This window comes from Planococcus citri, chromosome 1, assembly GCF_950023065.1.
Source record: "Planococcus citri chromosome 1, ihPlaCitr1.1, whole genome shotgun sequence".
Lineage (NCBI taxonomy): Eukaryota > Metazoa > Arthropoda > Insecta > Hemiptera > Pseudococcidae > Planococcus > Planococcus citri.
The window spans coordinates 17,146,282-17,290,460 of record NC_088677.1 but is presented as its reverse complement, the minus strand read 5'-3'; the positions used below and the strand labels follow the sequence as shown (position 1 = coordinate 17,290,460).

General features: G+C 34.2%; 2 protein-coding genes across 4 annotated transcripts; one reads left to right on the top strand and one right to left on the bottom strand.

The window, feature by feature from the left end:
• Positions 1 to 3,578: 3,578 nt before the first annotated feature.
• On the bottom strand, positions 3,579 to 18,216 carry LOC135849403 (mucin-2-like). Of its 2 annotated transcripts, none has more exons than XM_065369839.1 (2): positions 17,970 to 18,216; positions 3,579 to 7,069 (listed from the first exon to the last, which is right to left on the bottom strand). In XM_065369839.1, exon 2 carries the CDS (start codon positions 7,052 to 7,054, stop codon positions 3,956 to 3,958), a length of 3,099 nt encoding a protein of 1,032 aa, XP_065225911.1. In that variant the 5' UTR covers positions 7,055 to 7,069; positions 17,970 to 18,216; the 3' UTR covers positions 3,579 to 3,955. The 2 variants fall into 2 exon arrangements, with proteins under 2 accessions (XP_065225911.1, XP_065225906.1); XM_065369834.1 differs by having other exon boundaries at positions 17,974 to 18,216.
• Positions 18,217 to 45,469: 27,253 nt separating this feature from the next.
• On the top strand, positions 45,470 to 122,944 carry LOC135849399 (dendritic arbor reduction protein 1-like). 2 transcript variants are annotated; one of them, XM_065369810.1, is made up of 4 exons: positions 45,470 to 46,071; positions 105,472 to 106,738; positions 107,088 to 107,147; positions 121,796 to 122,944. In XM_065369810.1, the coding sequence occupies exons 1-4, from the start codon at positions 45,886 to 45,888 to the stop codon at positions 121,984 to 121,986; spliced, it is 1,704 nt and encodes a 567-aa protein (XP_065225882.1). In that variant the 5' UTR covers positions 45,470 to 45,885; the 3' UTR covers positions 121,987 to 122,944. The 2 variants fall into 2 exon arrangements, with proteins under 2 accessions (XP_065225882.1, XP_065225893.1); XM_065369821.1 differs by lacking the exon at positions 45,470 to 46,071 and adding an exon at positions 96,499 to 96,845.
• The last annotated feature ends 21,235 nt before the right edge of the window (positions 122,945 to 144,179 follow it).

Sequence of the window (144,179 nt, the reverse complement as noted above, 5' to 3'; positions counted from 1 at the left end):
AAATTGCATCTTCTCGAGAACTATGAAGCCATGCTCACTTTTGACATCATTTTCGTGCTCAGCAATCTCAAATTAGCCAGAAATCATCATGAAAGGAGCAACATTTGATTTTTTTTTGAAACAATTTTGAGCCAAAAAATGGGTCATTTTCAGTAGAAAGAAACATTTTAATGGTAATCTGACACCAGAAATGAATTCGGATCCTCTGACTAAGGCTTTCTTGCTGGTTGCTGGTAATTTTTGCTGCGAAGCGATGCGACACGATGCCTGCATAGAAGTACTTCATCACATGGCATGATGTGTACGTATGAATGGTTGCTTTGCTTGGCGCCGTATATTTCCATGGTCATTCAGCGCCTGTTATTCGCACATTATGCAAATTTATTAACACTTGGATGCATTGCAATGTTAGTGTGGGTGGGGCGATGAGGTACGGTACCTTCAGGTTTCTAATTACGTTAGTAAGGTTGATCGATTTGTTAATACATTCTGCTACGTATCAAAGTTTTACGAATATGTATTGGGTATATGGGTACCTACCTGATGCTCGATATCTGACACAATGTAAGTTTATTTTGATATATCGTCAGACTTTTCGATAAAAAGAGTTGTAGCGTTCGTCAGGACAAAACCTAGCTGAGGGAAATTTTGCCTTAACCATGCAAATTTGTGTTGTTGCCGCATCCCCTCCCCCCACTTAAAAGGGAACAAAATTATGAAAAACCATTTGAAAAAAAAATAAGTATAAACGTATTTCGAGCATTGAAATATCCAGTAAACTGCATACGTTATTTCTGCTAAGAAAATAGAATCATTCTATTTCTTCCAGAATACCTTAGTCAACTCATCTTAAAAGTATAATAAACTCAGGAATTTTTCGAATTTTTCAAATTTTCCAAGCTCATTGAATTGATTGGCATGAAATTTCAATTGGATTCCGAGCCTTTGAAAACGAAAATAGGCCCTCAGCCCACGTGATTTTCCCCTTGGCATTTAATTATTTCTGGTCCACCAGAAAATCAAGACCCGACTTTTGTCTCACCCCTTCTCCATCCCACATGGAAAGAAATTTAAAAAAATTTGAAATAATTATGCTTTATTTGATATTTTTGAAAGCTCAAAATAAGACCAAGAAAGGGTAGAGGGGGTCGGCTATTTTTTTGAAATTTCTTCCGTGGAAAGACTTTCCGAAGAGATGACCAATGGCGCAAATCGCAGCCCTCTAGCTCTTTTCTAAAGGCTGCCAGGGGGTGTCAAAGTTTTCAGTGAATTTGAAATATGATCCATTTCAGCAGTGGATTACACTCGATAATCGCGATACTTACCAAAATGGATTTTTTTCAGTAGGTAGGGGTTTTGAAAGGCCTTTTGGTGATATCATAAAAATCAGTGTTGCCACTTTTTTTCGTACCTATGAAAAATTTGCTCGAAAAGTTTCAAAACGTAGTTTTCTTATCGTTATCCGACTCTCAAAAATTCTGAAAAAAAATATATTATGGAAAACTTTTCATATTTCAAAAACCCTTTCACTCGCTGAAATAAACTCATCACAAAAAAAATCAAAATTCGAAAAAATTCAAAAAATAAACGAATTTCAATGTTTTTGCTATGAGTGTTATTTTTATCAACTTTTTCATGAAATTCGTCAGAAAGAGGTCAAAATAAGACAACAGAATGAATTTAAACTTTTTTTGATGTTTGGAATTGAAAACTGAATTTTTTCGAATTTTGTTTTTTTTTTTTGTGATGAGTTTATTTCAATTTTCTCAACGGATACGTAAAAATATGGGTCGAATGGGCCAACTTCACTAATCAAAACTTTTTTTCATGTTTCAAATCAAAAAAACGTATGTTTTCCTAACTTTTAATTTTTTTTAAATCGACTTTTCGACGTAATATCATCCCAATTTCTTAATAATTATGTTGTTCAGCATGAAAATGGTGTCTATAATATATTTTTTTTAGAATATTTGAGAGTCGGAACGATATGAAAACTACGTTTGGAAACTTTTCTAGCAAATTCATAGGTACGAAAAAAAGTGGCAACACTGATTTTTGTGATATCATGAAAAAGCCTTTCAAAACCCCTACCTATTGGAAAAGAATTCATTTTGGTAGGTATCGTGGTTATCGAGTAATCCACTGCTGAAATGGATGATATTATTTCAAGTGCACTGAAAACTTTGACACCCCCTGGCAGCCTTTAAAAAAGGGCTAGAGAGCTGCGATTTGCACCATTGGTCATCTCTTCGGAAGGTCTTTCCACAAAAAAAATTTCAAAAAATCGACGACCCCCCCTTTACCACTTCTTGTTTGAATTACGTGGAATGGCCCAATAATAAAAAATGTTCTATTCTGCGAAATCCTTTTCTTCCTAATACTTAGGCATGCTATTTAAAATTTAAAAAAAACTTCAAAACATCAATAAAATTATTTCATGCGGTATTTTATGAAAAACAAAAAGGAAATCCGAACAAAAAATTTTCCAACATTATTTTTGGAATCAAAAATTATGAAAGTTTTATTGAAATCTCAAAAATTGGAAAAACTTTCTTCAGTATGAGAAAACAATTTTGAAAGAGAACGATATAAAAAAAGGTGAAAAAATATTTTAAAAAAAATACATGTTGGAAAACTGAATTTCAAAGTTTTGTTAAAATAATTTTTCATCAGCTATTACGAAAACTTTTTCATTCTTCTGTCGTTGGAATTAATTATGTATGTTTTTAATAAAATTCAGACATGTATTCCTTTGACTCATGAGATATGCAACACTGTTTTAAGGCAGTCTAGAAGTGTAGCATAAAGTGCCTTCTCAAGGAATAATTCAACACGATTATATCTCTCGAAACTTTACCTATGTGTGTGTTCTATTGCAATATGTACCTACTGACAATACAAAACGTTAATATGTTTTCGAATTTATGATTATTGATTGAAAATCTGAATCATTACACATATCTAATTGTCTACATAGCAAGCGGATTTTATCAACGCTCGTTAGCTCCAGTTTTTGCGAGCTCCAAGCTCCAAGTGCAACTAAGTACCAGATGTAAAATATTATGGTCCATGTTGAATAATGATTAACCGAATGACTTCATTTCTCAAAGTAGGCAAATATATTCACACCTGTATTCTTTTTTGTTGCTTTTGAGCTGCATCCAGGCGGGTAGATTGAATTGAAATTTGAAAAGCAGAAATTCAAGCATTCGTACCAGGTACCCACATATTGACATAAAAAGGAGTAAAAACTAGACTAATTTTTTTTCTTACAAAAATGGTTTTCAAAAAAAAAAAAAAGTTGACATGAAAATAAATAATTGATAGAATTTGTGATGCAACGCGAAAAACCCTACCATAAGTCAAATTTATGTGAATTTTTTTTTAGACCATCAAGAGTCTTTGAGAACAAACCATCAGTGATACCTATTACCTATACATCAGTTTGAAGTTTTAGTTCCAATTGTTTTAATACCTGCTCCTCTAACCAATATTCTGATATGAAAAAGTGAAATGAGATGATTTTCTTTGTTGTATCTATTCAGGAAATTAAAGAACAGTTCAAATCGAATAAAAAGTGATGCTCCAGAGATCTTTATTCATTTCAGATATATTTTTTATTCTGATATCTTATGAACTAAAACTCGACTCAATAATACTTGACACACATCACAAATATGGCCGATACCCATCATAAATAAGTATTTATAAATTTATAAATTAATACACGAGTACAAAAAAAAGAAAATATTCAAAATAAATAAATAAATAATAATATACGAAAGATACTTTTTATAATGACTGATCGTTGTAAAATAATACATAATACAAAATACAAAAAGGAACTAACACTTTTTAAACAAAAAAAAAAAAGAAGAAGAAGAAAAACGTATCAATCAATTTCGAATATAAATACACATATAAATTTTTAAAAAGAACATTAATTATTACCTATTTATGGCACAGTAATTGGTAGAAAGTTCCTAGCGTTTCCAGCCCTAGGAGCGAATCGTATCCTAATAGGTCTTTTATCTTCTTCACCTACATTTAAAAACGTATTCCAGTCTAAATAAAAGTACAACCCGTTAGGTTTAGGGGTAGGTAAATCATCTGCTGAAGGTTCTTCACTGGCAACTCCACCACCACCGAACGAATCAGCTAAATCTGGAATAGGTGCATTGTTATTAGCTGAACCTTTTGAATCATCTGCAGCTGTAGTTGTTGTTGTTGTAGAACTAGTCGAAGTAGAAGTTGTAGAAGATGCTGAAGAAGTTTCTAGAACATTAGGTTGATCAGTATTGGTGCCAAAGACCTCGGTATTGGCTCCTGGTATTGATGTGTCATCAATTGATGAAGTTATTGTACTTGATGGCACATCGGATGTTTCTGAAGATGAAGTTGTATTTGGTTGCTGTCTTTTGATTTCATTTTTACCCATTTCATATAGTTGAAGGAGTTCTTCAGTTGATAACGGGTTAGGCGGTATCATCTCAGGTTGCAGTCTGTTGCTATCCAAAGGTCTAATTGTCTGGATTACTTTTTCTGTGGTTGTGGTCGAAGAATATGTCTTGAATTTTGGAATAACTCTGACATCAGTTGTTGTTGCAGCTTCTGCTACAGGCCATGTTTTATTTGCAGGGCGGAATTTACTAGTCATGTTATCAATGGATTCAATCAGTTTCAGATTTGTGTCATTGCTCAATATATCCAACAGCAATGTATCGTTAACTTCATTGAAACTGTCGCTTTCCAAAGTATTTGTAATAGTTTGCAGTTGTTTTTCCAGTTCCTCAGCTGTAATGTTATTAGTTTCAGTTTTAACTGATAGTGACTTGATGGTTCTCAACACATCGGTGATCTTCTTCGCAGCATCATCTTGGTTCAGCTTCTCCAACTGTGAGGTAGGCTGAAAAACATGGGCACTTTTGGGTGATCTTTGTTTCAAGAAGCCGAGAGTTTCCAGTGTGTCTTTCATATCATCTGGGAACATTTCAGAATTCAGGTTCAAGGGTTTAACAACATCTGCAATTGGTTTTGCTTTCTCGGTGATCGGTTTATCATTATCGAAGAAATCAGCCACATCAGCTTCAAGGTCTGCACTACTCTGAGGTCCACTGGATGCAGGAGATGAGATCTCAGAGTCTGTGAAGTTGAATGGTGAAGTGGTGTGTATTTCCAAATCATCAAAATTCAATTCGGTTAAATTCTGCTGTCTGGAGATACGGTTTGCTGAAGTATCGTTATCGGTTTTCTTCTTAGGCAGGAGACCGAATGAAGCTAAGAGGTCTTTCATGTCATCACTAATACCGGTTTTATCTGGTTGCTTGGAATCTGGTATTTTTTTGAAACTGGTGTAAGAATCTGCATCGACACTCGGTGTAACAGGTTCTTTTCTGATGAACGGTTTTTCTGTGGTGCTTGTTGTGGATATCTGGTCAGATTTCAAGATACCTAGAGCGACCAACATGTTTTTCATGTCATTGGTCAACATATCTTGGGGTATATTTGGATTTAGTTCTTTGAAAGGTTCTGTTTCAGTGGGAGGAGTGTCGGGTTTGAAGAAATCTACATCTTTGGGAGGTTCAAAGTGGTTTATTTGGAACTGGAAGTCGCTCAGGTTTTGGGATGGAATAGAATCCAGTGATTCAGATACCAAAGGATCATCATCAACATCTTCTGTAACATTATACACAGCAATATCATTCAATGAACTTGGGGCAAAAGTTGTGGTGGTGGTGGTGGTTGTAGTTGTTGAAGGTGTTGTGGTAGTTGTGGTTGTGGTTGTTGGAGTTGTTGTGGTACTTGGAGGTGCATAAGTAGTTGTAGTGGATCTTCTAGGCGAAGTTGTGAACAATGGTGTGGTCCTTCTTGTAGTGGTAGTAGGTGGAGTTGTTGTGGTAGGTATACTTTTGGGTGTTGTAACAGCTTCAGTGGTGGTGGTAGTAGTAGTTGTAGTTGTTGGGGTAGTGGTGGTTGGGCTGCTGGTTGTGGTGGTTGGAACATTCTGGTAATGGAAGCTAGGTACAGAAATGGGTTTATTTTTATGAGAAAACGATGGCAAAAATTCCTTATTGGTTTGTTTGAGCAAAGTTGTATATCGAACTGCTGTATAAACTTGTTCAGGATCTACTTGAGCTGGTTGAGAACCGAATGAGCCATCAGGTTGAGTAAATTCTGTAGTAGTGGCTTCGGTAGTAAGCTTAGTTTTTTGAGGTTTCTTAGTAGGTTGTTTGGATGGCCTCTTTGGTACGGTGTGTATATGAGATTCAGTGACAGGTTTCACTTCGGTGGTGACTTCTTCAGATTCAGGCATTGAGGCAATCATCGAAGGTGATAAAAATTTATTGATTTCAAGAGGTTTAACAGACTCGAACATCTCGAATGGATTATTCCTCGTAGGACCAGCTGCAGCAGTGGTCAGCTGAGTAGTACTTAACACACTCGACGAACTGGTCAAATCAGTTACATCTGTACTGGCCCATTCAGGTTTATGATTACTCGGTAGACCATTAAGATCTTCAACAAACTTGAAGCTCTCAGGGTATCCGTAATCTAAAGGCGATTTTTGCGGTTTAGATGACATCTTCTTGACCAAAAAATTTGTATAAGGGTGTCTCTCTTCCTCCACTTTGAAATCCTCAAAAACGTCGTAGTCAGCTCTATGCTCAGGTTTGGAGACACCTCGATCATCGACTATAGCTGTGATCGGTTTTTGCGTATACCACATTTGTAGATCGTCGGTATCGTTGGTGTTTGGTTTTACGGGTAATACGAGCATAATATCTTTCTCGTATCCGATTCTCGATTTACCATCGATCTCATCTGGTACTACAATAGGGAGCGATTTGTGTAATTTGTTGTGGAAATGTCTGGTTTCACCGTTCGACGATAAACCAGTTACCACCGATGGCTCGTAGGTCTCACTTTCGCGGTACGCTTTGGAAAGTTTATGGGTGGTGAGCGGAAGTGGCGGATTCAATGTTGAAGGTAGAGCTGTGGAATGCGCGTAGTCGGCGTAAACCAGAGCATACCACAGGAGTAAACACAGCCACATTTTTTTTCGGCGGCCCTGTGAAAAAAAATCGTACAGATTACTCGATGCGATATTATTATTAGTTTTTTGCATGAATAAACTGATAACGTTATAGGCCTACATAGAATAAGATTTCGTGTATTTTAGGAGGTAGGTATCAAATAACACATCAAACTAGCGAACTATTCATTCGTATATTGGAATAAAATCATTCGCCTTCTAATGACTAATGATAAAGAAAAAGAGCTCTCGTCACGTTTTGAAAAAAAATTCGGATCAAAAATTTCAAATTTTTATAGAAGCTCAGGCAAGCCCTCAACTTATCGTCAGCAAATAGAAAATCACAAAATGCTTCCTCAAAATACAAATTCGGAACTTGATTTTTCAGTCTTCAGGAGCAATTGGAGGGGGGGGGGGAGGTTGACAGAAGTAGGGTTGGAAAGGTTAGATCGATGAACTAATGATATTTGAAATGTCACGTGACATCATCATTTGTTCAATTTTCAGGGTCAAACAGAGGATTGGGATTGTCTGCCCCGGGGGGGGGGGTTGTTGGAAGGGTCAGATAAAGAAAACGAAGCAATATTCACACTCAGCGTCCTTTTCTGGAATAAAAGCCAATCATTTCATTTGCTTTACATTACACAATATTTTGAACTTGTACATAAAATGTTGATAAAACAGGCAAATCAAGTTGATTTTTACTTTATTTAAGGAAGTAGGCTACACAGATTATGAGAAATTTTCTGATGGTACATATAATATTATGTACTTTTGGATGCGTGATTATTCCCCCCCCCCTCCGACATAAACCATTTGAAGAAAAAATTTCAATGCTAAAATTGTTTCTTTATTGGTTCTCTTCAAAATTTGTTCGAAGTTTGAAACATTTTTTTCAAATTTTTTATAGCAAAAAGTATAGGACTGGTTCTATGAATTTTTAAAAATTAGGTATGGTAAGCAGTGGGGAGATGTCGAAAATTACCCTTTTTCAATCGCTGTCCTCTTTATGAACTCTTACGAAATAAATTCATAATGACGAAAAATTTTCTTTTTTTGATGCTCTACAATAATTTTTGTTTGAAAATTCTCAACATATTTGATATCTGAAAAAGGAACCTAGACTCGAGGTTTTATTCGATTCTGATTTGAACCTGGACGCGATTTTGTACAGGCCAAGGTCTGAAACCTCATAACCAAAATTGCAGATACTCAAATTAAATTTTGGATTTTTGGGGAATTTTTTGAAAATTCAAAATTGACCATTTTTTGCCATTATGTAATGTTTTTTTTTTTTTGGTAGGTCTGTAAAAATGATGGAAATTAGTCCTGGAACTAATGTCGATTCCCTCGAACCGGAATTCGCCAATTCTAGCAATTCTGGAACCTCCTAAACGATTTTCGATTCCTCCCGAATTTTAAAAATTTTCCAGAAGGTGGATTTCAGATTTAAGCAGCTAAGAAACTAGTTGCGGTTCACCCTCGACTTGTTCAAAGAATTCATCCACATTTGATCTCATTTCTGGGCAGGCACCTCGAATGTTTTTTTTTCATCAGAATATTTTATAAAGTACCTATAAACATTCACAAAATTCTCAATTCGTTGGGAATAAATTTCGAAAATGTGCAAGAATCGCACATCTTGTGTGACATCAACCCCCTCCCCCTCCGATCCAAATGTTTCAACTTTCAGATATCATTGTGCCGAATTCCAGGCGAACATCTCAAGTCTGTTTTTTTTTACCAGAATTGCAGATAAATTCATTGAAACAAATTCTTTTTTGTTTGAAGGGAAATTTGCTCGAAAATGGCATCATATTTTGTTTAGAACCCCCCCCTTCCTCTTCATCCTAATTTCGCAATCTTCAGGCATCCTGGATTCTCCAGCGTGATTTTTATTGATTTCTATAAAATTTTAAATTTTCTCCTGGAGGTTTGAAAACTATTTTGGGCAGATAAAAAATTGATTTTTGGCTTCTCCTTGGCCAGTTCAAGGATTTATTCACATTTGATCTGATTTTCAGAGGGATACCTCAAGAGTGATTTTTTTTTGAGCAGAATATTTCATGAAGAAAATATTCAAAAAAAGTCAATACTCTTCTGTTCGTTGAGAAATTTTAGAGATTAGTACAAATGACCTGGATCTTGCCTAAAACCAACCCCTAGAATCGGAATTTCGCAATTTTTGACCATTCTGGAGTCTCCAGCGCTATTTTCGTTTTCTCGTGAATTTTCTTATTTCTCCAGGAGGCGTGGAAATTAATTTAGGTACCCAAAAATCGAGTTGATGATTATCCTTGACCTCTTCAAAAAGGATTTAATCACGTTTGAGCTAATTTCCAGGATGGACACCTCGAGTGCGATTTTTTGAGCAAAATATTTTTGAAGAAAAAATTTATAAAATCAATACTCTTTTGTTCGTTGAGAAATTTTGGAGATTGACACTAATGGCCAGCATCGACTTGCCTGAAACTAAACCCATTGAATCGGAATTTCGCAATTTTTGGCCATTCTGAAGTCTCCAGCGCTATTTTCGTTTTCTCCAGATTTTTTTTAATTTTCTCCAGGTAGTGTAAAAATTACTTTGGGCACCCAAAAATCGAGTGGTTGCTTATCCTTGACCTATTCAAAGGACTTAAACACATTTGAGCTGATTTCCAGCTGGCCAGCTGGCCACCTCAAGAGCGACTTTTTTCGCAGCATATTTTAATGAGGAAAAAATTCAAAACTGGAGTCTCCAACGCTATTTTCGTTTTCTCCAGAATTTTCAAATTTATCCAGGAAACGTGAAAATTAATTTGGGCACCTAAAAATAGAGTTGTGATTTATACTCGATCTATTTAACAATTTTTCCCACATTTGGGTCAATTTCCTAGCATGACACCTCGAGTGTGTTTTTTGACCAGCGTTCTCCACTTACCTATATCATTATAAAAATGAACTGGTCAAAAAATACACTAGAGGCATCCGACTGGAAATCGTCTAAGATGTGGATAAATTTTTTAAACAGACCGAGGATACCTATGCCATAACTGGATATTTAGCTGCCCAGATGATTTTCACCCCTCTAGAAAAAATTTTGAATATTTTGGAGAAATTGAAAATCGCCCTGAAGGTTCTAGAATGATCAGAAATTATGAAATTCGGTTCGAAAGAGTTGTTAAATCAAGTGTGAGGATTAATTTCATATCATGTTTTGTACCTACTTGATAAGTTGAAGTATTCATAGAAAACAAATTTTATTGTCAAAGATGGTCAATTTTGAACTACTCAAAAATTCACTAAAAATCGAAAAATCACTTCAGGTGTGGGGGGGGGGTTAGGACCCGGCTCTGTCCAAAAATTCCTATCCCGTTCAAATTGGAGACAGGTTCCTTGAAAGTTTCCCTCGTGAATAATTTAGGAAGTTGGGCCGAAATCTGAAATGTGGACCCTTGTGACCCTCCCAAAGGGAGACAACATATGCATGGATTTCAGGGAAGTTTGGAAATATTGAAATAGGTACCTATCTATTTCACTGTGCTTTTATCCAAAACTTCATCCCTCTTCAATAATTTTTTTTTGTTTGTTTTTGCTTTTTTAAACCTAAAAAACCTGAACTAAAAAATAACACCAACAAGTAGGTACCTACCCCATTTAATCCTAAATCAGTCTTCCCGCATATTCACCAAGCGTATAAAAACGATTACATACAATTTTTTTCAAACGAAAGTAGTTCACATACAAAAATATGATGGTATCCGGGCTACGTTAGTAAAAATTCTCCGAAGCTCCAGTGATTCCCTATCCTATGTACCTACTACCTACTGGTCACTTAAGAAGAAAAAAAATTCGTCATCTCGTAGAATATGTACGCTTAGGTACTCTTGGTGTTACATATCTATGTAAATATAAATAAGTGAAATATCTTTGTATTACGTATGTATAGGTAAGTACATGGAAGACCTTGCGAAGGTAACTTTCACCCGATCATTTGCTTAAGGTACGTCGACATTATCATTTCACTTTCTATCATTATCACCATATATCATGACTCAGTTCCACGTGTGTTGTGTATAGATTACGCGTAATATCATAATACTCCGTATGTATGTATGTGTATGCATATCTTTTGCAACGGCATTTACACCAAATAACTACACAATATCGATAAATCATTAAATCGCTTCCCATTCATATACCCGGCTACCTCCTCCTGCTGTTACACAATGCACTAAATATTACACGGTGTACTTCGTCGATCATCGTGTAAAAAAATACGAGCATAATTAATTCCTATACGAATAATTTTAACCACCGAACGTAAAATTTGTCATGTTTTTTTATAGGTATTTATTTTACAACAAAATCACCTCACACACACAACTCTTCGAAATTTTAAAATTAATTACCGAGCTATAAACTCGCGCGATTCTCATCGAATTATTTTTAAATTAACGTGTAATAAAATCAATGAACGAACACCTCCAGCTCCGTTCGTTTATCCGCCGAAAATACCTTCCGTGTTAATCTTATTAACCTGAGTGTAAAATTTCGTTGTACTTTTTTTTCATTCTTCACAGATCGTTAATTTTGTCGAGATGTTAGGAATTAGCTTGGCTCCTTTTAAATATGCAAATACGTATTTTTTTCCACGTAATTAAACGTGGATTTGAAATTATACGCGATTAAGAAGTCAAAATAATGAACGAACTTGTTACTTTGGCGGTCATTTTATGCATCAAAGCGAAAAAAAAGTAGACGATGACAAAAAAATGAGGAAAAAAGTACTATAACAGAACAGAACAGAAAGTAACTGTAAAAATATGGGTAAAAGTAAAATTTACTGTGTGTAGGTAAAACAAGACCAACACGTAAAAAGTTACGAATTATTTTTCATTTTTAATTGATTGTTTTCTGATTTTTGTGTAGATATGAATAATGATGTTGAGGTAACATTAAATCGGAATAATTTATGTAATTGGATCGAATTACTGAAACCTACCGTAATATTGATCGGTTTATTGTGAATTTTAAAATTGAAGTGAGTAAAAATAAACGGTAATAATCAAATCAAGTTCCATTGGGTGTAATCAAGGAAGGAAGCAGGGACGTCGAGAAGGGAGGCAAAGGGGATAAATCGGGCCTCGTTTGGGAGCAGGTGTAACAGAAATGTCTAAAGTTAGGACCAGACATTTTTTTTTTTAGAAATAATGAAAAAACCAAAATGAAACTTTAACAAAATTTAATAAATAAAAATTGACCTAGAACTGTGCCCATAAGAACTCAAAGTGTTGCATTTTTCCAGAAATTTTCAAAAAATATCAACTTTTCTGCAAGGAGTGGCAAAAAAGTCTCACTTTTGATAAACAGATAGGTAAGTACGTATTTCAAAAAAGTATGCATCATTTTTTTGCCAACAAAATTGACAAAAGCAAAAAGTCATGCTTTTTAATAATATTTCCAAAGTCTCACTTTTTGCAAAAAATTGATAAAAATTCTCATCATTTTCAAAAGCTACTATCGTAGCAGATTCTGGAGGATTTGAAATCTGCCAAAATCCGTGTAAAAAGAACAAACCTAATATAAAATAATTACTTGATTATTTTATAATGGATACAAGCCTTTGCTGGCATCTTACAACTCGCGTTAGTGAATAGACAACTCTTAATAATAATGTTAAGTATTAGCTTAAGTATTATTAATCAGCGATGAAGTAATGTAAAATTAATAAGACATGGTTAGGTTATGCCTTTCATCTAGGTCTTAAGGTATAGGTGTAGATATGAGAGATCAACACCCATAGGGAAAAAGTGCATAAATTAAACTAAATAAGCATACTTCACTACTTGTGACGCGACCAGCGATACCATACCATAAGTCGGAAAACTTTTTTTTGAGATAATCGCGTTTTCATGGAAAAAGTCAGAAAATATCAAAAAAAATTTTTTTGTCGATTCATATACTATGAAGCCTATACTTTGGAATGGGTGTACCCACCGATCTCAAACACGTCGTTTTAGTGGTAAAAACCCGGTTTAACAAAAGTGCTTTTCATAAAAAAATGTCGAAAAAAAAAAAATATTATGATGTAAAACCATTAAAAGATGAAGAAAATCAAAAAAAAAAAAAAAAAAATGTTCACTGGTTTTTAAAAATGTTACAAAAATAACCCAAACTTTCAAAAACGTTTTTCTCAGAATTTTGGTTTTTGAATTTCAAAAAATACGTAACTTTGAAATTTTGCAAATTTGTCAGATTTTAATATTTTGAAAATCTGTTTGCACCATTGAAAAGAGGAAGAAAAACACTACCAGAAACCACAATAAAACGAAAAAAATTTTTGCCGACATATGGTATGGTATCGCTGGTTGCGTCACACTTACAGACACTCCGGTACAACAATTGTCGACATCGACATTTACATCGACTATGTTTTTTTCCAACATGATGATGGAAAAGTGACCAATAAGTTATTTAATAGGAATCTTCTGTCTGTAAAGAAGCCAGGTTAATGAAAATTTTCGAAATTTTCTCATTATTTATACCTCGACATGCGATGTCGACATGTTGATGTAAAATTTGATGCTTGAAATTTACATCCACAACTATGTTGACCAATTTTTCAGAATTAAAATTTCTGTTTCAGTGTTTAAAAGCTCAGTAAACATTTGAAAAGATGATATTTGTTTGAAGGGAGAAAAATTTTTTAATGGCCTTGATAAAATTATTCACTTTTTCATAGTTTGGAGTTGTCAATGTTATGTCGATGTGAAAGTCAATTGTCCACAAATACATCGACACTAACATCAACCAAATTTTTGAAGATTTCTCAAATTTGAAAAATGAAGTTGATATTGTGGAATGTGGATGTATTTGTTGATGTCAAATTTCACATCGACATTAACATTGACATGTCGTCAACATGAAAATGTATTAGTTTAGTACTCTTAGATAACCTATTGCACCTTTCAGTATAAAGAGTTTAATGTTCAACTAAACTGAATATGGATTTTCGTTCTGTACTTCTTGGAGGTGGACTCCGCTTTGATGCTGCTTTCGCTTTCAGCATGAGCAATGGCCACCTAAGTGTGTAAGAGAAAATGATTTTTGGAAAAAAATTTCAATTTTGAAACTAAAATTTAACAATTTTGCGTAGCTGGAGGTTGACGTAAATTTTGATGCCAACGTCAATCCATCCACATCCGTCACATTTGGACTCCACATGTCGATTTAAATTTCGACCCTGTGTGGAGCCAATTGTTGACATAAATGCCGATCAATATTGGTTGACAATTACATCAACAATTGGCTCGACACATAGTCAAAATTCACATCGACATGTGGCATCCAAAAGTGACAGATGTGGATGAGTCGACATTCACATTGAAATTAGCATGGTCATTGCTTTACTGGCTGTACTTATTTGCTGTCTCTTTCGGGGACTCTACTCAGGCTAAGAGCATCAACAGAAATGGATTACATGATCATTATTAACCACATTAAATTGCACGAATTATCCACTTAGACAGTGGGCTAAGCTGGGAAAGAGGGACCAAGGGGAAAAGCTCCGTTGCCTTTATGTCTGTATGTTGACAAGGAACCAGCCATCGCAAGTAACCAAAAACAAGTAAAGTTGATGGCAGGAGATCAGACTCAGGCGGAGCCCTTGAGCTACAATACACAGATCTACAAAATAGTTCCCAAAGTTACCATACTTCCAGTCTATACCTAAGGGGGATTATTTTAGTAACTGCTAGGGCTATCAGGGCATATTTTCTCATATCAAGTTTTGTTTTTGACCAAATCAAAAAATTGAAAGAAATCTCAATTTTTTGGCTGAAAATTGCCAAAAAAATATAATTTTCTCAATAATAAGGCTACTTATCAAAAAGGTTAGCTAGCCCATGTTTTTCGCTTTGTCAACATTGCTTAAAATAATTCTTGGTAGGCACATATTTGCAGAAAATTCCAAAACAACTCATTTTTTCCAAAAATTGCCCAAAAGCCAAACTTTATTGAGAAAAATTGTGAAAAAGTAGATATTATTTTTTGCCAGTAGGAGAGACCAAGAAATCCAGCTTTTTGCTGAAATTGTCGAAAGGCTTATGTTTTGACCAAAAGTTCTTCTTTTTACATTTTTTGACCAAAAATTTTCCTTTTTAAATTTTTTGACTAAAAATTCTCCTTTTTAAATTTTTTGACCAAAAATTCCCCTTTTTTTAGCATAATTGCTAAAAAGTGTCACTTTTTCCATAAATTACCTACACAGAAGTCTCGCTTGTGACAGAAATTTACAGAAAATATCACTTTTTGGCAAAAATTGTCAAATATACTTATCTGTTGCTATTGCTATTTTTAAAAAACTTGACTAAAATTGTAGTTCTTTAGCAAATTGGCTAAAATTGAGCAAGAGTAAGCTTATTATAGCTTAGGGGTTTTCACCAAAAATTGCAAAAAAGGTATCTACATACCTTATCAATTTTTTGTGGATAAGGTATTTGTTATAAACTTATAAAAATAGCAATCTTTCTCTAAATTTGCCAAAGTCTCACTTTTGGACAAAAATCCTTGCTTTTTCGCAAAAGTACCTACTAAAAAGCTTCACTTATTTTCACAAATCTCGCTTGTGGCAGGGAATTGTCAAAACTTTTTGCCAATATATTTTTCAAAAACTTGTATTTTTCTGAAATTATCAAAGCCTTGTTTTTTGACAAAAATTCTCGCTTTCTTATGAATCAACAAAAACAGCCTCTTAAAAATTGTCGTTTTCTATCAAAAAGTCTCACATTTTCAAACAATTTTTCAGAAGTTTTGGCGCTTTTGCCAAAAAATGCAAAAAAACATCATCACCTACTTACTTGTTTTACGAATAATAGTTCCGAATTCTGCTAAAATTTGTCAAAGTCTTGCTTTTTACTAAAAGTTGACAACATTCAGCAAAAGTGCTGAAAAATTCAAATTTTTTCCAAATTGTTGCCAAAAATTTCCAAAAAGTCTCGTTTTTTTTTTTACAAAAAAAAAAAAAAAAAAAAAAAAAACAGAACATTTCAACTTCAAAATGTTTTGTTTTCTTCATATTTTTTTTTTGGTAATTTTTTCAACTTTTTTCCGTTACTTTTTTGGGCTTTTTTGGTTCCTTGGGGGGGGGGGAATCGAGCACCGGCCCTGGAATTCATTTTTAGCCAATTCACAGCAAATTAAAATTTTTGGAGAATTTGAAACTCACCAGAGGCTCCAGAAATCAGTCGAGAGGATTTCGAAAATGCATCAGCCAAAGTTGACCAATAAATGCTCTAAGTTCTCTTTTACTCTTTTAGAGCAAATTGAAATGTCTGAAAAATTGAAAATGCGCTGGAGGCTCCATAATGGCTCGAAAGTGGCTGTTTTGGAAAATGAGAGTGTATGGTAGGGATAAACTGAAGGAGCTTATTCTCGCAGGTTTGTTTGGGTTTTTTCTTTAAAATAATGAAAACATTAAAAATTCACCATGATAAGTACTCGTACTTGCTTTAAATATTCAAGTTTTTCAAATGTTCAAAAATTCGTCAAAAATCCAAAAATGAATTGTATGAGTTTGAGAATTTACTTTGAAAAATCCAAATCAATGTGGAGAGAAGTTCAAAATATTGAAAAAGGACCAAAACATTATTTTCTGATTTTTCAGTAAGTATGTTCTATTTGTATGTTAATGGTATTTTTTGGTTGCTACTACATGGCCATAAACCTATTTGAAAACGACCCCCACCCCCAAAGTCGTCAATTTTGCCAAAAATTTTCCTCATCAATGATGCCGAACTACAGCATAGACTCCAATTCGAACCAAATTCGCCAATTTTTCATTGGTTTATGGTTTTTATTTTAAAAATTGGATTGCGCCATTTTGAGAACCCTCGATACCTAACCAAGTGGTTACCCTACCATTGACCATGACCTCTAAAAGCAAACGTCTGCTTCTCGATTTAGAATCGCATCCAAGAAGTTGTTGAACTCGAACAGCAAGTTGCGATTTTAAAAAGTATAAGTAAATAAAATAATTTTAAGACAATTATTTAAAGAGAAATTAGGTACTACTTCAGTAGCTCAAACACACTTCAACAAAAAAATGCCCATACTCCCCTCCCCCTCCCCCCGGAATCACAAGGTCAAAAAGTTAATGCGTACGCTATAAAAATTCAATTACTTTTCCCATCGAAATGATCGATGGATTGCGATAAAGTAGGCATATTTTTTCTACAAACCGTTACTTTTTAGATTATAAAATTAATCTATTCATTTCTTTTTCACCTGGCAGATATTACAGAAAAAAAAAAGATTTGAATAGCCTACGAAGTACGCAATTTGTACGAGTCACGAACTTCATACTACATAGAATTGAAATTGCACGAGGAATTTTCATGCTAAAGGCGTTCCAAGATCGTATATTGCGTGCTCGGAACACGTATTATGAGGCGATTAAAAGTTGATCGGTTGAAGAAAAAAATTTCTCAAAACGTGCGCAAATTATGTTTTAAATTTTTGTAAAACGGCCAACCGGAAATAAAGCCCACTAACCCGAAAGTGCAATGCATACTACCTAATTGATAATATTAAAGAAACAATATAATTAAATACAGGAACCAGTTTCGATATGTCATAGTGAAGTATTCGTAGATTTAAATCTATTAGAAAACGTTTTTAAAAGATGACTTCGAATATTAAAGACGTGCTTAGTAATGTTTGGATACCGCATTAGTATGTTTACATACATGATCAACTTCCAGCTGGTGTGAAAGTTTTTTTACTGGCCGGATATATTAGCTTTAATGTGTTGGTAAAGTTCTATACGATAGTGTAAAATTTTGATTCAATATTAAGCTTTTTTGGAGGGGAAATTCATTTTTGAAACACTATGAAAAAAAAACGTTATCAGTTTATACAATACAATACGTGAAATAGGTAATTAAATCCATCATACCTACCATCGCCGTTGAAACGAAGATCTAACCGGAATCTCAACGAAGTCTCATTTGAAGATGATTGAAAAAAAAATCGATCACAAACACGTAATGTTATTCACAATGATTGAAAAAAAAACACACACAGACGTCACGGTGTATTATCTTTGTATTTTTACTGAATCGATTATTTGATAACAGAGAGGACGTTGCGTTGATGTGTAACACTCCAGCAACATATTAATATTACTACTGAAGTCTGAGAAGTCTCCGGTGGTAGGTACGTACAAGTTGATGACCCACTTTCACCTTCCGCCGTTAGCCGGTTTATATGGGCATGGTATTACCTACTCGATGACGGGCTGATCCCGCAGAATTTTCATAGGCAATTTTTTCCAGATTAATTTTCATCTAGGTGTAGGCTACCCTATCTTCTCGACAAAATTTTATTTTACAAAATTAGATATCCACTATAAGAAGCTGCAGGTCGCATCACAATATTCTGTAAAATAATTAAAATCTGTGCGAGTAGCTTCCGTTTAGAGGTTTTCAACCAGATCATTGTTCGTCATGCTGATGATGATGAGATAGGTGTATTACCTCGTCAGCATTGGTGCTATAGCCAGGGTTGCGGAACGGAATTGTCTCGTTTCGTGTCCAGAGGGAAAATTTTCCATTTCGTTTTGTGTCTTTCGTTTTGTTTCGTTTCATATTAACAGCCCTGAATAGAAGAGGAGACAGTGTGCAGCCTTTGCAAACTCCTTTTTCTGGGTGGAGTTTTCCTGATGTTGTCCTGTTATATTAGCTGATCCCTTCTTGTACATTTGTTTGATCAGTCACACTAGATGATTTGAAGGTCAAAGCACCCATCGGCATTTTCAGCAGGATCCACCATAACGCCTGCCACTGGACACAATCAAATCCTTTCTTGTAGTCCACAAAGCACTGCACCACAGGAACATTATACCTTGGAGCTTTTTCAATGAGCATTCTGATGTTGAGGATCCAAGAGTCTTCTGAAATGAAATATCTTTATTGAAAAATTCTGACACTACATAGAAACTGCATCAATTTTTATTATTCAACTGAATTTCTAAAGATTCCAAAATGAAATATGTACATAAGATTAAAATCGAAAGCCCACAAGAAAAGATGAAGAAATTTCACATTTATTAAAAAAAGAAATTGAAATACTTGCTTAATGCAATCGCAAATGTATGTTTAATTTATAAAATTTCAAGTGGATACAGAAAAATTCTATCAACCTGACTTTTTGTTCTTGCCTGCATCTGTAAATTTGGCTTTGGGAATCAACTTAATTTTATACAGAAACTTCAAGAAAACTCTCAATTTTCAAAATTAGTGATCATTAAAATTACTTATCATTTTTTTAAAACTTTTCGTTCTGAGTTTTAATGTGATTTTAAAATTTGAACCTCCACCCCAGTAGAAAAGTGATAATGTTTAATTCAGGGATTCAAAATTTTTCCTACACTTTTCTGAGGTTCCCCACAATCTTGTATCGAATCTCCCTGCCAATTTTTCAAAAAGAGAAGTCAAACAAGACTCATTGAAAATCCATCCACATTGGAGGAGTTGAAAAAGTACAAGATACCTAAGTAGGGGATTTGTGCCGATTCTAAGCCACCCCCCGCAGGAGCACAGGAAGGATTGCTCCTGTTGCTCCTGCGAGGGGTGGATTTACGTGTTAACTACTGGCTTAGAAATGTTTCCTCAACATTTGCTCCTGTGAGAGCTGATTTTTTACAATTTGCTCCTGTGAGAGCTGATTTTTTTCCCACTAGCCGAAAATTTCAAAGAAAATGGGTCTCCGTTTTTTATTTGCCACAAAATTGTAAATATTGAAGAGTAAAAAAACGAGAAAAATTGGTAGATTTTAACCCTTAAAGACCCAGGCTAATCCTGAGATGCTGTGTGAAAATGCTTTCAATTTCCTGAATTAGATCATCACAAGCATCACATTAACCCACAGTTTGCCCCCCAGCCCCTTAAAGCCGTCTCGTAAAAGCCGTACCAATTTATTCAATTTTCCTTGAAAACCGAGAAAGCAAAAACCCCAATGAGGTCAATCATGGAACTGAATGATATAGTATCATTAGGTGTACTGAATGAGTGAAAGCATATCCCCAAAGAACACCCCACCCCTTTTTGGGGGGCAAATTTTCAAAAAAGTTGGGATAAAAAAATTGGACCCATGCTCCATTTTTGGATAAACATATTGATGGTAGACCCTTCACAAAATGAAATCATGAAAGGTGTGAAAATGGTGGACCAGAGCGATTTTTTGAAAATGTGATTCGCTTGTCTCGATAAAAACCCGAAAAAACAGAGCATGAATACGCAAAGTACATAATACGGGAAATATTATCAAGTAGGCTTGAAATGACAGAAACAAGAATTGAAAGGAACACAGATGCTTTTAACAGCACATAAGTTCAGATAATCTACAATCCACCCATCAAATCTGTTTATCACTCCGTGGATATTCTTTCTCGATATTTGTCACCAAATAGTTACATCCTACAAAGGTTAGCAGTACGATTGTTTTTCTGCAGAAATATCGAAATAGGTTTATCTACCACTTTGAAAAGCTTTACACAGTCAAATTGCAGCACTCCCTGGCATTTCATAATGTTCAAGCATTCATGAAGAAGTCACTATCCCTTCTCGATCATAGATAATGTAGTTCTACATCATGAAAATTGCACGAGCAGAAGTCGTCGTTTACAATCATGAGATTGTGTCTAGCTTATGACTACAGGATTCAGGGGATTTGAGATTCAGTAAAAAGCTTTCACCTGTTGTTCAACCACAACTCTGAACTTTTGAATGTTTTGAGAAATTCCTGCTGAAGTTGATATTCTTTCTCGATATTTGTCAACAAATAGTTACATCCCGCAAAAGGTTAGTGGTACAATTGTTTTTCTGCAGAAGTATCGAAATAGGCTTATCTACCACTTTGAAAAGCTTTACACTGTCAAATTGCAGCTGTCTCTGGCATTTCATAATGTTGAAGCATTCATGAAGAAGTCACTATCCCTCCTCGATCATTGATAGTGAAGTTCTACATCTTGAAAATTGCTTGAGCAGAATTCGTTGTTTCCAATCATGATATTTTATGATGTTGGACTACACTATCGACCAAGAACCCTGTCTATGAGATTTTTCAAAACGTTAATTTTTTGTTTAGCCGGTTGGTTGGTCTCTCCGATGCCTGTTTTTATAAAGAAAAAATTAATGAAATTTACAACGTAGCTTCAGCCAACGATTATCCGTTAAAAATGATAGAGTCTCAAATAAAGGCTTTCTTTCAACCAAAAACTCCCTCTGTTACTCACTCTGTCAATGAACCAAAAAAATTCATAAGTATTAACTATGCAGGAAAAATGTCTAAAAAAATAGAAATGTTGTGTAGACAGGAGGATTCTGCTATCACTTTTGCTTATAAAAATTCGAACAACCTTTGTAAACGTATTTTCTCTAACACTAAAAATAAAATTCCCCCCATGAGCCAGAGTAATATTGTACATATATAAAGTGACCTGTAACAACTGTAATGTTGATTACGTTAATGAAACAAAACAGCATCTCCGTGACAGACTCTATAGGCACAATTTGGATGTTAGAAATGGAAAAACTAATACTGCTCTCTCGGAACATGCTGTTAAATACAATCATAAATTTAATTTTGACAAAGCTAAAATTTTACACAAGGGTTGTGGGAATTTGCAAAAGAGAAAAACTACCGAAGTCCTACATATTTTAAGTAATCCGAATTGTATCAACAAAAAGACCGATGTGGCAGGCTTTGACTCGTATAAAGCTCTGGTACATTTCAATTGATATTTTTATCTCGTTTACTCGATTCATCGTCTCGTATTATTCCACTAGCGTTAGTCTTTTCTCATCACCTGATGAAGGCACTGTGTGCCGAAACGTTGTGTGTGTAAATTCGTGAAAATAAAAATTTCTTATCAAGTTAAAATCTACCAATTTTTCTCGTTTTTTTACTCTTCAATATTATAATACATACTTGATTTTTTAATGATTTTTTTAATCGTGACAAAATTGTAAAGGACCAGGAACCATGATGACGACGAATGGGACCCCCTCCCCCTCCCCCTCCCCCTCCTCTCTCATCCGACCATGAAATCCACCCCACGATTCCAAAGCTTATATAAATAGAAGACTGACGATTAATTTTCTTTTTTCATATTTTGTGCTCTTGCTGAGTGGTTGTGAGGATGTTTTCCAAAAAAAGTGTTCATTTTAATCCAAGGGTTACTGTTTTCAATTTTGAGGAAGATGAATTTGTGCAAGATTATCAAAATGCTCAAAAGGGGCCCTAGAAACAAGAATTGCTTGATAGAATGTGTTTCAAACGAATAGTTAAAAAAATTCAATCAATTTTAGACCCTATACTGTGCAAAGAACACAGGGAAAAAGTGTATCAATGTATGCAATAGTTCACCTATACTTTTTGAAAATGAATTTATTTGAATATTTGTGATGTGAGGAAAAGTTGATTTCGAGATACGGCCCAAAACAGGTTATTGCGTCAGATTTTTCAGAAATGAGATTTTAGCGGAATCTTATAATACATATGTTCAAGTATTCCTGAAAAAAAAATTATGTCTTGAGAATTTGTCATTTAAGAGTAATAAGCGATGAACACAACTTTAGAAAAGGTACCCAAAGTCGGAAACGTCACAAACGATTACTGCAACACAGACCACACCTACGATGATACCTAATATTGTGAAAGTAGTAATATTACGTTTTGTACGTTGTAAAAAATATAATTTCCTTCACGTTTCTATTCGCAACTATCTGGCTGTGATCATGATCACGTTAACATTGATTTGGTGATGAGTACATTCATTTTGTATGATTGTTTTAAATTGAAAAATTGGTTGAATTGATTTCGTCAAAAATGTTGCATTTAATGCAAGATCGTCCCTTTTATGATCCCGAGAACAATAAAGATAATGTTGCTGGAGTATATAACACTTATTTCAAAAAGGCAAACGAAGGTGATTCTCAAACAGAAGGCAGTGATTCAGAATCTTCTGTGAGTAATACTTCCGTGGTTCATTTGTTGATATGCTACACTTACAACTACAAAAAAGCATTATCACTATTTCATTTACTGAATTTTAGGATGTCGAAGATCAGTTGGAATCTACGACGGTTGCTAAAGATGACGACGATTCGAATGTGGCTTCTCTCAAAGGATATTCACCTTTTGCTACAATGAGTGGTACGCTGAAGAAAGAAGAAGCTGAAATAGTGAAGGAATTCCTATCAAAAACATGTGAATGTACATTGGGTCCAAATAACAAGCCTTGCAGCTCTATATTTTCATTCGATAATGTGTGCAATTTATGAGTGGAAGCAAAATCGTTGGACAGCTACGATGATGATCACTGCAACAGACTTGATTTTGCAATCATATCTCAGTTACAAGCACTGGTTTTGGTGAATGAGAAAACTGTTGGCAGTAAAAAGAAATCGACCGATAGAAATAAAGTAGGAACCAAATTCCTTTTGCAAGGTTTCCCAGTTTGTCGAACAATGTATTTGTTTTCTTTTGGGATATCAAGAAAATGATTCAGACGTTTGCACTCAGCTTTTCTGTCCAATGGTGTAGTTGAAACAAAGCATGGTAATGCGCAATGGTTGCCAAAAAATGCGCTAACAAATGATACTATTTGCGATGTCATTGATTTTATCCGGAATTACGCACAACAAAATGCTATTTATCTTCTGGGTCGGCAAGCTGGGCAGTTCAATATGGCAGTTAAAGTTCTTCCTACCTCAGATACAAAAGCTGATATTTACAAAAAAAGTTTTAAACCAAGTTGCGTAGGAAAAAAAAATTGATCCTGCGAGTTTGGTAACTTTCCGAAGACTTTGTAGAACATTTTGCCCAGAGATTGTGATTTCTAAACCAAAAACGGATTTATGTTCGTTCTGCCAGAAGAATTTCACATCAGTGAAACGATCCAAAAACCTCGAAGATGAACAAAAACAAGCAATTGCAAAACAAATGATGGATCATTTAGATAATGTTTCAAAAGAACGCGAGTATTATAAAAAGTTGATCACGAGTACAAAAGAAGAACTGAAAAAGTATACAGAACATGGCGGTGAGATTACTCCAACTGAACCGAATTTGTATCCTGGAAAAGGTCATCATTCATTCGATATGGCACAATTGGTTGCAATTCCACACAATCTGTTTCAGCCAGGACCAATGTACTTCTTAACAGGTTTGTACCAAACCAATGTTGTCAAAACGAAATTTATTTCGTTTCGTTTTTCATAACATTTGCATTTTTTGATTAATAATAAGTATTTAATTGCAGGTTTCAAAATTTGTATATTTGGAATCATGAACGTCAGTGTCAGCAGATCAATTATTTAATTCCAGAATCCGTTGCAATTTCGAAAAGTTTAAGTTATATTATTGTGGCAAATGTGATCTTCGTTTGCACGCAGACAACTGCTGCTGGCAGAATAAAAATAATACTGTAATGGCATAAGGTCGTTAAGGGAGAGATGCCGCATGGGGAGAGATGCCGCACTTTCAATATCTCAGCTGGTAATTCACCAAAAAAATTAAAAAAAAAAATCAAAAAATATTCCTTACTACCTACTTATTATCCTATCAAGTTTTGGCAGTGTCGCCATTAATAGTTTTCAAAAATTTGCAATTTTTGTAAAAAAAAACTTGAAAAAAAAAATTTAATTTTTTTCATGTTTTTTGAAAAATTAATTTTTTGGCTCAGAAGCAACATATCGAAATGAAACCTAGATGTATGGAAGGGGTAAGGTTTGTAGATTAATTTTAGGGCATTGTTGAAAATTTTGAGTAAATTTTTCTTTGAAAAAAAGAATTTTTTTCAACAACACTGGAAAGAGGAGAGATGCCGCAGTTGACATTGAGGAGAGATGCCGCACCAATTACATTTGTATTTCATATGCTAAAATTACTCAATTTGGGTACATAGTGTTGTGTCGGGATCCTAGAAACAGCTGATATTTGTACTTGCGAATTTTGTATCAAGAAAACATCAGCTCAAAAAAAGTAGAATTTTGTAATTTGAAAGTAGAGGCTCAAAGAGAATAAATACTTCCTTATTTAGTTTAGAATGTTTCAATTTTCAATTTTTTACTTTATTCTTAGGCTCAGCATCTTTCAGTCATGTGTTTTAGTGCTTTATTTCAGGTGCGGCATCTCACCTCAGGGCATCTCTCCCCCATAATGTTCTTATGTGTTTTACCTGCGGCATCTCTCCTCAGTTTTTTTTTTGAGGAGAGATGCCGCATTTTTTTGAAAATGGAAATACTCAAAAAATATGGCCCCAAAAAAAATTTTCTCATAATCTACCAAAGTACTCATGGATACCTTTTGATTGATCTAATCACCATTTCCTGAAGTTGATTAGAAAAAAAATTAATCGAGATCAAAAAACAGTGCGGCATCTCTCCCATAACCACCTTATTTAAACTACCGCATTGTGCAGAATTTGAACTGTCGGATCAAACTCGATTTTATGCCACCAGGCCACACAAAATGTTCTTGCGATTGGCCACAGTATGTAAAATCTTTAAAGCCGTTTTTCTCAAAACTCACTTTTTCATAATTCAAATTTCAAAGTCTATCATCTCGGCCATTTTTCAACCAATTTAGCTCATTTTTTTTTGAAATGTTCGTCTTAATGTGCTTACCAATCATCATCATCGAGTCGTATTAACCGCTTGTGGTGGTATCGCCAGAAAACAAAAAAAATTTTCTGACTTTGGGTACCCTATCCCAGATCGCATCACATTTACCAACAGAAATATTAATTGAAATATGTGTATATTTAACCCCTCGTGATTTATGGATGTTATTACGAGCTCAACTCAAGGGGGGTGTAAATATAATAGCAAAAAATATGCTGACTAGCAAGTATTTCAATATGTTGATAGTTAAGTGTTCTAAAAGTATCAAAAATACAAGTCTGCATCATAATATTCACTAAGAAGAATATTTATTATCTTTGTATGAGGATACTGAATTATTTATTTCTGGAATTTTAGAGATTTGTGAAGGTGGGCATCAGCCTGCCCAAATACTAAGCCAATATTTTTACAATGAATTGGAATATTTTAGTCCTGATATTGGATGTGATTAATAAGTACAGGTTAGGAGTGAATGTAACTGATGTAAATCTAGCTAAGACGTTATATTTAAAATTACCTGCGCACTTTAGCCTATCTTACATGATGGTATCTTTACCAAAGCTACCAAAAAACTCTCACAAGCCTTACAAAGCTAGCTGTGGATGCGGAACCAATTGGTAACGTATTTCACAGGCACGCGAACATTTTGTCAAAGGAGCATCGCAGACACAGCATGAGGCCTTATGTTAACGTATTTCTATTTCAGTAACACACTTACCCTCCCACCAACTGATTTACATCCCTTTAAGTAAATTAGATCTATTTAGATGTGATTTCAATCAAAGATCTCATCAAAGGATAGGGTTACAAGGCATTGGCAGCATCACAGTCATCTTACATAATGTAATGAAAAGAGATTGTTTGTATAACAGTATAATAGCACTCCAACTTAGTGCCATCTCACCATCAAATATGTAGCAGATACAGTTCAATAAGAAAGGTCCTTTTAAAAACTGAACCAAAGAATGTCACACAATAATTTCTTCAAATTCCAAGATGACGATTTCAATCAAAAGGGGGTAGGTTCTGGTGGTGGTCTCAGAGGTAGGTATCTAGAAAATACAATTCAATTTAATAAGAAAGGTCCGATGTTTTAAAAATCACAAAATAATGTATTTAAATTCTAAGATAACGTTTTCTATCACAAGGGGAAAGTTTCTCAAGGGTGGTGGTACCATATCTAAATCAAAGATGTGCTAAATAGGTTGATACCTAAAACGAATTTCTATGAGAAGGCTCAGTTTTGTATTTGTGGTCTCTGAGTTTTCTGGGGGGAATTCTACATGCAGAAAAATTGAAGAAGGGTTGAAGGATTTCATAATCATTTGTGTGTTGTCTTGCTCAACTGGTTTACTTCTCTGCTGTTTTTGTCATCATTTTTTTTCAATACAGCGCTGTTGCTATTTGTTTTCATAACTGACTAGTAATTTAATACAGTTTGGCAATTTCTTAGCCAATTTTAAAAAATGTATCTAACAAGGAAGCATTTTATATGTGATATTCTGAAAAGTAATCACAAATATTATTATTTAGAACATGTGAATGATGAAAAAGCAAAAAAATGTCTCTTTACTGATCAAGTGCAAACCTTAGAAGATCTGTGTGGCTTTGATAAAATTTATGGAAAGGTTAGTACCTATTGATTTTATGTAATATGTCACATGCATATACTTACCTGTACCTAATGAATTATTTTCAATTTTCAGGGCAATCGGAGGTTCTTAGAGATGGCATGCTTGAGCCCCCCCAGGGATACCAAAAGGAAACTTTCAATTGAAAGCACACCCATCAATTACTTCCTGGTGGAGAAGGTAATTTTTTCATTTTATTTGTATTTTTGTAATATTGTTTAAATTGAATTTTTTTGTTTTGAATTGTTTTTAATTTGTATTTTTAGGGTTCCCCGAGCCCCGCCTCGGGAAACCCTATTAGAATCGCTACGGCTCAGGTTTTCAGTAACCTAGATACTAGCGCTGTCTGGTGTCGCGTAATAGAATTATTTTTCATGAAAATTAACAGCTTCTATTGGTGAAGTCAGAAATGAGACAATACAACTACAACTACGATTAATTAATTATTACGAGCGTCTGTTTTGATAAAAATGTCCGGTTGGGGTGGATTTTTTTTTCTGGACTTGGAGTTTTTTCAAGTGTGGTGTCATGTGTTTTAATGGTTTTACATACGCTTTTTGTTTTTAATTTTTTAAAAATAAATTTCGTCTCTGTGTAGTGTCAGTGTATGAGCATTTCAGCATACCATTAAAACACACGACACCACATCCACACACACACCACAAAGAAGTACTCGTAAGTCGTAAGTCGTAAATTCGTAAATTCGTAATTAATAAAAAGGGCCAAAAAAGGGTTTTAAAATTTTTTTTATGGTATCATCTTTATTTATTTTTTTAAATAAAATAAAAAGGCGTTTTTCAATTTTTTTTATGGTATCAACGATAAGGGGAACCCGTTGCCAGGTCACCTGTGACCTTGCTTGTTTTCTGTTTCAGCCTATGGAATATGTATTTAGGTTTTCCCCAGCAGGGAAAACTGCTGTAAGGATTGCCTGCAAAATAAGGCACCCCAGATCCCGATCACTTGTGGGTATGTTCTCTCGGTTGTTGTTGAGATATGGTACATGGAGTACCAGCCAAGGGTAGTTAATTATGTAAGTATTTTTTAATAAGTTCAATGTAGTTACCTACATTAATTTTTTCCTTTATTCAATTTTTTGTTTTTTTTAGGATCAGTGGGGGTGCGAAGTGATTTTCGCAAGCATGCCGGATTTTGGAGACTTGAATGAATTGGGCAACATACTAAGAAAGATGTTCATCAAAAGGCATGCAATAAAATGCCGTTGTAAGTTAGTTTTTTAATTTAATTTTAATTTTGGGCTTGTAAAAAATTTCCATTTTTAAGTTTTTTTAATATTAATTTTTGGGGAAATTGTAAAAATGTTTCGAATTTATTAATAAATTTAGGTATTTTATTTTTGAGAATTATTGCAAGGGAGAGGAGAGGAGAGGAGGGGAGGGGTAGGGGGTCCCATTTGTTGTCGTCATGGTCCCTTGTCCTTTACAATTTCGTGGTAAATAGAAAACGGAGACCCGTTTTCTTTAAAATTTTCAGCCAGTGGGGAAAAAATCAGCTCTCACAGGAGCAAATTGTAAAAAATTAGCTCTTGCAGAAGCAAATGTTGCGGTAACATTTCTAAGCCAGGCGCAAATCCCCTAGTTACCTAAGTACATCTACATACATACATACATACATACATACATACATACATACCTTACATACCTTACATACCTTACTAAAGTATTTTACTATCGTACATATACCTACAAGTATTCCTATTTCGGTGGGTTTGTTATTATGGAACAGGTAGGTACCTGGAATATGTAATCATGTGTATCTTGGTTCTATAAATTACTACAAAGTACAAACTTAATACCTAAAGTGTCCAGCTACATACGTATCATAATCGTTTGTGAAAATACCCGAGCAAATTATAAATATCGCAATTTTGGGGCGTGGTTGCTAGTGCAATTCGAGTACCTACCTCTGCTAATACTTGTTTCTTCAAGCACGAATAGAACAGCCAAGAAGTAGTAGGTACCTAGTAGAGAATAATTACAAAAAACTTCATTAAAAATCATTTTGAAATAGGTATTATAAAAGGCAATTACAACAACTTGCTCAAGTAAGTAATCTGGTACTTGAAGATAATTATCATGCATGACTTAGGTATTGTTTATAGGATTATTTACCTTCGCGATAGACCTATATTATGAGTAAATAGGTACAATAAATTAGGTACTGAAAGATGAATGTGAAAAATATGTAAACTCAATTTATTTTTTCAATCTATGAAGCCCTATTTTGGTAGTCTGTAGAAATATCTAAAAAGAATAAACATTTTTTCTTGTAGATTGTGAAATTGAAAATTCGTAGGTTATGACCAAATTCCTCGGAGACCATAATTCTGAGTTGAAAATAATACATCAGATAAAATTTCAGCTCTGGAGATGCCTCTGGAGAAGATATAATTATGAGTTCTCCAAGAAGCTATTTTGGGAAAAATGACCCAGTTCCAAACAATAGAACGCAGACCTTTTTTTGTTGGGTCTTTTTTGGGGGTACTCTAATTCTCGAAAGTTGTTAGTCCCCCTCCCCCGCCTCACCAAACATCCAAAAACAAATCATATTCAGGCTTTATTTTGTCCTGAAATTGCCAAATCAAAGTCCTGTTTCTTGGTAACCTTGCTTATTTATGGTACTGTCTTTTTTTTTTTTTTTTTGCCAAATTCACCCACGTGAAAAAGTGTCGACTTTTGCAAAAATTGTCAAAAAATATCAATTTAAAAAAATAAAAGACAAGTCAAAAATTGTCAAAATAAAAAAAGCAATTCTCACTAAAGTTGTCAAACAGTCCAGCTCTTGCCAATGTTGCTAAAAAAATTCTACTTTTGCCAGGAAGCAGTTTTTTGATAAAAATAGTCCATTGGTCGTTGTAATACTCGTAAAATCCAAAATTTCTAAGAAATTATGCTTTTGTGCACGTCTAAAAAGCCTTTTTTTAAAAAAAGTTTGCCAAACACAACTCCTGTTCTTTTTCTTTTTTTCCATTTTTATACATTTGCATAAATGCTTTTTTTTGACAAGTACATATAATCTCCCCCCCCCCGGTCAATTCTTTCATTTTTTCAGTTTTTATGGCATTTTTTTAAAAGTTAATTTTGAGATTTTTTTGTGGGCAAATCTGTCGTTGATTTCAATGATTTCACTCAGAAGTCAACGAACTTGTGAAAAATAGTTTCTACGTATCTCGGGACGCTCTTTCTAAAATAAGAGCAAATTTCATTACGTAAGGGAATATAATTTTGGAAGTACAAAAATCATTTGGTTTCCTTGATTTTATGTATGAAATAAGTAGATATACTTAACCCACAGTATATCGAATGGCACAACCGAAAAGCCTGATTGACGCTATAATATTGTCGCCATCTGTTGGGCACCTAAGAAACCACCGTACATTGCAGTTATCATTTCGATGCTTAGTTTCCTACAGCACCATCGAGTACACAAAACATGTGCCTGTTGTGAATGTGTGTTGCATTGCATTTTTACTGTAGGAGGAGTAATTTGTGGTACATATTATTCAGTTTGGTTCTAGGTTTTATTATTAACAAATTTCAGAAATTGAAAAATAGGTACGTGAATTAATGATCACAAAAATTATTCTTAAATTTTCGAAATGTGTCATGTCATGTGACGAATTAAAATGGTTTAAAATTTGGAAAAATATTCAAACAGGTACTCATTTTGACTACCTACAATTTTTTTCATCGGATTTGTAGGATTTTGAAACGAGCCCAAAATTCAGTCATGATTTTCGGGATTTTCTAATTTTCTTGCAACCTAGTTAGCATGTCAACCACTTCCAATGAATTCGGTGGGTCGAAAATGAGGCATGAGTATCTCGAATTTAAGCTCTGCAGATCAATTTGGTAAAGTGTTGATTTTTTTATATGATTATTGACCCAATTTTGACTTTCAAAAATTTACCAAAAATCGAAAAATACACTTCAACTCCTGGGATTTTGACTTTCGATGTATTTTTGCATGCTCTTTCTTGCATGCTCTTTCGACCTAGCTGTATCCGGTTGATTTTTTTGCGAGTTGGGATACTTCTTCCTCCTCTCACCCCCTTGTTAAAAAAATAAGTACCTCCTACTTAATTTTTAAAAATTCCCGCCATTTTGTATATAAGGCCAATTTTTTTGATGCAAAAAGAATTTAGGTAACTTTAAGGTAAGTAGGTCCCTAATAAATATATGTACTTGTTTTTGCTTTTAAACACAAAAATAAATCGCATGATGTAGTACAAAACCAGAAGAGTATGAAAGCGAATGAAAGTCGTACAAAAATCATTTGCATGTAGGTACTACTTTACACGTACCTGTATCCATATGTACAATAGGGTGTATCTGATCAGCGGCATCTATCAACCATTTAATTGAAAAACATCACGCTTTCGGTTGCATTTTCATTTCAATCTCACGGAAGAAATTAAATGCTGTTTTGTAAGACGTAATTCGAAACGGTAGTAAATATACTCGTAGATATAGCTAACCAGTTTGGTATTAATTTCGATTTTGACCAAATCGAGGTACCACCCAGGCACCCGATCATCTATTCTAAATGGTTTTCTGACACGAAATCAAAATAATCTGTTACGTCAGTTGCGTGATCAAATGTCCGATGATTAAGACATTAAAAATTATTGCGGTGAATTTTCAATTGGTACACACAAATAGGAAAATGAAAAAAATTATAATAAATAATTGAATAATGTTTTATGCCAGAAGCTTCGCCGGGTAATTTATCGACGAATGGCGTGAATAGTTGCTATAAAATGCGTAAATTGAAATTTTTCATCGGCCGTTGGTTAATATTACTTAAATGAATAATCGTGTCGATGTCGTTCCATTATAAAGATGCTGCGTATCCAGTAGAAGATATACCTACCAATTCGAACGTTAATACTTAATTAAGATCTTTCGTGAAAAAAAAAGTAGTAAGTGTTGGGCCGGCCTTAAAGCTGAAGCACGTACTATACCTTATTACCTTTACGATAGAAGTGTAAGGTAATAGAGCTTTAATTGATTATAAGGTACAAAGAGTGTGTAGGTACCTTATTTTGCAAGGTTGGAATTTTCCCTATTCCACCACAGTCTCCCCCTCGAAGTTTTTACTTCGAGACGAGCTCATAATTCTTAATTTTTTATTTTTATCCCATCTGCAGAAGAAATGAGCCGGAAATCTTTCTATGTAAATAACTACCTCTCTAAAAAAAACCTTCTCCCCCCAGTTTTCAAAATGAGCTTGGTCCCCTCATGAAATCTCTTTTAAAGTTGAAAAAGATCAAACAAAAAATGAAAAATTGATTTCTGTACAAATCTTGGTCCTCCAAAAGGTGTTTGTCTCCTTGTACGAAGCTCCCAAATTTTGAGAATATTGAAAAAGATTAAAAATTGCAAATTTGGATTAAATTTTAGCCATATATTGATGTAAAATTAACAGATCCAATATTGTGAACAAAAATTTCAAGAAAATAGTTTGAGAAGTTTGTTAAGGCACGATGAAAACCATTAAAAATGATACAAAAATTCTTAACACGCATCCAAAAACTATAGACATCATGAAAAATTGAACAAATATCTATCATATAAATAGGAAAGAAATGTTGCAAAAATTATGTACAAGAAACGTTTTAAAAAAACTGCATGATCAACACAGAATTTATAAAAATAATTCAAGAATGAATGCAGTGTGAATGAAACTGAACAAATTTAGCAAGAGATAAATCATAAAAAGAAGTTTTCCTCATCAACATTTGAAAGGATTTTCAAAATGGGAAAAAAATAAATGAAGAAAACTGTGTTACTTAGTAAAATTTTTGCACATTGATTTTTTTCTACTAAAGAAATAGTTTGTATCATAGGTGCAAAAAAAAACATAAAAAAGTACAAAATTTTGTTATTTTGGATTTGGTAGACACACTCTTTGTGCTTAGACCTTTTTCAAAATTCAATTTAAATCCTTTTTTGAACATTTAATTTTGTCGTTAAAATGTCAATTTTCAACCAACACTTTTTGACTTTTCTTACCTTATATGGCAGTGTGAAGTAAGTACCTACCTATGTCGTTGATTTTTTTAATCTGTAGGTTGAAAAATTTTTTTTGTCTGGGTTACATTTTTCTGGCAAGAATTTACAATTTAGTCGTGGTAATGATTTTCTCATTGTGTTGAGCTTTCGAGCTTTTGGTTTCGTGTGGTGCTTTTGATATCGTGTAGTGCTATTGATATCACATTGTGCTTTCAAGCTTTTGATTTTGTGTAGACCCAAATATGTCGCAGCCCACAGAGATTTTCTCGGTAACTTGGTGGGTGGGTCTGGGCCTGCTCATAAGTGATTGTAAATCACATTTTAACGCTCTAAAATTCAGGAAAAATCACATTTTTTAAAATAATCTTGACAAAAAAAAACAATGTTTTCTGACAAAAAAGCTTACTTTCACATAAAAAAGTCTCACTTTCTGAAAATTTTGGCTGCAACAAAAGTTTTTATTTGCAATTTTTGCAGTTTTGATTTTAAAAAAAACCTTTTATGGCAAAATTTTTCCAAAAAATCTGTTTTTCAACTTTCAACAGTTTCAGTTCATACAGGTACTAGAGCCCTATGCCACCGCGCCGCGTGCCACCACCAATTTTTCAAACATTTTTTAAGCCACCGCCACCGTTTCAAAAATTACTTCAGCTGCTGTCGTTGCCACCAAGTAATCTGCTCGGCTGAGCCGGCTTAACTCACTCAAATGGCAAATTTCAGGAAGATTTTTTGCATATTTTGGTTTTTTCAAGTGGCAAAAACTTTTGTTATTGCCACCGGATACTAAAAGGCCTTGTATTCGTTTACGAGCTGAGAAGAGTGGCCTTCTCTTCTCAGCTGGGAAACGAATAGGTATTTTGAGAAGTTGAATTTAATTTTTCATACAAATTTGTATTTTGGGGTAATTTTATTTACAAAAAATTACCAAAAAATTTCAACTTTACCTTCACTGAACCACCGCCGAATGAAATTTTTGCAGCCAGCCACAGTGCTATTCATACCATAGCCACTGCTGATTGTTTTGCTGTTGGCGCAGGGCTCTATAGTTCATACAAACAAGTAAAATCATTTTTGAGTTTGGCCAAAAAAAAGTAAGATTTTTTGATAACCTTATGATACTTTAATAGAAGCATGATTACAATTCTTACAAAAAAGCCAGGTCAGCACCTAAGTTATCTAAAGTTTTTACAAAAGAGTAGAGTTCAAGATTTTTCATCATAATCAAAACTGAAAAGTAAAATTTTTTATAATTTTGGTAAGCAACTGATTACTTTTTGGAAAATTTGGAACAAGAAAGCCAGGCTTTCTGAAAATTTTGACCACAGAAAACAGTTTTGTAAAACTGACATATTTAATATAATTATTATTATAGCAGACCTCAAAATCAAAATAAAATTTCTGATTTTTCCATTTCCAACTGGAACAGTTGTTCAAATTCAAAATAAAGTTTCTGAGTAGCAAGATGGCCTTAACTACCTAGAGGTTATTATTATAGCTCCCCTTATACAAAATATCATTTGATCTATTCTTAGAGAGAAGCTTTGTTACTTGCTCTCTTTAAAGTTGTTCATTGCTCTATCTCCTTCTACTGAACCCGTACAACAATGACCATGCTAATTTCGATGTGAATGTCGACCCATCCACATCCGTCACTTTTGGATGTCACATGTCCATGTGAATTTCGACCCTGCGTCGAGCTAATTGTCGATGTAATTGCCGACTGATGTTCATCTGCATTCGTGTTGCCAATTGGCTCAACACAGGGTCGAAATTCACATCAACATGGGGCATCCAAAAGTGACGGATGTGGATGGATCGACATTTACATCAAAATTTATGTCGACCTCCTGCTTCATAAATTATAAAATTTGAGTTTAAAAATAAATTTTTTTTCCAAAAAATTATTTCCTCTGATGTGGCTATTGCTCGTGCTGAAAACAGCATCAACGCAAAGTCCACTTCCGAAGAAGTACAGACGAAAAGTCTGTACAATCAAATAGTTGAACAGAAATTCCTTATATTAAAGATGGTGCAATACTTTATCTAAGAGTACTAAACTAATCCATTTTTCGTGTCGACATGTCGATGTTAATGTTGATGTGAAATTCGACATCAACAAATACATCCACAATATCAACATCATATCATCTACAACTCCAAACTGCGGAAAAGTGAATATTTTCATCAATGCCCTAAAAAATTTGTTTTCCTCATTGAACAAGATCATATTTTTGAATGTTTACTAAACTTTTAAACACTAAAACAGAAATTTTAATTCTGAAAAATTGGTCGACATAGTTGGTCGAGATGGCATGTCGAGGTATCAGAAATAATGAGAAAATTTTGAAACTTTTCATTTACCTGGCTTTTGTACGGACAGAAGATTCCCACTAAATAATTAATTGATCACTTTTCCTGAGTTTTTCCCATCATTATGTTGGAAAAAAACATAGTCGATGTAAATGTCGACGTCGACAATTGTTGTGCGGGAAAGTATGGTAACGTGGGGAATTCTCTGCTCATGGATCTAAAGGCATCGACCAAGAGACCACAAGCTAAGCTCTTCACTTAGCATCGGAATCTCCAGCTCTCTGGAGCTAAGTCAAAATGTAGATGTGTTATTAACTATTTTGGCACAAGAAAATGAATAAGCGTATTGGCCTTAAGTCAATGTCCTTCTTTTTGTATTTAATCCACTTTTAGCGTGGTGATTTGTGTTTCCTTCAACATGTTGATTAATTCTGTTCAATCATCATGGTTCGATTGGATGCAATTTGATCAACTTGCACATATGCATGAGATGGGGGAAGGGGGGTATAGCAGGGTATGATAGGGAGTAAAGCTGATAATAGAAATTCTTATCTATGTGCTACTGCTGGGTACAATGGAACATGCGAAAATTGGTCATCTATCTTTTCAAATTTTAAATTTGTTATCACACCTACTACGTGATTTGATTTAGGTGTTTTCATTATTTTTCAACCACCTATACTGATTTCAAAATTTCAAAAACATAAAAAATACCAATTTTTTGGATTTTTCATATCTTTTAAGAACTTGGAGGCAGGGAGCTTCCCGGCACGACTCATTTAACAAGTAACAACAATTTTAGAGTAGGGCGTTTATACATTTTTTTTCACCCTGAGGTAGGTAACCATTATGGGGGTGAGAGTGACATAAAAAAATCCATCATATAGATAATGTGCACCATAAGGCCTATGCCTACTGTCCCCAAAAGAGTACATTCCTCATTCCACGAATGACTCTGCAAAGAGGCTCTATAATTCACCTTCTAGCAATACACTATAGCGACATTATATGCTGATTATAACATAGCATTTGCTCGCTTATGGGTTAGGTGTGACAATCATTTCACCAAACTGATCAATACTTGGACACCAATAATCAGATAATTCTTATTTTACATATTTGCTTCTGTGTGCAGATGGGAGCTGGTACAGATCTAACTAAACGATCTATCGCAGTCATTCCTACATGGTCGATACATTTGTATTAACGATCGATTTGTACGTCGTACGTCCATGATAGGCCTAAATCGGATGATATCTCCGAGTAGAAGTTTACATCCAGCGAATTCATTCAATTCTAATACTTACAAACTTACATTATATAGTTGAAGAACCTAGAAGATATTAAATTTATTCATACTCCCTGGGTAGAGGGTCTAGATCGTGGGTGATAAGTAGGTATATTGTATTGTGTTTACTTTTTATTGATCAAATAATGCATTGCACATATGTTCTCTTCAGAATTAAATTGAGTAAGCTAGAAGATGCGAGCGTTTTTCGATTAAGTTCTTCGTTAATCATAGTGACTTACTTTTACTATAGATATCAAATCGATAACCAGACAACGAGAAGATTTTGCTCCCCACGTTAAATTGCGCCAAAAGTCCAAATATGAGAAAAGGTTCATCGTATCTCGTACCTCTCGTACCCTTTGTGCATATCTGCTTCTGCATATTCGTACATACCCACCTCGTATGTAAAGTCTACCTATCTATGTATTCGAATGGAATATTTATAAAAACGGATTACGCATACTATATGATCTCATCTCATCATATCGGTCACAGATGAATACTTCAACACGTTTAGTATTCACTGTGTTGCCTTTGGCGCTGCGAAGCTTTACGCTTAACGTATAATTTTTTCCAGTCATCGCGAGTTTTATACACGAAAATTTCGTAAGCCGTTTAAAGCAGCATAAAACCGTAACTAGTGGGTTCGTTTTATTCGTATACATACATTTACGATACCGGTATAGGCTACACACACACAGTATATGCACACACGTAGATTATGCTGAGCAGAAAAAGCGATCATCCTTTCAACTCTATTATTAGCTTAAACATGATTCGTACGAGAGAGTGCGTATAAAGTTTCACAAATTTTCAATTTGCATACTTCTTATACAGGGTAAAAGCGTGATGGTATGGTACAAATACCGTGGTATTTCACTACCTAATATCATAATCGTACCCAGGTACCTATGTACCTATCAACATTGTAAAAGCACATAGGTATGTTTACAATCAGGTCCGCTTTAGTGCTCTAGGTCTTAAAGTATGCATCATGAGCAGCGTGAGTAAGATGATTGTGAAGTGCCCAAATTTTGCCACCTTGAGGTCTTCCTTCGCCTGATAAATGCAACATGGCAACCCAATAGAAGTGTTGCTGGCTTTAAAATCATATCAAAAGTGGCCACAAAAAGAACCCAAAAGTAGGTAGGTAAGGTATGCGATGCAACTATACTGTAGGTACCTAGGTATATGCTTCCATAGTAGAACTAATTGGAACGTAAACTTCCAGTGCCTTAAATTAAAATCTTTGATAATGTCATTTATCAAACAACCAACAACCGGACAACTTATGACTATATGGCATCTGTACCGCATACGTAAGATATTTATGAATGGAGTAGTTTTTGCGCTTGATGGCTGGCTTTCTAGTTTCATATCCAAAACTAGTGCTACAGTGACCGACGACGATGACGTGATGCGACGTTCGCGGTGGTCTCCAATCTCGTAGGTACAACAGCCTTTGAACATGATGATGAAGCAGTAGAAAGATACTCGCCGCTGCGCCGCATCCACCGCCCTAAGTATATACTCAAAACGATACCTTAGCTGGTCCTAGTATATTCTGTAAATATCGTGTATATTAAAGATGATTGTATACGTCTTGGTATGTAAACATTAGATTTACGCGCGTAATTTTGTAGCAACGGGGCACTATCGTGCGGCCACAGCGTATATAGGTAGAGACCTATAGGTATCTGCAGGTTCCATAGTATACATAGGCTACGACGATCACCCGCAGTTCCAACGGAAGCGATTTATTTTTTATCATTCTGACTCCCCTTCGTCTTGCTTCAATTTTTTTGAAATATTTCAACATGGGTAGTTCGCTACCATGATTCTCAATCGACCTGGTCGCGGTCATTCCAGCTATAGGTCTACCAAAAAAAAAAAAAAAAAAGAGGTAGTTGAATGAGTGTCGGTTTTGTATATAGGTAACTTTTAGTATTTCAGAAATAAGAACGATGAAAGGTTCCGGTTATCAGCTATGTTTTACTCTTGAACCTAATTATCTATGCAGGTATAACAGAGTAGTTGGCAAATTATCATAGTGGACTCTTCATTGAGAAACTAACTTTACATAAGTACATATTTAACTTCGGTATCAATAAATGCAAAAAAACTGTCACAAGCAGATAGAGAGCAGAAGTATTCGATTTGTCGTCGCATATGCGAAGAACCAGCTCAAGTGAAGATTATACATCGCAGCAGTGCACTATCGCCAGCAGCATGGTACTTCACTATGACTGGTTTTCATTCATAACAGCGAGTTGAAAATGGCAAAAATAGTCTAGAGGAGAAGGTACAAATATGGACCCCCTCTAGCTTTTTGGCTTTAAAGGGTAGAAAAAATTATCAAAATTTTTTTTCGAGTATACCATTCAAAAGGCCAAAGACTCTAGTATATTGTGTAAAATTTTTTTTTTTTTTTGTTGAAAACTCACGGATAAATTTGAAATTTAGAAAAGTGACATAAAATGGTACAAATACCTATGGACTCGGGTACAAATATGGACCCCTCTCAAAAAATGAATAAAAATTTCAGAAAATTGAACAAAAATTTATTTAAAGATGTTTTTCGATGCTTTGGACTTGTCTTCTTTATTAAAAACACTTTTCTCGGTATTCTAAAAACCATTGAATCAAAATTAGATGAAAAAAATTTAGGGGTCCATATTTATACCTATGCAAAAAATTGGCCAAGTTTATGAAAAATGAAAAACTCATGGTTCCATTTTCGACACTTTGGACTTGTCTTCTTTGTTAATAACACTTTTCTCGACATTCTAAAAAATATTGAATCAGAATTAGGTAAAAAAATTTAGGGGTCCATATTTATACCCATGCAAAAAATTGGCCAAGTTTATGAAAAATGAAAAAATCATGGTTCCATTTTCGACACTTTGGACTTGTCTTCTTTGTTAATAACACTTTTCTCGACATTCTAAAAAATATTGAATCAGAATTAGGTAAAAAAATTTAGGGATCCATATTTATACCCACGCAAAAAATCGGCTCAGTTTATGAAAAATGAAAAAAATTATAAAAATCAGTTGAAGTACAGACAAATATGAAAGTACTCGTATATTTTGAAAGTACACATTGTAAGCTACTTACTTCGCTAATAATTTTTTTTGCAAACATTATTTGAAGTTGATGAATTACCAAATGAAAAACTTGTAAAATTTTCCATTGGAAATAAAATAATGCGCAAAAAAAAAACAATTGCTGATGAGAGACACCCAAGTTTGCATGGATCCGAAATAAGTACTTGGATCATCGATACTACACTACTAGTATAATTTTTAGTACCCAGCATGACCGTAGCGCTAGTGGTTGTACACTAAACTATGAGGGGGGGGTCCATATTTGTACCTGGGTCCATAATTATACCTTCTCCTCTACCTACCTATTGAAATTGATACATTTTTTTTCAATTTGAAACATAGATAAAATTAAAAATCTGAAACTCGATCGGTTACATGCTAAAGTCAACCCTTCAAATCGATTTTCACCATTTTCCAACCAATCTGGAGCCTTTAGAAAAATTTGGATTTCCTCTATCAATTTCAAATCTCTCTACGAGGGTTTGTTATCAACTTCAGCAGCTGAAAATTTAGTCATATCGGAATGTTCGACATTTCGAATCGATTAGTGCTGACTGAGTTGAAAAGTGTAGGAATTTTTTTACTTACTTACAATTTGAAAAAGTTTGCAAAATTGTCGATTTTTGCAACAAATTACTTGAAACTTGGTCTTATCATCTATCAACCAAAGTTGAACCTCTGAATCGATTTGCATGATTTTCCAGCCAATCTGAAGCCTCCAGCAAGAATAACAAAAAATCTCAGAGAAGATTTCTTGTTGGTCAAAATTTCCAGAATGTTTTGCTTTTTCGTCGCAAAAGATCTGCTTATTGGCTAAAATAACAAAAAAACTTAGCGCACCTGTAACAGTGTGTGCAGCTTATTTAGTTAGGAAAGCGCAAAACAATTTCAAAAAGAAAAAAACAATGCAATTTTGGAAAAAGCACAGCGTGATTTTGAAAAAACAGCCCAATGTGATTTTGAAACAGAAGCACAACGCGATTTCAAAAAAAAAAACAACGTGATTTTGAAAAAAGTGATTTGGATTTCGAAAGCAGAACGAGATTTCAAAAAAAGCACAACTTTGAAAGAAAGCACAACGCGATTTTGAAAAAAAGCACACACACAACACAATTTTGAAAAAGCCCAACACGATTTTGAAAAAAAAGCACAACGTGATTTTGAAAAAGAAGCACAACGCAAATTCAAAAAAACCAACGCAAATTCAAAAAAACCAACGCAAATTCAAAAAAACCAACGCAAATTCAAAAAAACCAACGCAAATTCAAAAAAACCAACGCAATTTTGGGGAAAAAAGGACAACGCTATTCTGAAAAAAACAGCACAACGCGACTTTGAAAAAAAACACAACGCGGTTTCAAAAAAAATTACAACTTGATTTTGACCGTGATTTTGAAAAAAGTAGCACAACGCAATTTCAAAAAAATAAGCACAGTGTGATTTTGAAAAAAACAACGCGATTTTGAATAAAAAGCACAACGCAATTTTGAAAAAAAATCACAGCACGATTTTGAAAAAAAGCATAACGCAATTTTGAAAAAGAAGCACAACATGATTTCAAAAAAAAAATCACCACGCTATTTTGAAAAAACATGATTTGGATTTCAATAGCACAACACAATATTTAAAAAATAAGCACAATGCAATTTTGAAAAAAAAACTACAACACGATTTTGAATGAAAAGCACAACGCAATATCAAAAAAGAAGCACAATGTGATTTCAAAAAAAATCATAGCACAATTTTTTAAAAAAATCACAGCATGATTTTGAAAAAAAGCACAACATAATTTTGAAAAAAAAGCACAACACAATTTTGAAAAAAAAGCACAACGCGATTCCAAATACACTACGCAATTCCGAATTTACTGTGCCATTCTGAAAGCTCCAAAGCACAATGCGATAGTAACTTGGAAGCATAATGCTACTCCAAAAGCACTACAGTACTGAATGAACCTCTTGGGAGCACTGCAAAATCACAAATGACTGGTGCGATTTGATTCAGATAGGGTAACCACCTGCTTCCGTTGTCTAGGTACTGCATTTGTGTAAATGAAACACCTGCAGAAGTTCTAAAAACCTTTTTCAAAATTGAACAATGGAGACAATTTTATAACCCCTGTGGTGTTACATTTAGGTACATACATATAAGCGAGACAGATAAGCGAATAAAATGGATCATTGAAAATCATTCATTTTTCTAAAGGTTGTAAATCAATCAAACTGACGTTGGCTTCGCTTCTGATATGGCCCTTTCCCCCTTCAAAATTTTTGAAATTGAACAATGTGAAAGATAACACTGTAGAGATAAGAAATTAGATTTCTATTGCCCATTGTGTTTGCCGATCTACCTCTTTTATTAGTGTATGTAACACCACAGGGGTCATGTTTTTCATTGTTCAATTTTGAAAAATAAATTTGAAAATTGAACAATGGAAAAGATTTTACAACCCACCTGTGGTGTTACATAAATTTTGAAATTTAACTGAAGTCTGCTTCGCTTTTGATAAAATCTTTTCCATATTGTTCAATTTTGAAAAATAAATTCGAAAATTGAACAATAGAAGAGGTTTTACAACCTCTGTGGTGTTACATAAATTTTGAAATTTAACTGACGTCGGCTTCGCTTTTGATATGGCCCTTTTCCTTTTTTTTATTGTTTTTTTTTTAGTACAAATTTTTGTAATTAATTGCAATTACTCAAGAAGCTATGTACTTGAGTAATTACATTTATAATCACGACATTCCCTGCCTCAAGTTAAGCCTCACCTACGTATGAAAGATTCAACAAAATTGGCCCATTCCTCTAATAATTGTAAGAGATCATTCGAGCCAAAGAATTTTTCAACTTTCAGGACGAAAGTAATAGTGTGCGTAAAAGAAAAGAATTTTGTACCTTCAAAAAGACACATTTTTAAAAAAAACACCTGCTATTTTATTGCCAACATTTTCAGAAAATCTAATTTTTATTGCCAGAATTCTTAAAAGACGAGTTTTTTTCTTGTGATAATTTACCTAAGAGTCTTACATTTTGTTTTTTAAAATTGCAAAAAAATCCTACTTCTGGGTCAAAATTGCAGAAAAGACTCATTTTTGTCAAAATTGCACAAAATTTTTATTTTTGAAAATGAGCAAAAGCTAAAAAAGCGTCATTACTTCAGTGATCTGTTAATGTCGTGTGACTAATTGTTCTTACTGTGTGACCTGTTTCTTCGTCGTTTAATGTATTTTTCTGTCGTGAATAGATCATTTGTCGTTTAAGCCTCCCGAACGGACATTCTCAGAATCCCATCTCCCCGAATTCACAATATTTGATGAAATATTTTGAAACTTTTTCCCAATAATATTCAGGGGAAAATAATTGGACGTGATCTGACCTGGATAAATCTGGAACGATCAAAACTACGACCTAACCAGATTTAATTGAATCCGCTCAAATTTAATTAGATCTGATCAAACTTCTCCAAATACGTTCAATTTTTCGATCTGATCTGACAGATTTTTTTTTTTTTGAAATGCGAGGAACTAGGAGAAAGGTGATTCAAACAAATTTACGCGTTGATATGGCCGGACTGTAAAAAAGCCCAAAAAGTTCAAAAATCGTAACACAGCCCTCTTTCTGTGGTCTTTAAGTACTTAATTCAAGGTGTAAAAAAAATCATAGAAAATTTGAAACTCCGATCAAAATTTTTCTCACAAAGCTCTGGAAAAAAGGATGAAAACGACTCAGAATGTATTTTCAATTTTGAATTTTTGATAGATTGTAATGCATTCTTTTTTGGTCCCGAAAAAATATTTTTTATACTTAAAGGTTTAATAAAATTTTGAGACAAAAATCCAGCCATGGCTCCACGCCCTTTTATGGAAGATTTTTGATATTCCCAACACCTGGAAAACTTCTGAGAACACACAAACAAAAAAAACAATGGAAAGGAAACAATTGTTATGCATTTATTCACAAAGTCGCTGCTTTAATCCATTCAACATGATTTGGAAAAATTTCAAGTTTTTGGATCAAGTATCTGGAATTCTTAAAAATCAGACAAGTTTGTTATTTAAAGGGAAAAGGTAAACCTACATAAGCAGGCAATTATTTATAAGAATTCGAAAAAAAAACATTCGGGAGAAGAATCGTTCGGATAATTTTAATTCAGGGGATCGGATTCAAGGAAATGGAATTTGGGGAGATAGGATCCAGGAGAATGAGATTCAGGGAAATGTCTGGTCGGGACAATGGATTCGGGAAATTGTATGTACTAGAATCTGCCTTAATCGACTACACGCATCGAATCTATGGCATGGATTAAATGTTCAGCTGGCGAAATTGATTACAACCCCTCATAGAGTGATTTGAATTTGCTGGAGAAAATTCAACTTTTTCGGGGGGGCTCCAGATCGGCTTTAAAGTGGTGGAAATCATTCAAGGGGCCGACTTCAGTGTATAAACCGAGTTTGTTTAGATTTTTATTTCAATGTTTGTTCTTTTTGAAAAATACGATGAGATTTTTTCGGAGAACTAAAATTTGTAAAAAATTGTTGGAGGCTCCAAAGTGGTCTAAAACCACTTCAAGTTGACTTCGAATGTTTAAATTAGGGTATGAAGTGAATTTTAGCTTTATAATTTCCTTAGGAAAAATTTTGTGGAAATTTCAGCATCAAAAATTTTCTGAAGGGTGCAAAACTGCTCAAACTTGTTTGAAACCGTTTCCATTCAATTCGGAGAGTCAAAATAGGAGAAATTGCACACTTCAGGTTTCTAGGTCAATTTGATAAAGTTTTGATATTTTTTTTCGTTTTTTGGCCCAGATTAATTTGATTTGTAAAAATTAACCAAAAATCAAAAAACCTGTATTTGTTTGCATGCTTTTTGATTTACCTTAATTCGGTTCAATAGTGTTTCTGTCCGTTATGATTGCTATATTTTAAAGATGAGTAATACCAATTTGATTATTTCATCTCATCTTTCAACAACATTCTAGAGAAAATGATAAAATTTTTGAAATTAACGTGGAAAGTGTAAAATTAACTGCTTGAAAATTGTTTAGGTAGCAACTATTTTTGAATTAGAGCAGCAATGTTGAACCTTCCCCTTTACAACTTATCAAACTACCAAAATTCTCATTTGTCTGTTCATTTTGTCAGGGAATCAATGTTTCCTACGTTATCTTTTTTTTTTTATTCACAAATTCGTCAACGTTTTACTCGATCAGTTGATATGATTCCGAGGTGCCAATAATTATAATACTAATATGTACTTACTAGAGGTAATTGAAATAGATAAAAAAATACATGTTGTCTACTGTTCTCACCTATGGTTAAATCAACTCCGCGTCCGCGCAACTCGAACTCGCTTTCGACTCGTGCTTACTTCTTGGACTTGCGCTAAGGCAGGTTTTCGGATTCGGAGTTTTCAGTATACGCTGAATCGGTCGTGCGTGCCGGACTGGTTGTCGTCTTCGTTGAGATTCGATATTGTGTTTGTTGGCGCGTTTGCGTCGTATAATAATATTCGAATTTGACGGTTACTCGATCACATACTTATACATAATTACATTACATTTTTTTATACTTAACTCACTTCGAATGTTTTTACCTACTTCGGCATTTTGCGGTTTTCAGTGCACGTGAGGGGTAATTTTATTATCGTTTAAAAGCTTATTTCGTAAACAGCTGTACGGTACTACTTTTGCGCGTATTTGTGTTAGTTTTCGAGCGTAAAAATTTTGTTCGCGTTGTTTAGGCGGTTACGAGTACTTTCGTTTGCGGCTGTGTACCAATGTAAAATTTTTTGCATGGATTCGAAGTCAAATTATGGAATCAGTGGCTTCGGGCTCTTGTTGTGTACTTCGATGTCCGGATTTGAATTCGCAGCAATACGTAACGATGAGCTCAATAGCTGCTCACGATGATCAAATTGTACCAGATTCCAGTAGCTGGTCTTCCTCGTCGCCAAATTCTACCGGGTTCACGTATTTCGATTCATTTTTACAAATGCAGGTAAATTCATCAATTTTGCAATTATATTCACTGACTTGTTACTTACTTTTGTGCAACCTGTCCTCCCCTCCCCCTCCCCCCTCGTTCTCGGCCGAAGTCTAGGCCTATAATGACAAAACTAGAATAGATTCTTGAAATTTAGGGTCGAAAAATTGAACAAGTTCTGATGAAAAATCTCATCCAATTGGTAAGCACAGTATTGGACCTAAAACCTATTATAATTAACTAAGCACCTACCATTTGCATTAATTTAAACAGAATTAATGACGAAGCTTACTTTATAGCAATTTTAGGATGGATTACGAAAAAAGTCAAAGGATTCTGACTGAATTCGGAGAATTTGTTCATTTTATGTTGAAAGCCACTTGGAAGAAATTTCAGCTCCGGAGGTGCCCTAAAAAATCTTGGTTTTTTCACTTCAGCCCCTGCCCAACCTGTTTTGGAAAAAAGGCGCAGTTTCAAAAGCTAGTATTTGAGATTCTGCGCCCTCCTGGGCCTTTTCCATCGAAGTCCAAAACTATTTTAAGGATTCAACTGAGTGGTTGAAAATTTGCAAATCGCTTTTAGGTATTTTAGGCTAAATTCAAGCTTCGAAAATAGTTTCTCCTCGAACCATTTTGCGTTTGATTCAGCCAAAACGTCAAAATATATCATTTCTGAAACTGGGGAAATATTTTGGAGTACAATGGTGCCAACTTTTTTGGCCAGTGTTGCAAATTTTGAAAAACCAAAACAATTTGGCGGGTTTTTAGCCAAGTATTTTTCTCAATTTTTTCTGATTTTGGCGATAATGACCAGAAAAATTACTCCACTGTATTTCAAATAATGTTTTCTCAGTTTCAAAACCGATGCATCTCGATGTTCTGAGGTACTTAATTGAAGGAAAATATTTGAAAAGAAAAACAATTTAAAACACTTTAAGTTAGGTCAACCTAAAATATAAGCATTTTGCAAATTTTCAATTGTTCAGTAGAACCTCTTAATAAAGTGGTCTTGAATTTCGATGGAAATGGTCTATATAAATACACACAAAATCTTAAGATATGTACCAGATTTTTTTGAACCGGAACACTTCTCCCAAAACAGGATTGGTAGGGGTTAAACGCAGCGATTTGAGTGCCCATATACATATATTCCCTCCAGGAGCATCTTCAGAGTTAAACATTTTTTGAAGTGACTTACAATTTAAAATGAAGGTCTTATTTATTGAATTTGGTCGAAATCCTTCGACATCCCCCCCCGCAATTCACGCTTGACGAGGGTAACTTGCACCCCCCCCCCCTTTTAGACGAATAGAAATCTATTCATTTCAAGATTTTTGGAACTATCAGTCAATGTTTGTAATAGAATTCCTAGAGGGAAATACGCGATACAAATGAAACTGCAGAGGACCACAATATGAATTACATTTTTTGAAAAATCTCTTTTAAAAAATAAATGAATTTTTATCAAAAAAAAAAAAAAAAAAATGCTATTATTCTTGATGGAACGAAGAAAGAAAATTGAAATGAAACTTGGGCATTTATTACCTTGAGCTTTCACATCACATTCTCACTGCTTTTCTGGGCGTTTTTTATGACTTCCTTTTTTCAATTCTTCATAATCTTCATATCGAATAATTTTAGCTGCGCTTTTTTCAAGCCCAAAGCTAAAATGAAAGGAAACTTGGACTAAAAAAAATGGTTTTAGTGTTTTGAAAAAATGTATTTGAGGATCATTTCATTTGCAAGAAATATCTAAGGCAGTAAAGAAATTGGTTTTTTGTAAAATTGACGATTCAACAACAATAAATTTTTAATTAAAAAAAAAAAAATAGCCAAAGACTTTTCAAATATTAGTTTTCCAAAATTGGCTTTATTGACCAAAAAATTGGCCTCACTGCGTTCCAAAACATTGCCCCTATTTCAGAAATGACATCTTTCTTTTCTTTTTTTTTTTGGTCTGATTGATGTGAAATATTTCAGAAGAAAAAATAATTTTCAAAACACAAATTTACCCTAAAATGAAACGATTTGAAACTTTTCAACCGTTCAGTAGAATCCTGAAAACATGGTTTTGAATTTTGGTGGAAATAGCTCAAGTGGACGCGCTAAAGCAGAATCTCAAATAGGTACCTACTATCTTTTGGAACCTGACCATTTTTCCGGAAACTGATCTCGTAAAAGATAGAGTGAAAAACCGAATTCCCCCCCCCCCAATACCTTTTTATTGAGGGCTCATATTCCTGCAAGAACACTTCCGAAACTTTCATTTTTTTCTGAACGACTTTCAACTCAAAAATTAAAGTGTTCCACTAAATTTAATCAAAGTATTCAAAGTCCTCCGACATTTTTTTTTTTTTTTGAGATCAACCCTAATGTCTATATTGATACGTATCTAGATCTACATTACATGGATGTATTAGCCTAAGCCAATACAAACGAATAGTTATAGTTATTTGAGAAATACACGTACCTAACCTACGGGTACAGGATGTCGAGCGTGTGCAAATATTTAAGTGGGCGTAAAAACTTGAAAAATGCAAATTTTTCGTATAAAAAACCAATACTAAATAGTAATATGTTGTAGATTTTAGTAGATATTGGCATGGCATGGCGTGACTATGTTACAAGTTCAATACTTGCGACGCAACATTATTGGCCAAATGGCAAAGATGATTTTTTTCAAAACTACTATGCGACCGCGATATGAATTGGTTTTTTTCATAATTGTATTTCCCTGATCAGCGATCACTAGCATGATACATATATAAGAAGGTACATGTAATCAATATCAATTGCAAACTGGTATTTAAATACACCTTCAGGCCAAATTAGGGCAACTTGAATCGTGTTTTTCAATTTTTATTGCATTTTTTAAGATACAAATTTGGCTCGTTTTTTCATGAAAAACTCGAAATGTGATTAAATTTCAGGTAGAATGGTGACTTTTTTGGCTTGCCACTGTATGTATTTTGAAAAACTCAAAATTGATTGATGGTACGGATTGTTCTGAAGCCTCCGGAAGATTTTTTGGATTGCGCAGTTCTAAAAATGAACGATTGAAATGACGAGTTCCTAAGTTTGTTTCAGTACCTAGAAACAATTTTTTTTTCAAATTTGTGTCTGAGTTTTTTTTGTATACTTTTTTCAAAACTGAAAAATCCAAAAATAAGTTTGTCAAAGAATTCAAAATAAATCGTATACGGCCTTTCATGATTCAAAGGGTGGCATTACTCTCAAAATCCGTTATGGGGTCTCGAGAGGTCCATTTTCACGGATTTTACAATTTTTTGAGATTTTTTTTTTACCTAATACCAATCTCAGCTGAAACATTTCAAATAAATCAGTTCAAATTTAATAATTTAGGCTTGGTCAGGGATGGCGTTGGATTTGAGGGGTTGAAAGGGTATGATCTTGACTCCAAATTCGCAGAGAGGTGAAAAACAATGTATTTCTGAAAATTTGTCAATTTTTTGTTCCAAAATTTTAGAATTTGAATGTTGAGTTTTTGAAAGTTCCAATTTTTAAAATTAAAAGCAAACAGACCTGAGCAAATTGAATAAGGCAAAAGCTTGTTTACAGAAGTAAAAAAGTAATGTTTTTTCAAATGAAAAATACATTTGGTTTGAACATTTTTTAAAATTTGAATAATGGATTTGTTCACAGTTATATAAGTTTGAAAAAAAACACAGAGGCTCAAGCCAACCTGGGGCAAAATTTTTCAAAAATTAGCATTTCGAGATATAAAAAACGTTTTTTGTGATGAGTTGTATTTTTTGATTCAACAATTTTAGAGTTTGAATAAGGCACCTACTTGAAAAGGTGAATAAAAATTTCAATTTTTAAATAAAAAACAAGTAAACAGACTTGACTGAAGCGAGGACAATTTATGTTTAGAAAAAGTGAAAATAGTATGTAGTTTTCTTAGTTAACCAAGGGGGTCCCAGGTTATCTTTGGGACTCTAACGATGCTAATTTCAATCATTCAAGGGACCTGAAATTGCTCCTACACTTTCTCTTTCAGTTCTTCCTTCAAATAAAGAGTATTTCCATTCCCTGGCCAGAATTTTTTTCGCTTGAAAAATAAGGAGGTTCTCCATTTGACAGAGATCGACCATAGCTGTACTCGTAAATGAGACAAAACGAATCTTGCATCCGAATAGGTATTGGAGTATAGTCTTAGGATGGTCTTAGGTATGTGATGTGGTAGGATAACCTATGCTAATTTATTCGAGCGGAAAAATAAATAATGTCAACGTATAGTTTGTTATGCGAATAGATATTGTACTTCGGAAGATTTAGGTGGTTTGTAATTTTCGCGTAAGTCGTATGCCCGTTGCCCATTACAGTGGTGGACCACAGCACCAACTCGAACGTCGTGCTGCGTCATCGATGATGACTCCTCGACGCTATAGTTAGATATGAAATTTACCATCAAATGTCGTACAAACGATAGGTACGATTCGTCGAGTACTCAGGGGTTAATAAGAAGTTTGCCACACTTGTTGATTCGATTTCGTATTTTGATTCGATGTTCGATGTCACCTCCTCCGCCACCAAATCAGTACTCGAAGACTTTAAGGTTCATCATAATCATAAATCATATCATTTATCATAAATATACTTACTTTCATAACATGGCATACATACTATAGGTAGGTAAAGGTATAGGTACGTAAACGTACTGTAATGTAAATGTACGTACGTATTAATGTAAGTAAATACTACGTAGATATTGGGTCGCATCTCATCGTCATAATGCCAACACGTAAACCACGCCTGTCGGTATTTTTTTCAAGCGTCATAAACGCTGGCGCACGAATCATATCATTCGTAGGTACCCCACTCTGTTTAAATTACCGTGAATTTTCCGCTTATTCGTATAAAGCTGTGAGTCGCTGATCGCTGTACTACGTCGTAACAACAAAATACTCGTAGAAATCGACCATTCGGCGTCGGCCTACTCGTTTATGAAATGAGAAGGAGACGAAAAGCGGTGCATCGCGACGCAAAACCGTGTAATTTTCCATATCCGCTGATGAAAAACGTTAAAGCAGGAAAACTCGATAGAATTATCCTGATTGGTCGATTTGTAACCTTCTTCGAACGTTTTGCTATTCGGATTTTCCTCATCGTCAACGTTAATTACACTCCATCGAGTGAAATTGGGAAAATATTTTCAAAATTTGTTCCAAATCTTGACCATTTTTTGGCCTTTGTTGAGAAAAAGCTAGAAAGGGAACCTTTTGAACTCATGCTAGGTATTCGATTTGAACGAAACCATGATAGATCGAAATAGTCTGTCCTAAAACTGCCATAAACAAAATCTTAAGACTCCAAAAATCATTTTCAATTTTTGGCGAATTTTTGAAATTTTAAAAAACAAAAAAAACAGTTTTGAGGGCGATTTTTAATTTTTTCACGAAATTTAGGTAAATTTTTTGAGCAAAGTGAACCAATGTGAATAATCATTTCAATTCAACTTTTACCCATCAATTAGCGCACTTACAAGTTTTGTAGGTACCATTCTGGAGCCTCCAAAAATTTTTTAATTTCTTTCAGAAATTTTAAGTAACTCTGGAAGAGCCTAAAAATAAACTTAAGAACTTATATCGGCACCCTCCCGATCGTTTCAAGTGGTTATCGTAAAATTCCAGAAGTGGAGCTCAAAAGTGAACTTATTTTAAACATTTTTGTGATTTCCAGAAAAAGTGAAAAAATAACATTTTCAAAAAAGGTACATACAACAAAAGATTTTTTTTAGCAAAATATCGTCTGATTTATCCAATAAAGATCACCAGAATCGGAAACAATCACAATTTGATATTTTTAGAGCATTCAGCGAGTTTTCAAATTCCTCTAGAAATTTCAATCTGCTCTGGAGAGGCTAAAAACGAACTTTAGAACGTTTGCGGTCCTTGCTTATTGGGCACCCTCACAACCGTTTTTAGTTGATTACTGCGAAATTCTAGAATTTTTAAATCAGAAGTGAATTTTCGACAGATTTGGAAATTCCATAAGTGAAAATGTGAAAATGTCTGATTTTCAAACAAAAAGTCGGTAAGTATACGTTTAACGAGCTTTTCTTTCCGGCAAGATATTGCCTGGTGCGTCTACATGACCATCAGACTCGGAAAAAATTTCAATTCGACTTTTTTGGAGCCTCCAGAGTGATATTTTGTACTCAACTAATATGTACCTACGTAACGTTTAAAAACACAGAATTTGAAAGAATAATGATGAAAGTCACCTCTCAGTGTCGTAATTTTTGGTAAAATTTATGAAAATTCCAGACTTCTGTGTTGGCACCTAATTTTATTGAGTGCAGTAGCGTGTAGCCAGGATTTTCTCAAGAAGAGGGCAAAATTAGATTTTTATGCATGAAAAATTGAAATCAGAGGTAATATTCTGGAAACCTTTCATAATGTGGGATGATTTTATGAAAGTTAAGGGAAAACTGCTGCGAGAGCGAAAAGTTTTTGAAAAAATGTGTCCGACTTTTTTGGCTCCCCACAGCAAAAAATGATCTTATCAAATGTGATAAGATCCAGACATTTACTGGATGCAATTTGACCTGATCAGACCTAATTATACCTGATCAGATCAAAGTTTTCATTGGATTGGATCTCTTAAGACCGGATCAAATTCAATAGCTTAGGAGACATTTGATTGGATCGAACTAGATCTCATCAGCTCCCAATCATTTTAACCTGGACAGAATCAGATCAAGTGGTAGAAAAAAACTCTGTGACTGTGACCTGCTGGTGTTGTTATTTTTACATCCAATGATGCAGTTTTTTATTTTTTTGGTAATTTTGGGTGGTCACTTATTGGATGTGAAATTCCCTCTTGAGAAGCTAAAAAAGGTGATTTATGACTTGCAAGGTTGCAAAAAAAAAAAATCAAGGTAGCCATACCTGGGCACTTTATATTATAGGTAACAAAAAATACATTTTCACCATCCTTTGCTCCATAGCCGTCACATGGGTTTGATTTTACAGGGTGTCCACTCTCCTGGAAAACCTGGCAAAGTCAAGAAATTTGGTCGGTCTGCAAAAGTTAGGGAAAAATTAGGGAATTTCGTAATTTTCATGCTAAATCCCTGGAAATTTGAAAAAAAGATCAATTGCAAATTTTGGATAAGGGCCTGTGATGAAAAGAAAACACTACCATATATTTTACTTCTTGAAACACAAATTTTCAAAAGCTTTTGCCCTCGCTTGGGTCTGTTTTGTTTTTTTTCAAAGTTGACTTCCTTCTAAAAAAATATCATTCAAATTCTAAAATTTTAAAAGCCAAAAAATAAACTAAGGGTAAGGGTACCAATGATTTTTCCTGATAATGCTAAGGAAGTAGATAGCAGGTAAGTATGGAAATACGCCATCTTTGGTTATAGAAAGAAATTTTCAAGGGCTCAATTTATTATAATAATACAGCCAGTTTACATTATTTTTTTTACCTCATATTCATTTTAATACGCGAAATAGCCTATAGACATTTTCCCACCATTTTTTTTGATTCCATTTCATTATACTACTGTAATGAAAAAATCACATCACTGTCAAAACTACGAAATCTACAACCGAAAATGGTGTATTTCCATACCTGGTAATGCCACAAAATTTTTGGAAAGACATTTTTCTTATTATTTTTTGGGGTTGAAACGTTCGCGAACGATTCTCTTGACTTTGAATCTGAGGTCAAAAAATAGAGCAACTACAGTAAAAATTATAATTTTTTTTTTTTGATTTTCTTGAAAGGTATGTCCTGGAGAGTCGAAATGCAAATTTTTGCAACAATTGGCCCACATTTGGAGGATTTGTGCCATATTTTGAAATTTGAGTAAGGCTTGAGTTGGAAAAATCAACTCTTTTCACCTTGAACAAATTTGTTAAGAAACGTGATAAATTTAATAATAATAACTTATTCTTCATTAATAATTCATACTCGGGTAGTTTTTGCAACATTTTTGGCAAAAAATTCAAAAAAATCAAAAAAATTGATATTGGGAAATTTTGATTATTTGGACTTGGCAACCTTGAATGTGATGATTTTGAAAAAAATGTCGGGTTATGTTGGCACTCATGGGGGCCAAAAGTGGTGCAAGTTTCACGAACCTACAAATTTTAGATCACCTGATACATAGACTCAAAACTGCAAATGCCCTTCCTGTAAAATTTACATTTTGGACACTAGGTTGGTTTTTCTCGTGACAGATCACAAATCAGAAAGTCAACATTAAATTTTAAATTTTGTTCGAAGTGAGCTTGTGAAAAATAGTTTTTGGCAGATAAATTTCGTGTTAATTTTTACTTATAAATCTGGCACTTGAACGAATACTTAGTGCTAATTACTTTTTGGATAATTTCAACGGTGAGTTTTCAAATTTCTGGTCAAAGTTACTTTCAAGAAGTGCCCTAAATTCGATCCCCCATTGTTTTGGCAATTTCAAGACTTTGTTTTTTGCTACAGACATGCCAAAAGATGAACCAAAATTGTAAGAAATGGGCTGAAGTTTCCAGTAAAATATTCTAAGGAGTACTCTTATCTTATGTTGATTTGTCAAGTACTTACTGAATATCTGTTTTAACGTCTTCAGACTTTGATTTTGGTGTTTTTTTACTCATTTTCAATTTTTAACACTTTTTTGAGGGGGGGGGTTGATATTAGGGTCACTTTTTTTTTGGTAAGTGACTAATTTTCATAATTTGTAAAAACGTTCTAAATACATTATATTCAGGTATTAAATAATAAATATTTGTTTAAACGCCTTCAGACTTTGATTTCGGTGTTTTTTACCTACTCATTTTTAATTTCTAACACGTTTTTTGAGGCGGTTGATATTTGGGTCACTTTTTTTTGTTGAATTTTTGAACTTTTTCGGAAAATGTAAAAAAAAGATGGTAAAATGAAAACGTTGGGTCTTGGGGCTTTGGGATGTTGGAGTAGACGTGTCAAGCTATCGTTTAAGCCATCACCGACATTTCCAGCTCAATTTGGCTCCGAGATATTCAAAAAATAAACTAGGGGGTTGATAATTGGTACCCTTACCTTTACTCGTTTTCGCATTTTAAAAAAACTCGTTTTTATGCCTCTCGAAATACAAATTTTCAGAAGCTTTCGCTTGAGCCTGTTCTCTGTTCTTTTTCGAAAGTAGCTTCCTACAAAAAAACCATCATTACAATTCTATAAAATTTAAAACACCAAAAACTGAACTCCTCAAATTAAAAAAACCTCGTTCTTAGGCATCTCGAAATAAAAACTTTCAAGAGCTCTCGTCTTCACTTTGCTCGGTCAAATTGTTTCTCATTTTAGATTAGAATAAACAAATTTCACATTGAGTCCTACAAAAATCAAAAAAAAAAAAGAAAAATTTTCATAAGTCATTTGAATACTTACTGAATCAAATTGGCAAAATTGATGTTTTTTTTTACCACATCAATCCACAAATTTTTATTCGACACCACCCCCTCTTAAAAAAACCAAAAATAGCTATTTTTGTACCCAAATCACCTCCCCTCTCCCTCCCCCAATCATCACCAGAAAATTGTAGAATTTAAAAAAAAAAATTGAAAACGTTAATAACCAAAGGACGTTCAGCAGTTTTTTTATTCAAATAAGTCTCCATTATCAAAGACGAACTTACCTATGGAAAAAGTACCCCCTGAAACTTCTTTTTTAATCAAAGTATGGGATATCTAAGTACCTGTAGAAAACTGGTCTGGAAAACCTGGAAAAGTCAGGGAAAATGACTTGTCAAAAGTAGTGGACACCCTGTTTTATCGAAACACCAAAATATAATCGAATCGCGTATAGGTACATGGTACAATTATTTTTGGTAGCAGTTGGGTATGTAATGAGCACATGATGCATACCTACCTATTACCATGTCCACTTATACTCACCAATTTACTTATAAATTGCTGCTTCAAGTACTCGTACGTGTAGCCGTATATATAGCGCCGTTGCGTACCCGGCTTATCAAAAAATTAAGCAGGTACAGTTATAGTTATAAATTCGATATCGAATTGGAGATTTTAGAGCTCGGAGCTCGGATCCCACTGGGACAGATACACGTCCCGCTGCTACCGAAATGCGTTTTTTTTTCGTCCGGCTGCGGATACCTCTACGAAGTACAATGGAGCGGAGGCTAAACGAAGCGAAACGTAGCGTCCACGTACTTATTTACTAATTTAAATATTTGTCATTTTACCATTCTAACGTTAACGTTTATCGTTTTCCTCGTTCTTTTATGAGCCATAAAATCTCTCCTTATCTTCGCATCTTATTAGCGTTTCGGTTGACGTTTTCAGTCCCTCTATATCCTATAAATGTCGCATAAATTATCGACTTAATTTGATCGCGTCCCATAATAATAAATTTTCTCAACGTTGCACAAATTACCAAACATCGAACAGGTATTTCTATTTGTTCGTGTTTCTCTCGCGCGCTCCGCTTGCTCGTTTCAACTTTTTTTTTCCTTCTTCATTTCCTTCTGTTTTCTCTTCATTTTGTCTTATATAGCCTTATGGTTATAGGTATGTAAGTATATTATTCTTTCAAGAATGAAGAAAACTATTAGGTACGCTGAAACCAACATGTAGGTAATTGGTAATAGGTACTCGTATCTGTAAGTGTCTATCTACCGTTCACGAGTACTTACCTACCTACGTAGCTAAATGCATTATACTTGTATGTACATACATATTATTATATTCTTGACCACAAAATATCTGTGTAGATGTATTCGTAATACGTAGTACAGACGTTGAAATAGCACGAGAGATGTAATTAATTGCAGCTATTACCCACTTGTAAGGGTTTCCATTTACAAGTACCTACATACGTACATATTTCGTATTAGTAGCGTTTTATTTGATTGTTGATCGAATAAAAAGCTAGAATAGGTACGATAATGGCGATGTTTCTTTATAATAATCCACATCTGCATGTGTATCGTAGAGGTACATAGTCACATATTTTCATAAAAATTAATCAAGAGCTGAATGCTGCGGATGTATCAAGTTTACAAAAGTAATTGATGTGACCGAAGTATTCGAGTATTGCGGTAGCTGGTAGGTAAATGAGTCTGGGCTCGCGCGAGATGGGATTCAATAAATTGTTTGCGACATGCTCATTATTTATGCGGCGGCGGTGATCATCTGGTTCTGGTGTGAGACCACCAGCTTCACTATTACTCGTTTGGTTGACTTGGCTTTCAAGAATATGTATAAATAGGTGTACTGTGACTATACGAAGCAAGTATTGTAGACTATTGCGGGGGAGGGTGATTCATTGTTGCTGCGATGACAAATTTCAAAGTGGAAGAGTAAGGTTGCTTTTTGGAAGAGAAAATTTGATTGTGAAAAGAACGAGCTTTTCGTTAATAGTAAATTCCCAGCAACCCAGAGAGGAAAATGAGTGGACCTGATCAGGTCTGGATAGATCCAATTAAATCCCTCCTATTGGATCTGATCAGATCTGACTCTAAAAAACACTCATGCCGAATCTACAAGTCACAGAAAAAATTCTTTTGATGTTTCATGCAGATTCGCCTCTTTTATGTTTCCCTGCCCCCTCCAACCCAAAAAAAACTATGTCGTGGGTAGATGGTGAATGTTGATTTTTTAAATTTTTTGTGAATTCCGACAAAGCAAAAAATCCCATCGCCCGCGTAGCACAAGCGATGCCAAAGTCGATGTAAAAGACGAGATCTCTAATCCGTCACTTGTCGACACGACATTTGTTGACACCAATGTCGATAAATGACGAGTGAGAAGTTGATATCAAAGTCGACTGTCATCTCCCTTCATTTTTTGTCTCAACAAGGTCTCGACATTGGTGTCATTTTTTTGAGTCTGAAAGAAGCAAATTTTGATTGAAAAATGTGCAAAATGTGCCCAAAACTCTTTTTTTGATTCAAGTAAAATTATTCTCAGAAGTATTTCACCCTAAAAAATTTTTTTGAAAGAAAAAAAGTTGCCCTGGGTAGGGATTGATCCTAGGTTACCATTCACTTCTGTCACATTCTCTAACCACTAGACCATTGCCGCTGTTGAGTAGAGAGGCCTTAAAAGAATATTCAGTCCATCTTATTCTGGACTTGGAAAATTTTTCTCATTGTATTGTCGACTCTGACATCGACAAATGAGTCGGCAACACTTCGAAATTTCTAAAAAAATTTATAGATCTTGTAATTGACATCAACTTCCTCATTAATATTAACCAGATGATTGATGTCGATTACAAGATCTACAGAAGTATCTACTCGATGACGACATTTTGTAGATACTTTTGTAGACCCTATAATCGATATCGAAATTCAGGTCGTCTTGCCGATGCCAAAGTTGATGACAATTATTAGATCAACAAAAGTAACTAAGTATACAAGATCAAAATTTTGTAGATGCTTTTATCGATCTTATAGTCGACATCAACTTCGGATCGACAAGACGACCTGAATTTTGATATCGATCATGGGTTTACAAAGGTATCAACAATATATTGAAATCTTGCACATGACTGTAGATACAAGTGTAGACAGCAATGACAACCATCAGCATTTTCATCATAATTTTTGAAAAAAGTGTCAATTTTTAATTAATCATCTTAAACGTAGTTAGATTAACCCCTTTGTGGATAATGTTCGGACTTTTTTCAATCAACAATCATGTAAAATCATGTCGATACTTTTGTCGAGGCTACTGATGATCTCATCAGTGCTACGCAGGCGGGTCAATTTTGAGAGAACCTTATATGAGGCAGTACTTTTGGTCCTCCGTTACCCTCTACAATTTTATTCCACCTTCTGTCAAAAAATGTTCAAAAAAGGGGTTTGGTATCATTTCACAAACCGTTTCCCAAGAGCTACACAGTCGCATCGCTGATAGGCTCTCTGCACGTGAAGCATGGGTAGTGCTTAAGAAGGAATTCAACGATAAGGCAGAAGATCAAATATTCCGTGAATTCCTTAATTTCTTCAGTACGGAGTGGAATGATTACGAAGACGTGCCCTCTGTTTTTGCGAGAATCAAAAATTAACATTGCGACTTTCGAGCTGGATTAGAAAATCGCACAATCAAGACAGTTGATAAGCTGTTGGAAATTTTATTTGTTTCGAAAGTTTTACAGATTCTTCCAAGTCGTTTTGAAGCTTTTAAATCAAGCTACCTTCTTCTCAAATCTCAAGCTGATAAGTTACTAAGTGATCTGTTCGATTTGCTTATCATGCACGAGCGTAACGTCACACCAGTACATAGTTCAATGCCATCATTGTCATCCGAAGCTATGTTAGCTAAATCTGGTCAGAAGAGTGGTTCGAAATTTGTTGCAAAAACGTATGGTGATCAATCTGTTTGAAATCATCAGAGAAACAACCAGGTGTGTAAATACTGTTCTGGGAAAGGGCACTGGCTCAAAAAGTGCTCGAACAGAGATATTTCCTTGGATCAATCGCTGTATATCAAGAAACTTTTGAAGGGATTCGGAATGGCTGGCTGTAAGTCAGTAGATACTCCGATAGTAAAACTATCTACAAAATCAGACATTGAGAAAACGTAAGATTTTTTGCCTTTTAGGATTTGGAGGATAATCAAATGAAAGCGCATGATTTCCAAAATGGTTTCAAGGGGCTGGGAGGCGAACTATGAGTTAAAGTGAAACTTGTGGTGATCTAATACAAGATATTGAAAGCATCTTTACATCACATTTAAGGATTCACTTGGGCCTTGAAGGGTTAAGCTAATAGGTGCTGTGGAATTGCGATAACTCAAAGCTGAAAGGAGCAGAAATTGACTTCGAGCTATTGGAGTTTTCAAATTATCAGAGTCCGTGTTATGTAGGTTCGTTTTTGGTACATTTTGAGTTAGCAAAGTTTGAATTAGATTCGACTTACAGAGGCGTTTTTTATATTTTTGAGCAAATTTTACTTTGAGTTATTGAGGATTTCTGACTTTTTATTATTTCGAGATAAAGAAATTAATTTTACATGGAGTTTGAGTTATCGTGATTCCACTGTATCTTAAAATTTGTAAATTTTCAGTATCGATTGGTTATTCGAATAAAAATATGGCTACAAGCTTGATTATTTACGAGTATGGTAGAGGTATGAGTAACCTACATATGTTTGCGTATTCAATTCAAGACAAATGATAATGAACTAGGATGAGACTGACGACGTGAAATTGGTACACTTATGTCATGCTTACTGTGTAGATAGTGTCTTATTACTCTTATTAATGGCACATTTCGCGCTTTCAGCAGAGATAAGGGTAATAGCTGAAATCGCATTCAGCGGAATACCTATATAAATCTAAAAAGGAACATAGACTAAATGTACGTTGTAATACCTGCTGATGTGAGATATGTTTTTATTTATACGTCCGCCCCCGCCCTCGCCCTCGCTTCCATCCGCTTCAACCTGATACCTGGATGTGGATATGATACTATTATACTTCAACTTATAGGTATATGTCGTACTCTCGCTCACGCTGACACGAATTAACAGCATCGCGTCAATTCTTCGACTATCGACCAGCAGTCGAGAGTAGTCGCGGAGACTGCAGAGCGAGACCAACTGACCGAGACGTACTTGTAGTCTTGTAGTATACCGGTATTAATGGAATGAGAGGCAATAGAATAGAATGGAATGGAATAGGTAATGCTTTTTCCATGTTCTTCCATGTTTTTCCTCACGTCGTCGTCGTATCAAAGATTCGTTTGTTATTGCTTATAGCTGTTTCAATTACATACGCCTATATGCGTTATGCGATGTGTATAAATACCAGCGTTATAAGCACCTCGTATCTAAGACTTACCCAAGTTCCGAACCTTATTGAAAACCAATCTGTCGTTTTGACTCGTATGTATAGTGTTGATATGTACTCGTATGTGATCTGCAACTTGCAAATATGGAATGCTCGTTGAGAATGGCAAAGTGTAACTACCTATATGTTTTGTTCTATTGTCAAAATGTAGAAAAAACTGTATGAAATATCCTTTAAATGGCTCAAGCAAATAAATCATAAAAATTGAAAATCAACAAAAAATGATTGAATTTCTGTAATATTTGACAAAATATCACAAAATTGACTTGAAACAGCATCTAAGCACAAGGAAAGCATTGAAAATGATGTAAATAATCAAACAGTGATGAAATTTCAGTAAAATTTGACAAAATTGAGCAACAATTGCTCAAAACATGGCTGGAGCCTCATTCGAAGACAATTTTAAAAGCATTAAATCACTGTGAACCATAAAAACTGATGAAATTTCTGTCAAATTTGGCCAAAGTTGGTAACTTAAAAACCAGAAAGTGTTGAATTGAGATGTAGGTAACTTCTAAAACACCAAAATTGGGGAATTAAAATCAAAAAAATTACCTAAATGTGGATACAATTTCAGTAAAATTTGACAAAAATAGCAGTAAAAAATTTCGACAAATTACAAAATTACCAAAAGTTTTATTTTGGTTAATTTTCTAACGTTTTGGTGGCCAAGTTACTTTTTTTTGAAAAAAAATACTGCCTTCCAAAAATGTAATTTTCAAATGCATCTTGAAAAAAAAAATAAAAGTAGGTACTTACTCGTAATTTACTCGAAAAATTAAAAAAAGGTCCTGCTTTTTGCCAGAAAATGTCAAAAGTTCTCTCATATTGAAAAATACAAAAAATTTCTTTTGTTTGAAAAATTGCTAAAAACTGTCGTATTTTTGCAAAAAATTCCAGTCTTCAATTTTTTTATCTTGAAAATTAACCACCAAATGTCTCGTATTTTTGTCAAACAAAAAAAACCAAAAAAAATACCAAAAATTATCACTTCAAATAGGTATCTACTTAAAAAATATAAAAAAATTCGCTTTTTCGACGAAGATCGTGAAAAATCATCATTTTTTGCCACAAAGTTGCCAAAAAGTCCTGCTTTTTGCCTAAAATTTTCAGAAGTTTTCACATTCTCCAAAAATTCTCACATACATATTCAAAAATTGACAAAAAATATCTTTTACTAAGTATAGCTAAATTGCTAAAAATTGTCAATAAAGTCTTATTTTTTCAAAACATTGCTTAAGTAAAATCTTGCTTTTTGTCAAAAATTGCCAAAAGTTCTAATTTTTTAACTAGTGTGAAGACTAACGTTTTTTCCTTGAAATTATTTACCAAAAACTCTCGTTTCTTAGCTACAAACTGCGAAAAGGTACTGTTTTTCAAAAAAAATTCGTGAAAAATAAAAGAATTACCTATCCAAAAATCTCGTTTTTTTGCCAGAAATTGTCAAGAAATATCACTTTTTTGCCAATAATTCCAAAAAGGTTCTGCTTTTGTTAAAATTTTCCAAATTTTGCATTTGCAAAAATTTTCATTGTTCAACAAAATTTCTAAACATTGTTGTGTTTTTGTAAAAAAAAAACAAAAAATTACCCTTTTTTTAAAAATTGTGCAAAAATCTCATTTTTTTGAAAAATTGTTCAAAACTCTCGCTTTTTTTGCAGTACTGTACCTAATTGCTAAAAAGCCTTTTGTTAAGTCTGTTAATAGTCTCGCTTTTTTCCAAAAAATATATTTTTTTTGTGTTATCAAAAATTGCTAGTTTGCCACAATTACTCGAAAATTTTCAAAATAAGTTTGTTCAACTTTTAAAATTAAAAACCAAAACATTTCAATTTGTAACGTTTTGATTTTTTTTTCATTTCTTTTTTTTTTGTGATTTTTTTCTATGTACTTACATTAAAATGTTTGGCTCAAGTTTTGTAAGGTTTTTGGTTACCACGTTACTTTCTTTATGATTAGATAGACATGTTTTTGGGAAAAATTGGGTACAAGCTTTGTAAAAATTGATGAAATTTCACCAGCTTTTGATTGGATGAAAAATGTGAAAAAATCAGAATTTCACCAATTGACCTAGAAATTTTTAGCAATTCTGGAGCCTCCAGCGGATTTTTGAAACTTGAAACTTTCCTCAAAACTGTATCCAAAGGAAATTGGGAAATTGAAATTCATTTGGTATCTTGAATCTAAAAATGCTGAGTTGACTGGAGATGGGTTCAAGTCGTTTTGGAGCCTCTAGGGGATTTTTTTTAAGAATTCCAGTTTTCCAAATAGTGCCAAAAAATCTGTTCAGATCAACTTTAGCAGGGAAGCTTGAGACTGGTGCTTGTTAGTGAATCACTATTTTTGGTATGCTGGATAACAATAATGCTTCTTGTTGGAAATATTATTCGTTTAGAAAGTTTTACACATTCTTCCAAGTCGTTTCGAATCATTTAAATTGAGCTACCTCCTTCTAAAGTCACAGGTTGATAAGTCACTAAGTGATCTATCAGATTTGCTTATCATGCACGAGCGTAACGTCGCACTAGTACATAGTCTGTTGTCATCTTCATCTGAAGCTATGTTTGCTAAAACTGGTCAGAAGAGTGGTTTGAAATTCGTCGCAAAAACATCTGGTGATCAATCTGTTCGAAATCATCAGAGAAATGACCAAGAGTGTAAATACTGTTCCGGGAAAGGGCACTGGCTCAAAAAGTGCTCGCAGTGGATCAACAAAGGTAAACCACCCTTTCCTGCTCGCACTAACAATACTTCTGGTTGCTCGCCACAAGTCAATACTTCTAGTTGTTTGCTGAAAGTATACGATGCCGATTCAGAACCTAAAAGTGCTCTACTCACTGATTGTGAGCAACTGAATCTGGTTATGTCTTCATCGGATCAATCTTGGTGGATTGATAATGGCGCAACAAAGCACATTACGCCGAATTGAGAATGGTTTCAAACGTACCAGCCATTTTCAAAACTGAATTACATCAAAGCTGCTGGCAGTCGCATCACAGCAGTTGGTCATGGATCAATTGAAGTAGCTAGGTTCGTAAATGGTCAACTTGTCTACGTTTAATAAAGGGAAAACTGGAATTTCCAAAGAGTCGCTGGACCCTCCAAAATGACTTGGAACCACCTCTTGTTGACTCTTCATAGCATGTTTAAATTGAGATACATAGGGTAGGTAAAGGAAAGTCACCAGTAGTTGAACAGATTTTTGATACTCTTTGATAAAAAACAATCTATAGCTCAAGTTGATATTTTTTTGAAAACTTTGGTAAGCACATCTAAAAGAACACAGTTTTCTTTACATTTTGATTTGTGTTTCACATTCGTAAGTGGATTTTTGAGATTCTTATGATCATTTCAAAAAGTGTCCAAAAAACCCCAGTAATTGACACGACATTCCAATAATTGACACCCCAGTAGTTGACAAAGTATTTTACAATTTACATCCAAAAATTTTCAACATTTTGAGGTTGTTATTATACCATTTGAAAGGTAATGCGATACACTTTCTTTCTAACTGCTTTTGATTGAATCAGAATCACATTTTCAAGAATGTGAAAAATTCCAATAATTGACGCCATATAAATAGATGTAATTTCTAATTCACTTTACAGCACTTATAGCTTCTTGAATATTCATCTCGTACTTTAATAAGACTATTTTGAATAAATCGGTAGAATAATGGTGAAAAAACATTAGAAAATACATCTTTTTGTATGGTGTCAATTATTGGAATTTTTCATTTTTTAGCGCCAGTAATTGACACTCGGCTTATCGAGCATGAAAATGTGATTATGAATCAATCAAAAGTAGTTAGAAAGAAAGTGTATCTCATTAGCTTTCAAATGGTATAATAACCATCTCAAAATGTTCAAAATTGTTGGATGTAGAAAAATAATTGTAAAACACTTACCATTAAAATTCGCAAAAAAAAATTCGCAAAATTTTCGTGGTGAAAATAAAAGTTGATAAAACGCAAAAAGTATGACTGATAATCATCACCTAACTCACGGCCAATAATAAGCGAGGTATGAATTAATTTTTAGTGCAATCAGTGTTTTCAATAATCACACAGGGACACCAAAATGACGATTTTTGTGACGTAGGTGTCAACTACTGGATCATGTCAACTACTGGTGACTTTACCCTATGTGGAGTGAATTTTGACTATCCATCTTCATTCGGTGAAATTTTGTGGAAATTTCAATTTTCAAAAATCTTCTTGATGCTCACGAACTGCTCAAAATGGTATGAAGCAGTTTCCAATCAATTTGGCGAATCACAAATGGTGTGCATCTCAAATCTCAGCTTTCTGGGTGAATTTGGTAAAATTTTGATTTTTTCCTCTCAATTTTGGCCCAAACTTGATTTTCAAAAATTTACCACAAATCAAAAAATGCACTCGAGTAGTGATGTATTTTTGCACGCTCTTCGATCTAACTTTGTTCACTTCAAAAATATTTACGTGAGTTGAGGTAGGCACCTCTCTTATCAAAGCATAAAAAAATATATAGGATTCTACTTTGCAGGTAGTCTAAAGGTCTGAATTGGTAACCCTAAACACTTACGATTCTGTACATACCATTCTTTTTTTTTTTATCATGATCGTACTATAGCCATAGCATAATATACAGGGGAAAAAACACCTCGAAAAAAAAGGTAGTACGCAGCGCACGTACTACCATTAGCCCCTATTAGCTTGTCACTCTGGCAACAGGTACAGTGGTACACGTTTAATATGCTCGTAGAGGTAGATAACGAAGAGGAAGAGTACTTCTACTTACTATGTAATGTAGGTAGAGGTATGTACGTGGTGCGCTTGGTACTTAACTTGCTACTTAACTCTCGGAATTCATACTCGAGTTACTGCGATATCGAAATATATTTTTGTACCTTTACCTTCGTAAGTCGTTTTGCTTGTTTTGCTCGCGTGCTGATGATATTATATACCTTACGCTTAGCATAGCTACAACAAATGGGGGTAACAGGTACTGATTTTATGTCAACTTGTCTTGTCACTTGTCCGCTTTCAATAACCATGCTTTTTGCTGCTGCGACGAGTACACGCGACTTGCCAGTCGCCGTCGTTGGTCATCCTATCTCGATAACGATTAACTTACTATTTCCTACGATGACCTTTTTAAAATAAAATTGTCTGCGTTGCAACTTTCAATGACACGTGACAGGTAGTAAAACGCAAAGTCTTCAGTCTGGGTATTGAACCACCTCTGGTGATCCCCTGGGGCAATTTTTTCTTATTGAATGGAGAGTCCTAGGGAACATTTTGTAGCTATGTCTGCAAAAAAAGGGCCCTAATTTACAAAGGCAACCATTTTGATTAACAAGTCAGTTTAAATTGGTGAATTTTTCAAAATCAAATTCGGGCCAAAAATGAGAAAAAAATCAAAATTTCACCAAATCGACCAAAAAAGCTGAAATTTGAGAGACGACCCACCGAATCGAATGGAAACGGTTTTGGACCAATTTTGAGCAGTTCTGGAGCCTCCAGCAAATCTTCAAAACTTGACACCTGACCATATGAAATCGAATTATACCTCGAGGTATCTATTAGGTGCATATACTTACTATAGCTCTAGCTTTTAGATTCAGCTCTATAGAGCAAGGTGCGAAGACTGTAAACGAATACCGGTTCACAAGTTCACGACGTGGCGACGACGATGACGACGTCTTGAGGGAATAACTAATCTTCGAGTAGGTAAATTTAAACGTTACAAAATAAACAAAATGCGCGTATGTGAACGACTGTACAGGTACGAATATCCTACCATCGCACGGATGGAAATACTCGTATTATTTACATTCGACAAAACAAATATCTATTTACGTTCTTCTTCACGTACATTCGTATTTCGTATCGTATAGTACTTAGGCTATATATGTAGGTATTTATATTCGAGTATCATGGTACAGGTACAAGTACAAGTATTGGTGCAGATAGGCTATACCTTGGTACCTCGACTATACCTTTACCTGTATCTTTATCTATGCTGTCTTGTGTACTGGTACGATACCTACGATATTTGTATTCGTTCGTGTATTTTTCTTCGTCTTTATCTTGGCACTTTTCAGAATAGATAATCGAAAAATTCCTTCTGGCTTAACGCTTATTAGTTATAGATATAGGTACCTTGCTTGCGTAATGCATATCCTGGAACTCGTATATTCGATAATCTTCGTGGTTAATACCAACTCGAGTACCATGGCCTATTAATTTTTGCGACGTTTCCACACTTGGCAAAAAAATCTTGCTTTTGTGATAAAACGGGTACCTATTTGAAATGTGAAAAACCCCTCAAAACTAAAATTGTCAAAATTTTGCTTCTTGCCCAAAATTGAAATTCAACTTTCTAAAAAATTTCACTGTTTTCCAAAAACCTCCAGAATTTTTAAATTTTTCCAGAAGGAATAGAAATTAATTCGAGCAGCTAAAAATCGAGTTTATGGAATTCTAGACCTATTTTTGACGAATTTATCCACATTTATCCTGATTTACCGGCAGACACCTCGAATGCATTTTTTTGATCAGAATATTAATTATGTGGAGAAAATTCAAAAATCCAAAATGTTCTGTTCGAAGAGGAATTTTTTAAATTTACCTACACGAAAAAACTGACTAAGTAGGTACCTACCTATTCAAACTGGAACCATTTTTTGACAAATAATTACAAAATTTGTTGCCAATAGATGCCAAGAGGTCCTGCTTTCTGCAAACCAAAAAAAGCAAAAGCTCCCACTTTCCAGCAAAATTGGTAATAAATTTCACTTTTTTCAAAAAATTCCAAAAAATCTCATTCTTTGTTAAAATTGCCCAAACGTCAAGCTTTTTTGCCGAAGATGACCAAAAAGCCCTCCCTTTTGTCAAAATTGTCAAAGATTTGCTCTTTGCCAAAAATTATTGAGAAATTCTCACTTTTTCAAAATCGGAAACATTTTTTTATTTTAAACCAATATGGCTAAAGATTGTCGCTTTTTTAAATAGAAAATACCAAAAAGTCTAATGAAGTTTTGCTTTTTTAACAAAATATGTACTAAAAAAAAGTTGGAATGCACCATTTTTTACCAATAGTAATTACCAAGAAGTCGTGCTTTTTGTTCAACTTTTCAAACTTGCTTTTTGCAAAAGATTGATAAAATCGAGGGATTTCCAAAAATTATTCAAAAGTCTAGCTTTTTTGCTAAAAATTGCCCAAAAGTTCTTCCTTTTACTGAAATCGCCAAAGATTTGCTTTTCGCCAAAATCTTTCAAGAATTCACGCTTTTTCAAAATTCAAAAAAAATTGATTCTCGGAAAAATGGCTAAAGATTGTTGTTTTTTTTTTTTTTGCAAAAAATACCAATAAATCCCTCTTTTTTACACTAATTTGTCCGAAAATTTGGCTTCTTCGACAAATATTGCAAAAAAGTAAAAACTAGGAAGATATCATTTTTAGCCAAAAATTACCAATAAGTCCTACTTTTTGCTGAAATTTTCAGTCTTGCTTTTTACAAAAAATTGTCAAAAACTTGTAGCTTTCACTTTCTAGAAAAATTCGTTGAAAATTTCATTTTTCTTCAAAAATTCCAAAAGGTTACCTAATTTATTTTTTTTTCAAATTCAGAAAGTCTCTCTTTCCCAATAATTGTTTAAAAGTTTAGCTTTGTTGTCAGAAATTGCCTAAAAGCATTATTTTCCTTTTGCATAAATCTTCAAAATTTTGCTTTTTGCCAAAAATTGTAAAAGTTTTCGTTTTATCAAGAGTGAAAAAAATTTAATTTTCAGCAAAATTGCAAAAAATTTGAAAAGACCTACATTTTAAAAAAATTGCCCAAAGCCCTTCTTTTTACCAACATTGTTAAATTTTTTTTTGCCAAAGTTTTCAAGAATTCACGCTTTTTCAAAATTCAAAAAAAATGTATTGATTCTCAGAAATATGACCAAAAATTGTCGTTTTTTGGAAAAAATACTAAAAATTCCACTTTTGTACACCAGTTTGTTCGAAAGTCTCGCTTTTTTGACAAAAATTGTAAAAAATTATAAGGAGGTATCAATTCAACTTTTTGCTAAAACTTTCAGTCGTGCTTGTTACAAAAAAATTTACAAATAACTCTCTCCTTTTCTAGAGAAATTGGTTGATAGAAAATTTCATTTTTTTCCAAGAATTCCAAAAATTCATTTTTTTTTTTTAGTTTTCAAAGTCACTTTTTTTCCAAAATTGTTTTAAAGTTTACTCTTTTTTTTGCCAAAAATTGTTTAAAATCATTTCTTTTAGCACAAATCTTTAAAATTTTGCATGTACCTAGTCAAAAATTTTCAAAGTTTTTGTTTTTTCAAAAATAAAATAAAATTAATTTTCAGCAAAATGGCAAAAAATTTTAAAACGTCCCACATTTTAAAAAAATTGCCCAAAAATTTCACTTTTTGCCAGAAATTTCCAAAAAGCTCTTACTTTTGCTAAAATTGCCAATGTCTCGTTTTTTTTTTAATTAGCACTTTTGTCAAAAATTGTAAAAAATTTCATTATGTTGCCAAAAATTACCAAAAAAATTAGTTTTCATTTTTTTAATCATAAAGTTGTATAACAGTCCAACTATTTGAAAATGGTAGACTAGAACATTTAAATTTCAAATGTTCATGGTTTGTTTGGTCATTTTTTCTACATTTTTGTTTTTTTTTTGGTTCGTTAAAAATTAAAAGCTCAATTTGAGCAGCTGAAATTTTGGTTAAGGGGGTATTAGACCATGCTTTTTTCAAAACTCGCGATCTCGTTCAAATCGGAGGTGGACACCCGAAGAGATTCCCTTGTTAGCTGCAATTGTGCAATTGAGCACGCATTGTCATCTTTTTAAACTAGTATTTAGGTGATAGACACTTGAGGCAGTAGGTTGAGGTACTTGACGTTGTACAATTTTGGCCCACGCGTTCGCATACAGCCCAATATATAGGTATTCCATTGTTTCAGAGGGAAAAATTTACTTTCGCCTGCGCGTTTGTTTTCACCGCCTCCGCCTTTTTTTTAGGCTGAGCGAATCGTGTAATCGTGCGTCTCTGCGTGCGTAACATTTTGATTTGAATTTTGAATCAAACCATGCCAGATGGAAACAGCATGTCACAAAACTCTTGGTGCCAAAATTTCAAATGTCCAAGTTCATGCACTTTAAAATTTTTGAAAATTTTAAGAATTTGTATTTGAAATCTGATCCCATTTTTTTCATTCGTATTTTTGGAAGTAATAATTTGATAAAAAAAATTCACATAATTCATTGTATTACAAAAGCTAAAGTTACTATCACAGATTTTGAAATTTTTGGAGAACATTGAAAGATCTCTTCGAGGCTCTAGAAAGGTCCAAAAATTGGCAGTTTTCGAATAGAATTCGATGGGAAATTTGGTAATGGCATACTTTAGTTTCATTCAAATCAGAGTAGGTATGTCTGTGTCTGTTCAAAAAGTTCCCTTGTAACCCATCCAGTCTCTAGATACACGCACAATACACCGGTTGCAGTTTTACACCACGAGGATGCGGCGTATTTCGCCGCAATGCATACAAAATGCTCTCGCTGTCGAATTATCACCATCGTAAATTATAATTTTGCCGTTTGTAGTGGTTTTGCCGCCTCGCTGCCGCTGCATCAGACCGATGACCACCCGAGAGAAGCTTTCATACTAGATCGTATCTGCTGTATACTTCTACCTACACGTAGCATAGGAAATATAGGAATTGGGCTGGTATTTAAACAGACGCAATGACCAGCAAACGCTGCGAGCAAAAAGCGAAAAAAATGAGCCCGCGATTCAAAACTACGCCTTGGTTGGCCCTATTGGACCATAGGTACACGTGTAATGTGTATCAATATCAACTATCTGGAGGGTATTTTGTACCGCCATGGTCGCGGGTGCTATATTTCGAGTAATTTGATCGGTGTACGAGTTGGGTTGGAGGGTAAAAGTGTGTCTTCTGTGTACGTAATTGTAGAAGACAATGCGACGAATAATATATTACCTATCCAATTAGGTATGTATTTGGGTATAAAATCAATTAATTTTGATCAAATTCAGTGCGAAACACCTTGATTTTCAGTTGAAAGTTACCCAGAGAAAAGGTCAAGCTCTGAAGATGCCCCTGTAAGGGAGATATGGGTCCTTATAGAGGTGATATGTTTGAAAAAATCGTGTTTTTATTTGCTCCAGCTTCTACTTGACCTGTTTTGGGAAAAGATTGTTCAGATCTAAAAGACAGAATTTCAGGTTCTGGGCCATTGTGGTCAAAATCCAAGACCATTTTTAGGGTTCTAGCTCCACTGGGTGGTTAAAAACTTGAAAATCGTTTATTTTTGAGTGAATTCGTGTAGTCGTGAAAATTGTTTCCTCTCAATGTATTTTTCATTAATCATTACAAAACATCAAAACATATCATTTCTGGATTTGGGGCAATATTTTGGAATACAGTGGTGCCAATTTCAAAAACTCGAAAACGGTTGGCAGTCATCTTTGGCAATTCGAATTTTCAAAATTATCAACAATAGTGGCCAAAATATTGACAGGAATGTGCCACCGCTCAAAGAACTTTACTTTACGTTTTAATGAAATTATCATTGAAATTGAGCTTCGTTTTTCAACACAAAAAAACAGCGAATCGCTCCTTTTGTGATCGTTAACACGAGTAGAAAAATAGTGCAGGGAAGTGGGGGAAGGAGGGAAGTCAGCACGACGAACGATGAAAGAATTAATAAATTCGATGTTTGTCTAGTTGACTACTCGTTTCGCCGTAAATAAGGACTCTGCCAGTTTGGTCGTTTAATCGGGAATTTAAATGATATTCTGCAACTTATTTTAAGTAAAGGGTATTTACGAGTATTTTTCTACTGTCCGCAGGTAAAGTGTGAAATGGGTACTGATTTTGCTCATCCATCGTATCCACTGAGCAGTGGGCACCAGTATGGCACCAGTTATACCTATATGCAAACGGATGCCTCGTTAGGTCGGTGTGCGAGGGCGAGTTAGTAATGGCGGTGGCGATGGCCATAGTGTTACTAAATAGATTATATGTAATTAGTGTGAACGTTGCGCGTAATATTTTACCATAATTTTTTATTTATTACTCGTAGATCTAGCGACCGTTTTTTTTTTCAACTCTTTTATGCTCGTATACGAAATATGTACCTATACCTACCTACTGTTGCTGGTCTGTGGTTGATGGTATAACTTACGTGTAAAATATGTAAATACAGTAGGTCCTCCTATGTAAGTTACACCGAAATGCCGAATCCGCACATCCGGTCGAATAGTCAACTCTAAGGTAGTGAAAAAAAACACAAAATTTCACTAATGCGTTCATTTGTATATTTTTTAAAATAATTTTGATTGTGATTAAAAAATACTTTATGTACAAATTTTCTTCCAACTTCAATTTTTTGACTTCGCGAATTTGTGTGTGTGTGGGGGGGGGAGGGGGTCGAGTAGAGAGCTTTGTGAAAATTTGGTTGAAAAAAACACTTTCTGAAGTTTAAACAAGTCATTATTCAATTTTGAGAATTTCCGATATGAATTCTTTGTGTTTTTCAATAATAATCCAAGCAATCTGTGCAAAATTTTACTCAATTGAGACATTCTCTCAAATTTTTGTCAATTTTTCTGATGGATGGTCCATCAATTTTTGAGATTTTTGAGATTTTCACCATCAAAATTTTATATTCATTTCTGGATCTTAATTAAACAAAATGGAGATCGCCAGAATTTTTACTTTGGCCTTCGCCCTGTGTTATTTCATATATGTACGAGTAGGTATCTGTTGATTGATCAATGATTTTATATCTAATTAATCCATCTTAATTTTTCTTTGTTTCAGGTAAGCACAAATTTCCTTCCAAAAATTATAGGTATGTAGAATATGAACTCGCGTATGAAAATGAGTAAGTAATTTTATAATCCCTATGAGAAAAGTTACGCAAGTCACTTACTACTTGTGACTTGTGGAGAGCTTTATAAAAATTTTGTTGAAGAAAAATAGTAAAAAGGTAGCGAAAAAGTATCGATTTTTTTCTCAAAACAATTCTGTTAGATACTTCACGTTGAAAAAAAAATGAAACATCAAAATTTTGAAGATTTAGTTGATAACTAATTGATTAATAGTTTATGAATCATTCGCGAACGAATTGAATAATTTTTGGTGAATCATTCACGAACGAATTGATTCGTACATATAAGCGACTTGTTCATGAACGAATCGATTCATTTGCTTAATTTTTGACGAATCATTCGCGAACGAATTGAGTAATTTTCGGTGAATCATTCGTGAACGAATTATTGATTCATATAAGTGAAAAGTAACTCGATCGCGATCGAATCGATTCATTTGCTTAATTTTTGGCGAATCATTCGTGAACGAATTGAATAATTTTCGATGAATCATTCGTGAACGAATTGATTTATGTAGGTGACTCGTTCGCGATCGAATCGATTCATTTGCCTAATTTCTGGATAATCATTCGCCAACGAATCGAATAATTGTTGATGAATCATTCGCGAACGAATTGCATTTTTTTTGGCGAATAATTCGCGAACAAATTGAGTAGTTTTTGGTGAATCATTCGTGAACAAATTATGATTCATGTAAGTGAAAACTGAAAAGTGACTCGTTCACAATCGAACCGATTCATTTGCCTAATTTCTGGTGAATTATTCGCGAACAAATTGAATAATTTTTGATGAATCATTCGCGAACGAATCGAGTAATTCTTAATGAATCATTCGCGAACAAATTGAATTTTTTTGGCGGATCATTCGCGAATGAATTGAGTAATTTTCGGTGAATCATTCGTGAACGAATTATTGACTCATATAAGTAAAAAGTGACTCGTTCGCGATCTAATCGATCATTTGCTTAATTTTTGGCGAATCATCCGCGAACGAATTGAGTAGTTTTTGGTGAATCATTCGTGAACGAATTGATTCATATAAGTGACTCGTTCGCGATCCAATCGATTCATTTGCTTAATTTTTAGCGAATCATTCGCGAACGAATTGTTGATTTATATAAGTGACTCGTTTGCGATCGAATCGATCATTTGCCCAATTTCTGGCGAATCATTCGCGAACGAATTGAATAATTTTTTGGTGAATCATTCGCGAACGAATTGAATAATTTTTGATGAATCATTCGGGAACGCATTTGAATGTTTCTTGGTAAATTATTCGCGAACCAATTGAATCTTTTTGGCGAATCATTCGCGAATGAATTCAGTAATTTTCGGCGAATGATTCGTGAACGAATTATTGATTCATATAAGTGAAAAGTAACTCGTTCGCGATCGAATCGATTCATTTGCTTAATTTTTTGCGAATCATCCGCGAACGAATTGAGTAGTTTTTGGTGAATCATTCATGAACGAATTGATTCATATAAGTGACTCGTTCGCGATCGAATCGATCATTTGCCTAATTTCTGGTGAATCATTATCGAACGAATTGAATAATTTTTTGGTGAATCATTCGCCAACGAATTGAATATTTCTTGGTGAATCATTCGCCAACGAATCGAATAATTCCTAATGAATCATTCGCGAACGAATTGAATAATTCTTGGTGAATCATTCGTGAACGAATTATTGATTCATATCAGTGAAAAGTGACTCGTCATCGATTCATTTGCTTAATTTCTGGTAAATCATTCGCGAACGAATTGAATAATTTTTGGTGAATCATTCGCGAACGAATTGAATAATTCTTAGTGAATCATTCGCGAACGGATTGAACATTTTCAAAACACGAATTTATCCAAAAATAAACGATTTGCAAGTTTCCAACCGTTCAGTAAAACCCAAAAGTGGTCTTGGATTTGTACGGAAATACCGTAGATCGATGTAGAATTTCCCATATTTTCATTTGGTACTGAACCATTTCTCCCAAAACAGGTTAGGTAGCGGCAGGAGCGAAAAAACCACGATTTTTTTGGAAATTCTCTTTCTTTGAAGGCCCATTTTCCCCTCTCAAAGGGGCATCTCCGGAGTTTAAAAAAATTTGTCGATAATATTCAACTCGAAATGAAAATCTCCGTTGCATTTAGTTAGAATCTGCCGACTCTGTTTTTTGCGACCCATCCTTGAGAGACCAATTTCGAGTAAAACTTCAATATTGCAAGAGTAAAGGTAGAAGGTTTCACGATTGAAATTTTTTTTGAAATGTGACCCACGGTTCGAGTTCTACATAGCTTCAAAAAAAATGAGCAATTTTCTTCGCAGCAATTTGAATGCGTTCAGAAAACGCTTTCACGTGCACAAGTTGCCATCAAAGATCAACCCACAGCACGATACAATTTTTTTTAATGCTGGAAAGGAAATCGCACTACCACAGATCACTACAGAAACTCGGGTGGTCACCTAGTCACGGTGTAGCCTTCTCATTACATGATTACACACTCGTACAAGGCACACGTACGTAGTACATAGTGTACTCATATGTCGTATTTTAATTTACGAAATGAGAAATACGCGAATGTTGCACAATTGGCGCTACTCGCGTGTAGTTAGAGAGATAGCAACGAGCGTTTTACGACTCGAGTATAGAGTATACGTACAAGATCGCGATCGCGTTCGCGAGCACAGCCGCGGCCGCCGGCTAAAATTCCAAATACAAACGCATAAATTCGACGTTTCGTTAACGGAATCCGATAAAGATGAATTAATTACGAAAATCACCTTGAAAAATGAAAATAGAAAAAGAACACCTCTACACTATTTACTACCTACTGCAAATCCATACGAGTATTGCTGCCTGGTACAGTGGTACCTCTGTCTATAATATCAACGCTGTTGAAAGCGAAGGGAAACGAAGGCAAGAGAAGGGTGAAGTACACCATTAACGCTTTTTTGATCTACATTACACGTAGCTAACTATACACCGTACTAGCACTGTGTTTACTGCTTACTGCTGCTTACCATAAGCACGATACTTAATTCGCGCTTATGTATGTACAGCATATCTACAGTATGCAGACTCACAGGCTGCCATACGCACTCATATACGTATATGCGGTATGTAGGTAAGGTATTAGGTAAGGTAGGCCTATATGATGTAGGGATATTACTGCTGCACTTTGGACTAGAAACTATAGGTATGCATGTATGTAATGCTGTATGTAGAGATAGATACCGCGAACCATGCACACTTGGCAGCGACAGCGGCGTATAGCAATGATAAACTACCTATTGTAATCTGGTACTATGGGCCGCCGTCGTCGCGTGGGATGCAAGCTTTATGACTGGGTAATTGGTTTAGGTACGTATATAACGAATACATATGCTTAGATTATCGTATATAGTAGGTCCAGGTATGCTCATGTAGATTGTAGACGTACGAGTGAATGGCCAAGGTATAAATTCATTCTTATAGTCACCTTTGTCGCGCGGACGCAAGCCAGATGCAGGTCTAATACAATCGATCTGGCTTCTCTCTTGAAATTAATTCATAAAATGGCTCAACATTTTGAGATGTTGATATTTGAAAAACATTTATATTAATACTTATATCGGGATATTTTTTCTAGAAATATCGATAAATTGTTGATTTTATCGACATCCTAAAACTTGTATGAATGGCATCAAATTTTCCCTATTTTTATACCTACTTGTACTTTGTAGTGAAGAGGAGTGTCTCAAAGTAACCCAAAAAGAAGCTCGAGTATCATTTCATTAGGCACATATGCTTGAGCACTTGATAATTTTCAATTTCATGCCGTTCACCATAGCTTGGGATTGCCAAAAAATATGTTAGGTACCGGTATTCTTTATTCTGAATACTGTATAATGAAACAGTGAATGACTGAGCAATTTTTCACAAAACAGGTTGGATACAACACGAGCGAAAAAACACGATTTTTTCAAAAATTCTTCCTCTTTAAGGCCCCATTTCACCCCTCAAAAGGGCACCTATGCCACCTACGGAGTTGAAAAATTTTTCTGAGTAAGTTTCAATTCAAAATACTTAAAGGTCTTTGCTGAATTTGGTCAAAATTCGCTGACTTGTTTTTTGAGCGTTTCAGCACTTTATTGGTCTCACTAGTTGGGATTGAATCTCAAAGAAGGAGCCACCGATAGGAATGCGATCAAGGATTAGAATTGAGATACATACAATTTTTTGAACTTATTCAGAGTCTTAGGGACCAGCTCCTCATAGAATCGTTGAAATTTTTGAACTCAATGGGTTAAATCTTACCCTGAATAGACCAAGAAACCTGGCTCAACTCGGTAAAAGGTTAGCAGACTCTATAAGGTTTGTTACCTTACCTTTTTTTTTGCAGGTTCCCCAGTCCTAACGTCTTGTGGGTGGGGCTAGTTTATTTGAATAATATGGAGTTACAGATGCTTTACCAAGGGGGGTTTATTATAACTGTAAGTATAGTGTTCAACCTTAGCACTAACCACTAAACAATAAACTAATTGGTGATGATACATAGCATAATTAAATGTTAAGGGTAAATGTTCGGATTGTTGATTTAGAACTGGTGCATCATTCACAGATTCTATGATAATTTATCTTGATAATTGGCTCCCAGGGTGCATGAAACAAATGAACAATGTATTAGAAATAAGTTGAAATACTATGACTTTTGTGAATCAAGATCCCCTATTCTACTCCCAAAACTCACTACTAAGACACATGCCAATACCACCTATAGTAGAAGGCCTGAGCACTGTTTTGTGACATCATCACTAGTAGGGAGTACATATACTCTGATAACATTATGGAAATGAATGCAATATTAATGCACTAGAACAAAATAAATCCCAAGAACATTTTATTTTGCGTTTTAAATCACATTCTGATATTTAATAATTAATTTGAGATCATGTGGGAATGATTTAAATGAAAAAACAAGTAAAAATGAGCTTATAAACAACACGGTTTTTATCATTAAATATGAGATCTACAATCGTTTATGATCCAATTTCTAAAAGAATACTGAGAAAAACTCTAGAGGATGACAATTGGCAATGAGAAATATAGCAAAGAAGTAGATGAAGATCTCATCAGTTCAACAAATACAAATTATTGTGAATACCTATACACAAACATAATCTCCAGCTCATAGACTAAGATACACCAAAAATGATCACCGAACATTAGTGGTGTCGATTAAATATCGATTTAATCGAACGTCAATAAAATCGGTCCCAAATAATCGATTTTTTGATCCGCCGATTTTTTTGATTCCGATTTTATTTTTACAAGAATCGATTATTTTGATTTTTTTCAAAAAGTATGAGAGAATAGAGAATTAGTTGAAAATGACCTGAAAAAAGACAAAAAACTCTGAAATATTGTCAATAATTCTGCAAAAATTAAAAAATCGATAAAATTTACACTGGAAATTGCAGTTTTTTCACTGATGTAAATTCGCTGTTGAAAAGTCTAGAAATTTCAAAACATGTTCAATTGTTCATTCAAGAAATCATTAAAAAAATATTTAAAAAATCAATTATGCAGAATCGATTATTTTTGGGCCGATTTTTTTGAAAACAATTTTCTCAAAAAATCAAAAATTGATTTTCAAAATCGATATTTTTTTCAAACAATTGACACCACTACAGAACATTGCATACATGACAGAGATTTCTCTTGAAATTCTTTGCAAACATTGTACCACTATGCCTGTTGACATCTATCTGAAGGAATTTTGGAATTTAAAGCTGTTTCAATTGGTTTGAGGTGTGCCCAAGGGTCTTGGCTACAACATATCAAAAAATCAGCAGACTTGGGCCATTTCTACATTTCCAAATTGTACTAAGTACCATGAATTTCTTATAAATATTTTTTTGGACTTAGTGCGTTTTGGAAATGTATGCTTCAAATGATAAACACAATCGAGTCCCTACTAGGTGTGAAGTCAGAAGGTAATTGACTTACTTTTGAGGATGAGTTATTATTTACATACATGCGGTAATGAGGTAGTCTAATTTCTGCAGCTTTCTCAATTTCCCACAGTTTGTGAATAGTTGCTTTTATGAATGCCAGGTGGTATGGATTATGTACATTGACTACTTAAGATGAGTATAGATCTAGTGGATGGTTTTCACCAAAACATTGACATCGAAGTACTGTACCACATGCTGTATGTCTTCTGCATTGCTGTCATGAGGATATTTCAGCGAGTTTCTTTTATTGAATTTGTGTGAGAAATAATTGAAGCGCCCATGTTGGGGTGAGGGCCTGTCTCAGCCAGAAGTTTAGTACTTACTCTGATTGGCAGTAGATTATTGATGTTTGGTATCTATTTCTTGGTCTATAATTGAAGTGATATTTTGTCCAGTTTAGCAGAAAGTATTAAAAACGTGACTTTAAGGCTATTCGGACCAGTCTCTCATGTAGATGGCGCTAGTGTGCCCATTGTTCTAGAGTTCAGACGGGGCTTTTTTCTTAACCCTTTCTTATCAGTCCTATTTTACAAAAACGTTGGATTTGGGAGTTAAAAATGAAAATATGATTCGGTCATGATTAATATGCAATAATAATCGTAAAAATAATGTACATCGAATTAATTTTTCAGTTTTAACCCTTGAAATTAATGCTTTCGTAAACGCTGATAAGAAAGCCCCGTCTGAAAAATGTAAACATTCTGGCCAGCTCACTAGCGCCCCTATGTGAGTGCCCGGTCCAAATTCTCTACAGAGAGCGTTCTAATTTGACAACTGGTTGAAATATGAAGCTGATTTGTTCGTTATTTTCATCGTTCGTTCATAAGACTGCGTGTAACTGAGTGAATGAATTTAGTCGTGCTCGTGTCCCGCAACCCGCTCCCATCTAAACTTCAGCCGGGGATTTCTCCGTGAATTTTCAAAATTCTTCCAATTTTTTTTCACCAATACTGATATTTTATCTATATGAAATCGAGGGTATGTAGCCATATTTTCTAATTTTGCTTTTCCAACAGAGATGTGAGCATCTAAAGTACCTCCATTCAATTCCCTAGTATTATAGCCATTTAAATGTCCTAAATCAAAAATATCTCGACATACCCTCGCTTTTGAATGTTACCCTCGCTTTTGAATGTTTTTTGAGCAAAGTAAATCAAACCCCAGAAAAATCCGTTCAATAGTTTTGGCACAATCCCCGTCCAAAGTTGACCATTTTTCATCAAAAAATCTTACAGAAATAAATACGATTCAAGGGACGCAAAATATAGGTACCTACATTTGCAAATAAGCAATAATGCATGTTTCATTGCCGTTGTTGAACAATATGGAGGAATGCAACTGGAATCCGTAAACCTAAATGGGATTTATGATGATAACTTTCTACTAAAAATCAACTCGTAACGAGTGTAAAGCATTGTATTTTATGGTAGAAATTGGATAGGACGCAATCGTCAAAAATGAAAAATTTCACAGCCCACTCGCGTCACAGAGCTTTGTTTTTACGACTTCTTCAGGCCAGGTAATAAGCACAAGTGCGAGTCCATCTGAAATACTCGTAATACTAGATGAACATGGGCTTTAGATATATATTGTATGCAGTGCACTATGCACTTTTTACTTTACCGAAACATTAATTAACTTAGCAATGCGGTTACGCGATGGCTAAGACATTGTTATCTAATCGTGCTTTGGTACTAATAAATTAGTATTTACGCCTGTACCTCATTGGATATAAGGTAATATATGCTCAAATGTGGCCACCTTGAGGTTTTTTTTTCAAATAAATTCAACCTGGCAAGGCATACATTTTCAATATTGAAATTATTCCAGTGCTTTTTTTTGCGAATTTTCTTTAAATAAAAATGATGAGTACCTACTAAATGAGAGTAGAAACGCGTAATGTTTGATTCAAATTTTAAAATGCAATCGAATCTGATCGGATATGATCCAGTCACTCTGTCACTCCAGTCTGATTCGATAGACATGGCTAGATGCGTTCAGTTATGCACAGTAGGCCTAAATGAATCTAGATATAACAGGCGAGATAGATAGATGTACTCGTATAATCATGAGTAGATACGACGGTATGATAATTCATAAAAATGTACATCTACATAGCTCGTGATAAGTACATTACGTACCTTAGCAATAGCATCGAGATGAATCTTTCTTATGTACATACACATACACTACCTAGCCATACACAGATCTACTACCTGGTTCACTTATAGCCAGGAATACCTCTACAGTCTGCACCTAGCCTACGTTTATTACGATTACTTATGCTGGTGTGGCGATGAACAATCGTATTACAATTCAAAATAAGAACGTATATTCGAGTCGCACGCGCCCACAATGCAGCATCAGCGACAACTTCACTTCGGCAAGGCCCATGCCGAGCAACTTGATGGTCGATTGTTTTCGAAATGACAATGCAAATGGTTATCGCGTAGTCGCGTTGCGGTGCGGTGTATGGTGCCTTTTTTTTTTTACATTTCCGGCTTAAGGAATAGATACAAGGCATCGCCACACGGTGGTAAACTGAAATCTCGTATCGTATGGTTGATGAAGAGCGATCAGACTGAAGACGTTCGCGGGTCCAGGACAGGACTATGGACTATATACTATCGAATGTGGAAGATGCAGAGATAGATATACATCAGATACAGCACTCGTCAGTGAAACTAAATCTACGAATTACGAATCCGAATTTGAATTCGAATCATCGAGTGTATTGTGTATCTTGCTGCTGTACTGCACTGCCTCTCTGTGCCCTGTGCACGCTAATTGAATCGATTCTACGTCGTGTTCTCAACTCCTACGCATAACTGGCCATTTATTTGTGATGGTTTAGAACCGTTCTGGAGCCTCCGGCGGATTCTCGAATTCTCCAGTTTTCAAAATAGTGATTGCTTGCGACAGGTAAATAAAAAAAAAAAGAAAATCAAAATCCGCCGGATGCTGCAGAACGATTCGAAACCATCACTAGTCAGCTCAGAAGGTCAGAAATGGGGTACAAACTATAAATTTCTGATTTCTTGGCCAATTTGGCGAAATTTTAATCTTTTCCCATTTCATTTTGAATTTTCAAAAATTGGCTAAAAATCGAACAATACATTTCAGAACCTGAAATTTTGATTGGTGGTATATATTTTGAGATTCTCTACAATGCCCAGTGCCCAGTTCAAAAATTTGTTGACAAAAAACCGAAATGAAAATCAGAAATTTTATTCCAGCAGCGGTCGATAATACGTAGATATCAGTCGACGTTAGCTGAGGTAGTACTTGTTGTTGGTATTGGATATCCATTCCATTCGTCTTTAGAGCAGCACAGTGTAAATATTGCGAGCTGCTGCTGTTGCTGCTGACAGCGTTTACGATTACCGCTTCCCGTAGATATGGCTGAGACTCTGAGACGAGGTGAAAAAACAGTAAAGACCGAGCAACAAGAACCAGAGAACTCGTTCAAAATAAACATCTCATCTAAAATAAATAAAACTAACACCGAGTTAAAAACTGCTTCGTAGTTCCAGTTCGTATAGTCAACCAAAAGTCAATTCATATTCGTATCCAACATCGATGGTTTTGTTGTCTTTTCTCGCCTCTCTCCGCTCTCTCTCTCTCGCTCGTCTTCTTTTTTACTCTTCACATTCATCTAACCATTTACAATGGTACGGAGTTTCCACTATTCTGTGTCTTCTAAAACATTTCATTCACTATTGCCGTATTGCCACATCACACATGGTATCCACCTTGGTTGCTTCAACTTTATGCTTATACGCCTTCACAAAAAATTACTTACCTACATACTCGTAAAGTAACCGAGTAGGTAGGGATTCGAAATAGGTACTTTTAGAATACAAAAATAAACTACCAAGCCAAAGGGTAGGTACTCCGGGTCCGGGGTAAAATAGGTGAAATGCCTCTGTCCTCGGATTTTTGATTTTGATGAAACATTGTTGGGTACCTTCAAAAAAAAAATGTTGAACCCGAAGAATTTCACCTTGTCCCACCCTCCTGCCAACAATGACGAAAAACGTTTTTTTAGGGGGGAAAAAATCATACTTCAACTAGTTTTGAACTAGAAATTTTTAATTCACCCAAAATGTATGGAGGTTAAACGAGTCCAGCCACGTGAATTTTTTCAACATTTTTTGGCCCTTCAAGGGGGGGGGGGAACTGACAAAAGAAAATTCAAAACCTCCATATCTCCAAAGCTAATTGGAGTACACGAAAATTTTTTTTCTTCCAAAAATATATCTTCATGAGTATTATTATTGGAATTTTTTTCAAATTTTTCCTCCAGGTGGGTCATCTTCAACAACTCAAAAAACGCTGAAACATGTTTTCTGTGTCATGGAACTATAAAAAAAAAGTGATAGGTACTGTTGGTGATGTAGTTTTGAAATTTTGCATACGGGCGTCTAGAAACAATAGGTATAAAATCAAAACACTTTTTGAAAACCCAATTTTGAGCCCATGGGCACCTCCTCCCCCAATTTGAGGCGAAAGAAGATTGACAATATGGGTATCGTTCTCATATGAATCGAACCCGCTGAACACGAATATGAAGATAGATTTGCAGTTGGACTCTCCTGAGGGCACATTGGGAGAGAAGGATTTTCCAAAAATTGAGTTTCTCACAAAAAATCAATTTTTGGGCAGCCTGTACCTTCTCAAATGTGACCTTTAAAAGGATTCAACCGTAAGCATAATTTCATACTTATTCGATATTCAATGAGATTTTTCGCAAATATTTTGCATTACTTAATTATGCCAAAATATTGAAAAATTATCATTTTTAAAACTGTTTGAATATTTTGGAACGCAGTGATGCCAAGTTTCGGATTTCAAAAATTCTAGATAAATCGCCAAAAATTTAGAATTTTTTTTTATTTTTCAAAGGGAGTCTAATGGTCATGAAAGTCATGAAAAAGTCATGAATTTTGGTAGGTGGTCATGAAAGTCATGAAATGTCATGAAAAAGTCACGAATTTTGCTCGAAACACACTCGATTATTTTTTAAAAAGCCCATAAAATGAAAAAAAAAAATTGAAAAATTACAAATTTAGGTAACTTATTTAAAAAATTAGAAAAATGAAAACACTAAAATACCTACATCCTTGCCTACAAATTCAAATAAAAAACTCTCACGCATTAAGCGTGAGAAACCCGACTTTTCATCAATGTGATCTTTTTGAAATGTTACTTATGAATAGGGAAGAAGAATATATGCTCCAAAAAACTGAAAATATGCGCATATTTTATGCGCTAATTTTGTCGAAAATATGCAAAAAAATTCCCTAAAAAGTCAAAATATGCCAAAATATTCCCATCATTTTCTGCACAATATGGGTATCATTTTACAGGGAAAAACAAACCGAATTCAATGGTAACCTCGATAATTTGATTAAGTGAAAATTCAAGGAGGTATTTGCAAGGAAAGGATAAAAAATTCAAAGTTTTATAAGAAAAAAATAAAAATTTGTGTTCAAAAAATTTTGTTTTCAAAAAGTTTTGTTTTCAAAAAATTACAAAAAAAGCAAATTTCGAAGATTTTTGAAAATATTCCCTAAAAATAGGGAAAAACTGAGAAAATTGGCTAAATATGCTGAGATATGCGCTAAAACAGGTGAAAATATGCTAAATTGACCATTTTTAGTCTAAATATGCTAAAATATGCAAAATAACATTGGCTCAATCGACTTGAAATCTCTTGATTCGCAAAGATCTGTTTGATATTCCCTACCTAATGGCACAGAAAAAAATATGCTAAAGAATATGTTCTTCTTCCCTACTTATGAATAGGTAGAGGTACATGGTAATGTGACAATGCTTAGGAATAGTAAAAGAGGTTGATGTGAGCTTTCTATGAAGTGAATTGATTCGTATAAGTGGCTCGTTCGCGAACGAATCGATTCATTTACTCAATTTCTGATGAATCATTCGCGAACGAATTGATTCGGATAAGTGACTCGTTCGCAAACGAATCGATTCATTTACTCAATTTTTGATGAATCATTCGCGAACGAATTGATTCGTATAAGTGACTTGTTCGCGAACGGATCGATTCATTCACTCAATTTCTGATGAATCATTCACGAACGAATTGAATTTTTTTGTGAATCATTCGCGAACTAATTGATTCGTATTAGTGACTCGTTCGCGAACGAAACGATTCATTCACTCAATTTCTGATGAATCATTCACGAACGAATTGAATTTTTTTAATGAATCATTCGCGAACGAATTGATTCGTGTAAGTGACTCGTTCGCGAATGAATTGATTTGTATGAGTGACTCGTTCGCGAACGAATCGATTCATTTCGGTACTCAATTTTTGATGAATCATTCGCGAACGAATTGATTCGGATAAGTGACTCGTTCGCGAACGAATCTATTCATTTACTCAATTTTTGATGAATCATTCGCGAACGAATTGATTCGTATAAGTGACTCGTTCGCGAACGAATCGATTCATTCACTTAATTTCTGATGAATCATTCACGAACGAATTGAATTTTGTTTGTGAATCATTCGCGAACGAATTGAATTTTGTTTGTGAATCATTCGCGAACGAATTGATTCATAAATTAAAAAATTGATCAATATTGAGGGTCGTATTAGTACTTTGTGGGAATCGTGCAGGCCTAGTGAGATTTCAAGTTTCATCGAAATCGGTTTAGCCATTTTCTAGGTAATGAGTTTTAAAAAATTTTGAAAAAAAATTTTGTCGCTCGATAAACTTATTAAATACATTTTTTGAGCGAATTCAAAATTTGTTGTTCAAAACTCGTTGAAGTATGATTTTTTCCCGAAAAATTAATTTTTTTTCTTCAACATTCTTTTTAAGGTACATACCCTATTACAATGTTTCATCAAAATTTCAAAATCTGAGGATAGGGGCATTTCACTTATTTTACTCCGGAGTACCCTTTCAGGTATAGGTACCGTATTGAATTTCCTTTTTTAAATTCTTTAGTGAGGTTTTAAAATTTTTAAATTTTTTAGTGGAATTTAAAACTTTAAATTTGACACAAAATCCGTAGAAAAATCAAAAGTTAATAAAGTCAAGTTGGAGAGCTACGATTTGGTTTATTTATGTCTTAATTTTGACTCTTCAAATACATATAAGAATTCAGTTTATCTGCTTACCCATAGACCTACTACATACTATTAATACATTGTACTACATACAATATACCTAGACCTACGTAGTACGAATTTTATATCTAATTCTTGCGCAAATATGCAAGCAGCACGTAACACGTAGGCGTACATAATACGTAAATGCACGTAACCGAACAAACCTTACAGAGACACGCAGATTTACATTATGTATGTCTATATGCATGTACCTTAATCTGCGGAAACTAAAAATGACAACGTACCTAGACCTAGGCAATTACCAAATTGTGATCACGAATCAGCTTCTAAGGCACCACGTTCATCTCAGACACGTACTCGTACATATATATACGAGTTAACGTACATATGTTTTCTGCACATCTACGTAGCAAAAAAAAAACAAAAAAATCCACGAGGCAAGTTATAGTGATGAAACTTGAGTACGGTTGTCGACCTGCGAAGGTAATGACTAATGACGTACGTTTCTACTCAAATTTGTACAAGTTCGAGTCTTATGTGAAATACATACCCTATGTCTGCATGGGCAAAATTTAGCAAATTTCTCAGAATTATTGTGATTTGACTGACGTATATTGTACAGGTGAGAGAGATGTAGGTATTTATTGAATTAAATTTTGCATTTTATTCTGGCTATATAAATACAATAGCAAGATAGGGTATTGTACTACGTGAAATACGAGTACAAAACGATCGGCGAAAATGATACTGCAGTTGACCTCGTGCTCAGAATCATCAGTCGCACTTACGATTAGATTACTCGCAATCTTCTATAGTAAATGGGTACTTTAAATAGGTACACCTATTTCACTGTTCGATAACGTACAGATTTTTTTTCGAGGTGGATCGAACATGGGTCAGTAAAAATTGCAATTGGGTCTGATTAGGAGAGGAGGGGAACTAGCGCAGCGAGCATTTATTTTTGCAGGGGCTCGAATCAGAGCTCAATAAAATAAAATAAGAAAAGTGCATTCTGATGAAAATTCTGCATGTAGGTGGGAGGAGGGTTAGGGCCATTGCAGAGTAGACCAATCAAAAAATTATTTTAAGAATTGTGTAAGTATATAATATAAGGATTTGAATTGATCGAATTCTCATCAAATTAAGAAAATAATGTTTATATATCTACTCATCGTAATAAAAATAATAATAAATAACACGACAATGCCACGCAATGCTGCTCGATATATCTATCAATGGAAATCCTGTGTGTATGAGTTCGTAGAAGTAGGTACTTAATTTGTAGGTATTTATTTTTCTTTTACCTATCGATAACCATGGCAGTAAAAATTGGTGAATTACGAAAATACTCGAATAGTAACCTCATGATTGTTGGTAATGTTGGTATATCACCGCGAGTTTTAGTGAGAAAAATATGAAATAAACCAAGAAGAAGAAGAGAAGAAAAATAACAAAAAATACTGTAGGTACTCGAAAGATAAAAATTGTGGCGCGACAAAACGCAACGCAATAACGGAAATTTAACGACGGCACGTACAAAGTGTAAATAATTACCTACACGTAATATATACGTACACCTATTACCTGTACATACCTGTGGAATGGCAATGGTTGTAGCCTGGCTGACATGTGTGTTGGTAAAGGTACATATTCCCAGGTAGGATTAGCTTAAGATATCTATAGGTACTCGTAGAAGCAACGCTCTCGATGTTTGTTTACAGTTAAATGTGGTCCTGGTCGCCACAGTCGTGTCCTAGCAAAAAAAAAACTAAAATCGCGTAGCCGCCATTTTAAATAAACAACTGATAAGAATGACGATGCGATGTAGATTTGTTCATGTTCTCACATCTCACTTATAAGTATTTTAGAGTTGAAAAAATGAAAAATTGAGAGATTTTTCATTGCTGAATTTCGGATTTAAAAATGACAATTTGGAAATTTGACTGGAATATGGCTGCCTGACAAAAATATTTGACGAGGGAGGTATCCCAACTGGAGAAATTTTTTAGGAGAACCCAGTTGATTCAAAACAGCATGCAAAAACACATCACCAGCTAAAATTTCAGGTGCTAAAATAAATTTTTCGATTTCAGATGAATTTTTGAAAATCACAAATTTGCCCCATAAATAAAAATTTTTACCGAATTAATCCGGGAAGTTGAAATTCGGGACGAATTATATTGTCAACCCTTTGAATGATTCGATACGGTTTTCAAACAATTGGAGCTGTTCTGGAACTTCCAGAATGGTTTTCGAAAGATTTAATTTATTCAAAATTTCACCCACTAAACTTGGAAAGTTGAAATTAGCGGTAACAACCTCAATTTTAACAAACTGGGCTGATTGGAGGTTGTTTTAAACCATTTGGGAGCCTTCAGAAATATTTTAGAACTTTTAGATCGTCAAAAAGGGTCCACGAAAATTGTCCAAATAACCCCTTTAACGCATGAGAGAAGTTCAGTCGATAAATTTTGAGAATTTTCATGAGAGAACTTGGGCTAAAGAATCAAAAATAGTGATACTTACTTGAAAAAAAAAAGAATTTCAGTAATCAGTCAATTTTGTTAATTGCAAAAGCCAAATTTACAGATAAGTGCAGACGAAAATTAAAAGCCAAGCTGATAGAAATTTGCTGTAAAATTCCATCATCTGAACATTTTCTCGATAATTTTTCTCAAGTTTTGTAGGTATAATTAAGACTTGAAAAGGAAAAATTTAGTACTTAGATACAAAACAAAAAACTTCGATCCTTTTTCAACAAGTAGGTACAAATAAAATAGGATAAAGTAAGGTTGCGGTTTCCGATTTTGATCGATTTTTTTTTAGGAATTTTAGAAAATTTGGTTAAAGAAAAAAAACTAATGTTTCAAAATGCAGCTTCAAAATTTTGGACTTGTATGGAAAAACTATCAGTTTGAATTTAAGATTTTTTTCAAATTCAATAATTTTTCAATTCTTTAAAATGAAAAACTCGCATCTCCGTCTCTCCTTCAAATTTCAAAATGGAATTTTAATTTTGAAAATCTTTCTGCTTTTTTTACTCGGAAAAAATTTTATTTTGTTTTGAAGCACTGAGCAAAAAAATTTTAAATTCATAAACATGATCCAAAATTTGGTCTTATTCTCAAAAATTGTTGAAAAAATCCTATTTTTACTTGTTTTTTTGAAATTTGAATTCCAAACTAGAATTTGATTAAAATTGAAAACCTCGACGTTATTTTATCTATCATAAACATAAAAATTTGGTTCATTCTCAAAAATTGTCAAAAATTCCAATTTTTACTTTTTTTTTTGAAACATTGGAATTCTAAACTATAGAATTTGATTAAAATCGCGAACACCTCTAGGTATATGTTATTTTACTCTTTTTTATTCAATTTTGTTGCGATGTAGAAATTTTTCCAAAGAATTGAGAATTTAACCTTCGAGAGACTTGAATATAAAAAAATTGAAAAAAATTCCAGCTTATAAAATTCTAGAGCAAATTTCTATCAACTTGACTATTCGATTCCGTCTGCATTTGTAAATTTGACTTTAGAAACCAAAATGGACTCTTGGAGAAAAGTAAGGAAAACATCCTCAATTTATTGATCACTCAATTCAATTTTTTTTTTTAAAATAGCGCAATCTGATTGTTCAGTCCGACTTCTCTCTTAAAAATTCTTGAAATTCATCGGCGGTTGAACTTCTTTCAGACTACAAAGGGTTAAACAGAAAGGATAAAGTAAATATTTCAAATTTCAATTATAAAATTACTGGAGAAATACACGTTTTTAAACGAACAGAAATCGATTTTGAGAAAACCGTGTGTAATCGATTTGTCGAGTTACTTGATTAATACATGCTATAAGGTTTATTTGGACGGTTTTAATGACCTTCTTTGAAAATCTGAAAGTCTCAGAATACGGCTGGAGGCTCCAGAACAGCATGAAACCATTTTCATTCGACTCAGTATATTGAAATTGTAGTAATCTAGGAAAATTCAAGCTTTCCAACCACACTGAATGACATTTTTTGGAAATTTCAATTTTCAATACCTTATTAGCTGGAGCCTTCAGAAGTGCTCAAATAGCTTCGAAATCGATTTCTACCGATTTGGAGGGTTAAAAATACTGTTCAAACAAAATTTCAGCTTTCTGGGTTGATTTTGTAAAATTTCGTTCTTTCCCCATTTTTGGCTCAAAGATTTTCCAAGATTCGCCAAGAATCAAAAAATGCACTGCAGCATCTGAAATTTTTACTGTTGATGTATTTTTGGATGCTCTATCAATTAAGCGTTTGATTTATTTTGGTTGGAATATCTCTCCAGTAACTTGATCTACATTTTAGATTCGATTTTGCGCTCTAGCACATTCGTAAAGATAGAAATACATTATTATCGCATGAAGTATACGATTTGCTTGTAATTTTTCACAAAAAGATACTGTATTATTGTACAATTGTACAGCAGCTATAGCAGCGTATTCGCCATTTGGAAGTTTGCGGCTCGGTTCTCGTATATAGAGGCCTGTAGCGCAACGTGAGTTATAAATCAAAAACGCACGCTTGAACCTTGAAATGTCACAGTCGCGTCGTCGCACCGCTCGAGTTGATCGGAAATTTAATTCGAGCGAAACGTACACCATAGAAAACCTTCTGGCACTTTTCAATTTGAATTTATACCTACGAATGTACAATCATGTTCAAGTAATACCTATGTAACTATTAAGTACCTATGTGCAGTCTATTCAGGGGTCAGTAGGGGTGTTTTGATTTTTTTTATGAAGCCCTCGTGAGCCCCCCTTTCTACAATACTACCCATGTGACATGAAAATCAGTTGGGTGAATTTTATAAATAAAAAATTTTCAATTATTTTTGAGGAAAAGTGGTCTTGGGTTACTCAATATGAAGGTCAGAAGAGTTGGCGATCAAGAAAATCTCGATAATACCTATACTTACTTATACTGCAAGAGTTTCGTCTCGCTGCTTCCAAAAGGCAATTTCACCATTCTTATTTCTCCTATTCCCTGCATTGATATTCAATTAATTATCGATAAGAGTTCAGAGTTGCCAATTTATCAATAATTACATCGATAAGAAATTTTTCAATTTGTTTCCATCTGCACCAACTGATTGTAAAGTATCAAATTAAGGATAAAATGATATCTAATAAATCATTAAGTATCTAAAAATTCAGATATTGTCTAAAGCATTTTTCTCGAATCAATTTCAAAGCTGGAATTGAACCCTCTACGAATCATCGTGCAATTTTTCTAATAGCTCAATACGATTTTAAAGAGTGCACAAAGTGAGAGCCCTTTGACCTCCATAATATTGGTTGTATAGGTACTCCATCACAAAGTATTCGGATGTAGATACTCGTCTCATATATAGCCATGATACGCGTGTATTTTAATTTTTTTTTCGTATTTCATCAAGCTAAAGTGAAGCGGAACCGTTAGCAATGGATAGAAATTGGTCTACACTCGATGTCTATCTGCTGCATCTGCTGCTACAAAGTATATACGTACGAGAGGTATAGGTATTCAGAAATAAGCCTTCATTAAAAAGTATTTCATTTCGATAATTAATGCGTTTCAAAGCGAACGGGAAACCAATTTAACACTTGCTGTAGCCGTAACCAGCTAAATGATCCATTATAAATAACTCGGTATTTAATAACCTTTTCTTCTTTCTACTTGAAATCATTACGCCGAAGGCTTTTTCGGCTATATAGATACACATATGCTGTGATTGAAGTGCGAGACCACAAGAGTACCTATGAGTATTCTTTCATCTCTTTTCGTCTTTCGTATGGATGTATAGGTAAATTGTAGGTAATACTAGCGCATTAATTCGTACCATACGTCTTTTGCCTATCCGCGTATACGAACGTTTTGTAGAACCGATCGGTAACTAGGTAATCATTAATGAAGCGAATCTTTTCATTTTGATTTTGGGGGGCGGGGGAAGGTAGATTTTGAACCTTTTTTTCATCCATAGTTTGGGTACACTGACACATTTTCGAATAAATTGAAATTATTCCAACTGGTCAACCAGCCAGCATATAGAGGTTATCGCACCCTTTCCCCTCCCTCGACGATCCTTGGAGACATCATTTCTGTTTTGAAGGAAGAGTCCCAGAGAACATTTCTAGTCGTTCTCCCCAAATGAAACAATAAAAATAGCCCTACATACAAAATGGCAGCCATTTGTATTCGGATCAGCCCAAAATCATAGATTTCGTATTCTGCTTAAGAAGGTACCCCAAACTCACGTAAAAAATTTGAAATGGACACAGCTAGATCAAAAGATCACGAAAAAATATCTCAATCAGTCAAAATTTCAGGTGTCGGAGGGAATTTTTCGAATAATGGTGCATTTTCAAATTTGGGCAAAAAATGAGAAAAAAATCAAAATTTCACCAAAATCGACTGGTAATGATTTCGAACCTTTTTGGACAGTTCTGGAGCCTCTAGAAAATTTTTTAAACTAGAAAGTTTTACAAAATATCGCTAAATAAAATAATTAGAAAGCTGAAATAATGCTATCTGAACTTCATTTCCAACATCTTGAGTCGACTGAAGATGGTTTCAAATCGTTCTGGAGCCTTCATCGATTTTTTGTAAACCCCAATTTTCTAAAAAAAATGGCATAAAACCTGTCCAAATCAACTGAATGTAGGTAATATGTTTAAGGTTAGGTTGGGACTTGCTAATGACTCACTTGACCGATTTTACGTAATTTTTTCCAAATTAGGTGTCAGAGGCATGACGAAGTGATGTGTTGGAGATGGGGGGGGAGGTGATTAAAATTTTTCCTACTTTTAACCCCAGAAGACCCTCTTCCTCCCTCTAGTATTTTCAATGCTAATTAGCCAGCTGTCGTTCGAACTTTTGGAAGGGGGAGTTGGAAACAGAAATGTTGAATAATTTTAAGTGTACAAAAACGATCTATTGCAAGGTTGGTACCGAAATCCAAAATTTAAAATTCACAATTTTTTTCAGTTTTTTTTTTTCAGTTTTTTGGTTTTTGAAAATCAAATTCAAAAAGAGAACAGAACATTTTCGATTTTGCTCGAGCAAAGTGAGGGCGAAAGCTTCAGAAAACTCACAATTTGTGAGGTTCCTATAAAAACATTATTTTCAATATAAGAAGTTACAAACGCCAAAATGTTTTGCTTTTGGGTATTTTTTAATAAAATTTCGCACCTTTTTTCGTTATTTTGCACTTGTTTGCAAATATTCCAACCCTGTAGGTATTGATTTGGTTATGTTTCTAGAATTTCTAAAGTTAATTTCTCATTCTTGAAAATTTTTGAAAAATTGTGCAGAAGGATTCAAATTCTGCCCGAGCGAAGCGAGAAAAAAAGTTTTGAAAACAATTGAAGAAGTGAAAAATTATGCAAAAAGTTGATTTTCATAACTTCAACATTTAAAAATTTTAGTTTTCAGTAAATTATAGATAACATTTTCAAACGTAGAAATAAAAACCCCAGGGAAGCGAACTCTGAAGCTTTCGAAAATAAATAATTTTTAAAAAATATAACAACATTATTTTCGATGTGAGATGCCAATTTTTCAACTTTCCAACTTTGGTCACAGAAAAGAAAAATAAAATGATCTAGGCCGAGCCAAACTAAGGCGAAATTTGTGAAAAACTGATAACTCGAAATGTATGTACAAGTAAAACGACACATCACCTTTGAATTTTGATGATGCAAAAAATTGGTTTTCATAGCTTTAGTTTTTTTTAGTTTTTAGGAAATTATACTCATACTTAATATTTTTAAAAATATGAATGGGGCTCGAGCGAGAACAGGGTAAAAGCTCTCAAAAATTCGTAATTGTTCGTTTTTTTCAAGACATGATTTTTACAGCAATTTCAAAAGCAGCTAATTTTGGCAAAAATGAAAAATTTTACAGTTTCCAAATTTTTGGCGAGAAATGGGACATTTTTTAAATATTTCAGCAGAAGTTGAAACTTTCTGGTAGTTTTGACTGAAATGCGTTGAAGAGAGATTTTTTTTGGAAAATTTCAAAACAACATTTTTTTTTATGCGAAAAGTCAATTTTCTACCCTCTAACTGTGGTCGAAGAAAGAATAAGGAAAATGATCTAGCCCGAGCAAATTGAGGGTGAAAACTTTGAAGGTTTATAATTCAAGAAGTTAAAACCCATGGTTTTTGGTAATTCTTTGATTTTTCCTGCTCACACAATTTCGTCCCAACTTTCCCAAATTTCCCAAAGTTTTCTAACTCACCCAATTTTCCCCAAAAATTTCCAACTTTTCGACTAATAAACTTCCCTGCCCAAACCTTCTGTTGGGAACGCCTCTGATCGATGTGCTCCAGTTCGAGACCATATCATTTCTGTCCATGCGATTTCATAGGTGATCAAAAATTTCAAAAATTCACTAATTCTCCATTCCACGTTCGGGGTTAAAAGCTGAAATTCATTTTATAACCCAATTTTCAACATTTGGAGTCGATTGCCGGTGATTTCGAGCGGTTTTTGGATCAAGAATTTTTTGGGTTTGGCTCCCAATTTTTCAATTGAACATCAAAGTGGTCACACTTGGGCATTATTCTGTGGATCTTTCAATTTGCAAATATGAAATTTTCCATTCCTAATGCAATTTTTGGATCATGAATTTCTGACAGAAACTATGCATATGTAAAGTACGAGCATTTCATTGATTATTGTTTGAATACGTGTGTGCAGAGGTATATACTTCTGTACAATGTGCTGATTATTGCTCGTGAAATTTCTCCAATCCTGGTCGGCTTCGTTGTAAAATAGGTCACGTCCGATTGAAAGTTTGAATCGAATCGCGTGTAAACGAATGCAACGCTACGTCCAGAGCCGTCGCTACGGGGGGGATGGGGGGGTGATTAAACCCCCCCCAGCCGAATTTCATTCGGCAATTTCGGCAAATTTGGCGGAATTCGGCAAGATTTTGGAATTTTTGGATAACGGCCTGTGATGAAAGAAACCCCCGTTTTTCCACTTCTCGAAACACAACTTTTCGAAAGCTTCTGCTCTCGCTTCACTCGGGCTCGTTTTCTTTCCTTTTTCAGTACCAATCAAGGTAGAAATTTCTAAGAAAAAATCAATTTCAAAGCCAACAAATAAATTCCTTACAAAAAACATCGTTTTTATGCCTCACCAAAATACAAATTTTCAAGAGCTTCCGCCCTAGCTCCGCTTGGGCCTGTTCTGTTTTCTTTTTCAAAATCAACTTCCTTAAAAAAAAATCATTCAAATTCTAAAATTTTAAAATCCAAAAAATGAACTTTTCGTCCATACGTTCAATAAAACATCGTTTTTATGCCTCTGGAAGTACAAATTTTCAGAAATTTTCGCTCTCGCTTCGCTCGAGCTTATTTTTTTTTCAAGAGTAACTTCCTGGAAAAAACATCATTCCAATTCTAAAATTTTAAAAATCAAATAATAAGCTCCTCACATTAAAAAAACTCGTTCTAGGCATCTCAAAATAACAATTTTCAAAAGCTCTTGCCCTCGCTTCGCTCGGGCCAATTTGTTTCTCGTTTTAACATGCATAAGTTCAAAGTTGAACAAATTCCACATTTGAGGCCTCCAAAAATCCAAAAAAGAAAAAAAAATTTTGTAAGTCATATGAATGTTAATTGTTAATGTTACCTTCATCAATTGATAAAATTGATATTTTTCTTCTAAATCAATCGACAAATTTTCAATCGACACCACCTCTCTCTCAAAAACCCAAAAATAGTGTCTGCTTTGGGAATGGGGCTCAACATTCTCCATTTTTGGTTTTTCATTCGGCATTTTTGTACCAATATACCCCCCTCCCCCCCCCCAGAAAATTTGGAGCGCGACGCCTCTGGCTACGTCGGGTCGTGTTTTGATCAATTTTGTGGTAGGAGGGTGAACCATGAAACAATTAATTTTTCAGAAAAAAGAAAAGTGAACGAATAAAATGTGGAAGATGTAAAAAGCTTGGACTTTGAACTTGAGAACTTCTTACCACTTCTTGTTAGTCGATGCTTTGGAATTAAAAAAAATTGAGATCAAATTTTTTTGAACGAATTTTAATTGAATAACTAAAGGGGCCTGTTGTACACTTAAATATGGTAATCATTTAAAATTCACCTGCAACTTGTTTTTTGTTGTATTTTTAAGCCCCAATATTAAGATAGACACGTAAGTGTTTACCTTACTCGACGTTGCAATGACGAAAAATCATAAACACACTATTGCTCACAGGTATTTTGCATCTATGTACCCGATACGTAGGTAGATAGGTACTATAGGTAGTAGGTAGCTGGTATAGGTACGTAATGTACCTTAAAACACTGTCTATATTGTTCGCACAATTAGTACTCGCTATTCATCGGTACAGGAAAAAAATAATTTTCGAGCGTTTTACGTAGTTTCGAAAAAAAAAGTCGAAAAAACAGAAAAAGAAAAGAAAAATAGTTATCGCTTTGCGTACCTCTAGCTACATAGCCATCGAATACGAGAACAACAAAACATTAGGTCATCGTTAATTTATATTCTATTTACGTGCAAAGTATACATAGAGAAGAGACAAGCTACATTACATGCATACAGTACACGGCGTACGAGTACATGAGTACAATCATACACACATAGAAGATGAAAATATATTCGTATAGGTATTCGTATTCGCGATATTTCTATTTTGTTTTAACGGCTCGGCGTTGTTGCCAATTACCCGTGCATTAGTGTCGAATGTCGGATGTCGGATGTCTTTCTTATATTATTTGTTTTATTGTTTAGCAACGTTTCTGACATTCTGACTAGTGACTAGTGAGTTCTGTTTCTGTTTGTAGTATGACTGAGAGACGAGAACGTGAGGTTTTTTCTTCTTTGTTTCTTCTTTTTGCATTGCCTCGGTGTCGCTTCGTTACTTCTTTAGCTGTAATGTAGCTGTGCTATATGGTTTACCACTACGAGTGTCGGCCACAATCAGGTACGAAACATACAATATTGCATACGGGTATGTTGGCTTATTGCTATTGGTATTGTCGACTTGGGATTATGGTACAAATATGTATATAGGTACCAGTTATGCCAAAGTCCAAAAGCCGGCTACTGCAGTCATTTTCGTACTCCTACGGTAATTTTAGCATATTAAATTTGCTGAAGGCGATGGTGATATTGTTCACTTTCAACTTTTATGCGGATAATACCGCATTATAGGTAGCAGAAATTTTGTAATTTATGTAGCTCTAGCTACACACCGTGTCCTATAGGTAGACACATGACCATATACTTATGTATCAGCACTAATGCTGGCCTGCACATGTACCATACTTACATATAAGGCTAAAATAGTAATTTTATGTAGGTGCAACAAAGCACGGAATTAGGCCTGCTACTCAGAATAGGCAACCAAAAAATTAACCCATTATTGCCAAAAATCGTCAAAACATTTCATTTTGGTCAAAATTGTCGAAAAGTCCTAATTTTTTCCAAAATTGTTGAAAAATTTCTGCTTCTTTGTCTAAACATTCAAAATGTATCGACTTTTACATCAGATGTCCAGAAAGTCTTGTTTTTTTTCCAAATCGCGAAATCAAAGTCTTGGTCTGAATTTCCAACAAAAAAAAAGTCCTTCCAATGTTTCTGCCAAAAATTCCAAAAATTGTGTTTTTCAGTTTTTTGTTAAAATTGGCACAAAGTCTCAGGTTTTGTAAAACTTGTAAACAAGATCCCAATTTCTGCAAAAATTCTAAGAAAGGTTTTGTATTCTGTTTATTTTTAAAAAGTCTTGTTTTCCGTCAAAATTGCAGAAATAAAAAGCTTAATTTTTGCCTAAACTGTCAAAAAAGGTGATTTTTGAAAAAAATACTGAATAAGGCCCCATTTTTCCCCAAAATTACCAAAAAGTTTTAATTTTTCTCAAAATTTCTGAGAAATCTCTGCTTTTTTGCCTAAATACCGTATCCAAAAGTGTTGATTTCAAGTCCTTTTTTTTCAATTGTCAAATAAAATTATATTGTTTTTCGTCCAATGTTTTTTCTCAAAATTTTCAAGTTCCATGTTTTGTAAAAACAGTGGAGTGTAAAAGGGTACTTAATTTTCAAAAATTTGGCAAATTTCTGTCCCAAGACAATTTCTAGCAATTTCTTCAAAAGTATACAAGATATGTGATTTTTTTTCAGAACTTGATTCAATACCACCGGGGCATCTATTTAACTATTTAAACATGCTTAGACCCCCTCCCCCTCCCCACCTGGAATCGCTTGAATGGCCAAAAGTTCCTAGTCGTGTCCTGTCCGAGCACAGGTTTTTTTTTCAATACCGTTTTTATGATACAAATATGCATTTTATCAAAAAAACCAAAGGATACAAAATTGTTCTACATGAAATTTTCTACATTTTGACGCTATCAGTTGAACTCAAAACGTTTATTAAATAACTTTACAGGGGGTTCAAAGTCTGTCCCGGACTTTAATGTCCATCACCGTGTTCATTTTTCAGATTTTTTTTTTACCAGTTTAAAAATATTTTTTTATGTGGATAAATGGTCACACCGATTCGAATGGTTGATAAGAGTGCTATCCACATTTCAAAAGACGAATGCCAATTAATTTAGCTCGTAAAAAAATCGAAATACATGCGAAATTTTTACATGTCTCAAATTCAACTTCCATAGTCGTGTCTCAATATTTTCGCGGTAATGTTCGGCTTTCTGTCCAAAAACAAGTATACAAATATTTAAGGGGTATGTACGGTTACATTGATACAAGAAATTTCATCGAATGATATTTTCCAATGCCCTTTTTTTCGAGATTTTCTCACATTTTCCCTGCATAATTTTTTCCTCGTCGTGTCTTTAAGAAGTCTTAAAACCTTCCCTCTCACTACCCCAGGGGGGATTGATTGAGACCAATACCAAAAATGAGGTCGAGGGTATGTATATTTATGAGTCCAATTTTGAAAATTTCAAAAAAGTGTGTATTTTAAAATTTTCAAAATTGAAAAAAAAAAAAACATTGAAATTTGCCAAATTTTTGAGAATTACCCAAAATGAAGGGGAGGAGGTATGGGGTGCCCCCTCACACATACACAGAAAACTGTTGGCAAAAAGTTGTAAATTTTTAGGATAAATTAGATTAGTTGAAAAAACTTGGAAAATTTGGGAAAAGTTGAAAAATTCAAAAAAATGGGGAAATTTGGAAAAGTTAAAAAATTTGGAAAAAGTTGGGGAAATTTGGAAAAAGTTGGAAAATTTGAAAAAGGCTGGAGGAAAAAGTTGGAAAAATCAAATAAGTAATTATCAAAAACCGTGGGGTTTTACTTCATATTAAATTATAAATTTTCAAAAGCTTTTACTTCACTCGGTCAAGATAATTTTCTTTTTCAATTCTCTGATCAAAGTTAAAGAGTAGAAAAATTGACTTCTCACTTTAAAAGTTATGTTTTGCTTCGCTTGAAATTTACCGAAATAAGATCTTTTCATTCCAGTCAAAACTGCCAAAAAGTTCCAACTTTTACTACAGTTGAAATACGTATTTTTAAAAAAGTTATATTTGTCGTCAAAAATTCGGTAGCAATTTCTAATTTTTGTCAGCATTGGTTCTTTTTGAAAACATAACATTTTTACCCTGAAAAAAATTAGGAATTGTGAATTTTTGAGAGCTTTTGCCCTCGATTCGCTCGACTTGAGTATACTTGTACTTTTTGCAAATGTTATATGTTAGGTATAAGGGTAAGGGCGTCTAATATGGACAGGTTTTTTGTTTTTGATTGCCGTGGCCGCTGTAATTGAGCTAAAAATTTGGTTGATAGCTCAAAATGTACCTACATCTATCTAGTTTCATATTCCAAAGCCTCAACATTTTTGAGAAATTTCAAGTGTGTCAAAAATATCATTTTCTGAAAAGTGTCAAAAATCAAAAATTGAATTTTGGGTTCCTAATATGGACTGTTTTGAAAAATCAAAAAAAAAGCGCTGAAATCTCATAAAAATATGTTCAATTGCTGAAACACCGTTGAAATAGGTATGTTTAATCAAGACAATATGAGTAAATTCTAAGTGGGCCAAATGAATTTTTTCCTGAAAGTAGTCAAAATTCGAAAAGTCAATTGTGGGTCCCTAATATGGACTAATTTATCGTGAAATTAACAAAACCCATAACAAATGTACACCAGTCCATATTAGGCTACCCTATAACTTTGAACTTTGAAAAATCATAAGTATATGTACCTTGAATAATTTCTAAATTGTCTTGATTGATTCAGAAAACTTTACCACTTCTTAATAATAATAATAAAAAACATTATAGGTGTCCCCGGGAAATTTTTCGAGAAGTCGGATTTTCTAAACACATGAAAAAAATTTTGAGGTTCTCAATTTCGTTTTTTCCCTCTAGAATCGCGAGTTTTGACTTTAGGGAGTTGATTTTGGTCTCATTGTGTTTTTCTGTGAAAAATACACCAGATTAAGCTTGTACCTGCCAGGTAGTGCTAATAACCACCGAGATTGGGCGTCAGTCCATATTAGGCACCAGTCCATATATAGCGCCCTTACCCTTATGTAATTTCCTATGTTGAATAAGCCATGAAAATCAACTTTTTGGAACTTTTCTTTTCCTTTCTTTGACTAGTAGTTCTCGCATCAAAAATTATGTTCTTTTGCTTCGGAATTTTCAAAAGCTTTCAGAAATAGAAAAATCAACTTGAGAAATTTTGGAAACATAACCAAATCAATAGAAAAATTCAAATTTTTTGTTCCTACAAAACAATCATTTAAAAAAATTTAAAATCATTCAACATTTTTGTTTCCAACTTTTCTTTCAAAATTTTGTTAAATCCAGATCTTGGCAATTGACTGAGAAAATCTGTGTGTATGAAGGGGGGGGGGCGATCTGAGTGAAAAAGTTTGAGCAACTTTTAGCCTCACCCCCCCCCCACGACACATCACTTCGTCACATCCCTGTGTAAAAATAACTATTAAACGTCTTAATTTTTGTCAAAATTCTAAAGAAGATCCGGTTTTATGTTTATTTTAGAAAATGCCTTGGTTTGTCCCAAAATTCGGTTTTATGTTTATTTTAGAAAATGCCTTGGTTTGTCCCAAAATTCCCAAAAAAGTCGTACTTTTTGTCCAAATTGTTAGAAGGTCTCATTTTTTGTCAAAATAGACAGAACGTCCTAATTTGTGTCAAATTTTCTTGAAAAGATGCCATTTTTCGCCAAAATTGTCAAGAAAGTTCCATTTTTGACCAAAATAATTACATTGAACCAAAAAGGTCCTGTTTTCTTGCCCCAATAACATTGTCCAAAAATTCCAAAAAGGTTTTTTCTGCCTAAGCTGTCTTAAAAGACCTGTTTTTTTTTGCCAAAATTGCCATTTTTGGTTTTTTTCATTTTCTCAGTCAACCTGTGCAATTTTTCATTTGGTTCTCTTTGAGAATAGAAACATCATGACCCCAAAGAATTCTGACTTTGATAAGTTTGAAACCTCCTTCATACCGAATTGACCCTCCCCCCACTCCTCCCTTGTCGAGAATAAGGACGTGGACGTGGACTGGACTGGACTGTTGAAAAAAATTGGCCGAAAAAGTAAGCGAAAATAATTTCTTCTGAAGAGTGGACTTAATGGACATCCTGTTTCACTGAGTTGGTTTAAAATTTCTATATCGCTTATTTTTGAGAAATTTCCTATTTTGGAAATGCATTGTTTTTATATTAGCTGGTGCTAGAGTAAAAAAAAACATGATTTTTTTTCAAAAATTTTCTCTCTTTGAGGGCTAATATCTCCTCTCCATTGTACTCAAGTGTATTCAGTGTCGTGTACTAAGATGTTGTGTCTCTTTTGGTCCAACTTGTGAAGCGTGCGAAATTTCGTAGGCGTGCCCGACTAACGTATAATTCTTAAATTCAAATACCTATACAGTACCGTCAAATCTCTATCTACGAGCGTACTCGTATAAATAAATCTAGGTACTCGTATAAAAAAACAATAGATGTGTACCTATTCGGCGGCATAAGCGAGTACTTATTGAAATTTGAATTAGAATAAGAATAGAGAGGCGTTGCTATTGCAGTAACAACATCAGCGTGGATACCTCTAGAAATCATACACATACTGTGGTATGCACGTGTAGATATTGTATAGGTATTTGGTATACCTATCTGGTCTGTAGTATTATGGGATTTGCTTTTCTTCGGTGATTATAATAACCGCATTTAAAACGAGTGAAGAATTTGAGCTAAGAGATAGCGAAAACGATGCGACATCGACATAATTACACAGTATATTAAACTTGAAGATGCCCATCGTTGATGATTGTTATTGTTATTCTACTCGAGTAGGTAGGTACTACATAACCTGCAATTGTTGGAATTTCAGTTCAACCTCTCGCACGTTGACAATTTTTTCATCAAATTTAACCTAGAATGTCAGATCTTGGTATCTCTGTGTATCTTTATCTACCAACTTTTTGATTGAAATTGAACTGCCATCAATGTTCATTATTCAGCCAACTCATTTGAGACAGAGATGTGTCTCTAGTCCAAGGTCTATGTTTTATTTTCCACGTTTTGCTCATTTATTGTAGTCACCTTAATATTATTTGGTATTCAACTGGTGAGCTATTTTATGATGTTGTCACAAATCATTTTACGCGTACCACTGAATACTTGATGAACAAAAGTAAACGCAAATACATAGATGCAATTTTTTGTCCCTGGTTATATCAATCTATCGATCTAGTTTTCTTAACCATAATACTAATTACTTTTAAGATTTTTCATATCTTCTATACAGACTCATTTCTCAACGTCAAAAGAACATAGGTATCTACACAAGACATAGAAGCATAATACAGCAGAGAAAAATTTTTCATTAATCATGACATCCGATGACGTTTTCTCTGTCATTTGTACCTACCTACCCATTAAACTTGTACTTATCTTGTTTACTGGTATTTATGTTCTTTGAATTATTGAGCAAACGCTTGACAGAATCGTCTGAGAGAGCATGCGATAAAAATGGCGATATCTGCAGGTGTATCTATTGCATGGCTGTAGCTCCAGCTACAAGCCATTATTGGTAACAAAATAGGGTACAGAAGTTTTAGGCAAAAAATACACAATTGGAAGTTTCAAACTTATACCTTGAACAATATATCGACATGAGATCCAATAATATCAATATGGAAAACCAATGTCAACAATATATGTATTGTATTGTCAAAAATTGAGAAAAATAGAGTGAAAACAGCCACAATTATGGGTAAAAGTTCAAATTCAAAAGAAATTGCTTCCTAAAAAGTTTTTCTTTTTTTGTTTATGGAGTAAATTTTTTTTTTAGCATTCTGATTTTATAGAGTTGTTACTTTGTCTCAAAATGCAAATGATTGGTATAAAAATGAGAAGAATTGGTACTTTCATACAATTTCAAAGATACAAGTATCAATATCAACAAAAGGTATATGGATATATCTGTCTCAAAAAAAAGTGATTTAGGTACATACCAATATATGTATACTTTTTTCGAATAAGGTCCCTGGGGTAAGTCTGTACATTGAGAAGTCTGAAGACCTTTGATCTGACTCCCAGAAGTTTGCACATTCCAAAGCACTTCCTTGTGGGCACTTGATGGTACTGCCCCTTCCCATACAACAATGACCATGCTAATTTCAATGTAAATGTCGACCACTCCACATCCGTCACTTTTGGATTCCACAGGTTGATGTGAATTTTGACCCTGTGTCGAGCCAATTGTCGATGTATTTAATTGTTGACCAATACTTCATATGTATCAACAATTGGTTTGACCCAGAGTTGAAATTTACATCAACGCGTGGAATCCAAATGTGACGGATGTGGATGGATTGACATTCACATCTAAATTTCCCCATTGGGTGAAAATCTGCCGATGATACACGGCAAAAAACATGACAGGAATTGCAACACCTTCCACCAATACTTTTCTGCTCATTAATCAGTGCGCATATTTTTTTAATCAATAAATTCTGCCAATGTCCAATATTCATGAAAATTTGTTTGACTCCGCCTGGGATGGAACCCAGGTCTTTTGAGTTGGAGAGCGACTTTTCTACTTACCTAACCACTGGGACATGTTATGGAATGAAGGCAAATATTTGTATACCATGCTAAAACATTTGTGTAAAATACCGCATTTAAGCATGTTATTCAGCAAATACGCAAAAGAATACGCCAAAAAACAGGTTAGTGATGTATTTTGTAGTTGGTTTCTTCCAGCACGAAGAAACACACCACGTAATTTGAAAGCTCTGTGGCCTTACATGAGAAAAATACACTACAAAATATGTATTCACAATTTCACATAGTATATTTTTAACAGATTTTATTTGGTGCACCAATCCGCTTTCTGAACAGTGAACAGCACTTTTCCATGTGTGTAATCAGAATATGTCAATAAACCAGCTGGTTTTGGCATCTTTTTCAGCATATGGGCAGATTTTTCCTCGATGGGATTAATTTGATCTTCTGCTATAAAGTTATAAAATTTTAGTTTCAAAATTTAAAATGTCATTGCTTATGCTGAATGCAGCATTGATGTGAAGGCCGCCTCTGAGAAGTGAGAGGTATCTACCAGTGGAAAGTCTGTATAATCTAGAAGTTGAACAGAAACTCTTTATATTGAAAAAGGCACAATACTTTATCTACGAGTACTAAACTAAGACATTTTCATGTCGACATGTTGATGTTAATTTAGATGTGAAATTCGACATCAACAAATACATCCACAGTATCATCGCCATTTCCTAAATTTGAGAAAAGTTTGAAAATTTGGTCGAGATTGGTGTTGGTGTATTTTTTTTAGTCAATCAACTTTCACATCAACAAATCATTGACAACTCCAAACTATGAAAAAATGAATAATCTTATCAATGCCATACAAAATTTGTTTTCTTATTTAAACAAGATTATATTTTTAAATGTTTACTGAACTTATAAATACTAAAACAGAAACTTTAATTCTGTAAAATTGGTCAACATAGTTGTAGATGTAAATTTCAAGCATCAAATTGTACGAGTAAATCTACATGTTGAGGTATCAGAAATAATGGGAAAATTTGTATAAACCCGGCTTCTTTACAGACAGAAGGTTCCTACAAAATAACTAATTGATCACTTTTCCATCATTAGGTTGAAAAAAAAACGTAGTCAATGTAAACGTTGATGGTGACATTTGTTGTAGGGGTTCTCATCATACCATAAAAATTTTTGCAATTCAGTTCCGTTTCTCTTGGTCCTATTTGGACTTCCCCCAAATTGAGGCAACTCTGGACCATTCAGGCATACATTTTTTTTTACTATAGGAACCCTTGTGGGAACATACAGAAAAAATTTAATCCATATTGGAGAGTACTAGTTGGTTGAAATTGAAATTGTGAAAAACTTGTCCTGGTGCACCTTATCATATTTCTACAAAGTACCTATAGGTACCTAATGATATGGTACTAATTTGGGATTTGAATCTACTTATTTGTAATTACCTCATAATCAATTGTGGGCACATATTGTATGTAGTACTGTGAATTGGTAGAATAACCAATGTAATAATCACCACATATGTTTTGATTTGCTTGCAGGCTACTGAATTCGACGCTCTAGACACTCGTTTGTACAAACACGATTTAGAAAGAATACAACGAATCGAAGAAGAGGCCATTAGAAATGAATACGTTTACAGATCAGAGCAGGAAAAACACCGTCGCGAATCCGTTTCGCAAATGGACGATTTTTTCGAAACACCGTTACCTTCTCCATTCTCACTATCCGCTTCAAATTTGCGGTCATACCATCATCAGCATGGTTTCTCACCATCATCATCCTCACCACCATCATCATTTCTGCAACATAAAACCCAGCAGAATGCGCAAATGCCCACGCATCCACACGCGCACTCTCACAGCCACCCTTCTTCTGAAGATGTTCCAAAGTTAGCCATGTGGGATGACATTACATCCAGCATACAGAGGCTGGATCCAGAAAATGTTGAAATGATCGGCTCGCTAGCAGCTGTAGCCGCCATTAATACCACCATGCCTCATATTAAAGTCGAAATGTCCGAAGAATCTACCAGTCACGATAGTTACAATATTGTTCATCCAGTCGCAGTCAAAACTGAAAAGTTACCACCGCTGCATTCGCCTTCTTCGTTACAATTGATAAGCACCAATTCACCATCTTTGTACACCAGTGGCGGTAATAATAGTGGCAACAATAATGCCAGCATCACTACTACCTCTAATGTTGCCACCAGCAGCAGTACTAGCTGCAGCAGTAGCAAAAACCATGGAGATGGTGACAGTAATGATAATGCTGCACCCATCAACCCTACCACCGCCACCAGTCACAGTAGTAATAATAATTCTAATTCTAACAATAGTAATAGTAGTAATAATAATGGCAATAGCAACGTCAATACCACCAGTCGTACCGGTTGTGATAGGCATAATAATACCAGCATCAGCAATAGCAATAGTAACAATAATTCCAATTGTCCTTCGATTTCAACGTCGCAGCAGCAACAGCACCATCATCCTCATCATCAGCACCAGCAGCAGCAACACCACCATCACCATCAGCATCCCCATCAGCATCAATACCATAATTATAAAAACAATCTGTACTCGTCCATTCCTACACGGATTATGTATTCTTGTCCACAACCGCAGTCTGCCAATGCAGATTCACCTGAGAACAGTCTTATGGCTGCGAATAACATTCGACGGACACCACCACCGCCTTATCCAATACCACCAGCTATGCAGATGTCTAGACCCACCCAAAGATACAACAGAAGAAATAACCCAGAGTTGGAGAAGAGAAGGATTCATCACTGTAATTTTCTAGGTGAGAAATAACTCATAAGTATCTATACTTTTGTACTTTGTAGATTGAAAACCCCCATCCATCTGAAGAAAATTGCAGACCAATGTTCTGGCCATTTGTTTGGTGATATTTCCAAAATCTGAAAAATGATAAATAAATTTTGAATTTTCAAAAATTTGATAGAAATTAATTTGATTGGTTGAAGTTTTGATTGTGGGAATTTCAGACCATGCTCTTTCCAAAAATTGAGGTTCTGTTTAAACCAAAAGCGGATATCTTGGGAGATTCTCTGGTCAGAGTGTAAACTTATTGTCTCCAGAATTCAGCTTCTGAGCTCTATAAATGCTGATTTTATTTTATTTGTTTGCAGGTTGCAAGAAGGTTTACACTAAAAGTTCTCATTTAAAAGCCCACCAGCGAATCCACACAGGTGAGGAAAAATGCTATTCTATATTGATAATTAATTAACCACTTGATAATGTCCATTGCTTTTGCTTATTGCTGGTACCGATTTTCACGAGTGGTGTAGGTCATTCAAGGTTACCTTTGAAAAAACACCTTTTAACATTTGATAGGACAAGAAGCACCATACCCTATAAGTTTACCAAATCTATGCTGACCAGCTATTAAATCTATGCGGCAGTTATATCTTCAAATGACCACTAGGCCTATAACCAATACAACTGTTTGGCGACCAGCACGAGTACTGTATCGCAGATTCCGAGACCAACGCAACAGGAGCAGGAAGCGATACGTGTGCTCTGTAGTAAAAAAATACTGGTCGTAAGTCTCATGTACACGATGGTAGGGCGGAATGGCGCAGGGTATGTAGATGTATAGTTAGATAGATAGATGCAGAAACAACAGTGATAGAGATAGTTGAATTGGATTGGATGTGGATTTGTAGAACTGTTGATCTATAAGCTGTTTGCTGCTACAGTATACAGTTGATAGGTGGAGGGTCGAGGTACACAGAGTAGGAACAGTAAATAAGTAAAGCACAGAGCACAGCATACACATGCATCAGCAGCAGTACGTTGTACGTTGGTATTATTTGTATAGCTTGGTTACATGTCCGAGTACATTCCATTCGCCGCACGTTTTCCTATTTGTCTGGTTTGCCTTGGATTAAGAGCGTATTGGACAGTTGCGAATGCGATCAATGTGTTCGTGGTCGTGCTCTTATTCACCTACGAGTACACCGGAGAACTTATTACGTTGTACCTAATTTCAATAAACGAATGCACATAATTTGCCAGTGTCCGAGATCTGTTGCTATCGATGTCGTGTTTCGCCTCGCCATCGCCATCGTTCCAGCAGCAGTGTACGCGTACGATATGCGTATGACTATTAGTATTTTTATGTGGGTACATACTTTAGGCAGATGTAGGCCTGATGTGGATTTTGACAAGCATGAGTCTTGTGCCATGTCAGTGTACATCGGGGACTAGCCTTAGCCATCGATTTTTTAGAGGGAGTTGGATGTTTTGATGGTTACGAAAATGTTTTCAGCAAAAACTGATCACTAAAAAATGGATAGAATGAAGTTACCAAAAGTAAATTTTGGTTATTTTATCAACTTTTTGGTCGCTGAAAATTTCATTTTTTAGGTATTTTTACAAATTTTTAAAATTTTAATTTTTTTACACATCTTGAAAAAAATGCTAATGATATCAATACTTAAGTGAATAATTTGCGAAAATGTAACCTATACTTTTTTATTCTTTCCCAACTGGCTACACTGCATTTTTGGTATTACTGTTACAAAGTCCTAGCTTTTACTAAAATTGACACAGACTCGCTTTATGCCGAAAAAGGCAAAAAGTTACACAATTTGTCAAAATTGCCAAGTAGTCTCGTTTCTTGCTAAAAATGGTTGTCTTTTTCACCAAAAATTCCAGGAAATCGTTGTTTTCCAAAAATTACCCAAAAGTTTGGTATCATTTTTTTTTTTTGTCAATAGATCGCTAAAAATCCTGCTTTTTGACAAAAATTGTTAACAATTCTGTATAATCCAAAAACTGACAAAAAATCTAATTTCCAAGAACTATCGTTTCCCCCCTCCCAAAAAAAAATCGAAAAAGTCTTCTCATTTTCCAAAAATGGGCCAAATCTTGCTTTATTTGCCCGTAATTGCCTAAAATTCCAACTTTTTAAACGAGAAAGTATTTTTTTTTGCCAAAAATTACCAAAGAATTCTGCTTTGCTTGGCTATACTAATTAATAGTTTTGCATTTAGCCAAAACCTTTAAAAAGTTTTATTTTTCCCAAAAATTGTCCTTAAGACTCGCTTTGCCAAAGAAACTACCAAAAATACTAACTTTTTAAACAATTGTTAAGCCTGCCTTGCGTTTTCACCTACAATAACCAAAAGTTACCAAAAACATTCGTTTTTCAACTCACAAACTGCAAAAGAGCCATGATTTTTTTGCTTATAAAAATAATTTCCAAAAATCGGTGCTTTCTTTCAAAATTGTCACATTTTTGCTTATTGGCAAAAAAATCTTTCTTCATGCAACAGTTGCTGAAGACTTTCACTTTTCCTCTAAAAATTATCCAAAAGTCTTGTTTTTTGTTGGAAGTTGTCAAAAAGTACAGTACATGTATAATTCCTTACCAATAATTCCAAAAAAGTCTTTTTTTTTGCAGAAATTGTGTCAAAAGTTTCAAAAATTCTAAATTTGATAAAACCTCCCGCTTTTTAGAAAAATTGGTAGAATTTCATTTTTTTTTTAGAAATTTCAAAAAGTTACTTTTTTCACAAAAATTGTTTAAGAGATCATCTGGGGGGGGGGGTGTTTGTAATTACATGATTATTACACCCATCGTATGAGATTTAATATCGAGTTCGTAACATTCAATTTTTTTATTAGATCTAAGAATTTTCTGATGTCAGAAGGGTTGCCTGGTATGAATAAGGATCTTTCATCTATTCAACTGTTTTGCAAAAAATTGTTTTCACTTTGCTAAAATTACAAAATGTTACTTTTTGCCAAAAAGTATCATTTTATCCAATAATTCCAGAAAGGGTCCTGTTTCCTGCTGAAATTGTGTCCAAAAGGGTCAAAATGTGTACCTATAATTGCCAAAAATTGGTGCTTTTTCTCGAAATTTTAAAATTTTTGCTTTCTGATAAAAAATCTTCCTTTACAGAACAGTTGCTGAAGACCTTCATATTTTTTTCTCTAAGAATTATCCAAAAGTCTTGTTTTTTGCCGGGAGTTGCCAAAAAGTATCATTTTTTACCAATAATTCCAAAAAAAGGCCTAATTTTTGCTGAAATTGTGTCAAAAGTGTCGAAAATTCTTAATTTGACAAAATCTTTCAATTTCTAGAAAAATTGGTAAAATTTCATTTTTTTTTTCAAAAATTCCAAAAAGGTGATCTTTTTGTAAAAATTTTAAAAAAGTCACTTTTTCACAAAAATTGTTTTCATTTTGCTAAAATTACTTACAAAATTTTACTTTTTGCCACAAAGTATCATTTTATCCAATAATTCCAAAAAAAAAGTCCTGCTTCCTGCTAAAATTGTGTCAAAAGGGTCAAAAGAGTCAGAAATTCTAAAATTGACAAAACCTCTCAATTTCTAGATAAATTGGTGGAAGATTTCTTTTTTCAAAAATTCCAAACAGTCAATTTTTTGAAATAAAATTTTTTTTTAAAAAGTCACTTCCTTACAAAAACTGTTTAAGAGCTCAACTGTTTTGCCAAAAATCACCTAAATGCATTTCCCTTTGTTGAAATTTTCAAAATTTTGCTTTTTGCCAAAAATACTTAAAATTTTGTTCTCGTTTTTTCAAAAATAAAAAGAAATATGGGTAAAAATTTCTGTTTTTTTTTTTTGCAAAAAATTCTAAAAAGTCGCACATTTTACAAGAATTGTCTAATTTCTCTCGCTTTTCTCTCAAAAATTTCTAAAAAGCTCTTCCTTCTGTTAAAATTGTCAAGTCTCGCTTGTTTCTAATTTTTTGTTTGCTTGTCAGAAATTGGAAAAATTTTATTGTTAAAAGTCTCGCTTTTTTATCAATAATTTTCAAAATAGCGCAGACAATCTTTGAATTTTCTGTTTGTTTGTTTTGTTATTTTTTCTATAGTGGAATGTTGTGCTTGCTTTTGGCTGCTGTTATGGTCACTTTTTCAAGATTTTTTGGTCCATAACGTTAGGTACCTATACCTTTTTTTGAAAAAATTGATTACGAGCTCTGTAAATGATAAAACATTGTTAGAATCTTTCCAAAATGCATCAAGGAGTGTTGATAATGTGGAAAATGGCACTCAAAAAAGCATTAAAGATCTTCGGAATGTAGAGAACGTCGTGAAATTTCAATTAAATTTCCCAAAAATGCATGAAAAAGTTTTCAAAAATGAGAAAAAAATTATGTAAAAAAAAACGTGGAAAATTGTTGAATAAAAAAACAAAAAATTTCAGAGAAATTTGACAAAAATGCACCAGAAAGTGTTTAAAATTTGTTGAAATGAATTAAACTACCATTCCTAAATACACATTTAAAATCACCTTAAATAACCAAAAACTAATCAAATCTTAGTATTTGCCAAAAATTTATGAAAAAATGTTTAAATGACGTAGGTAAAAATTAACATGCAAAAGCAGCAGTAAAATCGTATAAATTTATCTAAAAGTGATGAATAATTTCTGTAATATTTCATAATTTGAGCAAAAATGCACACCCTTAAGTATTATAAACATACCTACTTTAGGTTAATGACTTAAAAATAGCAAAATTTCATATCAGCTGAAAAATTTCAAAAATTTTCCAAAAACTGATTGTGAAGTCTCCTCTTTTAGGGAATAAGTATTGAATCATGGATAGGTTTTTTGCGTTTAGATATACATACTCGATATTCAGAGTGACAAATTTTTAAAAAGTCATTTCTGAAATTTTGATAGGTGTAATTTTAATGCCCAAGTAATTCATTTATATTTTTTTTGAAAGTCAAACAATGTCACGTCAGAAAATCAACAGATTTTTTTCCAAGTTTTTAAACATTTGACATAATATTAAAAAGTCAACAGGTTTTTCACCGAGTTTTCAAAAGTCAAACTCACATTGATTGTTCGCTTATCCTCCAACTAAAAAAACAAAATTTTAAAATCTGGTCACGACTACCCACATTGAAATAAATAAGAACTTCAACCGAATTCCTGAAATTTTGCAGTGAAATTTGATCAAAATTGAAAACCCTGACGTTATTTTGGCCCCTTTTAATCCACTTCTGTTGAGCTGTAGGCCTAAACATTTTTCTTTGTGAACTGTCAAACTTGATGGAAAAAAAGAATGAAATTTTGCAGCAAACTACATGTCAACTTGGCTTTTTAGTTCTGTTTACGTCTGTATATTTGCCTTTGGAAATCAACAGAATCAATCGAGAAAAATCTCCAATTTACGAAATGAGTGGTCTTTTAAATTGATTTTTTTCCAAATATAAAATTAATAGTATGAAATATGAATTTTAATTAAGTATACCTAACCTACAGAATACATACCTACAAATACAATGTTTGCGCGACAACGCATCAACACCAAACGATGAGTCAACCGGAAAAAGAGTACCATTCACCATTCGGATTTAGCGATTGCTTTCGTTTTCTGGGAAAAATTTCATTACTTATCGTTGGTCATATTGCGAAATTTGTTTAGATCATATCGTAAAAATGTAGGTACTCGATTCGAAATGGTAAAAATTATCTTTATACTTACGTTTACACAGTTATTACGCGTAATCGCGACGATAAAGTTAATGTTGTTGGCCATTCTCCGTGTATACCTACTCCGTATAAGTACAGGTATGGTTCACGATAAACCATCATGAAAGTGCGATAGGTATTTGTATGTATTTGTGTACTTATTTGCGAATATCTCTACAGTACTTACTCGAGTATTGGTTTATTTCTCCATACTTATTACTTGCCTACTGCTGCAGGTGTGCAGACTGTAGAGACTGGCTAATGGCTTACAAATGCAAAATCAGTAGCCAGTAGCCACATTTTACTGGTGTGAGTTTTTTGGTAGGTATTTCAACGTATAGGTTTTCTCATGGTTCGTCTGCGTCTTCTTGACTGAGATTTCTCGAAGAAGATTTTCGTTATATTGCCAATACGAAAGGAGATGTCGCCAAGAGATAAACGACATCTCAGAGTATAGTTTTTCTTCACGAAGTTGCGATCATTTTAAAGATGTGTATCACAAAGGCGTTTGTTTTGCCTTAATCTGTATCTAGATTTCAGAAGCAAAATTACCTGACCAAAGACACGAAAACGGCCTAAAACTAAACTAAATCTAAATGAAGGAACGAACGAATGAATGAAAGAGCGAATGAATGGCTTGTTGGCTGGCTGGCTGGATGAATGAATGTAGATATACGTACGTAGACGACGACGTACGCATGAATGGATACATGCATGAATGAATGAATAAAAAAGGTGGAAGGAACGGATCGTGTAAAACGACATTCTTTTTTAATACTGTTACTGTTGCTGTAGCTCTACGTATACTCTAGCTATAGGTATAGGTACTCGTTGATCCGGTGTTTCACGATTTGCCTTCGATATAGGTACTAGCAGATAGCAGATAGCTCGGTATTGCCTTTTGGCACGTGTACCGCGAGCCGCTCCACCGCGAAGCCAATAAACTGGTGAGCCGACTTGACTGGCCACTTTGCTGGTCGCGATCGCGAATGCGAATCATTAGCTACAATGTTGGAAGCTGCATGATGGATGAGGTGAGGTAAGATACGTCTCTCTTCTGCGTATCTTTCCTCGGTGTATAGTTTCATCTCGAGATTAGAATTTGATCGCGAACTGCTTATTATTTGTATAGTATATCGTCAATCGAGGAATCAAGAATTTCAAGATTCACTTCAATTAGTTCAATTCGGACAACGTTCGCAAATTTCCTGTTTTCATCAATCGCCATTGAATTCGTCACTGGCGCGTGGCTCTTGCGTTTTTTGCACTGAAAGTGGCATTTTACAAATTGGGAATACAGTAGAACGTTAAGTTACAAGGTCACAATTCGAAATGATCATTTCCGATTTGAAGGGAGGATCGCGACTTTTGCAAAAGAGCATGGTCTGAGAGTACCATAATCCAAATTTCAAGACCTCAAAATTAAAATTATTTTCAAATTTTTGATTGATTTTTGAAAATTCAGAATTAATTACCTTATTTCTGACAATTCGTGCTTTTTTGAAAAATATGTAGGTAATTTTATTCTGTAAAAGTGACGCAAATTTAGAATTTCGCCACTTCCGATCATTCTGAAGCCTTCAGCGCAGTTTTCGATTCTTCCAGAATTTTAAAATTTCTCCAGAAGTGCTAGGAAACCAATCTCCCAAATCCGAATGTGACTATTACGAGCCATTTTCTAAAGCCTCCGGGTCATTTTTCAACTTTTTAAAAAATACAATTCAAATTTTAAAATTTCTCCAGGAAGAATGTAAATTAATTTGGGCAGCTAAAAATTGAATTGGGGCTAATTCTAAACCCATTTGACAAGTTGATTCACATTTGTTCCGATTTCAGGTGGACACCTCGCACTGTGTGTTTTTTGGCCACAAGAAAAAAATTCAAAAAACCAAAAATTATCTGTTCAAAAGAAAATTTCTGAAATTCACACAAATGACTTTGTGTTGTCTGAAACCTACTCCCCCCATCCGAATTTCCTTATTTCGAATCATTCAGGAGCCTCCAGCGCAATTTTCGCAATTTCTTCAGGATTTTTACATTCTTCCAAAAGGAATGGAAATTAATTTGAGCAGCTGAAAATCGAGTTGTGTCTAATTTTAAACCCATTTGACGCGTTTATGCTCATTTGTATACCGATTTCCTGGTGGACACATCACATCGAGTGCTTTTTTTGATCAGAATATTTATGGAGAAAAAAATCCAAAATGTTATGTTCGAAGGAAAATTTTTGAAATAATTACCTGCACGAATAAACTGACCCCCCCCCCCTCAAGCACCGATGATTTTTTTGAAAAAAATAACGAAATTTGTTGCCAATAATTGCCAAGAGGTCTTGCTTTTTGCAGGAAAAAAAGCAAAAGCTTCCGCTCTCTAACAATATTGGTAAAACATTTTACTTTTTCCCAAAAATTTCAAAATTTTTTTTTCTTTTCAAAAATGGCTCATCAAAAGTCGAGCTTTTTTTCCGGATATGAGGTACCAGCTAGAAAACCGTATCTTTTATTAAAATTGTCAAAGCTTTGCCCTTATTGCCAATAATTATCAAGAAATTCTCGCTTTTTCAAAATTGGAGATTTTTTTAATACTTACGGCTGAAAGATTATCGTTTTTATGGAAAAAATTCCAAAAAATCACACTTTTCCCCACTAATTGTCCGAAAATCTCGCAAAAAAGTAGTCAATGGCATAATTTTTCACCAACAATGGCCAAGAATAAGTCTCACTCTTTGATAAAATTTTCAAACTTTCTTTTTGCAAAAGATTGATAAGATCATGCAATTTTCAAAAATTGTCTAAAAGTCTAGCTTTTTTTTGCTAAAAATTTTCCAAAAGCCGTTCCTTTCACTAAAATCGTCAAAGATTTGCTTTTAGCCAGAAATTTTTAAGAATTCACGCTTTTTAAAAATTCAAAAAAAATACCAAAAATCTCACTTTTTCTGCACTATAATTGTCCGAAAGTCTCGATTTTTTTGTCAATAATTATGCTATGTACCAAAACTTTTACATTTTGCTAAAATTTTCAGTCATTTTTTTCGAAAAAGAAATTGACAAAACCTTTCACTTTCTAGAGAAATTGGTATATAAAATTTTTTTTTTTGTTCAAATATTCCAAAAAGTCAATTTTTTGAAAAAAATTTAAAAAGACACTCTTTTCCTAAAATTGTTTAAAAGTTTAGTTTTTTTTCCAAAAATTTGCCTACAAGCTTTACTTTTTACTGAAATCTTCAAAATTGTGCGCTTTTTGCCAAATATTACCAAAAAATCTTTGTTTTTTCAAAAATGAAAAAAACAATAGTAAAATTGCTGCAAATGGCATTTTTTTTGTGCAAAAAAAAAACAAAAAGTCCCACATTTCACAAAAATTGTTCATACTTGAGTTTTTCTTTCTTGCCAGAAACTTCAAAAAAAAACTTTTCTTATGCAGCTAGAATTGTCAAAGTCCAACTTTTTGCCATTCATTGCTTGTTTTTTTTTTTTTTTTTTGAACAGAACGTGCAAAAATTTGTGCTTGGTTGTATAAAATTGTCAAAAAATCTAGCATTTTCAAAAATGAAAAAAAAATGTAATTTCTTGCAAAATGGCTAAAAGTTGCCGTTTTTGCAAAAAAAATCCAAAAAGTCCCAAATTCCACAAAAATGGTTCAAAAGCCTCGCTTTTCTGCCAGAAATGTCCAAAAAACCCTTCCCATATTGCTAAAATAATTGTCGAAGTCTCACTTTTTGCCAATCAAGGCTTGCTTTCTTTTGGACAAAAATTGGAAAAATTCTCACTTTCTAGTCAAAAATTATTTTAAAATTTCGCTTTTTTTTAATCAAAAAATTGCAATGCACATAGTCTTAATTTTTTTTATTGAAAACCAGAACATCTCAATTTGAATTGTTTTATTTTATTTTTCGGTCATTTTTCTTCTTTTGAAAATGTTTCAATCACGTGTTGTCAGTTTTTTGGGAACTTTCTTATCACTTTATTGAGCTCATTTGTTTTTTTTTTTTTGTTTTTAAATTGAGTAAGAGACACCCTGAACCTGTTTGACGAGTTCATCCACATTTTTCTCGATTTCCATGCAGACACCTCGCTTTTTGGCTAGAATTTTTGAAATGAGAATTGAGAAGAATGCTGGTCAAAAAAAAGCTAGAGGAAATGTCGACCAAACGAGCTGAAAATTTGTGCAAGGGGTTTTTTCGAGGTGACGAAGACGAGTTCATTCCCGAAATCAGTTTTCCACCAAACTCACCTCATCACTTGGAAACTGGGTCAAAGTTGTTTTTACTCGTGTTTAGATGAGTTTTCAACACTGCTTTATGCAATTTTTTATAATTTTTCCCACGCTTCTTTCTACTGGCTACTTCGCAAAAATGTCTCCGAATTTTGGGTGATTTTCATTGGTCTTACAGCTGTTTATTTCCACGTTTTTAAATAATTTTGATACGTGTCCAGCAATTTTTTCCAATTTTACGAGTACCTACGAAAATATTATTAAATTTAACCGAGTTTACTTCTCTTGAACTTGAGCGCAAATGCAAAGCATAGCCCTATAACTGTGCAGATGCACATATAGATTTAGATAGATCTACCTATATTGGCTATTACTTACCTATTACCCACCGGCACCGACAAATACAATACGACTAATACGAGTACATCTACATACGCATACTAAAATCTAAAATGTATGTAGCTGAAGCGTAAACGTGTTTGTCATTTGATAATGAAATGCAGTCACTGGTCAGATAAAATCTCGTCAAACCGGTACAGGTACACAACAAAGTATACCAATACTGGTATAGGTACGTATAGGTATACTAAATACGAGCGCGATGGCAGCAGCGGTCGCACTTCGCAGCATCATACGAGTACAATACGTAGATAAGTTTGGCTTTGGCTTTAGCTAAATGTAGGGTATGGCCAATGGTGTAAAGTAGCAGACTGTAAGATTAGAGTATGTGCAGATGGAAGTCTAGTATTATTGTAGCATCGAGACCGACAAAGTACAAATTGATTTTTGCACATTATCCACGCATGGCTGCATCTTACTTATCGGGAAGGTACTCGAGTATTGAAAAATGACCTCACTTTGCTGTAGAAAATACGTTCGCAAGGCCTCAAAAGAGTGACCAAAACAAACATAGGTACCTTACCTACGTATTATTTAGATAGAACACGATATCGCACACGTTACTCATTTACAAATGTATCTGTATTCTGTATTCTGTTCTGTACCCTGCACTTTGGAGTAAGTACAAATACATAGAAGTACATCGTGTACATATGCCACACAGTAGTAGGTATTACAGTGCAATACTGTACCAACATATTCAGGCTACAGGTAACATAACGTAGGTAGGCCAAGGCACTGATAGTCATAGGGGTCCAGTGTCCAGCATCCAGCATCCAGCGCTGCGTGTATGTGTATGTGTATGTATATATTGTACAAGCTGGGATAAGTGTAAGAAGTATTATGCCTTATGCCAGAGTTGAAGCCTGCGGCGCCGCGCCCATATCCAATTAATTCTTCTTTAAGCTCGCGTGGGTAGTTGGTTGTGTTCGGTTTGGTTTGCTGCTAAATAGCTACAACTTACGGTAAGCTGGCTCTAGCTGTGTAGATACGAGACCACACCATTCCTCACTCAACCCAAACCAGTATGAATGAGTATACGTATAGCTTAGCATAGCTGAATGTAACGTGTACATATACCTATATGCCTAATAGTTAGTCTATTGTGAAGGTATAAACAAACTGTAGTCGAATTGAATCGAATCTCGCTGCTTGTGAGTGGTCAAAAATCGAAATTAGGTACCTTTTCCATTGTCGTTTTTCCGACCACCTCCTGGCAGAAAATTGACTGAGTGTTTTAGGCAATTTGAAGCTTTAAAAAAAATGGATACAGATTCAGTAAAAATGATGGGAATTGCGATCACGAAACTAATTTATATAAACTCTCAAGAACTAAATTTCACCATTTGTTAGCATTCTGGAGCTCCAAGCACGATTTTTGATTCCACCCTTTTGAGATTTTTCAGAAGGGACAGCTTGGAAATCAATTCGAACAGATAAAAATGAAGCTGCGTGACCTTTTATCTACTCGCTTAAAGCAATTATTCTAACTAGATGAGATTTACAGACGGACGATGGTGCTTTCTGACCTGCTGATTTCTTCAATTTTCATTTGAATCATTTTGGTCAAAAAAATGCACTCGAGGTGTCCACCTGGAAATCGAGAAGAATGTAGATAAACTCGTTAAACAGTTCCATAGCCCCCTTACTCAATTTTGTTCAAAAAACTTAAATGAGGTCGAAAAAGTGATCAAAAAGTAACCAAGAAAGTGACAAAACGTGAATGAAACATTTTCAGGGGAGAGTAAAATGACAACAAAAAATAATAATGCAATTATGGTTTTTAATTTCAAAAAGTAGGACTGTGTACCTATTGCAATTATTTTTCATAGAAAAAAACGAAATTTCTTGTCAATTTTTGACTACAAAGTGAGAATTTTTTCAATGTCTGTAAGGTAAAAAAAAAAAGAAAAAAAACAAGCAATTTGATTGGCAAAAAGAGGGACTTCGATAATTTTTGCAAGGAAATTTCCGGCAAAAAGGGAGACTTTTTAAACACTTTTCGAATTTTTTTTTTTTGTAAAAAAAGGCAATTTTTAGCTAGTTTGCTCAAAATTAATTTTTTTTTTTCATTTTTAAAAATGCGAGTTTTTTGACAATTTTTTACAAAAAAGTAAGAATTTTTGCAATTTTTGTCCAAAAGAAAAAAAACGACAATGATTGGCAAAAAAACAGGACTTTGACAATTCTAGCAGTATAGGAAAAGTTTTTTTTGGAAAATTTCTGGCAAATTGAACAATTTTTGTGAAATATCAAACTTTTTGGAATTTTTTGCTAAAAAAACAATTTTTAACCATTTTGTTCAAAATTAATTTTTGTTATTTTTAAAAAAGCGAGATTTTTTGACAATTTTTTACAAAAAAGTAAGAATTTTTGCAATTTTTTTCCAAAAGAAAAAAAACAACAATGATTGGCTAAAAGCAGAACTTTGACAATGACAATTCTAGCAGTTTAGGAAAAGTTTTTTTTGGGAATTTCCGGCAAAATTGGACAATTTTTGTAAAAATGTGTAGGACTTTATGGAGTTTTTTTTTGGGAAAAATACGGTTCTTAGCCATCTTGTTAAACATTAAATTTTCTTTTCATTTCTGAAAAAAGGAGAACTTCTCACAATTTTTGGACAAAGTAAAATTTTGAAAGTTTTAGCAAAAAGGAAAGCTTTTAGGCAATTTCTATCAAAAAAAGCTAAACTTTTAGACAATTTTCGAAAAAAATACAATTTTGAAATTTTTTTTAAAAAATTTACTTTTTGGAATTTTTGAAAAGAAATGAAATTTTTTACCAATTTATCTAAAATACTTAAGTGAGAGGTTTTGTCAATTTTTTGTATAAAGCAAGATTGAAAATTTCAGCAAAACGTAAGACTTCTTCATTATTGGCAAAAAATGATACATCCCTACTTTTTTGCAATTTGTGTCAAAAAAGCGAGACTTTCTTACAATTATTAGTGCATAAAAAGTGTGATTTTAAGTATTTTTTGAAAAAAAAAAAAAAAAAAACGACAATCTTTAGCCATTTTGCCGAGAGAAACAATATCATTTTTGAATTTTGAAAAATCATGAATTTTTCAAAACTTTTGCCAAAAACCAAATCTTTGAAGATTTTAGTAAAAGCAAGGACTTTAGGGCAATTTGTGTCCAACCTTTTCCCGCGAGAAGTACATAAAAAAACACACCCTCGTTGGTGAAAGCAAGACATCCGGTTGCTCCCCTCTGCGTCGCCCTTCCTACCCTTAGAACCTTTTAGCTACGATCTTTTTTGTACATCTTTGACGAGTTAGTTGTAATATATACGTAAACGTGAATGTTTCTCTTTTCTCCCTAACGGAACACGCGACAAGTTTTCAGCAAAAAAGCTAGACTTTTGGACAATTTTTGAAAATTTTTGGATTTTACCAATCTTTTGCGAAAAGCAAGTATCTACGAAGATTTTAATAAAAAGCCGAACATCTTGGCGATTATTGGTAAAAAATGATGCCCCTACCTACTTTTTTGCAGTTTTTGTCAAAAAAGCGAAAAACGAGACTTTTGAACAATTCAGAGGTCCTAAAGTTCATTTCAACAGATTTTATAACCTTTTTGAGGGGAACTGTAATTTCCAAAAAAAAAAAAATATTGGAAGGGGCTCTAGGCAGCCTATAACCATTTGCAGTTGACTCTGCACGTTGAAGTTAAGGTACACTTGAAGAAAATTTTAGCTTTGCAACTTCCTATGGTAAAACTTTTAGAGCATTTCAACTTTCAAATATTTTCTGGAGGTTCCAAAACTTTCCGAAACGGTTCGAAACCGTTTTCATTCAATTCACAAATTTGAAATTATGGTACATAATCTATCAACTTTCAGCTTTCTAGGGTAAAATTTTGATTTTTTTTTTCATTTTAAGGCTCCCAAAAATCAAAAATGCTTCTTGGCCTGTGAACTTTCTACAATTTACTTTGTGCTGATTGCTTTTTTCAAACACGAGTAATTCCAAATTGAACATTTATTTTCATCTCTTTTAATAGCAAAATTCTCATCAAGAAAAATGACGAAATTTTCAAAACTTTTTTAGCTCAGAATTTAAGATGGCATAAAGTCAACTTAATTGAAGTATCTTGAACCTTTCCCCAAAAATCATCAACTTTACCAAAATCCTGATTTGTTTGCTAACTTTCCCAGTTGAACATCAAAGTGACCATTTTTGGGTAGATGACCACATTTGGGCGTTTCGCATCGATACTCAAAAATGAGCCTCAAGGTTACTCATTTGGCTGCTCTTTATGCATCTAAAAGCTGATATATTTAAAATTTTTCATATTTTGGTAGTTGTCGACTCGATTATTGGCGAGTACGGAGATATACTCGGCATGATAATCGCGACAACGACGGGTGACCACCATAAACTTGTCATTCTTGGCCGGTCACAGACCTGACATATGGATGAAAGGTCGTTACACAGCCTTGTCCTACGCGACGCGACTTACGCGAGCACCACCATCTTCTTCACCACCTGCCGATGAAGCCGAACCGAAACCAATAGTACATACATATATTGGCTATCGGTACCATACCGATACCTGCTTAATTCTTATTGCTTTTTGCTTTGCTTAATGCCGTATGCGTAATGCGTAGCCATACCCCCCCCCAACCTCCGGACCTATACTTAATAGGAACACGTACTTACTTTTATGCATATTGGACTTGTAGTACCTATCTAAGATATGTTGTTATAACAATAATTCTTACACGCGGATATTTTGATTTTATTTGCGTTGCAGGTGAGAAACCGTACCAGTGTCAGTGGCCGGAATGCGAATGGCGATTCGCTCGTTCTGATGAGTTGACGCGTCACTATCGCAAACATACCGGAGCCAAACCGTTCAGATGCGGTATCTGTGAAAGATGTTTTGCCAGATCCGATCATTTGGCGTTGCATATGAAGAGACATGCTCCTAAACCGCCCAAATAGCTGCACCATCTTCAGACTCCAGTGGCATCATCATCAGCAACCAATGTACAAGTGTCTATAGTACATTTAGAGCCAGTAATGGATCTGGGATACTTGCCTGCAGCTTTGGTCTACTGATATCTACTCTTAGTAGGTACCTACTGTGATGAGACAAGGTATTCGTTGGATATGATTAAGAGTCTGCACCCATCTTGGAGGTGTTCTTTAATTTAATGCTCCGTCTGAGGCTACCCTGTTACAATAGGCTAGTTTTTATTCGATTCAAGTCCACCTCTCATTACAATATCAGGGCATTCATTATAGTGCTAAAATGCCAATGCTGATACCTATCGTTTATATGATCACAGGTAATTTGCAATTTATACAGAATGGGAGGGGGAAATAAAGAAAAAGATGGAGTACCTAAGCGTAGATCCAAAATTTTTTAATCAATCTATGAAGCAAGAAAGTAGGTATCTCTACATGTCTATTAGGTATCTGCTTGTACAATGTACATAGTATACCATTTGTCTCGTACCCAGTACGCTTATTCAACTCATATTTTGTTGAAATGAAAACATGCCGGTTAGACCTACCTGTACCTACCTTTTAAATACCTACTCGTAGATTATATTATCTGTTTATTTTTGAGAATCAAAGAATCAAAAGATTTGCTTTAAAGAAATCAAACCATAAGTATAGGTAAGGTATATTTTGTTTTTTCTCCTCGTATGTATATAAATTGTTATGTTTGTACTTTGTACGTAAGTATCACTTATTACCACTAGGTAATTGTTTACGAATAATTTTTTTTTATTATTATTATTTTCTTGTTAGTAGGTAAAGTACCTCTACCTACTGCCTACGTACGTTATTTATTCATTAAGATGCGTTGTACACCTTTTATTTTTACTGTTTTTTTTCTCTTTTTTCTTTTTTTATTTTTCATTTATCAAAATATAGAATTATTGTTTTTCAAGCATCGATTTTATCATTTTAATTTTTAGCGTTAGTTTTGACACAGTTAATAGGCAAATGATTTAATTATAATTAGCTGAGAAGATGGGCATGATCAGGGCCGTGTGAACAGATGGCAAAATGGCACCTTGAACCCCCCCCCCATGCTGAAAATTCGTAATGAGTTTGGAAAATCGGTCTCACACTCCACAAATCAGAAAACTAAACCAAAAACATGAACATGTTTTTGTCACTTCTCGAAGCACCAATTTTTAAAAGTTTTTATCCTTGAAATTTTTGGGGAAAAATATCATTCAAATTCTGAAATTTCAAAGCCAAATCAAAAAAAAAGAAAAATATCCTCACATAAAAATATTCTTTTTTTTGCAACTCAAAAAACATTGATACTTATTCAAATTTTAAAATTTGAATGCTAAGAAACATTGTTTCCCCTTCTCCTTGCACAAATTTGCCATTGCCGTTAAAATACAAGACCACTTTTAGAGTTCTACTGAGCGGTTGAAAATTTCTATAACGTTCGTTTTTGGATGAATTCGTCTTTTTAAAAATGTGTTCTTCCCATTTGAAGTATCTGTGTATTCTAAAACATGGAAAATGAACACACTGGTACCAATTTTTTAGGTCGTCATTGCCAATCTCAAAAATTGAGAGAATTCGATACGTTTTTTGCTATTTTTCTCGATTTTTTCTACTTTTTAATAGTTATTGACCAAAAAGTTGGCACCATTGAATTCTGAAATATTTCCCTAGTTTTAGAAATGATATCTTCAGACGTTTTGGCTTAAGTTAATATACCTATGTATATCTGGGATATTTCAAAAAAAAAAAAATCAAACACGAATTAATTCAAAAATAAGCGATTTGCTAATTTTCAATCGCTTAGTAGGTACGAAAAAGTGGCGTTGGATTTTGATGGAAATGACCTCGGTCGACGCAGAATCTCAAATACTACATACCTTTTGGAACTGGGCCATTCCCTAAACAGGATGGGTGGGGGCAAGAGGGAATTGAAACACAATTTTTTAAAAAAATAACCATCTTTAAAAGATTCATAACTATCTGCCCTCCAGAGGAACCTCCAGAGCTGAAACATTTTTTGGATCTTAAAATGAAGGTCTACACATTCCAATATAATGTATTTGAAAATAACAAAAATCTCGTTTTTCTTCCAGAAACTGTAAAAAAGACTTGCTCTTTGCTGAGAAAAAATCAGTCTTGCTTTTGATGAAAAATTGTTAAAAATTTTTACTTCTTTTTCGTTTTTTTTTTTTTGAGAAAACCTCCAAGAAACAGTTTTTATTTAAAAATTGTCCAAAAATCTTGCTTTTTGTGAAATATTGCCAAAAGTCGTGCTTTTTGCTAAAATTGCCAGTCGTGCTTTTCGCTTTTTCGAAAAAATTAAAAAGTAATTTTTATCCAAACATTGCCCAAGAGTTTAGCTTTTTATGAAAAGTTTCCATAATTCCAATTTTTGGCGAATAAAATTGACAAAAAAGTTCAGCATTTTCGAACGAATTTCCAAAAGGTCACTTTTATATCTAGGCCTACAAATTTCCGAAAAGTCTTATTAGTTACCTTTTGCAAACAATGGTTCAAATGTCTTGCTTTTTTTACCAAAATTTGTCAGAAGGTGTCGTGTTTTTTTTTTTTTTTTTTAATCGACAAACTGCGAGAAAATCTTACTTAATTCGACAAAAAAAATTTTAAAAATCTCGCTTTTTGGTAGAACTGTAAGAAATTTAGGTGAAAAGTTGCCATAATGTTCTCTACTTCACCACAAATTTTAATAGACTTATCTTTTTTGCTAAAAAGCACCGCCCTATGCTAAATTTTTTACGTAATTTTGGCAAAAATTGCTAAAGCTTTCGCTTTCTTGAAACCAAAAAGTTACATTTTTTTTCAAATACTGCCCAAAAGGCTCACTTTTTTGCCAAAATCAGCGAAAAATATTTTGTAATTTTTTTACCTAATTATTTTTGATTAGTTTTGGTTCCTTTTTCATTTTTTTTTTTTTTTTTTTTTTTTTTTTTTTTAATTGAGTGCATGAAACCTAAAACAAATCAAGATTTGGTTATGAATTGATGAAATACCATGCAAAAGGCTGAAATTTCATTTGAACCCCATTTTCGATCTCGAGCTGATTAATGGTGGTTTTGAATCGTTCTAAAGTCTGTACCTAGTGAACTTTCGTATTTTGCAGTTTTCGGAAAAATGCTGGCGAAATTCAGCACCTATAAATTCGGATTCACCATCTTTTTGCGAGGCCTTTCAATCGATTTTAAGCACATGTTTTCAAAATATTCTTGTGCCAGTTCAAGTACGATATTTTTCTCCAGCGATTATTTTTGAAGGAAATGAAAAATTATCCTTCGTGAACACACGAAGGAAAAATCTTGGAATTTGCAGATTTGTGTCCTATTATTGACCTTTTTACGATGAGGCAGTTGGTGATGCTTTAATCAAACTGTTCTAGAGCCTAAAGCTGAGATTTACGAATTTTTTCTCAAAAATAATTTATGGAGAAAATGTGGGTACAATTTACCGAATTACCGAATGAATAGCTAGAGGGGGGGGGGGTTATACCATCCTTGGTGTATTCATATCCAAAATTCATTCATTAGGAAAAATTTCACAGCTACGGTGAAGTTGGTCAAAAATCCAAACAATATTTTTTTCGATCCACTCCAATGGTTTAGCCAAAGCAATAGCTTATGTTTGTTTTCAGTCATTGACTCAATATAAGGAAACTCGCTCATAATCTGTACCTATAGGTACTGAAGGTATATTTTTGCAACTGCGAGCATATGGCATGGCGATGGCGATGACGTACCTAGGTACAGATAGAAGTACCATTCTTACGTAGTTATCCGCATTGTTCGCGTACGTAATGTGCCACGAGTATGTCCTATTTGCATATTTCAATTGTCCGTTTCGTTTTCGAGTATATGTTATAAAAAATATTATAGCGTAGAAAAAAAAAACTACGAACGCTGCATGGTACATATAGGTATGATTCTTAGTTGTATACGCGTTCATTTGAGGCCCGAGGCGTAAAATAAATTAATAATTTCGAAATCTTATCTCGACATTGAAATTTTAAATTAGTTTCGTATTATTGGTACCTACGCGCAATGCGAACAAATTAATTTATTTGGTCTTTCGGCCGTCTCACACTCACTGGGCAAATGGCGAAGCTCAACGTATGCTTTCCTGTTCCTGTGCCTAATTCAGTAATTCTCCATCATGTTTGTCTGTACAAATTAATATGCCGCGGAAACGATGAAATTCTAGCACTTTTTTATTTTTTGTTTGGTTAGAATTCGCTGTGCTTACTCGGTTCCTCCTCCATGGTCGATGCTAATGAACGAAATATTTACTACAAATCCATTTACCAGACTACCAGAGATTGATTTTTCACCTACCTATATTAAAAAATGAGTAAGATGTTGCAAATACCTACTCATCAGTTGCAAGGACTGCAGCAAATAGGTAGCCCATTCGTCTTATACAGCTAATAAGTCCAAGTAGATACCTAACTATTTATTCGTACACAGGTACTAGTAAAGTACCCAAGACCCAAGTGCTTATACCTTCTCGAGACATTCATATGCAGCAGGTTCAGTGTTCGGCGTTGAGCGTTTTATCGTTTATCGTTTAGCGCGGTTCAACCTACGCGCAAGATTCCATTATAATTCTCGCAGCACTTCCGCCGCAATAAGTTCATATCGAAAACATCATTAATTTAACGTTAGGCAAGGCGAAGCTGTGCTGAGCGGGACGGGGTGATGCTGCAGGGAGCATGCAAGGAGCCCCCTCATCATCATCATCTATCGCCGAACGTGGATATCCACAATCTACGAGTACATACAGATACATGCACGCCAAGCCAAGCCGTACCGTAAAACAATGCTATCATCGAAACTCGGCGGGTTGCTCTCGCTCGACTCGTCCTCCTGCTCAAGTCGCATCAAAAGGTCAAAAACAGCTTTAGATCTGTATAGATCAGTTTGTGGTCGGTCCCCGGCGCGGTCGCGCGTCCAGAGGGGGCATGGGCACCGTCGTCGTATCGATTAAGCCATTAATAACATTAATCATCGCGGTATTGTTAAAACCATTAGCGACTTAGCTTGCGAGTTAACCATACTCGTATATGTACAGCCGTAGCGGCCACAGACAGAGCGATCGAGTTGGAACAGCAACCCGGCCTAGCATGGCGTGATATGACGTGATGACGAGCTGTAGAGTCTTGACAGAGGAGGAGGAGGAGGGGTGTTCCACGTACACTGTACAGGACATAGGCAGGTAGCCAGCCGGGTAGATGATGTATCTACCTATCTATTATAAAAATTGTTCACAATTCTCATACCTATTCTCAGGGATGTAGCCAAAAACTATTCTGGAGAGGGGACGGGGGCAGAAATTTCAAAATTTCTAGTGAGTCGTCTGAAAACTCCAGAAGGAAAACGTCTCAACCAGCAAGCAAATTTTAATGGAAGACAGGAGAATCGGAAGAAAATTTAAAAGTACACCCAGCAAAAATTTTCAGGTGTTGAAATTCATTTTATGATGAACTTTTAAAAATTCAAATTTGACACATTTCTCAAACAAAAAAAAAATCAAAATTCGATCAAATTAACATAAAAGACAGACATTTTGAGTCAATCGGCAATGGTTTCGAACCATTCTGGAGGCTCTAGTAAATTTTCAGATTCTCCAGTTTTTGAAAAAAAAAAAAATGGATCCATTGAGTAGTGTTGAAACAAAATTCAGCACTTATGAACTCAGATGTGCAATGTTTGTGGCTAAATTGTATCGATCTAGACACATGTTGTAAATACATATAAGGACCTACTCACTAGGTACTGAATGAGCAAAAGCTATATACCTTCAAGTTGAGACTTACCCTGGCAATGGTGTCAGTATATTCAACACGAGAATATTAATAATACGCGAACACGTGTGCTGAAACTTGTATTGCATAAAAGCACAAACACATAAAAAGATAGTATATGAAAATACTCAGAAATACAGTTTCAACCTACACTTTACTTTCACTTAATTACTAATTATAAAATAAAACAATTAAAACTAATATATTACTTTAACTTGTGCCGGAGCACTATATTTCATTCACCCGGATATGCACAATCAAACACGATGAAGACGACCTTCCAAATGCACTCAAAAATACATAACGTCGGCTGCAGTGCCACTCCTTGGGCTTGTAGCCCCATATCGCGATGCTCGTCAGTGTTACCACTACAATTTAGTATATTCCCTACAATTCCCTTACAGGTCCGGCATATCTCCCCTCTATCATATGCCCCTTCATGGCTTTACTCAACGAGTATAACCAGTTGGGGAAAGCACAGACTAGAGAGAGAAAGATATGTTGAAACTGTAAGGCTGGTCCCCGTGGGAACAGGGTCTGCCCCCCATGGATTCCACTGTAGGAATAATCAAGGCAGAGTAGAACAAAATTTTGCCCAAAATGCATGGTTAGCAACACTCCCACAACGCTTCACCTCGGAACATTGTACCACCCATTGTCAAATCTGAAGATACGAGCAATGAATAAACACAGCATACATGAAGATCGGACATTGGGTATGTATTGACTATCTAGCGACAGAAAGAAATCAAAAATTAAGACTTTTTCCTTAATCTAAAAATTTTTTCAAACTCCCGATCAAAAAGTATAGACGAGACAAAAGCCAAGAAAAAATGTGAACCAAACATCTGGTTACTGTGAACCCTTTTTTCAGGTGCTTGTAGGCTACATGTAGTAGCATGTCTCGTCGATTGTCGGGTGTAAAATAAAAAATAAAAATTGAAAAGAAAGAAAAATAAACACAAAGTTGGACATTTTTACTGATGCGTAAAAAAAAAATCAAAACGGAACTAAAATTAAGCAACTATCCAAAAATCACATCGTAAATAGATTTTGAAAACAAAATAAACATAATCTTAAAACTAATCAGTCCAACATTTGAAAAAAATGAAAATAAGCAAAAATACAGCCTGTGGCCAAATAGAAAAGATAAAAAATTAAACTTATTCTCTACAAACACAACATCAATGCATGTTACACAATAAATTTGTTGTACAAAAATAGATCGATAATCGCAACGTAGCACTTTTGAATCAGATATCGTGTGTCTGGAACCATCGATGATGAAAAATACAGTTGAAACTGCGACGTCGATGAAACTTTTGGGCGGAAATTGCCCTAGTCTTCTATGTTGATACTTGAATGATCGTTGATAACTTTTACTGTTTTACTGTGGAATATGAAAAGATGATTAATACATATCAAAAGAATACACCCTGTGGATGATTTTATTTTGAAAAGCGTCAAATTGTATTCACTGTGTGAATCAGTCTAAAAATAGTTCGACTCGTTTTTTAAATTTTACGTTAGTCCACTTGATTGAAAATGAAAATAAAAATAAAGCTCAAAACTACGAAAATTTGAAAAGACTGTGAGTGGAAAATTTGGGAAATTTTATACTGGTGAACTTTTGTCCCTATGTTTAAACCTTTTTTCAATTTACTTGATTATTATATTCTTGGATAAATGTTTCTTTTTTAAAATTGTATTTTTTTTTATCTCAAATCCAAAATTTGAACTGATTTAGCCTCATGGACAGAGAATACATGTCCCAAAATTGTGAAAAGAAATGAAACACAACTGCAACATAGGTATTTTAAAATATTGAATAAGTATTTAGTATCTCATGAAATTTGAACCATATTACACATAATTGAAATCCGATTATCTTATAGCATGATTGTTCAAAGGTCTAATTTCCATGCTAATGGGTAATTATGCTGCTTTTTATCTGAAGAAGACCAGTCACCTTATCTTATTTTTCCAAAAATAACTAAAGAATTATTATTTAAAGTATAATTATGGTACTATAAAAAAATGAAATACACAGTTTCAGAAGTAGGTACCTACTCTAGTTCTTACACTATCAGCTTCAGATAACAAAGTGAACATATAAAAAATTGATAAAATAGACAAAAATAAGAAAATTTGTAAAGAAAACCATTAATTTAGACAGTGGATTGTACTTAAAAAAGTTGGACACAAACATGTTTTTGTAAGAGATGTAATCCTTAAACAATTAGCGTTGATAAGATAACAAAATGAACATTAAATTCGATAAAAACGGCTAAAAAGATGAAAAAATTGAAGAAGAAAAACGATAAGGATAATAAAGATGTACCTAGCTATGAAGACTTTTTCCAATATGGTGGAAAAGAAGATATTTCTAACATTGATTAGCTTCCCTCTAAAACATTCTACATACAACGCAGTAGATAAACTGAGATTTGAAGGGAATAACAATTCAGATGTATTTGAAGACTCCTTACTGAAATTCTCATCAATGATTGTAAATTGTTGATAGTTCTATTTGGTTTTTCATTGAGTCATTTCTGACTGGTGGAGGTGAAATCTTTTGAAGAAAATTCTGCATGGAAAATGATAAAACAAGGGGTGTCAGAGGAGCCCAATTGAAAAAATAAGTTGATGTTCAATTCAGCACATCGAAAAAACCAATGAACTGTATTTTATTATGATTTTTCCAGATTTTAAGAAATTTGGGGACTTAATTGAGGTTGTTGGAGGGGCCCAACCAAAAAAATCGAGTTGATATTTGTATCCAGCATTCTCGAAAACTTATAAAAAACGAATGTCACACAAAATTTAACGTTCTTTTCGACATTTTGACGAAAAATCAATGATTTTGCAAATCTTGCCTCGAGAAGTTCGTAGTTGTAAATAATGTAGGTAACATAACTTTTCACATTTTTAAATCATAGCTTCAAAAAATTTCAACTTTGAATTTTTGGGCAAATATTTTCGGAGCTAATCTCAAGTTTCTTCAGTGAACCATGAACAAATTTTCTCTTGGCTTCACTATAAGTTCCAAGCAATTCTGCTTTGTTGTTGTAAATTCTGTTCTAGAGCAGAATTTGTCGCATCAGGAATGGTTCAACTCCAAATTTGGACTTTTTGAAAAAAAATTTCACTCAGTGAAAAAAATCTCAAGTACTTACTCCATCTGATTCATTGCAACTGGTAGAAAAGAAAGTACATACTGATGCAAAATCCAATCACTCACCAAAATTTTAAGATCTAAATGTGTATTTTTCAATTTTTGATGCATTTTTAAAAACCAAATTTTGGTCAAAAATGATGAAACCAAAATATTACCAAATTAGTCTGGAAAACTGGAATTGCGGTATACTTACCTATGTATTCTATTTTTACCCTACTTCGAATCGATTAAAAATTGTTTAGAATCGTGAATCGTTCTGAACTGTTCAGGAGTCTTTATAGCAAATTTTGTGAAAATTTCAATTTTCACAAAATTTTACTCAATGTTGAAAATCCAAAAATCATTTACACCCTAATTTTAACAAGCTGAGTTGATTGAAAGTGCTTTCAAACTGTTCTGGAGCCTCCAGCTGATGTATTTTAGAAATTCTATACTTATTCTCATAAAGTGCCATTTTATAAACCATGCAATGTAAAATTTTATGGAAGTTTCTACTTTTAAAAATTTGCTAGAGACTTCAAAATTTCTCAAAATAATTTTAAACCATTTTTAATCAATTTGAGAGGTTGAAAATACAATATTAGGCCTACTAAACTTCAGCTTTTTAGGTTGGTGCAGCAAAATTTTGATTTTCCCCATTTTGGGTTTGAATTATCATTTTTGAAAAATCACCAAAAATCTAAAAATTCACTTTAGCGCTTCAAATTTTGGTTGGTTTTGTATCTTGGCCAAAATAGCGTTGTTGGTCCAGAATTTTAATAGGATTTGCTTGAAACTGGGGCATCGTTTCCAAAGTACGCTAATTGTAAGTAGAGGCCAAAACGACAAAATTGTGATTTTTTTCAAAACGCCTTCTTTCTGAGGGCTCATACAATCTTCCCTTCAGGGAGACCTCCTGTGATAACATTTTTCTTGATGATTTTCAACTCAAAATGAAGATCTCCTCGAAACTAGGTAGAAATCCTTTGAGTTTTTTTTGTCAACTTTACAACATATTATGTAAGTATTCATGTGAAATATTTAGGCAATGGCGTTCCATAGACATATGTATGTACTTACTCAACCGATACCTTATTGACAAAAAATAGTTGTATATGCATACCTACCCCAATATACCTACTTTTCTCAAAATAAATAATCAGCGTCAAGATTAGATATTTACGCGAACTAGTTTCATTAAAATTTCATCAATGGCAGACGGGTAATTCTCAGAAATTGGGCAAATTTCTGTCCCAAGACAATTTCTAGCAATTTCTTCAAAAGTATACAAGATATGTGAATTTTTTTTTCAGAACTTGATTCAATACCACCGGGGCATCTATTTAACTATTTAAACATGCTTAGACCCCCTCCCCCTCCCCACCTGGAATCGCTTTAATGACCAAAAGTTCCTAGTTGTGTCCTGTCACAGCACAGGTTTTTTTTCAATCCTGTTTTTATGATTTAAATATGCATTTTATCAAAAAAACTGAAGGATACAAAATTGTTCTAGATGAAATTTTCTACATTTTGACGCTATCAGTTGAACTCAAAACGTTTATTAAATAACTTTAGAGGGGGTTCAAAGTCTGTCCCCCAACTTTAATGTCCATCGCCGTGGTCATTTTTCAGATTTTTTTTACCATTTTAAAAATATTTTTTTACGTGGATAAATGGTCACACCGATTCGAATGGTTGATAAGAGTGCTATTCACATTTCAAAAGACGAATGCCAATTAATTTAGCTCGTAAAAAAATTGAAATACATAAATTCAACTTCCATACTTAGTTGTGTCTCAATATTTTTGCAGTAATGTTTGGCTTTCTGTCCGAAAACAAGTATAAAAATATGTAAGGGGTATGTACGGTTACATTGATACAAGAACTTTCATCAAATGATATTTTCCAATGCCCTTTTTTTGAGATTTTCTCACATTTCCTCTGCATAATTTTTTCCTCGTCGTGTCTTTTACACGTCTTAAAACCTTCCCTCCCACTACCCCAGGGGGGTTGATTGAGACCAATACCAAAAATGAGGTCGAGGGTATGTATATTTATGAGTCCAATTTTGAAAATTTCAAAAAAGTGTGTATTTTATAATTTTCAAAATTGAAAAAAAAAAATATATTGAAATTTGCCCCAATTTTTGAGAATTACCCAGACGGCAGGATTGAGAATAAGATTTCCACAAGCTATGAATTCATACTTTAAATCAAAAATTTTGGAATTTTTCACTTATAATTCGCTTATTTAAATTTTGATTTCTAACAAATTTCTCTCATAGTGATGATGAAGGGAAAACGGTCTAAACATTTTGAAAATTTGAAAAATAGATATGTTATGTACCTAAATTGCGAATTCGGGAGTTTCATCATAATTTTAATCCATCTTTTTAGTATGCATATACATTGTGAAGTTGTAGTAAATTTTTTTATGTGAAAAGTGTGTTTTTTCAAAAGTTCGCTTTAAAATCAATTTGCCTCGGACAAATGCGACCATAATAAGCGGGGCCGACTGTATATAGATCCAATTGGATCTAAAAAGCTTGAATCGTATTTCTTACAAACATATATGTACTTATTCAGATCAGATTTGATCAAATTATATCTGAATTGATCTCATTATATCTGGTTAGATCTATGAAAATCAACCACACCCTCTTCCACATGACCACACCCTTATACTGCCACACCCTTGTACTGTTAAACAACTAACAACCACACCCTTGTACACTAGTATATAAGCTTGTAGACTTGGTTATTTTGTTCAATAGTGATTTAAGCCTGATGATGAACACTTGGTATTTGAAAAGCTTTGCACTAATAAGTAAATAGTAAAAACTGAGAAGCAAGAGTTATTTTTTCTAATTTACAACTTCTCGCTAAAAGGATCCTTTTTACCTTTAGACCATGTTTTTAATACTATAGTTTCACCAACTTATTTGTTTTTCATATGTATATATACCTATCATGAATTTTAGTTTGTTTAAATGACCATGTTCAAGGTATTTCAAAGGTATAGTGTCATTCTTAAGACATTTGTTTTAGTGAACTGCTATCAAAATAATTAAGTATTTTACCACACAGTAAAAACAAAAATTTGAAAAAACTTTATTAGGTACCTATGTTTCAAAAGAGAAGAGTTCATGCGATACTGTTCATTTGAAATTTAAGAAATCACAAAATTTGAGGATGAATTTGCCACTGATCATCTAGTAGACAAGAATAATTGTTCTTAGCCAGTAGTTGATCACTGTGATTTAACAACTTAAATTCATTAAAACACCTCCGAATTCACAAAAATAACTTCGACTACAGTTATTCACATTCATTTCACTCTCAGTGCATATCCGCCCTTTTTTTAAAATTCAAATAACATTTATCAAGTGATCAACTAGGTACTGAACAAAATCATGATCAACTACTGGATTTTTCTGTGATCAACTACTAGCTATTTTACTTTTTGACCTTAAAATTGAAAAAATAATAATAATCAATTGAAACAACAAAATACCTAAGTTATTCAAGCGTGGCTACGAATACTTAGTGATCATATGGGGCTTTGGTTATCACCCTAAGTTTTTTTGTTTCAAAATGATAGCTACTTTTTTACAAGACTTCCATTACTAGGGTCAACAGAACTACTGGTCACCTTACTTATTTGTTAAGTTTTTGTGCAAAATTCTTTGTCAAAGATTAATGACATTTGACAGTTGTTATGTTATTGATAAGTTCATTGTCAATCCTGCCTTTACTCCATTTCTCATTTTTTAAAAATTAAAATGATATCTGAATGTTTCCAATCACTTACCTATGCAGTGTTTCAAAAGTTGGAAAAAGTTCAACACTAATGACACTAATGACAGTAACAAAATTTCTAGTTTTTTTCATTCGACCTGGATCTATCAAACCCTGAATTCTCACTCTAAAACTGGTTTTGGATTTTGAGCAGTATGCAACAGGGAGATACAGAAACTCAAATCGCATCTTTGTAAGAGTGTGCCCAATTTCCTACACAACGTTTTATGGGGTGAAATTGAAAAACACTAAATAACCTCACTTTGAGAGCTCTCGGCTCCATCCTCCTCTCTTCCAGGTTGCTGAAATTTTTTTTGAGACACTTTCAACTCAATGTAAACTACTTCGGACTCCAGTAATACCCACTGGAAAAAGAACACCGTATAGATTAATGCAGGCGGAGCGTGATGTATACGTGTAACTTTAAATCGTGATGAGTATCTAGGTAATGGGCAATACGAAGCTAATGCTCATCGGTCAATTGGACTTGGAACATGATGGTTCATCTTGGCCCTGGTAGCTGCATCTGGTAGCTAGAGCTACCAGCTTCGCGGGCTACACCTACCTACTTAGATTTGTACGCAAGGCTTGTAATTAACGTACCTAAGTATGTAACTCATTTAACTATTCGCCGCACTGCGCCGCCCCACGTTCTACCTTATGCCTATTAAATCCGTAGGAACGATTGGTAGTAGTGTATTAGCCACGTACAGATGATATAGTATCACATATGTATTATACGAGCTCGTATCTTAACTAGTTCGGAATTGAAAAATAAATTAAAAAGCATTAAATACTGCGGCACGAGAACTAAGATGAGAAGCCTATATTATGAAGAAACTAGTTCAACAGTCCGCAGACACGACTTGGTAGCGGATCTTCATCCCTCCCTCCAATTACCTTGGTAAATTAGGCCTTTGATGAATCTATATTTTTTGGTCGTTTGAAATTTCGTTTTGCAAAAAGTCAAAAATGAGGGGCGGTGAAATTTCTCCAGTATGTTCATGGTGGCAGAAAGAACTTTCGTACAGACGATGGGCATTCGAATCGAGGATCGAGCACTGATGTTTAGACTTTGGTTTAGGTAGACCTAACACCTATAAGTGAACAGGCCAGCTAATACATATGCTCGAGTACGAGTCGAATATGTAGCATGTGGAGGTATTACGCTGAAGGCGAGTCGCGTATACTGGCATCAAACAAAACCGCACAAATCGTCTTTAATAAGCGTAGCGTATACAGCGATTAGCGATACAGCGACATGGACACATAATCATCGATGCGTGTAAATGCTACGAATACGAAATGCTCGTAGATACTTACAATATTAGGGATATTGCCTGCGCCGAGCGCATCATTCATCCATCCAGAGCCAGCCAAAGCGACACAGGAAATAGTCTCTAGTTCCGGCCATTTTATTCTCCTCGTTCAATTATTTCGTTGCTCGTAATCCATGAAATTGCTAACGTTTAACATTATTAAGGACTTATGTTTATTATTTGTACGAGTAATTTGTAAACGCCGGCCCGCCGCCATCGCCAGTCAAGCGATTCACACTTTTAGCTGCCTCGTCGCTAATACGCTATATTACAAGAGTACGAGAAGGCCTATAATTGCTGTTCGTCATATTTATCGATAAATTCGACGACGAAGCGACTTTTCATCGAATAATTGAACGTGTATTGCATTATGCTCATTGCATCGTTCATCTCATCTCGAATTCAGCATAGATACCTTCATTTTGAGTTGAAAATTGTACATAAAAAATTTCAGCTCTGTAGGTGCCTCTGGAGAGGAAAAATGAGCCCTCGAAGAGGAGGTATCCAAAAATGGAAAAAAATAAAATTCCAGCAAATTGACTAGCCCAGTCAAATAGCAGAAAAAAATAGGTGAACCCAAACATTATTGCAATCAAAAGTTTTTTTGGTGAATATTGTCTAGGGTGGTATGCTGAACAACATACTAAAAGTCCGCGCCCCTACCCCACGAGCTAACCCCCCCCCCTGGTGGATCAAAGCCCCCCAAAATCAGTTTTTCGTCAAGAACTCCTGAAATATTGAATTTTGAGTAAAATGAGCTCAGTGATCATTTCATCTCCTCTCCAATACCTATCAAATGAGCTATCGACCAACTCCCTAGCCTCAAGGGGGTGGTGCTAAGACCCCTCAAAGTGACGTGATTTTAATAATTTTATATTTTACGACTTTGGGACTTGTAACCTGTTCTAATTGATAAAATGAAGTCAAACTTAGGGAATGTTATTCTTTTGGGAGCTAGAGTTGACCTCTGGAGTGGGGAGGATCAAAGTTGAAAATTACAGAAAGGTCATTTTTTTGGAGGGGCATAACATGACCCCAAATGGATGAAAAGGATCCTACATCATACCATCGGACAGTACCCCATCTGTGATCAACATATCCAAATTTCACTTTCGTAGGTCATTCCCACCCTATTTAAAGCGGAATAAGGTGAAAATCCCCTTATTTTGCCCCAATTTTCAGTTTTTTCCGTCTTAAAAGTAGTGGGGATAACCAAGGAAGCTGAAATTTGGATATGTTGATCACAGATGGGGTACTGTCTGATGGTATGATTTTGGACCCTCTTCATCCATTTGGGGTCATGTTATGCCCCACCAAAAAAATGACCTCTGTCTAATTTTAAACTTTGACCCTCCCCACTTCAGAGATCAACTCTAGCTCCTGAAAGAATAACATTCCCCAAGTTTGACTTCATTTTATCAATTAGAACAGGTTACGGTCCCAAATCATAAAATGTAAAATTATTAAGGAGGCTCCAGGACAGTTCGAAATTGTCACCAATCGACTCGGAAGGTCAAAAGTTCACGTCTTCGCAATTGATGATTTTTTCATTAAAAAAAATACCTAGATAATCGCTGGAAAAATTTTGGAATTTTATTGTTATAAAAAGATTTTATTAATACGTGTCTAAAAGTGAACGTAAACGTAAGTACTATAAACATACAATACCTTACAGTCCGGCATATGAGAATAGGAGTAATTGCACCGCTCCCCCCTCCCCGCCGATCCTTCGGAACAACTTTTTTCCTAAAGGGGACATCCTAAGGAAGATTATAAAGCAAACTTGCCCAAAAAAAAGTTGGCCTTACTTACAAAATGGCGGCCATTTCGATTGACAGGTCAGCCGAAATCGCAGATATCGCGTTTCAACATAAGACTTGCACGAAATTTTTCAAACTTACAAAAGTAAATCGACAGATTATGCAAACATTTATCACCTGTTCAAATTTCAAGTGCTAAAGTGCGTTTTTCGATTTTTGGTGAATTTTTGAAAATCGAATTTTAAGCTAAAAGGAGGGGAAAAAATCAAAATTTTACCAAATTGACCAAGAAAGCTGAAATTTGAGCTAGACCCTATTTTCGACATGCCAAATCGATTGGAAACGGTTTCAATCCGTTTTGAGTAGTTCTGGAGCCTCCAGCAGATTTTTGAAACTCGAAATTGAAGACGTCATAGCAAAAAGGACATATGTGTGAAAGTTGTATTTTGAGAAAAAACTGTTTGAAAGTTTGAGTGCTTGTGAAGTTTAGAAATGTGCATATTTGAACATGGTGACAATTTCATCTTATTTTCTCACTATTTAACTATATGAAATGCTATGCACCATCAGTCTGGAGGAAACTGTGTGTTAGCGGTAAGCGCTCAAACATTTCGAATTATATGTCCTTTTTGAAGCGAAAAATTGGCCAATTTTTTTTTGATTTAAAAATGTTTTTGAGCAAATTTTTGGATTTAAACCAGGTAAATAATGGTTGATAACACAAAATCGACCATGAGTAACCCATTATCTCTGAAAAAAATCAATATATTGAGTAGAGTAAAAAAAAAAACAAAAAAGAAGTTTTTTTGGCCAATTTTTTTTATTGATTTAAAAATGTTTTTGAGCAAATTTTTGGATTTAAACTAGGTAAATAATGGTTGACAACACAAAATCGACCATAAGTAACCCATTATCTCTAAAAAAGTAAATTTTTAATCGACTTCGCAGCTTTAAAATGGCGATATCTCACTGGTTTTTCGACTTTGTGAAGTGGAGTTGGTCTCATATGATAGAGGAAGGTCTGAAGAATAACAATATGGATTCGTCTCAAAAAGGACATATGTGTCATATATACCCTTTTTTGTTATGACGTCTTCAATTCCCACAAAATTCCATCAAATTGGAGTTGTAAAGCTGAAATTAATTCTAAAAAAGTAAAAACTAATTTCAATACGCTACGAAGTACTGCAGGTGAATTTTAAATCGTTTTGGAGCCTCCAGCGGCTTTTTTGAAAATTCCTGGAGCCTCCAGTAGATTTTTGAAACTTGAAATTTCTCCAAAATTTCATCGAATTGAGATAGAGAGTCGAAATTTATTCTGCAAACTAATTTTAACACACTCTGAAGACGACTTCATTTGTGTTCAAGTCATTTTAGAGCCTCCAGCGACTTATTTGAAAATTACTGGAGCTTCTAGTAGATTTTTGAAACTTTAAATTTTCACAAAATTTCATCAAACTGAGATGGAAAGCTGAAATTTACTCTACACTCCAATTTTAACACCCTCTGAAGACGACTTCAGGTGGGTTCGAGCCATTTTAGGGCCTCCAGCGACTTTTTTGAAAATTACTGGAGCCTCCAGTAGATTTTTGAAACTTTAAATTTCCCCAACATTAATTCATCAAATGGGGTTGGCAAGCTGAAATTTACTTCGCAGACTACATGGTGGTTTCAAATGGTTTTGAAGCTTCCAGCTGCTTTTAGAAAATTTCAATTTTCCAAAAAAAAAAAAGGCCATATAACCTTTCAAAAAGTCGCTGGAGGCTCCAAAACGACTTGAAATCCACTAGCAGTCAACTTCGTAGTGTATTGAAATTGGTTTGCAGAATGAATTTCTACTCTCCATCTCAGTTTGATAAAATTTTGGGGAAATTTCAAGTTTCAAAAATCTACTGGAGGCTCCAGTAATTTTCAAAAAAGTCGCTGGAGGCTCTAAAATGACTTGAACCCACCTGAAGTCGTCTTCAGAGGGTGTTATAAAATTGGAGTGTAGAGTAAATTTCAGCTTTCCATCTCCATTTGATGAAATTTTGTGAAAATTTAAAGTTTCAAACATCTGCTGGAAGCTTTAGGAATTTTCAAAAATTCGCTGGACTGGAGGCTCCAAAATGACTTGAAATTCACCTTCAGTACTTCGTAGCGTATTGAAATTAGTTTTTAGAATAAATTTCACTAATTTCAGCTTTACAACTCCAATTTGATGGAATTTTGTGGGAATTTCGAGTTTCAAAAATTCGCTGGAGGCTCCAGAACTGCTCAAAACGGGTTGAAACCGTTTCCGATCGATTTGGCATGTCGAAAATAGGGTATATCCCAAATGTCAGCTTTCTTGATCAATTTGGTAAAATTTTGATTTTTCCCCTCTTCTTTGGCCTAAATTCAATTTTCAAAAATTCACCAATAATCGAAAAACGCACTTTAGCACTTGAAATCTGGACAGGGTGATAAATCCCTTAGGATATCCCCTTTAAGAAAAAAGTTGTCTCGGAGGATCAGCGGGGGGGGGGGGTGCAATTACTCCTATTGTCATTTGCCGGACTATTACTAATAAGTAATGAACACCAAACTGTATCATTTCACTTCTCGCAGATAAAGTCTTGAGCGGTTCAGTGTAGTATATATACAAACACCAATGCATTTCTCGACGGGCATATCAGTAGGCACCCGGCACCACCCTCCTCCCCCCTTATTATATAAGTTATTTATTTATTAAGCAAGGTACGACCGCCGAACTTCATCTTTACCCGCCGGTGTGTCTACTGATATGTCTTTTTGTTTTACCATCTTTATAATGTAAAGATGTTGCTGGTTGTGTAAAATTTTTTTATATTATTACATTGTGTAGGAAAGACAAATATATACCTATACTGAATATTAGTCCCGGTGATAGAAATTTGAAATTATTTTGTTTTTTGTATGACATTATTTGTGAATATTCCAAAAAATCGCCAGAAGCTCCAGAGCAGATCAAAATCATCACAAATCGACTCGGCTGGTCAAAAACAGCTGTTAAGTACATATAAACTAGATTTCAACTTTCTTGGTCAATTTTCTGACACTTTGAATTTTTTTACTATTTGCTCAAATTTAAATTTTGAAAAATTTGTTAAGGATTGAGGAATCAATTTTTTTTCTACCATTTATTATTGTTCCTAACCTAAAAAGGTTAGGTATTTACAAGTTCTTTGATTTTTTTTTTTTAAATCAATTTGAGCATCAAAAATTATGGAGTTCTCTATCAATTCCTCGTTGCCCACGAGAACTCCAGGTTGGCTCCAAAATAGAAAAATGTACTTAGATGGCGGAGTTGACATTGAGTAATTGAATATGAGCGAAAAGGTGCAGACAAGAACGACTTCTAACTTTTGAAAACTTGGAAAAAATTGTTGAATTTTTTATCATTTTATGTAACACTTTGAAAAAAGTCAGGATAAATTCTTGAAATTATAATAGGTACATTATGAGACTTTCAGAAACTTTTGAAAAAAAAATTGAATGATTTCTGTGGATATTACGGTACCTATAAGACTTTTAAAAAGTGTTTTTCGAGTAGAGGTACCTACCTACTTACCTTCATATCGACAGCAAACACTACAATTGGATTGGTAGATGGTTATACCAAAGTCTTCCCTGTTTATGCTTTGCTTAAGTATTATAAATAGAAAATGAACGTTTGTCCGATGAAAATAAAATAGAATATCTATTCATCTGATAATAATTCCATTTACTTACCTCTATCTATCTACCTACCTACGCTAAAGAAATATGAAGAAAATGAATGATAAATTTTTAAATAATTCATTCGCCAGCTATCTGTAATACGTATCTATACCTAAGAATACGAGTACAAAATGTCATTACGCGTGAATAATGACTCGCCACTTTATTTAATTAAGTTCAGACAGAAATGAGTTGCATTACATATACCTAACGATAGATACCTACCTATAGATACCCAAGTCGGTGGCAAATTATTATTACGTTACCTAGTCTTATTGCGTACTATAAGAATGGTAGGTAGATTTGTACGTAGAAGACTCCTAGAAGCTGAAAATGAAAGAGGTAGGTAGGTACCTCAACCTCTACCTCTATCACTATCTACATATACGTTTAATGTTTGCCATTCGCCATTTAGCATACCCTCTACCTCGAATACGATGGTAATTATACTCGAGCTTACTTATGCAAATAATTCATTCTATCGCGGTTATATTCAGTTATACTCAACGGTCACCATGCTGCAGCCCACGCCAAGATCTACCACTTAAGTACCCGACGTACAAAAGTAAGTATTTTGCCACTTTTACAAGCTGGGTACGAGTGGAGCTAGCTATGAAAGTTACTTGAGTAATGATCCAATTTTCAGAGAACCATCTTATGTACCTACTCATATTTGCTCACTGAGAATTTTTGAAAAATATAGAAAAATAACAGCATTCCTTTTCTTTTTATTTGGAAAATAGAAATGGTAAACAGGCCTACTTGTGCATTTTAAGTCAGTTCCTGTCAACGATTGCACTCGTTTAATAAATGCTAACAGCCTTAGGAAGTTGAGTGATAATATTTCCAGTCCAAGTGATAGATACACAGTCACACATATAGGTTTGTTATGCCTCTTACGTCAAATTAGGTCAACTCGCACGTAAGTAGGCAGGTAATTATTTTGCTGTGTTGTTGATCAAAGAAGCTTCATCAATTTTCTCATGATTATATGAACTAAATGATTTCTATTTCATATCCGATAGTACCTATTAACCAATTAATAACATAGAAATAGATCTAGTAAGATATGACAAAATGAGGTGTACACGAAAAAATATAGGAAGTGGATGGAACTGTATCATCAGTAACTGGGCAATCCACTATAATTTTACACTTTTCAAGTGGGTATTCTAAAAAAAAAAAAAAATGAAAGCACTTTGAGATTTTTTTTGATGGAACTGTTGTTAATACTTACTCACACTAGACTTCGCTTACAGTATTCTGCTCAATTCATACCTCTTGGCGGAGAGAGAACCGTCATTTCAAATTTTTCAACCAAGAAAAACATTACCTAAATACACTAAACAATTAAAATAATTTGAAATTTATCGATTCATTAGCTAATACAATGCCCAGAGGCGAAGCGAGGAGCCCGATTATCATTACTACAAAACAGAACAAATTGATAAGTATAAATAAAAAAAACTTTAGCGGAGCTATAACAGTGTGCACCAGTGCCGGTTTTGGGGGGGGGGAGGATTTTGGTGATAACCCCCACCCCAAAAGGCCGATTTTTTTGGAAAAAATTTTGATGCTATAAAGTGGGAATTTTCCCAAGCATTTTTGTGCTCTTGTTTCACTGAGATGGATACCAATTACGATTACAAACCGATGTTCATTTTTTTTCATCTTTTTTGAGAAGAAGCCTTTTTTTCTTCTCAAGCCCACATTATAGGTATATTCGTACACGATTTACTTTGAATAATACTTTGCAGGCAAATTTCAGTCATTGAGGTCCCTCCTTTTTAAAAATTAAATAAATAAATGACATATTTATTCAGTGGCGTGGCCAGGGAGTGAAGGGGCCCATTGTCTTCTCTTGCGAACGAAAATTTGAAATAAAACATACAAAAGTGAACGTTTTTTTGTTGTTCGGACCCATTTTTTCTAAGAATTTTCGCTCTCGCTTCGCTCCAGCAGTAATTTCACCTTCATTTTCATAATATAATCACCACACATCGCGATAGGTTTCCAGAAAATGACTCCTAGTTTCGATTTTTCATGCCTAAAAATCTGGTTTTGCCTTCTCCTTGAGGAAATTCTGACTATTCCACTGTATTTATTTGATTTCTGCTCTCCGAGAAGCTTAATTTTACCCCCCCCCCCCACCCACCCAAAAAATGAGACGGCAAAATTGTTTGGTTCTGACCCAATTCTCCCCCTCCAAGGAAAAATCCTGACACTGGTACTGGTGTGCATAGTCTATGTTGTTAGGGAAGCACAACATGATTTTGAAAAAAAAATACAATTTTGGAAAAAGCACAATGTGATTTTGAAAAAAAACAACACAATTTTGAAAAAAGCACAACACGATTTTGAAAAAAGTAATTTGGATTTCGTAAGCTGAACGCGATTTTGATTTTAAAAGAACAACAAGACTTTAAAAAAAGCACAATGAGATTTTGAAAAAATAAGTGCAACACGATTTTGAAAAAAAAGGACAACATCGAAAAAAGCACACACACAACGCAATTTTGAAAAAGCACAACATGATTTTCAAAAAAAGCACACACAACACAATTTTCAAAAAGAAGCACAACGCAAATTTGA

What these genes read in the sequence shown, in the direction of transcription:
- LOC135849399 (XM_065369810.1), top strand. Translation starts at nt 45,886, where the DNA reads ATGGAATCAGTGGCTTCGGGCTCTTGTTGTGTACTTCGATGTCCGGAT. An exon ending in ATTCATTTTTACAAATGCAG is followed by an intron (nt 46,072 to 105,471) that starts GTAAATTCATCA and finishes ATTTGCTTGCAG; the next exon opens with GCTACTGAATTCGACGCTCT. An exon ending in TCATCACTGTAATTTTCTAG is followed by an intron (nt 106,739 to 107,087) that starts GTGAGAAATAAC and finishes ATTTGTTTGCAG; the next exon opens with GTTGCAAGAAGGTTTACACT.